The 144,179-nt window shown below is 37.5% G+C and overlaps 1 protein-coding gene and 2 pseudogenes across 2 annotated transcripts; all 3 read right to left on the bottom strand.

Moving 5' to 3' along the window:
* Positions 1–32,984: 32,984 nt before the first annotated feature.
* On the bottom strand, positions 32,985–34,081 carry LOC149177554 (protein TORNADO 2 pseudogene; annotated as a pseudogene). Its single transcript, XR_016258398.1, has 2 exons — positions 33,619–34,081; positions 32,985–33,068 (listed from the first exon to the last, which is right to left on the bottom strand). The product of XR_016258398.1 is annotated as a protein TORNADO 2 pseudogene (transcript).
* An 8,544-nt stretch (positions 34,082–42,625) lies between these two features.
* Positions 42,626–43,069, bottom strand: LOC149177553 (uncharacterized). Its single transcript, XM_089421788.1, has one exon. It carries the CDS (start codon positions 43,067–43,069, stop codon positions 42,626–42,628), a length of 444 nt encoding a protein of 147 aa, XP_089277914.1.
* Positions 43,070–44,010: 941 nt separating this feature from the next.
* Positions 44,011–142,322, bottom strand: LOC149177552 (AUGMIN subunit 6-like; annotated as a pseudogene).
* Positions 142,323–144,179: the final 1,857 nt, after the last annotated feature.

Here is a 144,179-nt window from a genome sequence, read left to right as displayed (position 1 = left end):
TAATCCAAGGTTTACCAACAAGTGACCCCAGGCTCCCCGACAATGGTTAATCCGAGGTTTACCGTTTTTGATACGTGAATATCTGGCGTTGTTCCCAATGAGGAAGGGTTGATTCCCACACTGGTTCGGACATGATCTCGTGCTTCTCCTTTAAGAGGAGCTTTCCCAGAGCATAAATGCAACAATTGGATTTTTCTCCTACCGCAAGATACAACTACTTGTTTGTTTTACTGTCTTGGAGAGTTAATTACTCCCTACTCCAAGACACTAGCCTAAGCTATGTTGGTGTATCATAACCCTAGAAACAAAAAGATTACTAGATAGATTTTACTTTAAGCGTTATTTTTATTGGTTTTTGTTTAAGTCAAGAGGTGCGGAGATGAAACTCATGGTGTGAAGACTCGACTCGAAATCACTAAAAAATGCACTTAAGATGATTAAGCAATCTTTTCCCTTCAATGAACTTCTAGCTAGGAAAGAGTTTGAGAATGAAAATACTTGTAAACACAAATCTTTCTTAACAAACGAATTAAAAGAAGAGCTTTTTGCCTTTTCCAATGCACTCAAAACGAGACAACTAGTTATTTTAACAAAAATTTCCCTTTTCTTTCAAACAGTCAAATTCTACAAAAACAAACTTTTTCCAAAAGAGATTTTTTATTTTTTATAAAACACTCAAAACTATGAAATAACTAATCTTGAGATCTATAAACTATAAAAAGCTATTTGAAGTCAAATCTTACAAGATGTCTTTTTCAAGGATGTTTTACTTAGCTATAAGCAAACTAAGGACTAATTTGTCTAAAATCACAAATCAGTCAAAAACAACCAATTTTTGTTTTCTTTTCTAAAAATGAAATCCAAACTTTTAACACAAGCCTTTTCGAAGTTTCGCAAAGAGAAAACACAAGGTGGATTCCTCAACAAAGGTAGATTTTGCAAATGGTCAGACTCATGAGAAGGCCAGTAAAAACCAAGGTGATTTGAGGCTTCTATAGCTTCTAAGCTCTGAGCTACTACAAGACCAAAATGAAAAACCAAGCCCGGCAACCAAAACTTCTAGGAATTTCACCTAAAACCCTAACACCAATGGAATTAACCTAAGGAAAGTTTCTAACAAGTCATATGCAGGTCTGGGCAGGGGACATTTAAACAAAAACTAAGCTGACTAACAGAGAAAATCTTATGTTTTCCAAAATTTTGACAGGGTCCGCAGGCCCACGGTTCACACAGGTGCGGTACTGCTCTGTGATAAAAGCAAAAGTGCGGATAGGTCCGCACTGTGTCGCAAGCCGAGGGTGCGGTCCTCTCCCAAAGTTATGAAAAACAAAAAATAATCCTAGATCTACTAAATCTACCCAATTCCACACACAACAAACCAAAAACAGAAACAAAAACACAGTTTCTCAGGTCAAAGTAAGAACAAGGAAAAAAATCAAGTCCCCAGTGGAGTTGCCATTTTGTCACACGGAATGAGTCGATCTTGCAGACAAGATAGACCTTCCTAGAATCTAACGATATCTAGTGACAAGCAATCCAATCAAAAAATTTCTTTCTCTAAATATGCAATATATAAACAAAGGCAAACAAGTGTTTTAGGCCTACCTTGGGTCCAATGCAAGTTTATGGAAGCCTCGCTCCTTTGATCCAAATGAGCTCCCTTGTAGCAAATCTGTAAACACAAACAAGCAAACAAATTAAATAGCACCTGAAAAGCCAATATCATAAAGCATACTTAACATGATGATCAAGGAATTCATGAAACAAATGACATAAGACAATTTGTTGAGAAAAATGAATCTGATTGTATTAATTCAAAGCAAAGAAGAACTATACAACCTGTGCCTTGATGTTGTACAAGCTCCTCCTAGGGTCCAACAAGAAGTCTCCTCTACTTTGACAAGTTTCACTCTCTTCCCAATGAAGCCAAAAAGGTATGTGATCTCTCCTCTCAAGCTTAACTAGGAAGACTCAATTCCACCAGCATTTACCCTCAAAACGTTCAGCTTCTAACCTCCCTAGCAACCGGCCAAGGCCTTAATTTATAGAGCAATGGAGGGAAGTTACTAGGTCCTCCTTCAAAGGGATAAATCCCTCCTTCAAAGGGATAGATCCTCTCATCAAGGGATTAGCTCCTTCTCTTTTGGGATGCATGAACCACCTAGGAGCGAACAATCCACGTCAAAATTCCTTCTAGAATCATCTAGAATTAACCCAAAGTGAGTTTTTTAGAATAAACTTGCGCCTTTTTGACTTTCACAGGGGTCCGCACCCACTCCTTTAGGGACAGAGCGGGCAGGTCCGCAGGTAATGTGAACAGGGGGTGCGGGACCGCAGGCAACAGTGAGAGAAAGTGCGTAACCAGAACTTTTTTGATTTTCAATGTCTTTCTCTCATTTTCAAAGCTTGACTTGAAGAGCTGAGGTTTGAGAATTGCTTAGGAGGACAGTACAAGTGATGATAGACCCATACTGACTGCAAATAGTCATGGTGACGATATTTTTGTATAACACTACCCTTTTTTCTAACTGCCCTAGAATGGTTTCTAAAGACAGTGTTGATATCTTCATAGGGTAGTTGGTAGATGTCCCCTCCTGCCAGCAAGTTTAAGGTATTCAGAAGATCTTCCCTTACCCCTCTAAGTATGACTAGCTTTAGTGACTCAAAGTCAAGTGTGCACCTGGCCCTTTTGTAGCTAAGCTGGAATCTTTCTTCATAATCCTCTAGGGATTCATCATGCCCTAAGGTCATCCTAAAAATTTCCTTAGACCTGCAGTAGTCTCGATACTTGTTGTTGAAGTCTTGTTGCATCTTAGCCTAAGTTGTCATGCTATCCCCAGGTAAACCCATGAACCAGCACAAAGCTGCATCCTTGAGAGTGGATGGGAATAGTTTCAACTTCTGCTCATCATTGGTGTAATCATAGGTTCTGCATATAACATCAAACTAAAACAAGAAAGTGTCTGGATCTTCTAAGGTCATGTCATGGAAATGAGGAAGAGCAGAGGGGATTATATTCTTCATCTTGGTATCCCCATTAGTTTCTCTAATGGGAAAGGAACCCTCAACTCTTTCTCTATTTCCTCCATCATTTCTATTTTCAGCCATTAGGTTAGTTGGAATGGGTTCTTCTTCTTCTTATCTTGTAGGTTCTTCAAATATCTTTGGTTGTTCACCTAAGGGTTCCTCCAATTCACAACCACCGAAGAAGAGGGAAGGTTGGTTGTTTGAAGCAGTGGGGGTATTTGGCAAAATTTTCCCTAAGTTATCCCTATTCCTACGAGGCATGAAATAAGTGTTTTTGTTTTGTTTTGTGTTTTTTTTCAAGCTTTGAAAATAATTGTAGAATTGAAATTATAGACTGAATGAAAACTAACTGCTTGAATGAAATCTTACTTGCAGAATGGAAAGGAAAGCAAAGAATGCAGAATGGAAAAGAAAACCATCTAAATTAATTTTGTAGAAATGAAGCTAATAGAAAAATATCAAAGACAAGAAATGGAAGAAAGAAAACAGTAATCACATATTACTCAGACACCTCCTCAGCAACGATGCCAAAAAGTGATGAGCACCAGTGTTGCAGCAAGAATGCTGCAACTCCTGGGGCTACCAACTTTACTTTGTCAACTTGGGGTTCGTACAAACTTGGAGGTGATAGTGATGTATACACAAGTAAATGTGATGGGTATGTTCTTTGTCACTTCTAAGCTGGCGATAGACCACTAAGTTTTTTCAAACCAGACTTCTATGGATTCAGAAGAAGCTTGATTACCAATGAGGGAAAGAGAAATCTACTTTAAAAGAAACCTTGTCTACTGCAGTAAGGAAACAGAGTGAAATCGAATGCTAAAACACACCATTTTCTAATTAATAGCTAAGAGGCTTTTCTTCAAAAGAATGTTAAGTTAACATGTATGAAATCCTACTATCCTAAGCATGTAGATCCAAACCATCAAACCTTCTATTGTTTTGCATGTAAATGAATAAAATAAATATGTTTTTCTTTTTGTCTTCTTCTTATGTGAGAGTGTGAAAGCTAATCTCTTTTGGTGATGTGGCAGGTGGCTTAGGGATGATGGTGAATGATCAAAAGGCTTGGGATACAAGTAGGGACCCTTTTCTAGCTTCCTAGAGGCTTTTTCCTCAATTCTTCCTCAAAACATGCCACTACAAGTCAACCTACAGGATATCCTAATGCGTTCTACAGGATGTCCTGAAAACCTACAGGATCCCCTGTATTTCTACAAGACACGACCGAGAGCAAAAGGATGGGTGTTGAAGGTGATGGAAGGCTTAGAGAAGGTGGTTGGTGGATGGTATGAGGAAAGGGAGTGCCTAGGACCACTTCAGAACTCAAAACCAAAGTTCAGAGGTGGTTGAATTTGCTCAACAAGCTTGGAGAAGTTTCCTTGCGAAATGATGAAATTGGTGAGGGTTTTAGTGAAAGCAAGGAATGATCATGGATGGATGAAGTTATGATGAGGGTGTTAACTATGAAATCTCTCTGTTCTTCTAAAACACCCACACTGCATCATACATGGACATTTACCCAAAAATCATGCAAACAAGAAGAATTTCAATTATCTAAGGAAAACAAAATTTCATGAGCTATCTTCCTACTTCATTCATGAGGAAAACTTGCAGAATAAGGTGGAAAATTGATGAGATCTAATGTAATACTGAAGATAAAAGAAATGATAACTAAATCCTACTCTTGCGAATTGATCAAATGTTGGCCTAAGTACAGACATGGGGGCTTCACTAGGGGAGAAAAAATGAGGGATATATATTGAGGAATATATATTGGGGGATATATATTGAGGAAAAAATGACATAATATATTGAGGATATAATAGGGGGTAAAAGAGTTTATATATTGCAAAGTATAAAAAATGAGCTCAAATTTAATGAAAAAATATAAAGGGGTACAAAAAATGTTAATGAAAAAATGGATATCTACAATATCTAGTGAAAGTAGGGGTTTTTTTAATTGGGAAGGTGTATTTGGTTCATATTGGTAGGGGGTTAAATAATGTGCTTTTTAGAGGTATTTTCCAATACATATTCAAGTTAATGGTATTTTTTAGTATGCCACGAACACACACGCTATGTCAAAGGTTCATGGAGTGATGTCCCCGTGAGTACAAAAAACCCTAAATTCCATTAGAAAGTAGAATTTTGTCTTTTTGGGGTTGCATAAGAGTTATTTCCTCAAACCATGATCCTTGAAGGAAGGAGTGAGGCCAAAAACACCTACTAAAATATTTTTGATGTTCCTTTATCTCTTCTAAGCTACTGCTAAAGTAAAGCACAAATGGAAGCAAACTAATAAGCAAACTGATCAAATCTACACTACTTGCAATGAAATAATTCTAAAGACAATTCAACCATTAATCTATGAAATCAATCTAAGCATACAAATACAAGAAGAGGAGCCTTTGCTGCTAGGGTTGGGCCCTAACCCAAGAGCTTTAGCCCTCTGAGTTAACTCAGTGCTGGATCAAGGAATTGCTCATTCTCATTATCAAAACAAAAAATTACATAACAATGTCTTCCACAAGTCTTGAACTCGAAAATGACTAGTGTTTTTACAGCAAAAATTCAAATCCTAATGAGGCTCTAGGCCTCTTTATTTATACAACTGAAGTCTCCAATGACTTCCTTAAATCTAGGGAGGCTCAGCTCCCAAACTTGAGATAAACTAGCTCTTTAATTGTCACTTGCTCAGCTACCTTTTGATCTCCATGACTTGGCTGCTTGTACTCTGAGCTAGTGTGATTGATGGAGGAATATTCGAATGAGGGAGGAGTCAATGAGAAGGATCTTCCTCCTACAATCTCTCCTCCTTTTCTCATTCAAGTTTCAACCCTTAATTAGCCAAAATTCCATGATTTTCTCTCACAAACCTTCAATCAATGCACATTAGTCCACTAGGCATAATATCTCACTTCGACTCATCTCATTAAACAAAATAAAATCAAAATATGTAATAAATTGTGAGAAGAGTTTATTTGAATAAGCTAGGAGGTGGATTAAGGTCCATATAGTTACCCAATGATGAGGCTCATCACCTGTCATATGTCTGGAGCACCTACTATCCACAAACCAAATATTTTCTTCACTATGAACACATAAAGGCAGACCACATTTATCCTTATTGGGATTTTCATCTTTTTTCTTCTCTACTTTTAAGGTGGCAATTTTGTTTGCTATGTCCATTATCATTACATAATGAGCAAATTGGAACAAATTTTGCCAAAGGACCAAATGAGTTGTAAGTCTTGATTTGTCCTTGCCCTTTGAGACTACATGGTTTGTTTGTCTGATTCGTCAATCTTGGTGCTTCATTCTTACGAGCCATGCAATGTTTAGCTTGATGACCAAAATTTTTACAATAATAACATTGTCCAAGAAATATAGTTTGGTACTTGTTATAATAGCCATGATTTGAATAAACCTTCTTCCTTGGAGTTGCTCTTTCTTCATTCTTTGGATTTGAGTCTAGCCTTTAATGAGATGATTTTTCTTCTTTTGGATTTTTACAAAGCACGTTAGCATAGCTTCTTGTATTATCTATGGCACTTGATGAAAAAATGATCCCAGACTTGTCACTTTGAGATTTCTGAGTGTTGAGAATGTGATCAAGTGTTTGAGAAATTTTCCAAATTCTTTTGATTTGTTTCACTTCCCTTTTGAGAGAAACTATTTCAGCTTCATGTCTTTCACATATAATTTTCTCCCTTCTTTTGGATTCCTCTTTCTCCGTTTTAAGAGAGGTAACCTTCTTTTATTACTTCTCATTTTATTCAATGGTACTTATCAGTAATTCATTTGTATCTTCCTCGTTTTCTTGTCTTGGTTTATCATCTTTAGTGAATGCCATAAATAGTACTTCCTTGCTTCCAACATAGTCATTCTCTACATCTGATTCATCATTATTTTCTTTGTGATGGAAGATATCTTTGGATGATTTATTCTTATTGACCACATATTCATCCTCATCAGATTCATATTGTTTAGAGAGGAAATTCTTCTTGGTAAATCCTTTCTTTTTGTATATCCTTCCTTCCTCATTATCATTGTCATGCTTATGAGGACATTTTGTAGCGTAATGACCTATTCTTCCACAGTTGAAACAAATAAGAGGACGCTTACCTTTTAGCTTGGATCCTTTCTTTAGTCTTTATAAAAATGCGCCATTTCAGATTCAACATTAGAGTCATCACTGTTGGTATTCCATCATTTTCACCTTTTTGATTTTGAGGCCTTGAATGCTGCATCTTTGGAACTTGGGATTTCTTTTCTCATCTCATATGTAGTGAGGATTCCATGAAGTTCATCCATTTTGAGAGTGTCAAGTTCCTTCATTTCTTCTATAACACTTATTTTGGAGTCAAATCTGTCTGGGAGAGATCTTAATATCTTTTGAACAACAGTGCTTTCTTCAATCCTTTCTCTCAATCCTTTAAGAGAGTTGACTACTTCAGCTACTCGGAGGAAGTATGATGCAATATCTTCTTCATCATCCATTTTCAGACTTTTGAACTGCCTCTTATCAGTTTGAAGTTTTTCCTTCTTAACCTTGGATTCCCCATCATCTAAGCTAACCACCTTATCCCATACTTCTTTGGCCAAGTCACAATTCAAGACTTTCGTAAACTTGGAATCAGTAATTCCACTAGAAATGGAAATTAGAGCTTTGGCATTGTCAATGTATGCTTTCGTTTCATCTTGATTAGTAGGAAGAGTGGGAGGGAAATTTTACCCATTCAGAGAAATGTTCCAAATTTAAGGTCCAAGGGAAATTAAGTAGTAAGACATTCTCTTTTACCAAAAACTAAAATTAGTACCATTGAACAAGGAAAGCCTTCCTGTTGTCATTTCTTGATTCTTCATTATAACTTAAGAATCCTTCTTCCAACTGTTAGGTTGATTTTGAAGAAGTTGGCTCTGAAACCAATTGTTGGAAATACTATGGGGGGGGTGTGGGGGGAATCAATGTTTATTTTCAATTGTTATTATTACCAGTTTAGATTCTTTACAATTTTAATCAAAGAAATGATTTTATTAAATATAGAAAAACATTGAATATATAATCTGATGAGTTTTTCCAAGCACCAACTTGAACTTTGATAAGAATCCAACCTCTAGGGCTCCGACCTTGTCTTACCAAGGCACCAACCTTGAATTTAGGAGCACCAACTCCAAGGACACCAATCCTTCCAATTCTGAGGCACCAACCCCAAGGGCTTCGACCCTATAAGTTTACTCTATCAAGAAATGTTCGATTGCATTATACTGCTTCCAAGAACTTCTTTACAAAAACCCTGTCTTTGTAGCCTTTGCAACAGGTTGTTGTCTACACTATGGCTTCACTTCGGGTTCTGATTCTTTCTTGATGAAACATGTCAAAATATTGTCCTACCACTCTGTTTTCAATTTCCTTCTTTGCTCGGCCTTCGACTTCTACTGCTCCTTCTACATTTTCTCGACCTTCGGCTTCCCCTGTCTCTTCAAGTTCACAAGTTGTGAATTTTCCTTATGCTTTGTTTTTATTCCTAAGGTCGCTTACACAAAAGTGAAGCGTTTTAACTCGTTTTTATACAAGTTTCATCAATACTCAAAAGACATGTTCATTCAGAAGGAGAGGTCGACTTATGGATATTCATTCATGTTAAGTTATGGCGTGTTCTATGCTTATAACGGTTTACTTCTTTTTCTTATTATATTCCACAGATTAGCAATCACATGTATATAAAGTAAAGTGCAGATAGAACATTAAACGATCGACAGAAAATAACCCAAGACAAGAGACACAAGATGTGATGGCTAGCCAGGGACAAACCCCACAATGTGTGGGGAAACCCTTTGATCAAATATTATTTTATCTTCAATAATTCAGAAGAGAAAAATAGTACAATAAATCTAATTCATATCAGCAGTAGCAAACCCTAGATTAGCAGCATCAGCATTAGCGGCTTCATTATCAAACTAGGGCAGACGATATCTTGCAAACAGACTGTCGGATTGACTTCATTCCACCACCAAAACTTGTGGCTTTCAGAGGAGGTTCAGATGAACCTACAGCGTAGTTCAGATGAGGAGATCTTCTAGGCCACGTAGGTCAATCTTTAATTCTGCAGTTGTAGCTTCAATTTTAACAGTTTCCAGCTTCAAACTAGGGTAGTCGATATCTTGCAAACCGTTCGTCAGATTGACTTCATTCCACCACCAAAAGTTGCGTTTTTCAGAGGAGGTTCAGATGAACCTACAATGTAGTTCCAAAGAGGAGATCTTTTAGGCCACGCAAGTCAATCTTTACTTCTGCAATTGCAGCTTCAGGTTCAACAGCTTCCGACTTCACATGTGTGAGAGAGAGGCCCATTTCTGCGCAGTAGAGAAGAGACTCATTTCTGCGCAGTAGAGAGAGAGAGATGTGATGAGAGGAGTGAGTGAAAATGAGGAAAATTCCTCTTATATCTATACACAACGTTGGTGTTTGAATAGATGCGACTGTTGGGCTTCTGAGCCTACATGAGTTGTAGGTCGGCTTGATAATAATTCCATAATCAAAATAAATTCATATCTCCATGAATACTTATCGGAATCGGATGATCTTTATATCAATCCTACACCTCTCGACGAGAGGAATCTAATAAAAATATTATCAGCCATGAATAAGATGATCCACATGAAGTTTTTCCCTAGTTGCCAATTTTAACACTCCCTCTCAACCAGGGAGAACTTCATCTGCAATCTGTCTATCGATTGTTACTATTCATCCATAAAATGCACTACCCTGTACATCCTAACCCTTGCCCTGCTCTGCTCTATTCTGCTTTGTCTTGTTCTGCCCTGTATTGATCGGTACTGTTTTGCTCTGTTCTGCTCTACTCTTGCATTGTTCTGTTCTGCTCTGCTTTTGTCCGAATTATGAAGAAGAAGAAATGGTCGAGGATGTATCATACTGACTCAAAGTCAGTCTCAGAGTATGTACCACTAGTCCCAAACCAGTCTCAACCAACTCGAAGTCAACGTCATAGTGAGTACAACTCCACTGGTCCTAGACCAGTATCATCCTCCACTGACTCAAAGTCAGTCTCAGAGTGTGTACCACTGGTCCCAGACCAGTCTCAGCTGACCCAAAGTCAGCTTCAAAGTAAGTACCACTCCTACCACTGGTCCCAGACTAGTATCGTAGTCTCAGAGAGTGTACCACTGGTCCCAGACCAGTCTCAACTGACCCGAAGTCAGCGTCATAGTATGTACGACTCTCACTGGTCCCAGACCAGTACTGCACTGACACAAAGTCAGTCTCAGAGTATGTACCACTGGTCCCAGACCAATCTCAACCGACCCGAAGTCAGCGTCATAGTATGGTACAACTCCTACCACTGGTCCCAGACCAGTATCATTAATCCTAGATCAATGGAGGTCATACTAGTGTAGGGAGTACGGTAGATACAACGATGCGTCCATCGGTACTACTATGGTCCCTAAATTCATTTCCCTACTCATTGATCAGATGAGAGGTACTTCCCATGAGTCCTAGATTGCATGGGTAGGATGCCTCGACAGGAGAACTAATCAATCCTGTCCTCACAGGAGAACACATCAATCCTGCTACAATCACCATGGAGAACACATCAATCCAGGCCACCATGGAGAACACATCAATCCAGGCCTTACAGGAGAACACATCAATCCTGCTACAATCGCCATGGAGAACACATCAATCCAAGCCTCACAGGAGAACTAATCATCCTGCTACATAGGAGAGTGAATCATCATGTTCCACAAGAGAGCGAATCGTCTTGTCACAAGAGAGCGAATCATCTTGTTCCAGTGCACACCACCAGGGGAGGGTGAGTCACCCTGTGGTCGTATGCTGCTCTAGTAATAACCGCAAGCCCTCAGAGTTCCCAGAGCTCAACGTATGCAACATGTAGGACCCTTGTACAAGGGTTTCTTGAGGACTCCAAGTTGTTTGGGAAAATCACAGATTAGATCTTTCCTTGGGGCTTTGACAAGGTGTATTGACCTGTACATCATCTTAATGCGATGGAGCATCCTTGCTCATCGACTTACCATATCTCAGATGATGTCTATCTGCTGGAGCAATCGACGAATACGAGATTCCTCAATAATTGAATCCCACATCTAGTTGTTACAGAGAATCACAGTGGTATCCAATGTAAATCCAAACAGCTCACTGAAGAGCTTTCGCAACCAGACTGCCTCACACGAGGTCATGCTAGCAGCAATATATTCTGCTTTGGCGGTGCTCAAAGCCACCGACTTCTACTTCCTGCTCATCTAGGATATCGAAGTAGATCCCAAGGTGAAACAGCACCCGGAAGTGCTCTTACAGTCCACCACACTGCATGCCCAATCAACATCAGTATATCCAAGTAGTCTCACATCTTCGGCAGTGTATCTTAACCCATTGTGCCACGAAGATATCTTAGAAGATTCTTGGCATCAATCCAGTGAGGCTCAACCAAATATGAGCTCACAATGCTAACTACAAAACATATGTTTGGATGGAGGTTCACCAAGAACATCAATGCGAATGAGTTTATGAAACTCAGAGGCATTTCCCAAATCTGGTCCGACATCACTACCATATAACTTCTAAAAGTTAAGATCCTCGGGGTAGTCACAGGCTTGCAGTCCATCATACCGAGTCTTTCCAATATCATTACCACATATTTTCCTTGAGATAGGAAAATTTCCCCCGGCTTTTGCCACACTTCAAGTCCTTGGTCCTTCATTTCAAATTCAAAAGCCAACTCCCCCTTACATTTATGAATGAGAGGGTTTGCACCTGTTAGAAAGAGGTCATCCACATACAACACCAGTATGAGAAGCTTGTCATCTTCAACCTTAAAGTAAAGGTTAGGATTGGCTTCACTCCTAGTGAATCCCAGCTTCATCAAGTAGCTATCGATCCTCTCATACCATGCTCGGGGTGCTTGCTTCAACCCATAGAGAGCCTTCTTCAACCTACATACATGATATTTTCAATCAAATCCTTCTGGTTGCTCCACGTAGACCTCTTCTTTGATTGAGCCATGTAAGAACACAGTCTTGACATCCATTTGATGTAGGTTCCATCCTTGTGAAGCGACAAGGGCTATGATCGAGCAGATGGTTGTATATCTGGCAATAGGTGCAAATATCACATCATAGTCTATACCTTCCTTCTGGGAGAAACCATGAGCAACAAAACGATCCTTATACTTTTCCGTACTTCCATATGTTGCATGCTTTATCTTGTAAAGCCATTTGGAAGTAACAATTTTCTTGTCCTAGGGTTTGGGAACGACTTCCCAGACATCGTTCTTCATGATAGACTCATATTCTTTGGTCATAGCATCCTTCCATACTTAATGCTTGACGACATCTTAGAATGATGAAGGCTCATTTTGTATGATCGTGCTCATGATGGTCAGGTATCCCTGATACCTGTTAGGTTACTTACATTAACGGAAGGTTCCTCAGGGTGCAACATGTCCTTCAGCATCATCAAGTATCCCCCTAAGCCATGAAGGCCTCTTCCTAGAAGAGGAAGGCTCATGTGGATGAGGATCAATTAGATCCATTGGTTCTTCTACATCAGGCATTGATTCATCATCTTTTTCTTTCGGTTCCCTGGCGTTGGCTTCTTGAGAGCTCCTCAAAGTCGGAAGATTTTTCACCTTGCTAAGAGCCATATCTGCGTCAAAGGTGACATCATGACTAATTACGACTTCCCTTTGACTGGCTACATAGATTCTATAGCCTTTAGTATTTTCACCATAGCCCACGAAAATTCCCTTCTTTCCAAATGCACCCAATTTATTTCTTTTCTCTTTCAGCACATGAAAATATACAGGGCTTCAAAGAATTATAAAATGAGAAACATCAGGTTTCTTACCAATGAACTTTTCTTTAGGAGTCTTGGAACCCAATGCTTAATGAGGGCATCGAATTTTTTACATATACGGCAACGTTTGTAGTTTCAGCCCATATAAACTTCGGAAGTCTTTGATCATATGGCCCAGACAGCTTCCACAATCGTGCGGTTCTTCCTTCCTGCCACACCATTCTGCTCAGGAGTATGTGGTGTAGTAGTCTCCCTCTTAATTCCAACCTCAGATATGCCTGAGTGAACTAACTGTAATATATCAAAGGTCTTGCTTTGGCTTGAGGGCAATAGTCCCCTTTTGAGCTCTCCTTCAGCACATCCCGGACATAACCTTCTTTCTCTACTTGGAATTCGTGCATCTCTGTTACCATCTGTCTTACATCGGGTAGAGCTTTGTAATGAATGTGGGCAAACCTCCGATGCCAAAGTTCGGACTGAAGAGTTTTGTCACAAGACATGACACCTAGAGGACTTCCATCAACCTGATATAACACTAATCCCAAGAGTAAAGGCATCTTTAACATTATTTTTCCATATACATACCTTGCCATTGCTGAAGGTTTCCTTGTAGCCTTTGTCTTCCATTGCCGAGGTGGACACTAGGTTCTTTTTGAGGTCAGGTGCATTTAATACATCCTGGAATTTCTAGCCTTCTTGAATGGTTGTCCTCTTCCTTGATTCCCAGCTCTCCTCTTACCTTTTATATTGAATTTTTCATTCCTTTGATTGCCATCAGAGGGATTTTGATCATCGTCCCAGTGTGAGTCCTTTCTATTAGGGCACTCCCTTGCATAGTGACCTGCTTCATCGCAGATGAAACATTGTCCTTTTCTTCCACCCTTAGATCCAGCCTTTCCTTTTGATTTAGACCCAGAATTATTTCTTCTCTTAGCATGAGAAGAAAAAGCAGCAATAGGACCTTTAGGCATGGGAATTTCTTGCTCTTCTTCCCTTATTTCTTCTTGAATGCATCTAGCCATTAATTCCTCAAAACCAGGAATTACATTATAGTTCAGAAGAGTAGTCTTGAACATGTACCATTCGGATGGTAATCCTCCAAGAGTCGTGAGTACCATTTCCCAATCTATCGTAGATTTCCTTGGAGGTGTCCAGTTCAGAGATGTAGGCCACCAAGTGCTTGTCGATAGAGTCCCGGATGATCTTCTATTTTGACTTCTTTGGTTTTCCATTTGTTCCATGCAGTAGTGAATGCATTTGATGGAGGCTCAACAATATTACCTCTTCATAGTCCAGCACTCCTGGGTCTTCTAGGGTTAGATCGATAGACATCTTCCATGCGTGATAGTAATCTTTCTGGCGGAGCTTGTCTTCGGCAAGAAAGAGTGTTGAGGACCCCATGGTTCTTTTAGGATAGCCTTTCCAATCTTCTCTTTGGTGATTGCTCTTGCTCTTTCTTGGGCTTTGTCTTCACCTCAACTCTAATACCATGTTAAGTTATGGTATTTTCTATGCTTATAACAGTTTACTTCTTTTTCTTATTATATTCCACATATTAGCAATCACATGTACATAAAGTAAAGTGCAGATAGAACATTAAACGATTGACAGAAAACAAGCCAAGATAAGAGACACAAGATGTGGCGGCTAGCCAGGGACAAACCCCACAATGTGTGGGGAAACCCTTTGATCAAATCTTCTTTTATCTTCAATAATTTAGTAGAGAGAAATAGTACAATAAATCTGATTCATATTAGCAGTAGCAAACCCTGGATCAGCAGCATCAGCATTAGCGGCTTCATTATCAAACTAGGGCAGACGATGTCCCACAAACCGACCGTCGAATTGACTTCATTCCACCACCAAAAGTTACGGCTTCCAGAGGAGGTTGAGATGAACCTACAATGCAGTTCAGATGATGAGATCTTCTAGGCCACGCAAGTCAATATTTACTTCTGCAGTTGCAACTTCAATTTCAGCAGTTTCCGGCTTCAAACTAGGGCAGTTGATATCTTGCAAACCGTTCGTCGGATTGACTTCATTCCACCACCAAAAGTTGCAACTTTCAGAGGAGGTTCAGATGAACCTACAACGCAGTTCCAAAGAGGAGATAATCTAGGCCACACAAATCAATCTTTACTTCTGCAGTTGCAGCTTCAGGTTCAACAACTTCCGGCTTCACATGTGTGAGAGAGAGACCCATTTCTGCGCAGTAGAGAAGAGACTCATTTCTGCGCAGTAGAGAGAGAGAGATGTGATGAGATGAGTGAGTGCAAATGAGGAAAAGTCCTCTTATATTTATACACAATGTTGGTGTTTGAATAGATGCGATTGTTGGGCTTCTGAGCTACATGAGTTGTAGGTTGGCTTGATAATAATTCCATAATCAAAATAAATTCGTATCTCCATGAATACTTATCGGAATCAGATGATCTTTATATCAATCCTACACCTCTCGACGAGAGGAATCTAATAAAAATATTATCAGCCATGAATAAGATGACCCACATGAAGTCTTTCCCTGGTTGCCAATTTTAACAATTCAATTACTCATAAACCTTCTTTATTTATGGAATATTTCATAGCAGAGGTCGTACCAAAAGAGGTCCCACATCCACGTCATCAATTGCAATCGCAACTATTAATGTCACCGATGTAACATGGTTAATATTCATAATGCTGATGAAATGGATGCGATAAAATATTTAAACCATCGTCAATAAATCCGTCGGGTCCATAGCTAATATCACAATTGGCGGTCGGGTCCACAAGTCTTATCGCAATCAACGTCCAGGTTCACAAGTCTTATCACAATCGACGGTACAGTGGTGACAACCCTTTGAAACTTGTGATTACTGTGGATGTGATATTTGATTAAGCAATGTTTTAGTGGTGCAGCAGGTCTGCAATGTTATTGCAATTGGAGGATTTGGATATACATCCATTTATGACTTGCGATATGAACGTTTCAATAGGTGGACATGATATTTCATTGAGCATTAGTGTAATGGTCCAGTGGTTCCGCAATACACATATTGCAATCATAGTTTTATTGTGACCTTTCATTATAATAGGGCGCATTATAATGGAACGATCGGGTCCACACCTTATTTCGCATATCAGAGGTTTTGGGTAGTGGCACATAATAGACTGTTGTTAAAGTCATCGATATAAAGTCGCTGATGTGTTTTATTACATGTGTTGGGGATTTTAATGGGTTTCCATGTTTTTAATACTCCCTCCGCTTAACTTCACTGTTAATGCTCCTTCGCTACATGTTCCTCTTTGTTTCTTAGTTCTTTCCTTCCTGCCCTTACTGTTAGATTCTCACTTCTGTGGCTTCTCTTTATCCTTTCATTCTTTTGATAGCTCTTCTTCTAGTGTCTTTCCTATGGCTTCCGTAATGGATTTCCTCCTTGGCTTCTTTGTCTTGTTTCTTCACAGATCTGCTTCTCCTTAGCTTTACATCATCATTTGGTATTCAGAATATTTCCATAATGATATCAATGACGATTTATATCAACAGTAATAGATCGTGTTGTTGCCTAAGATGCACATCTAGATAAATATGGGAAAAGTCCCTAATCCCACTAGGTGTGGCTTTAAAGGTGAAACACTCAGAGAAGGGTTTGTCACCTATTCCCAACTCTCTCTGTTTATCTTCTCTCCTAGCTAAACTAAGGGGTTTGGTCCCTAAAGATGATCCTAAGAGGAAAACTTCCTAAGGATAACAAACTCTAAGAGATTATGATGTTAATTAAATTAATTAGGGATCTACTAATTTAACAACTTGAATTATATCTTGAAATGAGATTGATTAGCAAGTATGAATAATTAAGAGCATATAATAATCAATAATGGAGATAAATCAATTATATTCAACAAGATATCCTGTAAGACAAATATAATTAGACCAGTGCCAAATATACTTGCAAGAAATATATGCTCACAAATAAATTCATAATACTTGAAAATATGATATATCAAGAAAATCAACAGGTTGCACAATTAGAGGATCTGCAACGCAATAGGTTAGTGAACGAAGAAAAACCACAAGTTATTATATACAAACTTGAGATATGAGTAATAAATGGATCTAGAACTTGCAAGGAAATAGAGTTTGTACATAAAGAGAAATGCTCAAGTATGATATTAAAGGATAATTCACATGATCCTTAAATAAATAAGTACAAGAAGATGATTAAAGTGCTTGAAAATTGAATGAAATGCTCACAACCTAACTTATACAATAACCAATTGTGTGAAAGATGCAAACAAGTGTATGTGAAGTGTGTGAGGCAAAGTGGTCTTGGTAAATTTTAATTAAATGCCTAATCTAAGGTTTAACTTCCCCTCAATTCCTTCAACTTGGTAAGGACTAAGGTTGTTGCAAGAAGGCTAAGTGAGGAGGCTAAGGCCTCATTAATGATACCCCTTAGGACTTCAATGCCCACATGCCTTCACTCTTACAAGTGCTCAGCCACAAGAGAACTATGAAGTCACACATTTTAACCTTTGCTCTAAACTCAAATTTTGTGGGAATTAAATGATAGTTGAGGAAGGTTGTCCTAAATATCTGTCAGTGAAGCATATGCGTAGAGGTAAATTTTAGAGAGATCAAAAATGTAATCTAGAAATGAGATCTAAAATTACAACAAGTGCTTCAATGATATGTAAATTTAATAATTAAAACAAAATGCTTCAAATGTGAAATGTTTTATGGATATCAATTAGCAATTACCATTCTACTTTAAATGATCAAATTAGGCAATTGATGAAGTGCGTTTAGAGTATTCTAATGACCATTGAGGAAAATTGATTTACTTAATGAGGCAACTGATAATTAGATCAAGAATTGGATCAAGAAGCTAAAACTACCCGCAAAACAAAATTAGATATAACAAATACTACAACAATTAGATAATGAAATGATCAAGAAAACTAATATAATCTAACTATACAAAATGAACAAGTTAGTTATTAGATCTAATGAATAAAGTAGCAAAAGAAAATAAAAAGAGTTAGTGACTAACTAACGAAAAGATCCTCCTACCAAATGAGGAGATAGGGATACCAAGGGGAAGAAAACCCCCAACCTCCCTAAAAAAAAAAAAAATCTCTTATTAATATTAGAAAGTGAAATCCTCTTTGACAAGAATGAGGATTTTTTATATCCTTATGGTGCGTTTACAAGAATAGAGCTCTGAAAAGCCAATACCCTTCCTTAAGATACAAGAAAATTAAAGAAAAATATTTACAAAATTTATGATGAAATTACAAGTGAAAATTCCTCCAAAGGAATTCAATAATCTTCCAATAAATATTTTTCTTTCTCTTCACGATATTTTTGCTTAAGCTCCAACATCCAAAAGAAAGGGAAATGTTCACACGAGAGGAAGAGATCTCCTCTTCTATGCTAGCATCTAGGAGAAAGAGGCCTCATAAATATGGACGACTCAAAAAAAAAAATTATGGATCTCTTCAAATTCACTCTAAAACCCTAGTTGTCTAACCCTTTTGAGGAAGATCTGAGCAATAAATTATGTGTGGGTTTTGATCCGCAAACAGAGGAGAAGGAGGCTTCATAAAGTTTCAAAATATCTCTTTTGATCTTTAAGGATCCACTTGCAAAAATAATTCAAGACAAATCTTCAAACTAAACCCTCCTCCTTTCAAATATGCGTAAGCATTGAAGAGAGAATCCAAATATATACTATGGAAATTAATTTATATACAAAATGGGTTATAATATATACTAAAAAATTACAAATCACTAGCGTCTAGTGTGTGAGGACAGCTCCACTCTTGGGAAACAAAAACATAGCTATAAATTAGCTAGATCTGACAAATAAATCTCATGAATTAAATAGATCTAAATAATTTTGAAGATATTTTCAAGATATGGTAAGGAAACTCCCTTTTTAATGAAAATCGTTTGATAAGCCCTTCATGAGACTCAATATGGGTTCGTCAACCTTTATCCTTGAGAGATGGTGATGAGCCCTAGAAATGGGTAACTTTATGGGCTCATTTTGCCTATCATTCGCATTTAATCCACCATTCTCCATATTTTTATGCATGCTTTTGAATATATTTATGTTAATTGAGTGAATGGGAATAATCACTTGACCACAAAGTCTAATACGTGCTCGTTGCAGATTTTTGGACATTTTTGGACCAAGATTAGGCATTTATGAGCAGATTGGCAACCAAATATGAAGAAACAAGGCTAAGGATTTATAGGAGGGGTCTCTCCTACACTAAATGACCCCTTCCTCGAGTTCTCCACCATCAGCTCAGAGTTCAACAACCCACCAAAGATGATTTCAAGGGGCAACCGAGTAGGTCTAGTGAAGTGGCTGATTAACTCCAGTTTTGGGCAGCGAAGCTCCTAAAGTTAAGGAGGACTGTTGGGAGTCCTCGTTTGCATAAGTAGGAAGGCTTAAAGCCTTAGTAATTTAGCCAATTGATAGCCTATTTTCGCACTTTAGTGCAACCTTGTATCAACACATTTTCGAGTTCTTCTGGCAAACAATTTTTGTGATGTAACTATTTTTTTTTATCAATGAAGATGAATCCCGCTTTGCACCAGCTATGAGCTTTCTTAGGAGGCTATAGCTCTTGGGGTTGGGCCTAACCCAAGTGCCCAGAACCTCCTTTGTGTATTTTTATGTGTTTTTCTTGCATTCATAGAATAGCTTCTATTATTTAGGTTCAAATCTTGCTCTGTTACTTAGGTTGTTTTTTATGATTAAGATAGTTGTTCTTGCTTCAGGTTGATTTGATAGTTTGGTAACAGAAAATATCCACAAAATGGCTATCAAGCAGTCCTTGATCTTATTTCTCCCTCCTTGGGACCATGAACTGAGACCAAGGCACACTTGCTGCCACAAAAACATTGTTTTTGCCTTCTAATGTAATTTCTAGTGTTAGATTTTAAGTTGGAAGAGTTGATATCAGTTGTGTTTTCATGCTTAGATCTATTCTTGCTCAGTTTCCATAGCTTTCTTGCATGATTTCCTGTCTATAAACTTCTGTTCATCATGTTTCTAGTTTTTAGGTCAGATTAGGTCAAAATAGATAAATCTATGTTTTTTTAGTCTTTGCTTAAATTAGTTTTGGAAAGTAGTGTGCAGAAAACCTGTAAGACACCCTAGCCTATCCTTCCTCCATCATAGAAACTACTCCAGTCTTTCACTCAAGATTTATTTCCCTCATTCGCCACACTTTCCCAACACGCCCTAATTTTTACATTTTTGTGCAACATTGCTTCCTTCATCCTTGAACAGATCCAACCATCTTCATCACTCCTGAGCATCATCTACTAGATCCTAGACCCCTTAACATCCTTATCCATCCTTCATTCCCACTTTCCCATCGTTTTTCCACCATCAACCCTCTGAAAACCACTTTCAGCCTGTTCACATAGAACTTCCTGTAGAATTTCCTGTAGATCCCCTGCAGCCTCCTGTAGAAGTTCACGCGAGTGATTTTTCGAGATCTGAGTGTGATGGAAATTTCCAGAAGGATGCTAGGGACCCCTTAGGTCCTCTTCTCACCTTCTCAAGCTCCTGCAACTGCCCACTCCATTTCCTTTCGCCAATAAACCTCTGCACAGCCAAAAATAGTTAAAATGCATGCATAATAATTCTGCATAAAATTACTCAAAAATACAAAAAGATGATTTTTCCATATTTTCCTTCAGAAGTAGCTTAAACACATGCATTTTACCTTTTCACGAGTCAATGGCATCCATTTCAGCAGCTTTCATCTCTTTTCTTTCACAAGTAGGGTTAGTCGGTAAAACTAGGGTTTGATAGGGTTTGCATCTCCTTTTAGCTTTCATCTTCTTCTTCAAGTAGACTAGCCTCTTTTGATTAGCTTTCATCCATCACAGTTAAAAGCTTCTTCTAAGAACTCATAGAAGTTGGCTTAAGCTCCTAGCGAACTTGTGCCAGCTAATCAAGTGACAACTTGCAGTAAGAGCTAGTACTTGTGCATATAGCACCGTCGCTTCCAAGTTTGTTACGAACTACCGGGTTGATAAAAGTAAAGTAGGAAGTCCTAGGAGTTGCAGCATCATTGCTGCAATACTGGAGCTCACCATATTTTTTGCGTCGTTGCCGAGGAAGCATCAGAGTATTTGTGATTACTGCGTTTCTTCTATTTTCTACTACAACATTCTGCTAAGTAGTTTATTTCAGCAACAGTAGGGTAGTTGTTTCATTTCCATTTTCATTTCAGCAAGCGTAGATTAGACATTTCCTGCTTTCATTTCAATTCTACAACTTTAATTCTGCAAGCGTAGATTAGCATTTCAATTCTGCAATTTCAATACTACAAGCGTATATTAGCATTTCAATTCTGCAATTTCATTTCAGCAACATAGATTAGTCATTTCCCGCTTTCATTTCAATTCCGCAATTTTTATTTCAGCAAGGTTTATTTTAGTTAGTTACAATTTGTTTTTCAATCAATTTCAGTTTTGCAGGTACAAGCAGAGAAAAAACAAAAAACAACCAAAAATATTTCTTTTCATGCCTCGTAGGAATAGAGACAATTCAGGAAAATTCCTACCCAACACCCCCAACACATCACTAAGTCGCCCTTCTCTCTTCTTCGGTGGCAGTGATCCATAAGAACCTATAGGTGAACCTCCAGAGATATACAAATATCCTATAACAGAAGAAGAGCAAGAAAACATTCCTCCTAAGACCATGGCTGAACACAGAAACGGTATAGGAAATTAGGAGAGAATAGAAGGCACCTTTCCCATCCGAGAGACCAATGGGGACCACAAAAAAGATGTTCAACATAGAAAATAGAAGCCATACAGAAAAACAGAAATGTTTTCCAAAGAAGTAATTTGTTACAACTGCCAGAAGAAAGGACACACTGCTAATAAATGTCCTGAGAAGAAGAAAGAGTTCTCTAAAAGGAAAATTGCTTATAAGAACAAAAAAGGTAAAGTAAATTACTTTGACCTCCCAAGCAATTGTGATGAGCTAATCTTCATCTGAGAGCAAAGTTCAAAAATTTCTGTTGGGAAGATATTGTCTGAGTGGAAAATTATTGGTAACATATCGTCTGAGTGGATCACTAGTTTCGTTGAGGCCGTGAATAGTGCGTAAAGCCCGTGCGGAGCCGCTGAAAGCGTTGAAGGGTAGCATTCGGCGTAGAGCTAGATTCGAGGAAGCCATGATTTGTTCGTAGTTGAAAGCCGCAATTTCTTCACAGAAATCAACAAGTAATACTCGTGTTTGTGAAACTATTTTACGGGTATTTCTCTTTATATTCCTAAATGGATTCTGCAAGTTCTAGTTCCTCTGCATTTATGGGATGATTTGGTTCTAAGCATTTAGAAAAAATTCAAAATGAAGACGAATTGCATAGCGGTTTAAATATTTGTTCTGAAGAAGAAACCCCTGCAAATTCTGCTCTCATAGAAAAAGAAGAACCAAACCCTTCTGTCAATTGGAGACTTCCTCCTGTATCTCCTTCTGAGGTTTACCACGGATTAACTCCTTTTAATCTCCGTGCGTACAGTCAAATAAAGATTAAAGAAAAATCCATAAAGACTGAGTTAAATCTCAATACTATGATGACAATTCCCATGTTTGAAATTTGCCATATACAAGAAGCCCGCAAGGCAGGTTATCAGTATGCACATCTAGGGATGGTGAGATTCGGTCTGAATGCACTCCATCGAAAAGGCCAAAAAGCCTATGTCTTCTCAGCCCTCTTTGATAATAGATGGTCATCCTTTACACAAGCCTTGATAGGTGGGATAGAAACAAGTTTGTCCGATGGCCCTGTACAGTATGATGTTTTTCCAGATTTTTCTGTTGCACTTGATGATGTAAATATTCTACAGTGTTTGACTCTTGGTATACAGACACAAGGCTATGAGAATTTTAAGTCTAAATCCAAAAATCTAACCATATTTTATATTACTTGTGTTTGGTTTTACAATACAACTATTCTTGCAGTCTTGCATACTCCAAACAAGGATGATGGAAAAGTTACTCTTATTCAGTATGATTCATCCTATAACCCATTTTCCCCAGTCTCTGTTTCAAGAAAACGTCTGTGTCCTCTAGATGATTGGGTTACTAACTGGAAAAAACCTGCAAAAAGGACAGTACATGTTGCTCAATCCATAATAACTGAGATGGATGATAAAGTTGTCACAAGATTTCCCAAATCAAATCCTTTTGACACTGTTGTCACTTCTATTCCTACTGTAAATACAAATCCTTCAAATATCATTCCTTCTATACAAAATCCTCAGCAGTTCGTCATTGACCCTACTGTTTTTGAAGCTTTAAAAAATCTGTTCAGCAAATCCATCCTCTTCTTCTCAGAATACCTTATCTTCAGTTTGTGATCATCCTCACTGTTCCAAGACATATTGTGAGTTTTCAAATGATCCTCCTAACTCTCATGGAAAGTCATCTCAAGACTTGCATGTCAATATGATCAAGTTTATACCAGCAGAAGACTCTTCTTGTTATGATAAGAGTTATACTAAAGTTGCATTCTTCAACCCTTGTGAAGAAATGTTTGTTCAGACAGTCAGCCCAACCTCTACTTCAGGACTAGGCTTTGTACATTCTTCTCAAATTCCAGAATATAGAAGACATCTTATAGACAAGATTCCAAAGTCTGTAGTGATTCCGTCCGATGAAGAAATCCTCTCTATTCTGAAAATATTTAAAGGAATTGGCCCTTATGACCCAGTTGATCCTTGGAAAAAGAAAATGTTCCATTGGGATACTTTTACTCATGAAAAAGAGCATCTCTATATGCAAGAGATGTTGCTGCAAGAGAAAAAGGATTGCAGGAAATTTAATGAGCAAAATAGTGAGTCATGGAAAGCCTGGATGACTATTAATAATCAGTGGATATCATTCTATGAATGGAATTATCCTTCAATTAATCATGTAGAAGATGCCTTGATGAAATCCTTCAGAAATCAAGCAAAGCAAAAAAGATTGAGTGATCCAAAAAAATTTGTTGATGAAAAAATGGCTCAAAATGTTGTAATAATTCCTTCTCCTCTAAGGATTCCAGAGTTTGATCCAAAAGTTCAGAAAATGATAAGTAAACCAAACACCCCTAGAAATTTGGTTTATATCAGATAAAAGGGAGAAGAACTAGTAAGGGAAGTTTGTTCTAATCTTAGAATAAACATGGTAAGATCAGGAACCCCTGCAAAGCATAAATGGGAGCTCCTTGATGGAAATATTTTTGAGACAGAAAATGATTTTCCTCCTCGGAAAAATAGGGTCAATAGAGGACAAGATGGGAAATTGTATAAACTTTTGCCTTCCCATCCAGATGAACCAAATTCTTCAGCCAAAGAAATGATAGCTGCTACTAATTGGACTAATCTTGCTCTATCCAGCTTGGAAAGATTTGCTAAAGCTAAATTTGATAATTTAGAAAAAGCAAATAGTGAAATGAAAGCTCTTCTGGATAGAATTTTGCAAAAGCAAGATTACAATACTATGTACTTAAATGAGCATGTAAAGACCTTGGCTGAAAATGATTAGACTATAGCACAGAGTCTTGATAAGCTGTCTTTAAAGACAGAAAAGCATATCCATGATGTAGCAATTGCTCATGGACGAGAGATTGTTAGAGTCAATAAAAATCTAGATTTGATAAAAGGACATGTGAAAACTGTTTCTTCAGATTTAGCTACTTTAAAGAAAAATCCAAATACTGAAAGCTATAAATCTGCAACTTTGTTTTCCAATCCAGTTACTACTATTCCTTATTCTATTCCTCCTTCTGTGGAAAGTTTAATCAAAACTCCAAGCATTATAAACTTTGCTCCTCCCACTTCTTCTCATCCATACTCTTTATTTGTTAATCCAAGTTTCTTTACACCACTTCCAAAGTCGGTCCCTAAAGACATTCTTGGTTCGAAGAAAGAAGAAGCAGAATCTAAAGAATTCAAAGGAAGTTTTGCAGAGTTCTTTGCTTCATCTAGTCATGATGAAGAAGAAGAAAAATCAGATGCAACAATTACCAGTATCAATAAGATAGATGATACACCTAAACTTGAAGAACTAGAAAGCTTCATAAATAATTTTTCTCAGCGGGATAAAGAAAATTTTGGTATTTCAGAATTGGATCCTTCTGAAGAAAAGGAGACTTCTGACATTGACCAACAAGTCCATGCTACTACCTCTAGATCTACTTGGATTTCTACTTGGAACCCTGCTCCTGACCGTCGTGATTTAATGAAATCAGAATATCATAAGGATTGGTCAGCAAGTTCCACTTATTCATGGAACATTGACAACTGTACCGAAGCCGAAGTAATGTCTGTTCTGCATTCTATGCTTGTATGTTATCGCACTTATCTTGCAGATGAAATTGGTCCAATAAATGCTACAAGAAGAATAATAGCTGGCTTTGAAGGTACATTAGACTCTTGGCTTAAAGCTGAGACTTTGAAGTTGCCTACTCTGCTTTCACAATGGGAACAATCAGTCATTCTAAATGCAGATGGCACTACATACATGGACCCCGTCACTACTCTCCCTGTAAATAATATGATAGGTTGTTTGATTTATGGCATCACAGTTAATTTCATTGGATTTCCTCAGATCACCAATGATATAACTGTCATTACTCTGCTTGCAATGAAACTGCACAACATGCAGCACTTTGATGAATATTTCAATGAATATCTGCATCGTCTCCATACTCTTTCTCCTAATTTAATTCTTGAACCAAAATGGAAAGATATTTTTGTTGCCTCTCTACCTAACTGGGTTTCTTCAGCAATTGTAGCTAAACTCCCTGGAAAAATTGGAGACTACAAATTTGGCATTATTCGTCAAGCAGTTAAGGCAGTCATTGTTGAACTTTGCTCTCAGATGAAGATTGCATGCACCACCACTAATCCTAAGAAGCCGCATGGCTATTAGCAGCTATGTAAATAATGGCATTTGGGCAAAGCTGGCAATTCTGAAGGGGTGAGAAGAAAGAAAAAGAGATTCTCCAAGAAGAATTCCCCACTTCACCACAAAAAAGACGTTCAGCACAGAAAACAGAAGCCATACAGAAAAACAGAAATGTTTTCCAAAGAAGTAATTTGTTACAACCGCCAGAAGAAAGGACACACTGCTAATAAATGTCCTAAGAAGAAGAAAGAGTTCTCTAAAAAGAAAATTGCTTATAAGAACAAAAAAGGTAAAGTAAATTACTTTGACCTCCCAAGAAGTTGTGATGAGCTAATCTCCTCTGATTCAGAATCAGAGAATGAATTGAACTTTGCAGATGACTCTTCCTCAAAAGAAGAAGAATACTGCAGAGGCCCCTATTGCACAAATTGCAATGATTGTAACTGTAGTGACCATGATGTTTGCAAGTGCAATATGATAAGTATGATGAAAAGTGAAGATGATGAGATTAGCAGAAATCTCTTCACTCAGATGATGGCAGCGAGTGATCAACAGCTAAAAGAAATGTACAGATCTATGCTAACTGATCATCTTTCAAAGAAAACCTCAAAGTCATCTTCAAATCGAGGTTATGTTCCCCCTGCATCATTATTTTCAGTAGAAGCACTAGCGAGACAATTCAAGAATGAAGAATTTGGCGAAGATCTACCACAGACATTGCCTGCTATGCATATGGCTATTAAAGAACTGAGGAAAACAGTAAAAGAGAATAAAAGACTATGCATAGAAAATCACAGAGATCTTTCTGTCAAATTACTTCATGTAAATGCAACTTCTACTTCATATTCTAAACCAAAAGCCACCAAGAAAGAAGAAAATTGGACTTATATTGCTAAACCAGGTCCTGAAAAGAAAGATTCAGATGATGAGTTTGAAGCAGAAAGATCAGGTTTGAGTTGCCACTATGTAAACCAAGATGTAATGTACTGTGTCAAACTAAAGGTACAAATTGGAAATCACACAGAGTTTTGGAAAGTTTTGATGGAAACTGGATCTCGCCTAAACATTGTCAGTGATACAGTTGTTCCAGCACATTTAAGGAGGCCTACAGAGTGTCCAAAGGTGATAACTGCCAGTGGAACTATTCCTACAAAGCATGAAGTAGATGTAAATATCTTTTTGACAGAAGCCACTGGAGTTCATCTTGTCTGTGCAATAGTCCCAGGAATAGACTGTGCCATGTACCTTGGGACTCCCTTCTTCAAAATTTTTGAGAAGCATGGCGCCAAGCTAGATCGAGCATCAGGAAGGTATGGTTATTTTGTTAGCCTGGATGAAAAAGAAATTTTCTTTCCTTTTATTAATCCTAATTCTCCAAATAGAATATCTAGGATTGAAAGGATGGAACACCTCTTAGCCAAAATGGAGGTGAAGAAAGAAGTTCTAAAAGCAGAAGAACTTCTTAACAATGGAAAATACGCCAGAGAAATTGCAGATATAACAGCCAAATTCAGAGAATGTTGCTCTGATGATTCGAATGCATTTTGGCATATAAAAAAGCAAGTAGATTTGCCACTCAATAAATATTTTAACGGCAAGCTCAGAAGATCTAAAGCTGTTGCTATGAATGAAGAGCAACTAAAGACATGCAAAGAAGAAATCAAAGATCTCTTAGAAAAGGGATTAATTAGGAAAAGCAAGAGCCCTATAGCTTGCTTTGCATTTTATGTAAATAATCATGCTGAACAGGCCCGGGGTAAACCAAGACTAGTTGTTAACTATAAGCCCCTAAATTCTATTTTGGATTATGATGCTTATCCATTGCCCAAACCATCAAGCATTCTGGCACAGATTTCCAAATCAAAAATCTTTTCTAAATTCGATTTGAAGTCTGGATTCTAGCCGGTTGGGATCAAAGAAGAAGACAAATGAAAGACAGCCTTCTCTGTTCCTGAAGGTCATTTTGAATGGAACATTATGCCATTCAGCCTGATCAGTGCTCCATCTGCCTTCCAAAGAATTATGGATGAAACCTTTGAAGGTATGGATGAATTTCTAAAGAAGTATATAGATGATCTTCTGATTCATTCTGATAACATTCTTGAACATATCAAGCATCTAAAGATCTTCTATAAAAGAGTGAAAGAAATGGGAATAGTCCTCTCTGCGTCCAAGATGAAGCTTTTCAAAACCATGATAGACTTTCTTGGATACAATATTTAGTATGGTTCCTACAGTGTGATACAAAGGAGTCTCAATTTTGTTGATCATTTTCCTGATGAGATAACTGATAAAAATCAGTTACAGAGATTCCTAGGTAGTTTAAATTATATCTCAAAGTTCCTGAAACATTGTGCTAAGGAAAGGAAGTTGCTAAATAAGCATCTACAGAAAGATCCTATTCCCTAGAATAAAGATTGCACTAAATCAGTCTAAAGAATTAAAGAAAGAGTGAGAAATATACAGCCCATTTGACCTATAAGAGAAGAATGGAAAAAGATCATAATGACAGATGCAAGCCATGTTGGCTGGGGTGCAGTCTTATGTCAGGAAAACCCCACAGATAAAAGGGCACTAGAAGTTTGTCAATACTCCTCTGGTCTTTGGGCTAAAAACCAGTTGAACTAGTCTAGCCTTAAAAAGGAGCTGCGAGCAGTATGCCTTGGCATTTCCAAGTTTAAAGACTTTGTCATTTACACACACTTTACAGTAAGAACAGACTGTCAAGCCTTGAAGTTTGCTATTCAGAAGTGTGAGTTTGAAAACGCAGCCATGGTGCACTGGGTAATGCAACTCAGCCAATATTCTTTTGATATGGAGTTTGTCAAAGGAGATAAAAATAGCTTTGCTGACATGCTCAGTAGAGAATTTCTTGAAGAACATTCAATGCACACCTTATCCCTGAATTTTATCCGAAGAAATCCAGAAGAAGTAGAAATTGAAACATCCACTGGATGGGTTTCTTTCAATTTACAGAAGAATTTGTTTGACCATGAGCATAACTAGATCCCAATCAAAGAAGTCAGACAGAGAATTGGTATACCATACAAATGGACAAATCCACTTCAAGATGAAATGAATGAATAAGCTTTAGAGGCTCTTGATTATCTCAGACATATTGGAAACATATCCTATAGGCTAGAAAGAGATGAAGAAGATAGTACACGGATCACTAGTTGCCACATTACTCTAAGAAGATTCTACAACTTTCTGGATCAAGACAACTTTGATGAAGAACGGCAAGAACAGGCATTCTACAGAAGTATGGGATTACAAAATTTTGTAACTAATTTATTTTACTCTGTGCAGTTCTCCTTTTGGTATGAGCGCATGCCAGTCAAAGATATGGAAGAAGAAGATCCACTTCCAGAGTGGTTCATAGATTGGTGGAAGATTTATGGATTATCTCCATTAATCTTAAAACCATATTCCTTCACCTTATTAAAGATTCCTAACTTCACTCCGCAGACACCATGCCTGACAGATGTCCTAAGAAAAACAATCAATGATCTTGTCAATATGAGTGATCTTGATTTTATACAAGGAGTACGAAGATGTGGCCATGTGCGTTGGTTCGTAATGAATCACTACAAAGAAAGAATACTTTATACCAGCAATAATTCCAATTATGAAGATTTTCATCAGCAGATAAGTCCAGAACACAATCCTTATCTTCATCTTAGCTACTTGGAATTACCAGATCCCCATGACACGAATATTTGGGAAACAGAGAAAGAGATATGGGTCCAGTACTATTCAAATTACTTGATTGAATGGTGGAATCTTCAACACTACAGCTAGCCTCAAGTAGATTACTACACCATGATGTAAAGTCTTTCCAATCGACAATGGAGTTGGACGGGTCTTGCGTAGATTCCCCGATCAAGAATATCTACTGTGTAAATAATGAGATATGCAAATCTCATCTTTTCAGTCTTTCGAGGATTCTCTTGTACGAATCTCCTCTGTGTAAACATAAAGTAAATCCGGTCCCCATATGCCTCTGGCTTTCCGTATCGGAATAGGGATGAGATAACATGAGTAGTCCGCTCATGCCCGGATTTGGTCCTTTCAAAGCATCTTGCTTTTGTCAGTCTGTACATCCTACTTTCAGCAGAAGCATCTTGCTTTCTGTCAATCTTGCTGATGACTCATGAGATGCTTGTTCCCTCATGAGTCCTATAAATACATGAGATCTGAGAAAGGAGAGGGCATTCGGGTCTGAAGAGTTTAGAGTCTTGTGAGTCTTGAGTCGAGTGATTTTCCTGCTCTGCATCTGCGGACCATAGTGTCTGATCTGCTTGCATCACGAAAGGTTCACTCTGGTCTTATAGTATTGGTTTGGAAGCCTGCGCATCAGTGTGCTCGGCACTGGTGAGAACCTAAAGTGGCTGAACCATAGGAAAAGTCTGAAAGTCTGTCATAAGATTTCTGAGGCAGAGTCTGTCCATCGCCAGGTAGCCTCCGGTAATACTTGTTCCCTGCGAACGGTATGAAGTCCGGTAAAAGCGACGACAGTCGATCTCTGTAAAGAAATAATCCTTCTGTAATATCTGAATCCTATTTCTGATAATATAAATCAAAGCCTCTGGCTATCTTCATCTACTTTCCGCATTTGTGTTAATGGTCATTGTGAGGACCATATCCAGACTGTATACATTTTTTTATTATTATTATTTTTTTTAATTTATTTTTTTTACCGCAAATACAACCAGAAAGAAATGCATTGAAATTCAAATTCATTTAACTCACACATTCCTGCCACTCATTCAGGGAACATATCATAACGTTTTCATACTTTTAACTAATATCAATAGTAATGAATTACATATGTACCATTCACTAGAGGTGAGACTCCACTTGCTCTGCTGTTGCTGGTATTCCCTTGTAGCTGGTCACCTCCGCGAGTGAATGATGACGCACTTGATCCGAATGTGAAGACCCACCGGTTAACCTCCCAGCCTACTCCTTGGGTACTCTTCTTCCCCGCAGGCCCCCGAGCTGCAATGGGGTTGTACAATGGAGACAAGCACTAGCTAGTAGAGGAGAGCACACCTTGGCCCAAGAGTCCCCTCTCTAAATCCTCTACCTCACCAAACTCACTATAGCTTCATAATCACTACTCTGACAACATCTCATCCATCCAACAATAGGGTTCCCAAAATTGCCTTCTCCCATGGCTTGCCCCTTCTTTTATAGGAGTCCTCATAGGTGACACTTGTCATGTCATGCATAATTAATTATTTTTTATAATTCAATAGCTTGATTATTCACCCACCCATGTGTCATTCTCACATCAAGGGTCTCCCAAAATTATTTACTTAAATTTTTATTTAAAACTAATATTTTCCTCACCTCAACAAGATTCCTATTTCTTCTCCTAGTTGTCTCTTTATTCCCCCCTTTTATTCCTTAATTTGTGTTCATTACTTGAAGTCAGTTAATGAGTCAAGATTTTATCCCCAATCTACTCCCTAATTTAACTCAGGTTATCTCCTAGATGGATATTCTTATGTTGGTTGTTGACACATGGAGCTTCTCTACATTTCTCTAAATTTAATTTATTATTCTCATTTTAATTCACCCTCCCCTTTTCTTAATTAGGTTTAAATTAGTTTAGGATTAATCTTTCTCCTTACTATTATGTTTGTCTTTCCCCTTTTTCCTAATTAAACCACATAATCTTCCTAGTATTTTCCAAAATGGGAAAGGCAGAGTTTTTAAGGTACTCTATTTTAATTCTTCCTATGATCCTCCTTATTCCAAGTTTTATTTTTTATTTAATTACATTGGTTTCTAATCATCATTTACCCTTGATGTAAATTTACCTAGTTTTCATTCCTTGCTTATATTTATTTATTATTATTTATTTTTAATGATTCCAAGGATGCCAAGTTTGGTTGTGCCCTTCAAGAACTTCCATAGAAGTTCCAAGGGTGCCACACCTAATAGCTTATTTGTGATGTCAAGGGTGCCAGTTTGGTTGTGCCCTTCAAGAACTTCCGTAGAAGTTCCAAGGGTGCCACACCTAATAGTTTATTTGTGATGCCAAGGGTGCCAGTTTGGTTGTGCCCTTCAAGAACTTCCCTAGAAGTTCCAAGGGTGCCACACCTAATAGTTTATTTGTGATGCCAAGGGTGCCAAGTTGGTCGTGCCCTTCAAGAAATTCCCCTGAAGTTCCAAGGGTGCCACACCACTTGCCCTTCAAGCATCCAATGATTACGAGGGGAAAATATAGTGCAACGTCATAGACCACTATCATCTCTTATGTTGCCTGCTATAGTGAGACTAATGGTGTCGGGATCAAGGAATCCGCCTTAATGCGCGCCCCCTGGTAAAGTCCTCATGAGCGACCCAACTTTGGAACCTGCCCTCATGGCATCGTGATCTTCAAGGCGAAGGTGCTTCAACCCTTCCAGCCCAAGTCACGGTGGGAGTGCTAGAAAAATAAATGGTTTCTTAAAGATGTGCAGGTTCACGTTCAAACTGAGCAGTGAGCAGATAACCATGACTCAGGTGATGAGAAAGGAGAATTTATGGCAGAGCAACAACTGCGGTATTAGATTGCCCTACCCTCCAAGGTTGCAATACCTTGTATGGCATATAAAACCAATCACGTAGACAAGCAAATCCAAAAATAGAATAGGGGCATAGAATTTATAAACATTCAGAGATCCAGAAAAATGTAGAAACTACTTCCCATAGTTTGACCTGTCCACAATTCCAATATTCATGGCTCAAACCACCTAAGAAGAGAAACATGCGCCAAAAACTAGTTGCAATGACAATTTGCTAAAATATTGATCATTACTTGACCAAAACAATCCACCAAGGCATACCGGAAACCTAGAACCCAGCATCATAAACAACCGCTTTGCACAAACCAGTATCTGAGATTAATCATTCTTTCCGGATCTAGCCCCAATATCCTGAAAGTATTACATCTTGCAGTGTGTAACTTGAAATTGAAGAGCGCATGTGTGTGCAAGACGGTTTTGCACATCAACTCGGAATGCAGAACAACATTGCAGTGCAAGGAGAAACTTTGGAAATGATAACCTTCCACCCTTGACAGATGTTGGCCGACATGGCGAGAAACTATAATCTTCATCAGTTTCTTGAAAAAACTGTTTCTCTGAAATTATCGTACAATCCTTATTGTTTTTGGTTAGAAACTGTTCTCACCGTAACTATTTCTACAAGCAAGAAAGGCCACCTGATAACATAATGCATACAGATCGAAACTCTCCTAGAAAATTTCTCACAGCACCTCTGAAGGTCTATGCAACATCACAAATAGCAATAATTTAGTAAATTCTGTTCAAACTAAAGCCTGACATGAATCTGTTTAGATGAAAAAAGCTGTGAGTGTGAAGAACTGAAAAATAATCATTATACTGTCCAAATCCATCTACCATCCAGAGGCATGCTTGGATGTGATAATAGAAACTTATTACAAGTCTAACTAAGCCAGTATTCACTAATTGATCAAAAAATTGTAATCAATGAATGAAGACCTCCCAAAGCCCAAAGCCACAGTGAGGATGCATTTCCTCACCTGAAAAAGAATGGAGATTCTGGGCCCTCAACTTGACCAGGTCAAAATCAGAGTTTAGTACAAAATATATAATATTATATTGTTAAATAACCAAAAAAAAAACGAAAAACAAAAAAACTTTGAGACTGCTCCCTTTTACCACCAAAAACAAAAACAATTTCACAAAACCCCAACTCTCTGATACTGCTGCTACACTGAATTTCCTAGATGTTATGTCTGTGTGTGTGAGAAATTTAACCAGAACCTATATACACGTTTCGAATTGACTTTACCTCCAGAGGCGTAAGATGTGCATTGAAGAGATACTGAGCACCTGGATACCTCTGATCCAACCGACTGCACATTTTGGAAGAACTAAGGCAGCTTTTAATCTTATTCCAGTGTTTGGTATTCTCAACATAATGCCTCAGCCACCCTGAAAAATCATTGAGTTGGTACTCATCATAGTTTCTGCCTGCAACAGCGTGTCCCCTTCCCTTCATGGCGGCAGCTCTGTCTGATTGGGAGCTATTTGAGACAGAATGCGATCAGAAAGGTTCGCAGAAGATGGCAATGGCGGGCGAAAAATCGGAATTATTCATCGGAGATATGATGGTTAGTTTATGAACGCTTCCGAAGAAAACGTCACGAATTTCTCAAACGCCAACTAAAAATTAAGTAGCCGCAGAACCGTGTTCATGAATATCCATGAACACACGACGAGTATGCCCGCGATATTTCAGAACTCTGCGGTTATGCCCGCGATATTCCCGACGCCACGTGTCAGCTTGAGAAACAAAGGGACGACGAAAGTCCCTTTCTAGTGAGATCAGGGACTCTGTCTCACCCCTCCCATGTAGTTCCATCCACTTGTACAACCCCATCACCCATATGTGAGTCATTCGGTCAAGCAACTAATCTGTGCCTGCAACCATCAATATATCATCAGAATATAGTTAAACATATATGGTAGATTCCAAGATCGACTTAGACTTTCAAAGATAAAGTAATATAAATTTTCATCAAACCAGGTGTCATCGACATGTCATATGCGAGTGCCTCTGATGGTTTCCTGCCATACTCAATAATCATCAGTAACACGGTTTCTCAATGTTAGTCAGTTATCATAATAGCATCATTAACAATTCCTGGTCATTCACATCATTGTCCATTGTAAGTCTGAACTAAAGGAAATAGGTAACATAGGGGACACATCCCTCATGGCTATCATCAATAATCATCAATGGAAAGATACATATTCATTAAGCTATCAACATCGTAACATCGTAGAAATATACCTATCCATAAAATTTATCCTCATTATGCTTTTAGTAGAGCGCATACATATTCTTTACTACCCTCATCATAATTTCAAATAGAGACCAACTTAACTATTAATATTGCAATCATCAGAATACTGATAGATAAGATACATAACCATTAATGCTACCATAATATCATTGGAAAGCATTCATAAACATCCCAACCATGAATATCTCAATCGCTAATAATAGTGTCATGGGTCCAGATCCTCAATCTGAGGTCCTCGAAGAATAGAGTGTCTAAGATAATGTCGTATCAGGGTCAGAAAACTAGAGTGGGCACTACAGTCATCTACTTCCAAATTTGAGAAGAATGGTATCAGAGCCTAAGTTGTTGTTCAAAAATTTCTGTTGGGAAGATATTGTCTGAGTGGAAAATTATTGGTAACATATCGTCTGAGTGGATCACTAGTTTCGTTGAGGCCGTGAATAGTGCATAAAGCCCGTGCGGAGCCGCTGAAAGCGTTGAAGGGTATCATTCGACGTAGAGCTAGAGTCGAGGAAGCCGCGATTTGTTCATAGTTGAAAGCCACAATTTCTTCACAGAAATCAGCAAGCAATACTCGTGTTTGTGAAACTATTTTACGGGTATTTCTCTTTATATTCCTAAATGGATTCTACAAGTTCTAGTTCCTCTACATTTATGGGATGATTTGGTTCTAAGCATTTAGAAAAAATTCAAAATGAAGATGAATTGCATAGTGGTTTAAATATTTGTTCTGAAGAAGAAACCCCTGCAAATTCTGCTCTCATAGAAAAAGAAGAACCAAACCCTTCTGTCAATTGGAGACTTCCTCCTGTATCTCCTTCTAAGGTTTACCGTGAATTAACTCCTTTTATTCTCCGAACGTACAGTCAAATAAAGATTAAAGAAAAATCCATAAAGACTGAGTTAAATATCAATACTATGATGACAATTCCCATGTTTGAAATTGGCCATATACAAGCAGTCCGCAAGGCAGGTTATCAGTATGCCCATCTAGGGATGGTGAGAGTCGGTCTGAATGCACTCCATCGAAAAGGCCAAAAAGCCTATGTCTTCTCAGCCCTCTTTGATAATAGATGGTCATCCTTTACACAAGCCTTGATAGGTGGGATAGAAACAATTTTGTCTGATGGCCCTGTACAGTATGATGTTTTTCCATATTTTTCTGTTGCACTTGATGATGTAAATATTCTACAGTGTTTGACTCTTGGTATACAGACACAAGGCTATGAGAATTTTAAGTCTAAATCCAAAAATCTAACCATATTTTATATTACTTGTGTTCAGTTTACAATACAACTATTCCTGCAATCTTTCATACTCCAGACAAGGATGATGGAAAAGTTACTCTTATTTAGTATGATTCATCCTGTAACCCATTTGCCCCAGTCTCTATTTCAAGAAAATGTTTGTGTCCTCCAGATGATTGGGTTACTAACTGGCAAAAACCTGCAAAAAGGACAGTACATGCTGCTCAATCCATAATAGTCGAGATAAATGATAAAGTTGTCACAAGATTTCCCAGATCAAATCCTTCTGACACTGTTGTCACTTCTATTCCCACTGTAAATACAAATCCTTCAAATATCATTCCTTCTATACAAAATCCTCAGCGGATCGTCATTGACCCTGCTGTTTTTGAAGCTTTAAAAATTCTGTTCAACAATCCATCCTCTTCTTCTCAGAATGCCTTATCTTCAGTTTGCGATCATCCTCACTGTTCCAAGACATATTGTCAATTTTCAAATTATCCTCCTAACCCTCATGGAAAGTCATCTCAATACTTTCATGTCAATATGATCAAGTTTATACCAGCTGAAGACTCTGCTTGTTCTGATAAGAGTTATATTAAAGTTGCATTCTTCAACCCTTGTGAAGAAATGCTTGTTCAAACAGTCAGCCCAACCTCTACTTCAGGACTAGGCTTTGTACATTCTTCTCAAATTCCAGAATATAGAAGACATCCTATAGACAAGATTCCAAAGTCTGTAGTGATTCCGTCCGATGAAGAAGTCCTCTCTTTTCTGAAAATCTTTAAAGGAATTGGCCCTTATGACACAGCTGATCCTTGGAAAAAGAAAATGTTCCATTGGGATATTTTTACTCATGAAAAAGAGCACCTCTATATGTAAGAGATGTTGCTGCAAGAGAAAAAGGCTCGCAGGAAATTTAATGAGCAAAATAGTGAGTCATGGAAAGCTTGGATGACTATTAATAATCAATGGATATCATTCTATGAATGGTATTATCCTTCAATTAATCAAGTAGAAGATGCCTTGATGAAATCCTTCAGAAATCAAGCAAAGCAGAAAAGATTGAGTGATCCACCAAATTTTGTTGATGAAAAAATGGCTCAAAATGTTGTAATAATTCCTTCTCCTCTATGGATTCTAGAGTTTGATCCAAAAATTCAGAAAATAATAAACCAACCAAACCCCTAGAAATTTGGTTTATATCAGACAAAAGGGAGAAGAACTAGTAAGGGAAGTTTGTTCTAATCTTAGAATAAACATGATAAGATCAGGAACCCCTGCAAAGCATAAATGGGAGCTCCGTGATGGAAATATTTTTGAGACATAAAATGATTTTCCTCCTTGGAAAAATATGGTCATTAGAGGACAAGATGGGAAATTGTATAAAATTTTGCCTTCCCATCCAGATGATCCAAATTCTTCAGCCAAAGAAATGATAGCTGCTACTAATTGGACTAATCTTGCTCTATCCAGCTTGGAAAGATTTACTAAAGCTAAATTTGATAATTTAGAAAAAGAAAATAGTGAAATGAAAGCTCTTCTAGATAGAATTTTGCAAAAGCAAGATTACAATACTATGTACTTAAATGAGCATGTAAAGACCTTGGCTAAAAATGATCAGACTATAGCACAGAGTCTTGATAAGATGTCTTTAAAGACAGAAAAGCAGATCCATGATGTAGCAATTGCTCATGGATGAGAGATTGTTAGAGTCAATAACAATCTAGATTTGATAAAAGGACATGTGAAAATTGTTTCTTCAGATTTAGCTACTTTAAAGAAAAAGCCAAATACTGAAAGCTATAAATCTGCAACTTTGTTTTCCAATCCAGTTACTATTGTTCCTTATTCTATTTCTCCTTCTGTGGAAAGTTTAATCAAAACTCCAAGCATTATAAACTTTCCTCCTCCCACTTCTTCTCATCCATACTCTTTATTTGCTAATCCAAGTTTCTTTACACCACTTCCAAAGTCGTTCCCTAAAGACATTCTTGGTTCGAAGAAAGAAGAAGCAGAATCTAAAGAATTCAAAGGAAGTTTTTCAGAGTTCTTTTCTTCATCTAGTCATGATGAAGAAGAAGAAAAATCATATGCAGCAATTACCAGTATCAATAAGATAGATGATACACCTAAACTTGAAGAACTAGAAAGCTTCATAAATAATTTTTCTCAGCAGGATAAAGAAAAATTTGGTATTTCAGAATTGGATCCTTCTGAAGAAAAGGAGACTTCTGACATTGACCAACAAGTCCATGCTACTACCTCTAGATCTACTTGGACTTCTACTTGGAACCCTGCTCCTGACTGTCGTGATATATCAGAATATCATAAGGATTGGTCAGCAAGTTCCACTTATTCATGGAACATTGACAACTGTACCGAAGCCGAAGTAATGTCTGTTCTGCATTCTATGCTTGTATGTTATCGCACTTATCTTGCAGATGAAATTGGTCCAATAAATGCTACAAGAAGAATAATAGTTGGCTTTGAAGGTACATTAGACTCTTGGCTTAAAGCTGAGACTTTGAAGTTGCCTACTCTGCTTTCACAATGGGAACAATTAGTCATTCTAAATGCAGATGGCACTACATACATGGACCTCGTCACTACTCTCCCTGTAAATAATATGATAGGTTGTTTGATTTATGGCATCATAGTTAATTTCATTTGATTTGCTCAGATCACCAATGATATAACTGTCATTACTCTGCTTGCAATGAAACTGCACAACATGCAACACTTTGATGAATATTTCAATGATATATCTGCATCGTCTCCATACTCTTTCTCCTGATTTAATTATTGAACCAAAATGGAAAGAGATTTTTGTTGGCTCTCTACCTAACTGGCTTTCTTCAACAATTGTAGCTAAACTCCCTGGCAAAATTGGAGACTACAAATTTGGCATTATTCGTCAAGCAGTTAAGGCAGTCATTACTGAACTTTTCTCTCAGATGAAGATTGCACGCGTCGCCACTAATCCTAAGAAGCAATTCTAAAGGGGTGAGAAGAAAGAAAAAGAGATTCTCCAAGAAGAATTCCCCACTTCACCACAAAAAAGACGTTCAGCACAGAAAACAGAAGCCATACAGAAAAACAGAAATGTTTTCCAAAGAAGTAATTTGTTACAACTGCCAGAAGAAAGGACACACTGCTAATAAATGTCCTAAGAAGAAGAAAGAGTTCTCTAAAAAGAAAATTGCTTATAAGAACAAAAAAGGTAAAGTAAATTACTTTGACCTCCCAAGCAGTTGTGATGAGCTAATCTCCTCTGATTCAGAATCAGAGAATGAATTGAACTTTGCAGATGACTCTTCCTCAGAAGAAGAAGAATACTGCAGAGACCCCTATTGCACAAATTGCAATGGTTGTAACTGTAGTGACCCTGATTTTTGCAAGTGCAATATGATAAGTATGATGAAAAGTGAAGATGATGAGATTAGCAGAAATCTCTTCACTCAAATGATGGCAGCGAGTGATCAGTAGCTAAAAGAAATGTACAGATCTATGCTAACTGATCATCTTTCAAAGAAAACCTCAAAGTCATCTTCAAATTGAGGTTATGTTCCCCTGCATCATTATTTTCAGTAGAAGCACTAACGAGACAATTCAAGAATGAAGAATTTGGTGAAGATCTACCACAGGCATTGCCTGCTATGCATATGGATATTAAAGAACTAAGGAAAATAGTAAAAGAGAATAAAATACTATGCATAGAAAATCACAGAGATCTTTCTGTCAAATTACTTCATGCAAATGCAGCTTCTACTTCATATTCTAAACCAGAAGCCTCCAAGAAAGAAGAAAAATGGACTTATATTGCTAAACCAGGTCCTGAAAAGAAAGATTTGATGATGAGTTTGAAGCAGAAAGATCGGGTTTGAGTTGCCACTATGTAAACCAAGATGTAATGTACTGTGTCAAACTAAAGGTACAATTTGGAAATCACACAAAGTTTTGGAAAGTTTTGATGGACACTGGATCTCGCCTAAACATCGTCAGTGATATAGTTGTTCCAGCACATTTAAGGAGGCCTACAGAGTGTCCAAAGGTGATAACTGCCAGTGGAACTATTCCTACAAAGCATGAAGCAGATGTAAATATCCTTTTGACAGAAGCCACTGGAGTTCATCTTGCCTGTCCAATAGTCCCGGGAATAGACTGTGCCATGTACCTTGGGACTCCCTTCTTCAAAAATTTTGAGAAGCATGGCGCCAAGCTAGATCGAGCATCAGGAAGGTATGGTTATTTTGTTAGCCTGGATGAAAAAGAAATTTTCTTTCCTTTTATTAATCCTAATTCTCCAAATAGAATATCTAGGATTGAAAGGATGGAACACCTCTTAGCCAAAATGGAGGTGAAGAAAGAAGTTCTAAAAGTAGAAGAACTTCTTAACAATGGAAAATACGCCAGAGAAATTGCAGATATAACAGCCAAATTCAGAGAATGTTGCTCTGATGATCCGAATGCATTTTGGCATATAAAAAAGCAAGAAGTAGATTTGCCACTCAAGAAAGATTTTAATGGCAAGCTCAGAAGATCTAAAGCTGTTGCTATGAATGAAGAGCAACTAAAGACATGCAAAGCATAAATCAAAGATCTCTTAGAAAAGGGATTAATTAGGAAAAGCAAGAGCCCTATAGCTTGCTTTGCATTTTATGTAAATAATCATGCTGAACAGGCCCGGGGTAAACCAAGACTAGTTGTTAACTATAAGCCCCTAAATTCTATTTTGGATTATGATGCTTATCCATTGCCCAAACCATCAAGCATTCTGGCACAGATTTCCAAATCAAAAATCTTTTCTAAATTCGATTTGAAGTTTGGATTCTGGAAGGTTGGGATCAGAGAAGAAGACAAATGTAAGACAGCCTTATCTATTCCTGAAGGTCATTTTGAATGGAACATTATGCCATTCGGCCTGATCAGTGCTCCATCCGCCTTCCAAAGAATTATGGAAGAAACCTTTGAAGGTATGGATGAATTTCTAAAGAAGTATATAGATGATCTTCTGATTCATTCTGATAACATTCCTGAACATATCAAGCATCTAAAGATCTTCTATAAAAGAGTGAAAGAAATGGGAATAGTCCTCTCTGCGTCCAAGATGAAGCTTTTCAAAACCATGATAGACTTTCTTGGATACAATATTCAGTATGGTTCCTACAGTGTGATACAAAGGAGTCTCAATTTTGTTGATCATTTTCCTGATGAGATAACTGATAAAAATCAGTTACAGAGATTCCTAGGCAGTTTAAATTATATCTCAAAGTTCTTGAAACATTGTGCTTAGGAAAGGAAGTTGCTAAATAAGCGTCTACAGAAAGATCCTATTCCCTGGAATAAAGATTGCACTGAAGCAGTCCGAAGAATTAAAGAAAGAGTGAGAAATATACAACCCCTTTCACCTATAAGAGAAGAATGGAAAAAGATCATAATGACATATGCAAGCCATGCCAGCTGGGATGCAGTCTTATGTCAGGAAAACCCCACAGATAAAAGGGCACTAGAGGTTTGTCAATACTCCTCTGGTCTTTGGGCTAAAAACCAGTTGAACTGGTCTAGCCTTAAAAAGGAGCTGCGAGCAATATGCCTTGGCATTTCCAAGTTTAAAGACTTTGTCACTTACACACACTTTACAGTAAGAACAGACTGTCAAGCCCTGAAGTTTACTATTCAGAAGTGTGAGTTTGAAGACGCAGCCATGGTGCATTGGGTAATGCAACTCAGCTAATATTCTTTTGATATGGAGTTTGTCAAAGGAGATAAAAATAGCTTTGTTGACATGCTCAGTAGAGAATTTCTTGAAGAACATTCAACGCACGCCTTATCCCTGAATTTTATCCGAAGAAATTAACAAGAAGTAGAAATTGAAACATCCACTAGATGGGTTTCTTTCAATTTACAGAAGAATCTGTTTGACCATAAGCATAACTGGATCCCAATCAAAGAAGTCAGACAGAGAATTGGTATACCATACAAATGGACAGATCCACTTCAAGATGAAATGAATGAATAAGCTTTAGAGGCTCTTGATTATCTCAGACATATTGGAAGCATAGCCTATAGGCTAGAAAGAGATGAAGAAGATAGTACACGGATCACTAGTTGCCACATTAATCTAAGAAGATTCTGCAACTTTATGGATCGAGACAACTTTGATGAAGAACGGCAAGAACAGGCATTCTACACAAGTATGGGATTACAAAATTTTGTAACTAATTTATTTTACTCTGTGCAGTTCTCCTTTTGGTATGAGCACATGCCAGTCGAAGATATGGAAGAAGAAGATCCACTTCCAGAGTGGTTCATAGAATGGTGGAAGATTTATGGATTATCTCCATTAATCTTAAAACCATATTCCTTCACCTTATTAAAGATTCCTAACTTCACTCCGTAGACACCATGCCTGAATCACTATTTTGGAGATAATAATAGAGAGGACTATTCCCATTTCTTTCACTCTTTTATAGAAGATCTTTAGATGCTTGATATGTTCAGGAATGTTATCAGAATGAATCAGAAGATCATCTATATACTTCTTTAAAAATTCATCCATACCTTCAAAGGTTTCATCCATAATTCTTTGGAAGGCGGATGGAGCATTGATCAAGCCAAATGGCATAATGTTCCATTCAAAATGACCTTCAGGAACAGAGAAGGTTGTCTTCCATTTGTCTTCTTCTTTGATCCCAACCTTCCAGAATCCAGACTTCAAATCGAATTTAGAAAAGATTTTTTATTTGGAAATTTGTGCCAGAATGCTTGATGGTTTGGGCAATGGACAAGCATCATAATCCAAAATGGAATTCAGGGGCTTATAGTTAACAACTAGTCTTGGCTTACCCCGGGCCTGTTCAACATGATTATTTACATAAAATGCAAAGCAAGCTATAGGGCTCTTGCTTTTCCTAATTAATCCCTTTTCTAAGAGATCTTTGATTTCTGATTTGCATGTCTTTAGTTGCTCTTCATTCATAGCAACAGCTTTAGATCTTCTGAGCTTGCCATTAAAATCTTTCTTGAGTGGCAAATCTACTTCTTGCTTTTTTATATGCCAAAATGCATTCGGACCATCAGAGCAACATTCTCTGAATTTGGCTGTTATATCTGCAATTTCTCTGGCGTATTTTCCATTGTTAAGAAGTTCTTCTGCTTTTAGAACTTCTTTCTTCACCTCCATTTTGGCTAAGAGGTGTTCCATCCTTTCAATCCTAGATATTCTATTTGGAGAATTAGGATTAATAAAAGGAAAGAAAATTTCTTTTTCATCTAGGCTAACAAAATAACCATACCTTCCTGATGCTCGATCTAGCTTGGTGCCATGCTTCTCAAATTTTTTGAAGAAGGGAGTCCCAAGGTACATGGCACAGTCTATTCCTGGGACTATTGGACAGACAAGATGAACTCCAGTGGCTTATGTCAAAAAGATATTTACATCTGCTTCATTCTTTGTAGGAATAGTTCCACTGGTAGTTATCACCTTTGGACACTCTGTAGGCCTCCTTAAATGTGCTGGAACAACTGTATCACTGACAATGTTTAGGCGAGATCAAGTGTCCATCAAAACTTTCCAAAACTCTGTGTGATTTCCAATTTGTACCTTTAGTTTGACACAGTACATTACATCTTGGTTTACATAGTGGCAACTCAAACCCGATCTTTCTGCTTCAGACTCATCATCTGAATCTTTCTTTTCAGGACCTAGTTTAGCAATATAAGTCCAGTTTTCTTCTTTCTTGGAGGCTTCTAGTTTAGAATATGAAGAAGCTGCATTTGCATGAAGTAATTTTACAGAAAGATCTCTGTTATTTTCTATGCATAGTATTTTATTCTCTTTTACTGTTTTCCTCAGTTCTTTAATAGCCATATGCATAGCAGGCAATGTTTGTGGTAGATCTTTGCCAAATTCTTCATTCTTGAATTGTCTCGTTAGTTCTTCTACTGAAAATAATGATGTAGGGGGAACATAACCTCGATTTGAAGATGACTTTGAGGTTTTCTTTGAAAGATGATCAATTAGCATAGATCTGTACATTTCTTTTAGCTACTGATCACTCACTGCCATCATCTGAGTGAAGAGATTTCTGCTAATCTCATCATCTTCACTTTTCATCATACTTATCATATTGCACTTGCAAACATCAGGGTAACTACAGTTACAATCATTACAATTTGTGCAATAGGGGTCTCTACAGTATTCTTCTTCTTCTGAGGAAGAGTCATCTGCAAAGTTCAATTCATTCTCTGAATTTGAATCAGAGGAGATTAGCTCATCACAACTGCTTGGGAGGTCAAAGTAATTTACTTTACCTTTTTTGTTCTTATAAGCAATTTTCTTTTTAGAGAACTCTTTCTTCTTCTCAGGACATTTATTAGCAGTGTGTCGTTTCTTCTGGTAGTTGTAACAAATTACTTCTTTGGAAAACGTTTTTGTTTTTCTGTATGGCTTCTGTTTTATGTGCTGAATGTCTTTTTTGTGGTGAAGTGGGGAATTCTTCTTGGACACAAAAATGAAAAACATAAGTCCCTCAGCCTTATCTCACTTCCATGGATTGACTACTGAAGACCCTAATACCTTCTTGTTTGAGTTTGTTGTCCTTTTTCGAACCTATGACTATGCAGAAGACGAGCAAAAGTTGAAACTCTTTCCCTCTACCCTCAAGGATGCAGCACTCCGCTGGTTCATGGGGTTACCTGGAAACAGTATCACAACTTGGGCTCAGATGTAGCAAGCCTTTAACAACAAATACCGAGATTACTGTAGGTCAAAGGAAACAAAGGGAGAAATCTTTCGGATGACCATGGGAAGTGATGAATCTTTAGAAGACTATGAAGAAAGGTTCCAACTTAGTTATAAAAGGGCCAGGTGCACACTTGACCCCGAATCTCTGAAGCTGGTTTTGCTCTGAGGAGTCCCTAAAGACCTTCTAGATACCCTCCATTTTTTGGCTGGGGGAGACATCTACCAGCTACCTCATGATAACATAAATAATGTGTTTAAAAACCATTCTAGGGCAGCCCGAAAAAGAGGTAGGGGAAGTCAACTTTTAGCCAATTCCCTCTTATCCAAAAATGAGTTTGCAAATCAGATGGAAGACCCCAAAAGTGAGATGAGATAGACCATTGCCATGCAAAGGAATACCTTCTGAATCCAGCAGAAGCAAGAGGAAGCTGAGAGGGCTTTGGCCATCTTTTGTCCCAGATGCACTAGAAAGCATCCTAGGAATGAGTGTCCATTGCACTCTATAGAGGTGTGTTTTGTTTGTGAGGCAGACCACCCTACAAATCAGTGCCATCCTTACCCAGATTCAAAGCTATGTACCAAGGGGTTGAAGGAACCACTGAACCACTCTACTTCATGAACCAAAGGATGCCACATAGACCCAGACCTTACCAGCAGGGAATGCAAGGGACATCCCAGACTTATTACAACCCCAATCAATCCACTCACATACCTTCTTGGGGTCCCCCTACTCATCCTTCCTGGTCCACACCCCCTCCTTGGTCATATCCATCTCAATACCATATTCAACCTGCTTCTCATTCATTTCATTCTCATATTCAACCACAACCTCAGTGGAATGCACCTCATCAGGGGTGGATGCCCTAATAACTCTCCTCCCACTCTTTTTCCTCCACCACCCGCTCAACCACAACCATTACCTCCTACTCCTCCAAGACCACCTCAGATACCTACTCAACCGAACCCGAACCCCAATAATAGATAGGCCCAGCAGGTATATACTAGAGAGACAACATTCCCTACCTATGTTGTGCAGATTCAGGAGATCAACCTACGATCTGGGAAGGTCCTCCCAGATATCCAAACTCCTCCTAAGGAGGATGAGGAAGAGAAACAGGAAAGTGAACCCAAAGCCATTCCACCCTTTCCTGAGAGACTAACTGGAACTATGCAACCAAACCTAGAAGAGACTAAACTTCTGGGAGAACTTAAACAGTTATGTGTAAAAATACCACTTCTCCAAGCCATAAGAGATGTACCAATATACAAAAAATTGATCAAAGAGAAGTTTTTCAAGCACCCAGACAAGCGCAAGAAAGATGCCCCAACTATCAATGTCATAGGACAACTGTCTGACCTGATGTTGGGACAAGTAATTTGTCCAAAGTATTTGGACCTTGGGAGTCCTGTAGTTTATGTCCACATCAATGGCACCATAATCCCCCACACCTTGATTGATCTAGGGGCTGCCATTAATGTAATGACTAGGGACACTGTGCTCCAACTCAACCTTCAGAGTTCCCTAAGAAAGACCTCAATAGTACTGTAGTTGGCAAACCGCTCCACTGTGACTCCTAATGCCGGGATTGTGGAAGATGTCATGGTCTCAATAGATTATTGGGAATACCTTACTAACTTCTTGGTCCTTCAGCCAAAGGCAAAACTCACTGGGTACCCCCTCATCTTGGGAAAGCCTTGGCTAGCTACTGCAGATGCTTATATCAGTTGTTGAGCTGGGAGCATGACCATTAAGAATGAGCATATGTCCAAACAGCTAGTCCTATATCCTCCTGCCCAACCTCTACTAGAACATGACTTACCTCTCTAGTTGGAGGAGGGAGATGAGGATGAATTCTACTCTGCACCATTGTGCACAGTGGAAGCCACTAGGGGAGGTCCTCAAACCGAGGATGATCTTATTGAGAATTTGATTCAAAATCCACCTCCCAATGTGCTGCCATTAGAAGAGTTGGTAGAAGAAACCCAAGCCAGTGCTTTAGTGGATCTATGTGTGGCTGATCCGACCTCTCTCCGAGTTAAGAATGTGGAATTTTTCCCTGAAAGAACCTTGAAGATCAACTCATCCCTATCCCCCTCTCAGGAGAAAGAGTTGTGTAGCTTATTGAACAGCCATTTGGATGTTTTTTCTTGGATTTATAAGGAGATGAAAGGAGTCCACCATTAAGTCTGTACCCATCACATTTACATTGAAGAGGATTGTAAACCAGTCAAGTAGCCTCAAAGGAGGATGAATCCAACCCTTAAGGATATTGTCAAAGAAGAACTGCAAAAGTTGTTGGATGTAGGATTCATCTACCCCATCTCTGACAGTGAGTGGGTTTCTCCTTTGGTGCTTCTGCCCAAGAAAAATGGGAAGTGGAGAATCTATATAGACTATCGAGAACTTAACAAAGATACCAAGAAGGACCATTTCCCTTTGCCTTTCATAGATCAAGTGTTAGATGGCTTGGCAGGGAAGAAGTTATTTTCCTTCCTAGATGGGTTTAGCGGGTATAATCATATCCAAATCAGCCCGGAAGACTAAGATAAGACCACTTTCACTTGTCCATGGGGTACCTTTGCCTACCGGGTCCTTCCCTTTGGGTTATGCAATGCTCCTGCCACTTTCCAGAGAGTAGTACTGAGTATATTCGCTGAGCTGGTTCATGATTCAGTGGAAATCTATATGGATGACTTTACCCCTTATGGTTCTAACTTCCAAGAATCTCTGACTAACTTGAGGAAAGTTTTAGCCAAGTGTATTGAAATGAACCTGTCCCTCAGTCCTGATAATTGTGAATTCCTAATGAGTGAAGGGACCGTGCTAGACATATAACTTCTCAACAAGGTTTACAGGTGGATCCCAACAAGATTGCTATCATCCAAAGGGTCCTGCCTCCTAAAAAAGTAAGAGATGTTCAGAGTTTTCTAGGCTTAGCAGGATATTATAGAAGATTCATTAAAGATTTCAGTAAGCTAGCCTCTCCATTGTTTGGTCTTTTGGGAAATGATGCTGAGTTCATATGGACTGACAACTATCAAGAGGCTCTGGATGCTTTGAAAGGTAAACTGATAATTGCCCCAATCTTGAGAGGTCCAAACTGGGCCCTACCTTTCCACATTCACACAGATGCCTCGAACAAATCCATAGGAGTAGCCTTAGGACAAGTTGAAGAGAAGCTACTGTATGCCATTATTTTGTTAGTAAAAACCTGTCCAAGGCAAAGTTAAACTATACTGTAACTGAGAAAGAGCTCTTTGCTATAGTCCATTCCTAAACAAGTTCAGACACTACATCACTGGCTATCAAACATTCGTGCATACTGATCATGTTGCAATTAGGTATTTGATGAATAAACCTAATGTAAACTTTGGCATCATTAGATGGTTACTTTTATTACAGCAATTTGATTTGACCATTGTTGATAAGCTAGGTAAGGAAAATGTTGTTGCTGATTTTCTATCTAGACTAGATTTTCCTGCAGGTGAACATGGGATGGTGGATGATCAAATGCCAGATGAACACCTATTTGCTATTTTATTACTCTCTCCATGGTTCGCTGATATAGAAAATTATTTGGTTTTTCCTCAGTTCCCGCCATACCTGTCCTCAAAAGAGAAGAGCAAGATCATGAGGAAAAGTGCCTCATTCACTTGGATTGGGAACAATCTTTTAAAACTTGGCCCAGATCAGATTTTGAGGCGGTGTGTCAGGGAGGAGGAAGTTTTTGACATCCTCCTAACCTGTCATGATGGGCCCTGTGGAGGCCACTTTGCAGCAAAAAGAACCACCTTCAAAATTCTACAAGCAGGGTACTATTGGCCCACTCTTCATCAAGATGTCAGAAGATACATCAACCAATGTGACAGATGTCAAAGGATGGGGAAACCTACTCCAAAGGTTGAGATGCCCTTGCAACCTCAAGTGACTTTCGAGCCATTTGAGAAGTGGGGCATGGACTTTGTGGGTCCTATCAACCCTCCTTCAAACAGAAGTCCTACATCATTGTGTGCACGGAATACCTAACAAAGTGGGCAGAAACAAAGGAAATCAAAGCAACAACAAAAGAAAAAGTAGCTGAGTTTTTGAGGGAAAATATCTTCTACAAGTTTGGCTACCCAAAAGAATTAGTCACAGATCAAGGAAGTCATTTTACCACTAACCTGACTGAAGACCTACTCACTCATCACAAGATTAAGCACAGAACTTCCACCCCTTATCATCCGCAAGCAAATGGACAGGTGGAAGTTACTAACAGGGCTTTGGAAGGGATTTTGACTAAGGTAGTGAGCAGCAGCAGGAAAGATTGGGCAGATCACTTGGTTGAGGCCACCTGGGCCTATAACACTACTTGGAAAACTACAACAGGTTTCACACCCTATGAGCTGGTCTATGGGAAGAAGGCTTTGTTGTCCGTAGAATTTGAATATAACACATTGAGGTTGGTAGCTTAGCTGGACCTAGATCTCAGCCATGCACAACAGGAAAGATTACTTCAGTTGAATGGATTAGATGAATAGAGAACGTAGGCCCTTCTCCACTCAGAGGTAGTCCAACTTCAAAGAAAGATATGGCATGACCAACACCTCAAAGAAAAGAAATTTCAGCCAGGAGATTGGGCGCTGTTATATGATTCAAGATACAAGGATTTCAAGGGAAAGCTGAGGACAAGATGGCTGGGACCATATACAGTGGAGAAATGCAATGACAATGGTTTAGTCCTTATCAGGACCATTGATGAAGAAGCCATCCCCATGCTCGTCAATGGGCATCGATTGAAAATCTACAGGAAGCCCCTTTCTAAGCAGGAGTTCATTGAAACTCTGGGTAAATCAGTGTTGGTAGTGGAGTAGGTCCCTGTCTCCACTCCACCCACACCTTGAGCAAAAAAAAAAAAAATAGAAAAAAGAAAAAAGGAATAAAAGATCCATGGGTGAAAACCTCTTGGAGGTGCCTAGGGTAGACAGTGAGGGTGAAAACCTCCTGGAGGCGCCCTAGCTGTCTCAGACTAAAAAAAAGAAAAAGAAAAAGAAAAATGAACCTAATTTATGTTGAATAAATTGCAGGTTGCAGGAAGGTCATTACAGGTTTTAGGAGGATCACACAAGAAAAAGACAGAGGACATGACCAGGCTGCATGCATCCCTCACAATCCATTCCTCCATGACCATTACCCTTTCCCAAGATTTGGTCTCATTCGGTACGAAATTTCACCTCCTATAGAAAACTCTGTATCTTCTACAAGAGGATCTTGTAGAATCTACATAAAAGCCAAAATTGATCTTAGAAGAGAACTCGAGGATTGGGAATCTGTCTATGAGGCCTGTAAACCTCCCTGCTTCCATCCATCACCATATGTCTCCCTTTTCCATCTTTTTACACCTCCATGGCACTTGTTTTTATGTCCCTACACAGTCACACACATAAATCTTGTTTCCTTCATGCTGCAAACAAAAAATTTAATGACAAATCAAAGCAGCAGTTTTTTTCACTCACCATACCTGATACCTTCCATCTAGATTCCTTATCAGCCAAGACCCTCATTAGCAGTTGTAGCCCTACTCATTTTAGCTTGAATTTCAGAAGGAGAAGCAGCTACAGGAAATCCTACAGGATTCCTGTAGCAGCTGATCCCTCTGAAAGACATACTCCAGAGACAGGGACAACAAAGTATGGCATATGAAACATGCATGGAGCTCTATTTGAACATGTGAACATCAAAAACAGCCCGAGGCCGAGCATGCAGAGCGCAAGCAGCAACAACAATGAAGAAATGGGTTCCAAAATCCGAAATATGCATAACATGGCCACGACTACACAGGTAAGTGCCTAAACCTATTCCTCAATTACATGAATCATATTTCAAGGCTGCATGACTATGGGAATGGTTCAGATTGAATAGAATCGGTGGCTACTTAACCAGCCACCCTCGATTAGTTACACATCCTTGTGGAATCCAAACGAGCCCCGTCAAATTCAAAATTGTCGATCAGATACGCAACCAGCATGTGTGGAATGTCCATTCAGGAAGAAATATTCGGGACTGGTAGTGGTGGCGGTGGATAACGGGAGTAAGGGAGGTGATGGCGGTCAGATGGCATGCAAAAACATTATGACCGTGACGTAGGATCAATGGTCTGGTCTGGCCACCTCATCTCCTCACCACGAATCACGCTCGTAGTTAAAAGATAGCTCAGTTGAAACATTCACCACCCTTTGTTCATTCTGCACTCACGACGTTCTCGATTGGAGTACGCATCTACCACTTCCAGAGAAGCTAACCAGTTGTCCTCCACCATTTTTCTGCCTATTTTTTGAAAATCTCCCACCTATCGGGCTCCACAAGAATCACAGTTTCATTCTACAGGAGCTGGGAGATTTTGCAGGAAGGGTTCTACAGGAAAGGCAAAGAATAGCTCTGCAGAAAGAAAACCCAGGATTTTTATCGAAATTCAAGATCAAAATGAGGTAGGGTCGGGAAAACTTCTTTGTGCATGATTTGTTTAAGTAAGGTGGTGAATTGAACACGACAATAGATTAAAAAAGAGTGAAAGTATGCCTGCAGATTTCCCTGAGTCTACACAGTTTCTTTTTCTCTCTGCATCTGAAATCTCCTCATCCTTTTTCAAATTCTCCTGTAAGAAAGATACATGAAGTAGTAAAGGCCAGCCTCTGTGTGTGTGTCTGTGTGGGAAAAAACGAATGTGCATATCTACCTACGTGCTGAGAAAAGAACCTGTGTCCTTATCCTCTGTTCTCTAGAAAAAATTATTTCTTTTCAAAAACAAAAAGTCAAATTTAGGGTGACAGCAATTTAAAACAGGGGAATTATTGCCATTTGATGTTGTGAAGAAGCACACGGGAAATTCCTTCTTGGGTTCAGAAAAAACCAAATTCAACTATCATCTGTTTTAGTGATTGACTGTTTTTTTCCACCTGAGCATTTTCTTTTCTGGTTAAAACACAAAAAGAGCACTCAACACCATGCCAGGAGGATTCATAAGGAAAGAACCCTTAAACTCTAGCAAATTGCACGAGCACCCTAAGGTGGTGGACCTTTTCACCAAGGCAAACTAGATATTCTTCTTTGACAGAATTCAGGGTTATGATGAGGAGGTGATTGAAGAGTTTTTGATGTCCCTAAGACCACATTCGAAGACACATGTCACAGTTAGTTTTAGGGATTTGATCCTAGAACTTACACCTGATTTCATCAGTAGAATTACCGATCTACCATTGGGGCTCCCTTGGAGCAAAGAGAAGAAATCATTAGGACAAGTTGCTAGAAAACATTTTTTCTGCCTGAGGAGCATCTTGTAGAAGATAAAAACGGGGTTAGAAGGACAAGCTTGCCTCCTCTCTGGAGTGAAGTAAATTATCAAATAATGAAGTATATCACATGTGAAGGGAGGTTCAGTATCATTTATGGATATCATTTCAGGTTGTTACATGAATTGAGGTATGAGATGGACTTGCCTCCAGCTAGAAAACTGAGCATCCCATATTTCCTCCTTCAGTCTTTAATTGAATGTGGTACAAAGCTAAATGCAGGGGTCCCAGATCAGTTGGCCCACCATGGGCTCATCAAACTATTGGTGGAAGATGCTTTACACACCTATACTATCCCCATAGCTTGGGAAATCTTCAGAAATATGTCCAAGGATGATGACATCAGAACTTTGGCTGAGAACATCAGCCCATCCAGCAGTGATGAGGGGGAGCAAACTGAAGAAATTGAGAAGAACAATGATGAGGGAGCACAAGACATTCAAGCAGAGGGAAAAACAGAGGAAGAACAAAAGGAAAAAGAGGAATTTGACAAGACTGTTGAGCCTAAGACAAAGAAGGAAACAGTAGCAAGAACAGAGAAGGGAAAAATTACATAGATTGGAAAGAAAATTCCAAGGAAGACCAAAAGAAGACTACCATAGCCAAAGCAGGCACTCAGCAAGAGAAGGAAAAGACACACCCTAAGATATCAGTGACATGGGCAGAAATAGTGGGCATAGAGATTTCTATAGGAAGTGAAGGAATATAACAACAGAAAGAGAAATCCCTTGAAATGTTGGCAAGGGAAGTGCAGCTATGCTTCCTGCATTAAGCACACTTACAAAACAAAAAAGAAAAAGAAAAAGGCAAACCTCCATGTACTTTAAATCTAGAAAAAGCACCCGGATAAAGGTGGGAGAGCCCCAGCCTCCATCAAAGGAACCTATCATAATCACAAATGCACCTACTGAACAGAAGGAGGAATCCCCTCCAAAATATCTATCACTTATGAAAGAGGAAGTCCCAAGACTTCCACCTGGAAGGAGAAAATCAGACTGATGGACACCAAAACAGTTCTACAGGAAGCTGAGACTTCTCTACAGGAAACGTTGTCCAAGTTAAAGGAGACTGAAAAATTGGAAGAGGAGGCAGCGAAACAATCACAAGAAGAAGACAAGACCGAGGAGATACCTAAACCAAGCCCTCAGCCTAGTTTGGGCTCATATTACAACTTGTTAGAAAGTGGGAAGATCATCCCACAGAAGTTTGTTGTACCACTTTTCTTTGCATTGGAACAAGAACGGGTTAGGACTCACACTTGGATGAGAATTTCTAAATCCAAGGGAGTTGCAGACATAGGCCACCTGGAAGAACAGCTGAAAGAATTGAGAAGAGAGTTGGCAATGGTGAGACACACTGAAAGCAGTAAAAGAGCCCAGCTACAGGAGAAAAATGCACTGCTAAAAAAGTAGTTATAGCAGCAGGAAGCTCAAAAGGCAGACATAAATCTCTGAAGAACAACAACTATAGGAAGGTCCCCAAGCAGGAAAATAAATAGCACAAGAACAACAGCCAAGGGAAGAGGCACAATTTGATATGGAAATATTGATAAAGCAGTAGCAGGAGAGGGGGTCTCAGGCAGCAGCTGAAATACTGATGCTAAAACAACAGCTGTAGGAAAGAGAAGCCCAGATGGCCTACATGGCCAGCTGGGCAATGGAAGCCTTGCAATGTAGACAATCGGCCAAATCTTATGCATTGTATCTTAAAGACCAATGGCTTCAATTTCAAATCAAAACATTGGCCCAAGGGGGCACCATCCCTTTCCAACATTATGGTCAATTTATGCATCTGTGTGACACTAGTCTGGCTAAGGATAAGGAAAATTTAGCAGATTTTTATTTACATAATATGGCACTCCTTGATATGAACTTTTGGGACCCCAATGCCACATTGGGAGATGTACAACTCATGGCTATGGCTTCCTGGATGAGCCATGAGGAAAAAGGGCAATGGAAGTTCAACAAATCATGGCCAAAGAACTGAATGAGCCCTTGCTAACCAAGGCATAACCAGAAGACCCCTCAACCCTAGTATATGCTTATCAGCACCTTGCCAACAACCCTTAAGTTCTCCCAGAATGTCAAAAGGCAAGCGCAAGCCATCGCCCATTTTGAGGACATGGAAATATTAGTTGGTGATGATTGTCTTCATGCTTGTATGAGGAGATGGAATACACTATCCTATAGCTTGAAGATAAGGGAGTATCACTCCCCAACCAGAATGAGAGAGGCTTTAGCAAGAGTGCCACTATATAAACAGTCAATGCAAAACCTAAAGGCCAACTGGATTGGCCTAAAGTTCAGTCCTCCACTACTCTTAGGACTATTGGAAGGGGTCAAGGAAGAAGAAGAACATAGGCAATGGGAGGAAATAGACGTAAAGGCAGAGTTTCATGATAGAGAAGAGGACATCACCTCAAAATCATGGGATGTCAGGGAAGTAGTTAAGGCCATCAAGGATGAAGAGCTGGATTAGTTGCTCAAAGGATGAGCAACCCATTCAACAAGGGGGTGATGATGAGCCCCAGAAATGGGTAACTTTATGGGCTCATTTTGCCTATTATTCTCATTTAATCCACCATTTTCCATTGTTTTACACATGCTTTTGAATATATTTATGTTAATTGAGTGAATGCGAATAGTTACTTGACCACAAAGTCTAATATGTGCTCGTTGCAGATTTTTGGACATTTTTGGACCAAGATCAAGCATTTATGAGTAGATTGGCAGCCAAATACAAAGAAACAAGGCTGAGGATTTATAGGAGGGGTGTCTCCTGCACTAAATGACCCCTTTCTCGAGTTCTACACCATTAGCTTGGAGTTCAACAGACCACCAAAGATGATTTCAAGGGGTAGCCGAGCAGGTCTAGTGAGGTGGCTGATTAACTGTAGTTTTGGGCAGCCAAGCTCCTAAAGTTAAGGAGGATTGTTGGGAGTCCTCATTTGCATGAGTAGGAAAGCTTCAAGGCTTAGTAGTTTAGCCAATTGATAGTCTATTTTCGCACTTTAGTGCACCCCTGTATCAACACATTTTCGAGTTCTTCTTACAGATAGTTTTTGTGATGTAACTATTATTTTTTTGATCAATGAAGATGAATCCCACTTTGCACCAACTTTGAGCTTTCTTAGGAGGTTGCATTTCTTCGGGTTAGGCCCAACCCAAGTTCCCAATACCTCCTTTGTGTATTTTTATGTGTTTTTCTTACATTCATAGAATAATTTCTGTTATTTAGGTTAAAATCTTGCTGTATTACTTAGGTTGTTTTTGATGATTAAGATAGTTGTTCTTGCTTCAGGTTGATTTGATAGTTTGGTAACAAAAAATATCCACAAAAAGGCTATCAAGTAGTCCTTGATCTCACTTCTCCCTCCTTGGTACGATGAACTGAGACCAAGGCACACTTGCTGCCACAAAAACACTGTTTTTGCCTTCTAATGCAATTGCTAGTGTTAGATTTTAAGTTGGAAAAGTTGATATCAGTTGTGTTTTCATGTTTAGATCTGTTCTTGCTCAATATCCATAGCTTTTTTCCATGATTTCTTGTCTATAAACTTATATTCATCATGTTTCTAGTTTTTAGGTCAGATTAGGTCAAAATAGATAAATCTCTGTTTTTTTTAGTCTTTGCTTGGATCAGTTTTGGAAAGTAGTGTGCAAAAAACCTGTAAGACACTCCAGCCTATCCTTCCTCCATCATACAACCTACTCCAGTCCTTCGCTCAAGATTTCTTTCCCTCATTCGCCACACTTTCCCAACTCACCCTAATTTCTACATTTTTGTGCAACATTGCTTCCTTCATCCTTGAACAGATCCAACCATCTTCATCACTCCTGAGCTTCATCTACTAGATCCTAGACCCCTTAACATCCTTATCCATCCTTCATTCCCACTTTCCCACCGTTTTTCCACCATCAACCCTCTAAAAACCACTTTCGGCCTGTTCTTGTAGAACTTCCTGTAGAATTTCCTATAGATCCCCTGTAGCCTCCTGTAGAAGTTCACGCGAGCGACTTTTCAAGATCTGAGTGTGGTGAAAATCTACAGAAGGATGCTAGGGACCCCTTAGGTCCTCTTCTCACCTTCCCAACCTCCTGCAAACACCCACTCCATTTCCTTTCACCAATAAACCTCTGCACAGTCAAAAATAGTTAAAACACATGCATAATAATTCTGCATAAAATTACTCAAAAATACAAAAAGATGGTTTTTCCATATTTCCCTTCAAAAGTAGCTTAAACACATGCATTTTACCTTTTCAAGATTCAATGGCATCCATTTCAGCAGCTTTCATCTCTTTTCTTTCACAAGTAGGGTTAGTTGGTAAAACTAGGGTTTACTAGGGTTTGCATTTCCTTTCAGCTTTCATCTTCTTTCTGCAAGTATACTAGCCTCCTTTGAGTTAGCTTTCATCCATCACAGTTAAAAGCTTCTTCTAAGAACTCATAGAAATTGGCTTAAGCTCCTAGCAAACTTGTGCCAGCTAATCAAGTGACAACCTGCAGTCAGAGCTAGTATTTGTACATATAACACCATCACTTCCAAATTTTTTACGAACTACCGGGTTGATAAAAGTAAAATAAGGAGTCCTAGGAGTTGCAGCATCATTACTACAATACTAGAGCTCACCGGATGGTTGGTTAAATCGAAAAATTCCCCAAATACTCAATATTTGATTCATAAAATAAAATATCTCTATACACTTCGAAAGATATTGTTAGATCCATAAGGGATTAAATAGCACAATGAAAAAGAAGACTAGGGGTTCAACCGAAAACCCGCTATCACTTCTAGATCTAGAGTGTTTCTCTAATCCAAATATTATTGCAGGATAACTATACATCAATAGATCCAAATCACGACAAATGGAAATAACAATTTAATTAACACCAATAGAGAATTAAGAACAAATAAATCAATTCTTTTTTACCATAAAGAGCAGAAGAATAACACCATAAAATATGTAACCCCAAAATATTCTTTATTAGATCCAAAAAATATTTGAGTACAAACTTCATCAAATCTTTGTTATCCAATAGCTCGACATTACAATCATGATACAATGAGGTTCTTAGAGATTAATTTATATAAAAATATGAGAGATCTCTCTCCAAGTGGAATGACTTGATCCCAAGTGCTAATGGCTAGATATAGGAGGAAAATGGCTAGACCTAAGCAGAAAAATTCATAGCCCTTGATGTCATCTGCACAAATCTTGAGGAGGATGATTTGTTTTCCTTTAAGGAATGGCTTCATGGAGAAAAACTTGTATCCCAAAGTCATTTGGACCACAAAAAATATCTTTCATCCATTTTCCTTGAAATTTTCTCATTCAAAATAACCATCTTGGACCATCCTCTTAAAAAAATTGATTTTCCTAGACCATTCATTGTGTTATAGGACCAACGAATTTTTCTTAGGACTTCTTTTGCTTGATTTGTGGAGATTCCATACATTTTTGACTTGAATCTCTTATTGGGAAAGTCCACTTTATTTTTTAATCATTTTCCACTTGGAAAGAATTTTTATTTTTTTCTCTCATTTTATTTTTTGGCTAATTTTTGGCTAATTATTTGCCATTTTTTACCAAAAATGATTTTAAAAAAATCGGTTTTGAGCAGTAAATACATATTTTTCCACCCTCAAAGTGTGTTTGTGGTGTAGACATCTAATTTTGATTACTCATACCCTCTACAACTTCTATAGAAAAAACTTATCACATTTTACGTCAAATAATTATTAAAAATCCTGACCAGTGGAAAAAAATTTAATAATTAAAAAGTGATACTTACACTCATCCAAATTCTCTGAAACTTTAGATATGATCTAATATGGTAATACACATTAATTCTAGACATTGGGACTCACCTAAGACTCTACCATCAAGCATAACTCTAGTTTTGGGGAATATTTGGGAGAAAAACTCAACTGATTATAAGTGTTGAAAAACACAAATAATGGGTTGAGGAAAAAAAATCCCTATAGTGAAATCACTTGCTAATATATTCCTAAGCTATCTAGGACTTTTACATGACTCTTTTTTCATCATGCTAGAATCATTTTTACAATATTCTCGTAGGGTTGTAGAATCTGTAATACAAAATTGGTGAACTTTGGAATTATGGAAGTTTGGAATTTTGGCATTCTATCATGTTTGGATGATGTTGGAATGATTTTGAATGTGTTTTCATCGTGGAACCTTTGACAAGTCTTCAAATATAATTTGAGTGGTTAACATCTTGCTCCACATGGGGACACATGCTTTGTTGAAACATAACTAGTGTTGGTCTTCATGATTATGGTGTCATAACTTGATGTTATCATTGTAATTGTCAAAAGAAAGAAAAGAAAAATATTTATTTTTGTAAAAGAAAAATTATTTATACATGGGTTTCTTGTCCATGGTTTTTGTCCTAGGTTGTGCACCCATTGAGTGCTCTAGAGAGTCAAAGTCAAAGTCATAATGTGAAACCCCTATAAGGACTATATATATATATATATATATATATATATATATATATATATATATATATATATATATATATATATATATATATATATATATATATATATATATATATATATATATATATATATATATATCTTTGTGTGTGTGTGTGTGTGTCTATATAGCATGTCCTAAAAATGTCTAGAGACTATCCAAGAGATCATGTCGGCTAGCCCTAAGGGTCAACCTAGAAGAGGTTGAAGGACCCACTCAAATGATTATAGATTGGAGAGGAATTCGTCCTCCAAAGACACACTTCTGAATTAAAATTTCTCAAGAAGATTTGAGGAAGAACAAAAGTACGAAAAATAATGAAGAAGGACAGCGAATCTGGAAAAGTGTTTTGGTCTAGAATTTGTGGTTTATCTCTCTCTTTGGCGGCCGAATTCTCTCTGGAAGGAAAAATTGCTTTAGAGATGAATTTGAGGAGTAAGGAATAGATCTTGTTTGGGTAGCCAACCCGGTCTCTTGGTGAATGGTCTAATGTCCTGGTCTTGGAAGTCTTCATTGAAAATTCTATAAAAATGAGTTCTTTAGGTTTTCCCCTTTGGATGGGTTTTGCTATATCTTGGAGCCTAATTTATGTCTTTCTTTGTTTGCATTATGATATTCTTGTTGGCATTTATTTTGATGATAAGAACAAATAATAATGATGATGATGAAGTGATAATATATCTCAAGTAAATGTCAATGTTAAAGAGAAATCATGTAATAATCTAACCTTAATGGATGCCCTAGATTTCTTAACATGGTATTATAGGTTGGTTAGCTTGTTTAACGATAAGAAGAACATCATAAAGGGCTTAAAATTGTCAAAGATAACTTTGATATTTAGGACTAAGCTCCTAGAAGGCAGTAAATCAAATTCTGGGCACATATAAATCCCTAGTCTATGTGTAATGGCCACAGGTCAAGAGGAGGAAAGAGTGAAGGACTTATAATCTTTGTTTTGAAGCACCAATAAGTTAGTTTGATATCCCATAGGAGGTTGATTCCATTGACATAAGGACCGAACCTCTAGGCTTTATAATCTCCATTTAAAGAAGTTTGAAATCTCTGTGCCACCACAGAGATCCGATTTTTTGAGCATCAATTCCTTACTGAAACTATTGTAACCTCCAAGTAGGAACTGATATTTATAAGCATAAATACTTAGTTGAAAAGGGAGTTGATCCACCTTAAGTTTTGAGCATATCACCTAAAATTAGCCGAGTCTCCTACATTGAGGTCCTGTAAAGGAAGAGAAGCTGAGACTCCCTATGTGATCAAACGTTTTCGATGGTGTTAATTTGAACCAATTAAAAAATGAGCCTACTTAATAAGCATAAAAATATGATCTTAGACATCTTGTTGATCTAAGAATATGATCAAATGTGAAAGATGTCAGTCATAATCACAAAGGATGAAATCTATATTTTTAACAATGAATCAAATACCTTATAGCATATATACTCAATTTGAAATTTGATCAATCACAAGGAAAGTTGACCTTGTGACACCTGTTTTGAGCATTCAAAGTCTAGATAACATTTCCATCCTTGAATTTTTTATTCATCTTGTAGAGATAACAAATTTAAGGAATCAATTTTGGGTACACCGAAATACCCTACACAGTCACTTGAGAAGTTGACTTGGACAACGAAGTAATAGGACAACTTTTGGAGCCATATTTGTGGTTGTAAATGGTATTCATGTGAAGGAAAAGTCCATTTAACAAACCATGTCTGTGATTCTAGAATCCCTAACCAGAGGGTCATCCCTAATACTCAAAAAAAATAATCATCTCTCCTTTATACATTATGGAAAACGGTGGGACCTGGGAGCTACATGCAGTAAATGAATTCAAAAATGGTAAATATATGTCCAAAGTCCTATAGGAAAGAAGTATTACCCTGAAATTCTGAAGCAAAAAGAACAACAATATTGTTCCAGATTTTTTAAAAGGAACACTTGGAGAAGCAGGTCCTATCGGAAGAATAGTGATATCGATGTTTGAAGCCTCATTGTAGTAAGTCTTAAAGATGGCAGAGGATCAATATAGATTGCAATACTTTTGTGATGATACCGTGACATCTAAAATTGCAGGTATGTAACCATAAGGTATGTATGGCATATTTTTTTTTTAAGTGTCCAACATGCAATATAGTAGGGTTGATTGATTAGATAGGGTTCGTTGAAATTAGTAAAACCCTAGTCATATAAAAACCCCAATCTTGTTCCCTCATAGTAACCCAAATGCTAGGCATTTAGGGTTTATAAGCAATTTAGGGCTTATGAGAATGGATAAGGTTAGGGTTGCACCTAAAACCCTAGAAGTACAACCTTTAAGTCTCATGATAACCTTAGATCTCCAAATAGATATCATTCTCTTTTTATATATACTTTATTAAGGATACTTGTCAATAAATGGTGCATGTACAAGAAGTAAAGAAAGGTGGATGTGTTGATCCTTTGTCTTAACAAGCATTATGGAAGGAGGGAACTGTATAGACCCTTGGATCCTCAAGCACCATGATAGATTCATGATATAACTATGGAACTATGGATGCCTAGTACATAGCAAGGAGAAGTAGAAGTTGAAAATACCTCTACTATGGTTAAATATTGTAGTCAAGCATTGTAATTATGAAAAGATGCATCATATTATGCAGATGGCAGCATATGAGAACCATATGATTGAAGCATAAAGGGCCCATGACATCATTATAGAAGGTTGAAAGATAGTTGAAGTAAAAGTCTACATTGTTGTAGCAGTCATTATGATAGAAAGAAAGTAGCTCATGATATCCTCATTAAAAGCATGATAAGGCAACCAAAGAAGTAGCATATATGGTTGGAAGAATGTCATCTAGCATGATAAAAATATAATCATCATACATCATCATCATTAGAAAGGAGCATTTGTAGGATGAGGATCATCGAGATCCTCTACTAGAATCTTAATAAGAAGGTTCACCATATTTGGAAAAACAAGTGTCTCATTGATGGTTTACATTCCACCTTGTGTGGGATCCTTTGTTTAAAATGATGATGATATGACGATGTAGGAGTTATGCATTATTGAAGTAATTTCAAGCAAGGAAAGGAAGTTTCTGAAGGAAGTCTAGATGAACAAAAGAAGAAAAAAGGTATGTATGATTTTGATAGATTAAGTCATGTCATTATTTAGTTGAAAAAAAACATGGTTGAATTCTCTATCGTATGAGCATGATGGAAAAAGAATAGTCTCTTCTTTATGCATGAAGGTATACATCTTGAACTAGTTCACATATTGATAAGATGAAATCAACATAATATGTCCTCATATGAATATAAGGTGGTTGACAAGATGAAGTAACTATGTATAGAAGTTACTTGGGTACAATATGTGAGGAAAGGAAGAAGGATTCATGTAAAAGTTGCAACTGTGATAATATAAGGAATCAACATCTGATGATTGGAAGGATCTGGTATGGCATCTCCATGGGGAAGGTGTGAATACCTTGATAAATATGTGAAGGAAGGATACTCTTGACATTAAAATTCTTGGAGTCATGTTTGCAAATGTGCAGGATGTTGATGTTGCAAGAAGCAAATGTCAGGATGAAGGGCCATCGTAAAAGGTAACTTTGATTTGATGTTAATTTTTTTTATTTTTGAACAACATCTGATTTGGGTTGAAACAAGGCTACTGAAAGAGAGTTGTAAATGTCATCTACAACTAGAATTCATTTGATTGGATGGAATATCCTAAAAGAAACATGACCTGGAAGAGGTAAAAATATGAAGGAAAGCTAGATGTGGAATAAAAGATTACTTTTCTATGAAAAGAAGGATGACATGACTATTTGTTCATTGAAGGAAAGTGGCGGATGGTTGATGCCCTATGAGTAAAAATCTAGAAGATGAAGGCTCCATAATGAAGAATATGAACTTTATGAAATTGAAGGGAGGAGCCCTACTAAAAGCTAATAGTACCATGATCTCCACAAAAAAACAAATAGTTGTTGTTGATAAAAAGTCCCTATTTAAGAGGGGGCTTGGACAAGTCTCTAGATAAGAGGGAGCTTGGGTAAATTCCTTTTATAGGAATGAGTATATCTTCCCTAGTTGAGAGGGAGAGATAGACACATAATTCTTGTCTTCATATTGTGAAGAAAGAATGGAGGATTGGGTAAGTATCTAAGACTAATTTCAATACTCTTTGAGGATGAGGTATGGCATCCAAGATAAGAGTAGTCGAAGAGGAAATTACATGAGGATGTTTCATTCCAAGATAAGAATTTTCCTAAAAGGACATAACCTATGAACACCCAGGTGGGGTATGTAACTTGAGATACAATGATGATGGTGTCTATCAGTCATTGGTATCGTCAACATTGTGCTCCAACCTTGTGGAGAGATAGAGATGTTATTTAAGGCCTTGCTATGTGAATTTTTTTGTTCGTATGATGAGATTCTCTGACATAAGCTAAGAGAATAACTTATGAGATGGCTTACCAATTTGGCTCTTCTTATGAGAACTTTTCAATGGAAGTATTTTCCTTGTACCCATTGTCAATTATGAATACCTCCCTAGTTAAGAGGGAGTGTTGAAATGTAATTAGTGTATGTGTTCATAATTATAATTTCATGACTTGATGTAATCATTGTAATTCTCGAAATAACTACTCAATATGGTCTTTGGTACAAACAGACATTGGGAGTGATGCGTCAAGGCATCACCGATGCAGATTGGGTAGGGAGTCCTTCCGACAGGAAGAACACATCAGGTGGGACCTTCATTATTGGTTCAATAGTGTTTCTTGGTATCACAGGAAACAAATATTAGTTGCACTCAATTTTGCAGAAGAAGAGTACATGGCTGCTAGTACTTGTGAGGCTATCTGGATGAGGTAGATTCTTGCCTTTTTGTTTGGTCAGCAGATGGATCCAACTATGATTTATTGTGACAATAAGAGTTGTATCAAACTCTCTGAGAATCTAGTTTTTCATGATCGGTCCAAGCATATTGATATCCAGTATCATCATATTCGAGATTGTGTAGAGGAGAATTATGTTGTTGGAGTACATTCCCACATAGGAGCAGGATGCAGATATTTTGACAAAGGATTTGTCAAGATGAAAAACCGAGTTTCACAGAGACAGGATCGAGGTAGCAGATAATCCCTTTCTTGTTGAGAGGGAGTGTTCAAAATAGCTACAAGAAATTCTAATTTAATTTTTCCTTTAATTAAATTAGGAACTAAATCGAAATTCTATTCTCATAGAAACTTTTAATAGTTAACTTAGTTAATTGGACTTAGTTGGAAGTCTATCTAGAGTCATGTAGAGTGATCCATAAATTTTAGGGGCCTAGGTTGAGTTCTTTTGCATTGTAATTAATTAACTTAGTCTAACTGAGTTATAGTTAGTTAAACTAGTTCTAGTTGTTGGAGGAACTAGTAGGAGATCTAGTAGTGGGGACATACACAATTGCAACTTCACTGCTCCACTAGTTAACTGAAGATTCACTCATAAATAAATCATGCATGTCAGTTCAGAGGAAGATCTAGTTGAGATTATATTTCAGGGATAGTGTATTATCAGTTGTGTAATTTTTCGAGTTTTACAAATAGTGCATGCAATCAGTAGAAGGCCTATGATGGATTGGGCAATTATTGTGAGGGATTTTCCCAATTAAATATGGGCTAATTTTCTTAGGAATTGTGCAAGAAAGTAGGGGCTTGGTAGGCAACAGAATTGGATAAGTTTTGGCTTGAGCTGGTTTGTGAAGTAGAGAGATAGATTGTATGTAGGAATTGTTCGGGTTGAACAAGCATTGTATTTTCATCCCAGATCTTCTGGTTAATGCAATATAGATTATCGGTTTTTTGAGCATTTTCTTTCCCCAGATAAATATTGTGTAATGTGTGATTGAAATTATTCCTTTTCTATTTATTGTTTTCATCGATCAATTTTGGTTTCCACTGAAGAGTAGAGTAGATTCTTGTCTTGTGTTTAACATATCACATAAGTTGTTGAATCTATAGTAAAATTATACATATAATAATGATGAAGATGAAGTGATAATATATCTCAAGTTAATATCAATTCTAAAGAGAAATCATGTAATAATTTAACACTAATGGATGCCCTAGATTTCTCAACACACTTTCATGAAAGTATGCAAGAATCCAAAATCTGCATCCAAGTCCAATAAAGTACATCAAAAATATCCATTCAAATATAAATCTAGAAATATTCATAAAATAAAATATTGAAATAGAAACTCTATTCTAACATATTGAAATATAAAGTTATTCTAATACTATGAAATAGAAATCTAGTCTAAGGACATGAAATCGAAATGTTGAAATGAAATCTAATCTAATAGAGTAGGGTTAGAAATACAATACAAAGGATGCCCTATGGCATCATATGACTTCTTTGTAGAACAACTTGATCATTTGGGCATTTGTAGGTAATTCAAGTGGCTCTCCATCTAGTGTGCTCAAATGAAAGGAATTTTGTCCGGCGGGCCCCCTGATGATGTAAGGTCCAAGCCCCAAGTTATCGAACTTTTCATGATTTATTGGCTTCTCGTTTCTACAATCCTGTAAGAGTACCATATCTCCTTGTTGAAAAGGCATAACTCTAGAGGATTTATCAAAATTATTTTTAACTTTTGCTTGATTTTTACAATTATGCTCAAATGCTCTTCTTTTGGTTTCATTCAAATCCATTACCTAATCAATTCTATGTTGAACAATATCTTTCTCAGAAGTAAAATTTTGAAGGATTCGGTAATATGGAAGCCTAAGGTGCACAAGTAAAGTAGCTTCCAAGCCATATACAAGTTCAAAGGGACTTTTTCCAGTATAATTCTTCTTTGTAATCCTATCTACCCACAACGCATACTTGATTTTACTATCCCAAATGTGTTTATTGTACCCTACTACCTTTTTGATAATGTTTATTAAATTCTTATTACTAGATTTGGCAAGGCCATTACCCTGTCGATAGTAGTTTGACGAATGGGATAAAATAATGTCATACTTGAAGCAAAAATATGAAAACTCTAAAGAACTAAAAGCCTTGGCATTATCGATGGTAATATTGGTTGGGACCCCAAATTGAGTAACAATCTTATCTTCAATAAAGTCCATAACAACTTTCTCAGTGGCATTTTGTCAAGTTATTGTATGTTCTATGCTTATAACAATTTACTTCTTTTTTCTTATTATATTCCATAGATTAGCAATCACATGTACATAAAGTAAAGTGCAGATAGAACATTAAACGATCGACAGAAAACAAGCCAAGACAAGAGACACAAGATGTGGCGACTAGCCAGGGACAAACCCCACAATGTGTGGGGAAACACTTTGATAAAATCTTATTTTATCTTCAATAATTCAGTAGAGAGAAATAGTACAATAAATCTGATTTATATTAGTAGTAGCAAACCCTAGATCAGCAGCATCAACATTAGCGGCTTCATCATCAAAACTAGGGCAGTCGATATCTCACAAACCAACCGTCAGATCGGCTTGATTCCACCACCAAAAGTTGCAGCCTTCAGAGGAGGTTCAGATGAACCTACAATACAGTTCAGATGAGGAGATATTCTGGTCCACGTAGGTCAAACTTCACTTCTGCAGTTGCAGCTTCAGTTTCAGCAGCTTCCTTCAAACTAGGGCAGTGGATATCTCGCAAACCGTCCGTCGGATCGACTTGATTCCACCACCAAAAGTTGCAGCCTTTAGAGGGGGTTTAGATGAACCTATAGTGCATATCACATGAGGATATATTCTGGTCCACGTAGGTCAAACTTCACTTCTACAGTTGCAGCTTCAATTTCAACAGCTTCCTTCAAACTAGGGTAGTCGATATCTCGCAAACCGTTTGTCGGATCGACTTGATTCCACCACCAAAAGTTGCAGCCTTCAGATGAGGTTTAGATGAACCTACAATGTGAATTAGAAGAGGAGGTTTGATGGTCCATGCTAATCAAATTTTGGATCTGTAGTTACAGCTTCAGTTTCAGTAACTTCCTGTCTCACATGTGTGAGAGAGAGACCCTTTTCTACGCAGTAGAGAGAGAGAGATGTGATGAGATGAGTGAGTGCAAATGAGGAAAATTCGTCCTGTATTTAAACACAACTATTGATGTTTGAATAGATGTGACTGTTGGGCTTCTGAGCCTACATGAGTTGTAGGTCAACTTGATAATAATTCCATAATCAAAATAAATTCATATCTCCATGAATACTTATCGGAATTAGATGATCTTTAGATCAATCCTACACCTCTCAATGAGAGGAATCTAATGAACATATTATCAGCCATGAATAAGATGACCCACATGAACTTTGGCCCTAGTTTCCAATTTTAACACTCCTTCTCAACTAGGGAGAACTTCATCTGCAATCTGTCTTTCGGTCGCTACTATTCATCCATCAAATGTATTGCCCTGTACAGCCTGCCCCTTGCCCTGCTATGCTCTATTCTGCCTATTCTACTTTGTCTTGTTCTGCCCTGTATTGATCTGTACGACTCTGCTCTGTTATGATCTGCTCTGCTTTGTTTTGTTCTCCTCTACTTTTGTCCGAATTATGAAGAAGAATAAATGATCGAGGATGTATCATACTGACTCAAAGTCAGTCTCAGAGTACGTACCACTAGTTCAGACCAGTCTCAACCAACCCAAAGTTAGTGTCATAGTGAGTACAACTCCTACCACTGGTCCCAGACCAGTAATATCCTCCACTGACTCAAATTCAGTCTCAAAGTGCGTACCACTGGTCCCAGACCAGTAACTACTGAACTGAAGTCAGTGTCATAGAATGTACCACTCCTACCACTGGTCCCAGACCAGTATCATTGATCCCAGATCAATGGAGTTCATCCTAGTGTAGGGAGTACAGTAAATACAACGATGCGTCCATCGGTACTAATATGGTCCCTAACTTCATTTCCCTACTCATTGATCAGACGAGAGGTACTTCCCGTGAGTCCCAGACTGCATGGGTAGGATGCCTCGTCTGCAGAACTAATCAATCATGTCCTCATAGGAGAACACATCAATCCTACTACAATCGCCATGGAGAACACATTAATCCAGGCCTCATAGGAGAACACATAAATCCTACTACAATCGCCATGGAAAACATATCAATTCAGGCCTCATAGGAGAACACATCAATCCTGCTAAAATCGCCATGGAGAACACATCAATCTAGGCCTCATAGGAGAACACATCAATCCTGCTACAATCGCCATGGAGAACACATCAATCCAGGCCTCACAGGAGAACACATCAATCCTGCTACAATCGCCATGGAGAACACATCAATCCAAGCCTCATAGGAGAACTAATCATCCTGCTACACAAGAGAGTGAATCATCTTGTTCCACGAGAGAGTGAATCATCTTGTCCCACAAGAGAGAAAATCATCTTGTTACAGTGCACACCACTAGGGGAGGGTGAGTCACCTTGTGGTCGTAAGTTGCTCCAGTAAGAATCACAAGCCCTCAGAGCTCCCAGACCTCAATGTATGCAACATGCAGGACCCTTGTACAAGGGTTTCTTCACGACTCCAAGTCGTTTGGGAAAATCACAAATTAGATCTTTCCTCGTGGCTTTGACAAGGTGTATCGACCTGTACATCATCTTAATGCGATGGAGCCTCCTTTCTCATCAACTTACCATATCCTAGATGATGTCTATCTGCTGGAGCAATCGACGAATACGGGATTCCTCAATAATCGAATCCCACCTCTGGTTGTTACAGAGAATCACAATGGTATGTGTTCAAACAACTCACTGAAGAGCTTCCCCAACCAGGCAGCTTCAAATGAGATCATACTCGTAGACATGTATCTGGTCTCGATGGTGCTTATGGAAACTGACTTCTGCTTCCTGCTCATCCATTATATCGAAGCAGAATCCAAAGAGAAACAACACTAAAAGTGCTCCAGTGATCCTCCACACTACTCGCCTAATCAGCATTCAAAAAATCATGAATTTTCATATTTCCGATAGTGTATCTCAATCCATGAGAGACTATGTCCTGAAGACATCTCAGAAGATTCTTGGCACCAATCTAGTGAGGCTCAACCAAATATGAGCTCACAATGCTAACTGCAAAACATATGTTCGGACGGAGGTTCACCAAGAACATCAACGTGAATGAGTTTTTGAAACTCAGAGGCATTTCCCAATTCTAGTCCAACATCACTACCATATAACTTCTGAAAGTTAAGATCCTCAAGGTAGTCACAGGCTTGCAGTTCATCATACCAAATCTTTTCAGAATATTCACCACATATTTTCCTTGAGATAGGAAAATTTCCCTTGGCTTCTGCCACACTTCAAGTCCTTGGTTCGTCATTTCAAATTCAGAAGCCAACTCCCTCTTACATGTGTGAATGAGAGGGTATGGACCTGTTAGAAAGAGGTCATCCACATACAACACCAACATGAGAGGCTTGTCATCTTCAACCATAAGGTAAAGGTTAGGATCGCCTTCACTCCTAGTGAATTCCAGCTTCATCAAGTAGCTATCGATCCTCTCATACCATGCTTGGGGTGCTTGCTTCAGCCCATAGAGAGCCTTCTTCAACCTACATAACTGAGATTTTCAATCATAAATCTCAAATCCTTCAAGTTGTTCCACATAGACTTCTTCTTTGATCGAATCGTGCAAGAACACGGTCTTGACATCCATCTTATGTAGGTTCCATCCTTGTGAAGCCACAAGGGCTATGATCAAGCAGATGGTCGTATATCTGGCAACGGGTGAAAATATATCATCATAGTCTATACCTTCCTTCTGGGAGAAACCACGAGCAACAAAACATGCCTTAGACTTTTCCATACTTCCATCTGCTACATGCTTTATCTTATAAAGCCATCTAGAAGTGACAACTGTCTTGTCCTGGGGTCTGGGAACTACTTCCCAAACATCATTCTTCATAATAGACTCATTATCTTTGGTCATAGCATCCTTCCATACTTGATGCTTGACGACATTTGAGAATGATGAAGGCTCATTTTTTATGATCGTGCTCATGATGGTCAGGTATCCCTGATACCTGTTAGGTTTCTTACTTTCACGGAAAGTTCCTCAGGGTGCAGCATGTCCTTCAGCATCATCAAGTAGCCCCCTAAGCCATGAAGGACTCTTCCTAGAAGAGAAAGGCTCAGGTGGATAAATAGGATCCATGGGTTCCTCCACATCAAGCATTGTTACATCATCTTCCCATAGAAACTTCGAAAGTCTTTGATCATGGAGCATGGCACAGAAAACTTCCACAATCGTACAGTCTTCCTTTCCGCCACACCATTTTTCTCAGGAGTATGTGGTGTAGTAGTCTCCCTCTTAATACCATCCTCAGATATGCTTGAGTGAACCAACTATAATATATCAGAGGTCTTGCTTTGGCTTGAGGGGAATGGTCCTCTTTTGAGCTTTCCTAGGGCACATCCTGGACATACACCTTCTTTCTCTACTCGGAATTCAGGCATCCCTGTCACCATTTGTCTTACATTGGGTAGAGCTTTATAATGAAGGTTCGTAAACCTCCGATGCCAATGTTCGAACTGAAGAGATGTGTCATAAGACATGACACCTAGCGGACTTCCATCGACCTAATATAATGAAACAAAACGAAACCCAAGAGTAAAGGCATCTTTAACATTATTTTTCCATATACATACCTTGCCATCATTGAAGGTTACCCTGTAATCTTTGTCTTCCATTGCCGATATGGACACCAGGTTCTTTTTGAGGTCAAGTGCATTTAATACATCCTAGAATTTCTAGCCTTCTTGAATGGTTGTCCTCTTCCTTGATTCCCAGCTCTCCTCTTACCTTTGCTATTGAATTTGTCATTCTTTTGATTGCCATCAAAGGGATTTTGAACATCGTCCCCATGTGAGTCCTTTCTATCAGGGCACTCCCTTGCATAGTGACCTGCTTTATTGCAGATGTAACATTGTCCTTTTCTTCCACCCTTAGGTCCAGCCTTTCCTTTTGATTTAGTCTCGAAATTATTTCTTTTCTTAGCATGAGAAGAAAAGGCAGCAGGAGGACCTTTAGGCATGGGCATTTCTTGCTCTTCTACCCTTGTTTCTTCTTGAATGCATCTAGCCATTAATTCCTTGAAACTAGGAATTATATTATTGTTCAAAAGAGTAGTCCTGAACACGTACCATTCGGATGGTAATCCTCCAAGAGTCATGAGTGCCATTTCTCTGTTAGTAATAGTCTCCCCAATAGATAGCAGATCGTTCTTGATCTCGGTGATTCTTAAGAAGTATGCTTGCATACTCTCATCTTTACCCTTCTTGATTTCTCTCAGTTTATTTCTAAGACACAAAACTTGATTTGCATCATTAACTTTAAACATGCTCACCTTTCTATCGTAGATTTCCTTGGAGGTGTCTAGTTCAGAGATGTAGGCCACCAAGTGCTTCTCTCTAGAGTCCCAGATGATATTCTTTGTTTTGACTTCTCCATTTTTCCATTTGTTCCAAGCAGCTGCAGATGCATTTGATGGAGGCTCAAAAATATTTCCTCTTACACGGTCCAACACTCCTTGAACTTCTAGGGTTAGATCAATAGACATCTTCCATCCGTGATAGTTAGCTTTCTCACGGAGCTTGTCTTCGGCAGGAAAGAGTGTTGAGGACCCCATAGTTCTTTTAGGATAGCCTTGCCAATCTTCTCTTCGGTGATTTCTCTTGCTCTTGCTCGGGCTTTGTCTTCACCTCAGCTCTGATACCATGTTAAGTTATGGTATGTTCTATGCTTATAACAATTTACTTATTTTTCTTATTATATTCCACAGATCAACAATCACATGTACATAAAGTAAAGTGCAGATAGAACATTAAACGATTGACAGAAAACAAGCCAAGACAAGAGACACAAGATGTGGCAACTAGCTAGGGACAAACCCCACAATGTGTGGGGAAACCCTTTGATCAAATATTCTTTTATCTCCAATAATTCAGTAGAGAGAAATAGTACAATAAATATGATTTATATTAGCAGTAGCAAACCCTAGATCAACAGCATCAGCATTAGCAGCTTCATCATCAAAACTAGGGCAGTCAATATCTCACAAACCGATTGTCGGATCAGCTTGATTCCACCACCAACTGTTGCAGCCTTCAAGGGAGGTTCAGATGAACCTACAACACAGTTCATGTGAGGAGTTCTTCTGGTCCATGCAGTTCAAACTTCACTTCTGCAGTTGCAACTTCAGTTTTAGTAGCTTCCTTCAAACTAGGGCAGTGAATATCTCGGAAACCGTCCGTCGGATCGACTTGATTCCACCACCAAAATTTGCAGCCTTCAAAGGAGGTTCAGATGAACCTACAATGCAGATCATATGAGGAGATCTTCTGGTCCACACAAGTCAAACTTCACTTCTGCAGTTGCAGCTTTAGTTTCAGCAACTTCCTTCAAACTAGGGCAGTTGATATCTCACAAACCATTCGTCGGATCGACTTGATTCCACCACCAAAAGTTGTAGCATTTAGAGGAGGTTCAGATGAACCTACAATGCAGATCAGAAGAGGAGGTTTGATGGTCCACGCTGGTCAAAGTTTGGATCTGTAGTTGCAGCTTCAATTTCAGCAACTTCTGGCTTCACATGTCTGAGAGAGAGACCCTTTTCTGCGCAGTAGAGAAGAGACTCTTTTCTGCGAAGTAGAGCGAGAGAGATGTGATGAGATGACTGAGTGAAAATGAGGAAAATTTCTCCTGTATTTATACACAAATGTTGATGTTTGAATAGATGTGATTGTTGGGCTTCTGAGCCTACATGAGTTGTAGGTCGACTTGATAATAATTCCATAATCAAAATAAATTAATATCTCCATGAATACTTATCTGAATCGAATGATATTTAGATCAATCCTACACCTCTCAATGAGAGGAATATAATTAACATATTATCAGCCATGAATAAGATGACCCACATGAAGTTTGGCCCTAGTTTCCAATTTTAACACATTTTTCATAGGAATGGTTTTTTCCCACTTAGTAAAGTAATAAGTAGGAATCAAAATCCAAGAGTAGCCACTGCTAAAGTTCTAAAATTTTCCTATGAAACCAAGACCCCAATGCTAAAAAGGAGCCTCAATGACCATTGGTCATAAGAGAAAAGTAGCTAACTTTTTCTTCCCAATGAATAGTTGACATGCTTGTCAACTTCTAACATACTTATGCACGTCCGAAAATATCGTAGGCCAATAATAACCCACTCTCATAATTTTGTGGGAAAGTGTCTTCACGGCATAATGCCCACCACAAAATCCTACATGAAACTCAGAAATAAGCTTCTTCACCTCAACTTCATCTATGCATCTAAGTATTACCCCTTTCAGATTCCTCTATCTGAGATCATCTTTCATAATGAAATAATTAGTTTCTTTCAACATCATAGATCTCCTCTTATGACCTATTAAGTGGCAAGGTCATGTAAGATTTTGAAAATAATAAAAATTTCACTGTACCACTCAAGTTCTCCTAACCTTTGGAGCTTAGGTGAAGTTGAGAACTTTGATGAATTAATTTAACAGAAAAAGATCCAAAGCCTTGTCATTTTCCTTGGTCAAAATCTGAGCCAACCCTTGGCCCTTAACAAGCTTAGTGGGTATGATCTCCAAATGATATTCATGAATCTTCGTGATGTTGGAGAATTGATTAGGGAAACATTTTAATTTCACTTTTCCTTTCTTGACAATTATTTTTGATATTATGTTCTTCTTCTTTATTATACATATTCCCTTATCATCAAATAAATTCCAAAGCTATGAAGATCACAACCATACAAAGATGAACACAAGATATATGCACCAAGCCAGGGGAAAACCCCTCCAAGGGGAAAAGCCAAAAATAACTTCTCTTCTCATAGAATCAATTCAAAGGAGACTTCCAAGACCAAAAACCAAGACCCAAGACTAACACCAAGAACCAAGAAAAACCACCAATCATTCTTCTTCAAAATAGACAAAAGCAATGAAATAATATTCTTCCAAAGTCAAGGCTCTTCTAGCCTTTTGGTTCCCCAACAACAATTTTCAACTATTACTGCAACCTTCAAACCTGAGGTGTGCCTAAAAAACCTAAGTTCTCACACATGTGAACTATAGTAGACATACCTTAGACCTTCAAACTTTCTAGGGCTTCCTCCTTGCTTTGTTAGCCTTCACCTTTCTTTTCTCAAGACTTTCCCTCTCTTTTTCAACTATAGATCAAATGCAAAGATGTACTTTCTGTTGAGAATTCAATAGGGTAGTAACTAGGTTAATTCTCTTAGCTTGATAATTGTTTGTGTTACATTTTTACTTATTAGATTTGTTCCTTATTATTACAATGTGTGATACATCAAATAACTACCAAAAACAATAAGAACAGTGACACAGTATATACATTGCAAACTAGGGCCAAAACCCCTCCTCTTGAGGGGAAAACCTATAAATATATTATCTTCTTATAGGTTATTAAATTTATGAATACCATGATCTAGTGACTTAGACAAATAACCTCCAAGATCAAGATCAACTTGACCTCCAGTTGTTGTGACTTCGACCTCCCACTATAGATCTGAAATTTTGGCTCACGACAACTACTACAATTGTTGTTGCTTCTCTTAGAGACTTTGATCTCCCTTGAATAACCTTCTCCTCCCTTCACTTTCCTTTCCTTACCTTCCTCTTCCAAGATCGAACCCAAGATATTCCCAGCGCTGAAACCCTAATTTTGACCTTCTCAAGAGAGAGAGATATAGCCCAAGCACTTCAACTTCCTCTTATTCGTACCCTCTTCTTCGACTTCTTCTCTTCCTCTTCTTTGCATAGAATGAGTTGAGTGAATTTGTAGAATGGAGGACAAGTTCGTCTCTATATATAGGCTCTTCCAAGGAGTACGCGTGACTCTTCATGTAGGTCAACTTGACAGCTCATTAGGCTGACTTGATCTTAGAGGTATTTCGACACTTTAAACACAAAACAATTTTCTTTACAAGATACAATGTTCCCATAGGGTCTTCAATATATGACGATGACTCTTTAACCTAGGACAAACCATAGAAGCACTCAATGGGTGCTTGACCCATAAAATAAAAGAACTTGAGCATGGAACCCATGCTCCAATAATAATTTTTTTTCATTTTATTCTTTACAAGAATACATTTCATACTTATGAAGACTAAACCTAGTTACACATTCTTCAACACTCCCTATTAACTAGGGCAGTATTCATAATAGGTACATGGTCATTCTCAATCTGAAGAGATCTCATAAAAAAGAGTCGGATTGGTAACCCATATGTCTAGCATCATATCAACCAACATTGTTTACATATCAAGGCCTTGACTAATAGATCTATCCACATGATCAGAGCATAATGCTGGAGAGACCAATGATTCACATACACCATAATCACTGTCTTACAAGATTTATACTCCACCAGGGTGTTCACAGAGTATGACCTTCCTTTTGACTATTCTTATATTGAATAGCTAGTCCTCAAAGAATATTGGTCCACGACTACTCTTGTCTTGAATTCCCTACCACATTCTCAAAGAGTATCGAATGCCAGATGGTTACCCAATCCTCCGTTCTTTCTTCCCAAGTGAAGACAAGAATGTAGTGTCTATCTCTCCCTCTCAATTAGAGAGGATACATCGACCAAAACAACCTTGTCCTTCAAATATACAAGATGCTTGTTTTGAAGTGATTTTGTCAATATATCAGCTACCTTCTCATTAGTGGAAATGTATTGTAGCTTCGGCACACCATTTTGTACTAGCTCTTGGATATAGTGATACTTGTTGTTTATATGCTTTATCTTTCCATGAAACACTAGATCCTCAGACAAACATATGCAACTGGTGCTATCACAATGTATCACTATAGGGTTCATCGAACCTTCAAACAGTTCGGCTAGCAGCTTCCTCAACCATATTGCTTCTCTACTTACTTCACAGGCTGCAACATATTAAGCTTCTACACTACTCAAAGAAACTGAGTCTTTCTTTCTTCTCATCCATGAGGCCATGGAGGATCCCAAACTAAAACATCCTCTTGTACTGAATCTTCCATCTTGCTCACTGCCTCCCCAATCAAAATCTATATATCCGACTAATTGGACATAATTCCTTCTCTCATACTTTAGGTAGTAGTGGATGGTTCCTTGTAGATATCTTAGAATATGTTTTGTTGTTACCCAATGATCATGATTTGGCTCCCCCTGAAATTGACTAAGTACATTTATTGCAAAGCATATGTCTGGACGAGTATTCACCAAGTACATCAATGAATCAATGATTTTCCTATACTTGGAAGCATCCATAGGGTTGTATTCAGATTTCCTTAGTCTCTTCAATTTTGTGATCATTGGAGTAGTCATCGGTTTGTAGTCCATCATGTCAAACCTTTTTGGTAACTTGATCACATACTTTCCTTGACCCAAATAAACTTCATTAGGTCCTTGCCAAACTTCTAGTCCCAAATATAATGCATCAGCCCCAGATCCTTCATGTCAAATTTCACTGCTAGTTGCTTCTTACATTCTTCAATTCAACCTTCTCAACCTATCAAGAGAATATCAGCTACATACAGGAAAATGATTACAGGTTTCTCCATCTACATCCTTAATGTAAAGGTTGGAATCAACAAAGCTTTTTGTGAAGCCTATCCTTTTAAGGTATGCATCCATTCTAGCATACCATGACCTTGGTGTTTGTTTGAGGCCATATAGTGATTTCTTCAGTCTACAAACATATGTCTTTCTATCTTTGACTTCGAATCCCAAGGGTTTCTCTATGTGTACTTCTTCATCTATTGTTCCATTCAGAAACACAATCTTGACATCCATTTGGTGGATGTCCATTCCCATCAATGCTGCTAGAGAGTAATGATCGAATCATTGTATATCTTGTTGTTGGAGAAAATGTCTCTTCATAGTCGATGCCTTCAAGTTGAGAGAAACCTATAGCCACAAATCTTTCTTTATACTTATCTATACTTCCATCATCTGCATGTTTAATCTTATAGATCCATTTGGAAGTAACCACAGATTTGTCTTCGGACCTAGGCATGATCTCCCAGACTCCATTCTTCATTATATATTGATACTCTTCATTCATGGAATCCTTCCATTCTTGATTATTTACAGCCTCTTCAAAGGAGGATGGTTTTGTTTCTATTAGTTTTGTCATGTATGTCGCATATCTAGAATATCTCTTCGGTTTCTTGCTCTCTCTAAATGAGCCTGTCATTTCTCCATGAACTTTTGCATAAATTAGTGTACATTTCAACCAATTTGGTATCTTTCTTGATTCATGGATGACCATAGGTTGAACAGGTTCACATGGACCTTCTTCTTCATGGTGTGATTCTTCTTTTCCTTGGTCAACTTCCTCCTCAAGTATCAGAAATTCTTCATCATCAAAATCTATGGAAAGTTCCTTTGATCTCTTGAAAGCTATGCTCTCATCAAATATGACATCATGACTAACTTCTATGTGATGTCCATCTCTCATGTAGATCATATAAGCTTTTGATGAGTTTCTATACCCAACAAATGTTCCCTTCATTCCTGAAGGATCCATCTTGTTTCTTTTGTCCTTTGGTATATGAATATATACGAGACACACAAAGATCTAGAGATGATCTATTAATGGCTTCTTTCCAGTGAATACTTCTTCCAGAGTTTAGTTTTCTAGAAATTTGTCGATACTTCAATTCTAAATGTAGACAACTATCTTCGTGGCTTCTCCCCACAAACTTTGGTAGATCCTGATGGTGTAGCATTTATTTTACACTCTCTTCAATGGATCTATTCTTTCTTTGTGCAAATCTTTTTCGTTCAGGATAATATGGGATTATCAGCTTCCTCTTAATCCCAGACTCCTTATAGAATTCTATAATATATTTGGATGTATATTCTCCTCCATTATTATATCTTATTATCTTGATTCTTCTTTCTGTCAGGTTCTCCACTTCAACTTTGAATTATTGAAATTTTGTAAATACTTCGTCCTTGGTTTTCATTAAGTAAACCCAAGTATTTCTTGAATGATCATATATAAATGTGACATAGTATAGATGACCACGAAGTGATTTAGGATGCATAGTACCACATACACCACAGTGAATGAGATCCAGGATTTCTTTTACTGAGATGCACTGCTTCCAAATGGTCTCTTGGTATTCTTACCCAATGCACATCCTTTATAGAAACCTTCATGTTCCTCTTTTAGATTAGGAATTCCATCTACTATGGAACTTAGGGTTGGAAGGATTTTGAAATCTAGATGACAAAATCTTCGATGCCAAAGTTCACATGGGCTAATTTCAACGTGAACTAGGGCTTGACCCACATGATATATTGATTTGTAGATTATTCCTTCTTGAATTCATAAAACTTTGGCTTGATCTATAATTGAGTATTTTCCCCAGACAACGAACTTTCCATAAATAAAGGATATTCTATCCCCCTTATCTTCTAGACTTGAAATAGAAAGTAAATTATTATGAAAACCTGGAACAAAGAGAAGGTTGTTGAGGTGGATGTTGCTTCTGTCTTCCAAATTTATGGAGGTTGATCCAATACCTTTTACAGGATATCCCTTGTTGTCTCCAAGTTCCATTGAATAAGCATACTTTCCTTTTGATAAGGCCTTCAATCGATTAGAATGGCCAGTCATGTGCCTTGATGCACCACTGTCAATTACCCAAATGTCTTCATCTTGAAATGTGCCAGAGAGAGCCAAGAGGAGGTCTTCATCCATTTCTTTGATTGATACCTTCTTTGTAGAGAATAATAAATTCCATGCCTCCTTGATACCTTTCTTGAGATTTCTTGCAATCTTATTGATGAACTTCTTCACTGTAGAGGAGATCTTCATGATGCCCTTAGATAACCTTCGCTCTAATACCATGTTGAGAATTCAATAGGGAAGTAAGTAGGTTAATTTTCTTAGCTTGATAATTGTTTGTGTTACCTTTTTACTTATTAGAATTTTTCCTTATTATTACAATGTGTGATACATCAAACAACTACCAAAAATAATAAGAACATTGACACAGTATATAGGCTGCAAGCCAGGGCCAAAACCCCTCCTCTTGAGGGGAAAAACCGTAAATCTCTTATCTTCTTATATATTCTTCAATTGATGAATATCATGACCTAGTGACTCATACAAATACCCTCCAAGATCAATATCAACTCGGCCTCTATCTATTGTGACTTCAACCTCCCACTGTAGATCTGAAATTCTGGTTCACGATAACTGCGGCAATTATTGTTGCTTCTCTTGGAGACTTCGATCTCCCTTGAATAGACTTCTCCTCCCTTCTCTTGCCTTTCCTTGAGTCTTAGGGCTAATAATACACCCTAAGAAGCCATCATTTTCCTTTCCTTCTCTTCCTCTTCCAAGATCAAACTAGAGATAGTCCCAACATAGAAACCCTAATTTCGACCTTCTCAAGAGAGAGATATCTAGCCTAAGCACTTCGACTTCTTCGACTTCCTCTTCTTCGTTCCCTCTTCTTCGATTTCTTCTATTACTCTTCTTCACATAAAATGAGTTGAGTGAATGTGTAGAATGGAGGATGAGTTCCTCTCTATATATAGGCTCTTCCAAGGGGTAGACGTGGCTCTTCATGTAGGCTGAGTTGACAGGCCATTAGGCCGACTTGATCTTGGAGGTATTTCAACACTTTAGAGACAAAATAATGTTTTATTTACAAGATATAATGTGCTTATAAGGTCTTAAATATATGAAAATGACCCTTTAACCTAGGACAAACCTTAGAATTACTCAATGGACGCTTGACCTATAAAATAAAAGAACTTGAGCATGAAACCCATGCTCCAATAATAATTTCTTTTCATTGTATTATTTACAAGAATACATTTCATACTTATGAAGACCAAACCTAGTTACACATTCTTCAACACTTTCTTGTCTCTCTAATGAGGTTGAATTCCTACATTTTTATAGCCTTCCAAAAGGCTACATAAGCCCTCTCTAGTCCAACTTATGCTGGGTTAGCCGACTTGGTCTTAGGAGCCTACTAGACACTTCCAAACATAATATTTTTCTCTATTTGATACAAGTGCATGAATGGGACTTTTACAATTTTACAAGGATACTTCACTCATGATAAACCCTAGGATCATTCAATGGATGCTTGACCTAGTGACAAAATGACCTGAGCATGAAACCCACGCTTTACAAAAATCATTTTCTTTCTTCTTTAGATAGATACATAGAAATTACATCATGACATGATTCAAATAACAATTATGAAGACCAAAACTAGTTACATTCTACAACATTATCGCTTAACTACATAGGTATTCATAATTGTCGAACCGATACAAGGAAAATACTCCCTTTGAAAAGTTCTCATAAGAATATTCAAATTGATAAGACTTTTGTAAGAATCAACATTATAACCAACATTGTCTTCAAGGCCTAACTAGACAAGTTCATCTTAATTCAACAGAATTATGTTGGGAGGCTTTACATGTGATATTGCGCTACATCTACAAGGAACATACCCCATCTGGATGTTCCCAAGGTATGTCCTTCTAGGACTATTCCTATCTTGGATTTCCAATCCTGAATCCTCAAATAATATTGATCCTCTTATACCACTCTTATCTTGGACACCTATCCTATCCTCAAAGAGTGTCCATCCCTTTCCTTTCTTAGATTTTTTATTGTCAAGGAAACCACGTATGCTTGTTCAACCCTCCACCATTCTCTCTCCAATCCCTTAAATTAGACTTACGGTTGCTAGTCCTGGTCAAGTGCATGAGACATGGAGAAGAGAATGGCCATGTGATGTCCAACATCACTCCCTTCCAACCAGAGAGGATGTCCTTATTCCCTCTTTAATCATAGAATATATCCTTTCTCCTATTCAAGAAGATTCCTTACTCCCTCTCAAATCTAGAGGAGATTCAAGACATCCTTTCTAATTGGGAAGTTATAACCACAATATCTCTAGCTTGTTTTCGTAAGACTATCATCTATCTATTCTTCATAGATGCATAGCTCCCTCTTTCCTCTACATCTCATTGTATCGAGCCCGCTTCCTTCTTTAGTATTGTGGAGACATTTTCTTCCTTCAATCTTGTGATAGGGTACAAGTTTTCAATATTGCACATCACTTTCATCTTGTCATCATCAATGAAGACATTTTATTGGGCCTTTCCAAACTTTAGGTTGATCATCGCTTCCTCATGAAAGTGATCTCCTTTATAGTACGAACTTTGACCTTTAGGTTATCTTCTCATACTGCTACCTTTTAATCATCTTGATTTCATAATTTCCAGGTATTAGATGTTGAAATTTCTTCAACATTCTTCATACAGTTGAACTTGCCTCAACTGTTATCATGTAGACCTGCAATAAAAAAAAAAATAATATGTTAACTAGAGAACCAATAATAATTATTAACATTAGCCAACAAATGATAAACATCCTTATGGTCCATCTCCACTAGAATATTCCTTCATGCATCATATTTCCCAAGGGTCGAACCTAATTACCAAGTTACCACTTTTCTTCTAGAGATTATACTAGATGTTTATATATATTATGGCGAGCAATTATTAATATTTTATCCATTTTAGATAAAGTCAAATTCATATTCTTAGAAATCATACAAAAAAAAAAAAAAAGATTCAATATGCATAATTTATGACCAAATATACTAGCAGTTGGAGAATTTGTAGAAGTGGCATGGACGTAGTCGGTGATATATTTGGAGATTTTTCCAAATTTAGAAAATCACATATAAAACCTGTAAAATTTCCAGAATTGCACATTTGGACCATTTACCTTAGTTTTTTTCAGAAAGACAACAAATCAGAAATATAAGACTTTAAAATGACATTCAGAAGACTTAAACGAAGTGGTAGATAAGAAAAAATAAAGATTCATGGAAGCAAAAGAGCTAAAGTTGACTAGAAGTTCAATAACTAAAATTATCAGCTCAAATTTTATATATGAAAAATCGAATTTGCAAGAAGTGTGTTAATATGTATGTGAAGGTATGATTGAAGGGATATATTTATGATGTTTTGAGCAATGATCAGAGATTGTTGAAGGTGTTTTTATGGTGATTTGGGTGAGTAATTTAGGCCAGTAATTATTTGTTTTATGAATGGAAGTGGCCTTCATGATTTGAGTTTGAAAATCATATGAAATATGAATCAAGGAGGTTAAGAAAGTAGCATCTTGTAGATTAGGGGTTGTAGATCCTTCCAATAGTGGCTGGTAAATAATTAGGGGTTGTCTCTCCTTTTAGTTGTAGATAATAAATTTGGGAGTAGTAGCTTCCTTCTAGTTGCAAATAGAGAACTTTGTAACAACAAGTAGAAGCTTGCCTTTCTGAAATGAATTGAAGAAACATTTTGAAGAATCTATGTGTGGTATTTTGTGCCTCTTATGTTGATTCTTTTGATGCTCACATGAATTATTGTTGAAGTGTTTTTTGGTTTCCTAGTATCCTTTACTATTGAAAAACAATTTTAAAATTCCTATAATGTTGATTCACACCCCCCCCCCCCCCCCCTCATTATTTTCCCGGTTTCTAACAATTGGTATTAAAGAAATGTTACTTCATAATTAGTTCAATAGCTAGAAGAAAGATTAAGGACCATGGAAAACCAGGAAGGAGGATACACCAATAGGGCATTGATGTTCAATGGAACAAACTATTTTTTTTCAGAAACTCATAATAGAAACCTATATTCAATCACATGGAGCTGATGTATGGGATGTAGTGGAAGAAGAATATCAAAATCCTAAATCCTTTAGTACTAGAGATAAGAAGATAGAATTTACATGTAATGCCAAAGTTATGAATTCCCTACTTGTTGGCCTACCTGAATCAAAACTAGTCAAGGTCATGGATCACTATACTGCAAAATCTATTTGGGACAAGATGAGCAGTTACTATGAAGATGATAGCAAGGTAAAGAAAGCCAAACTTCAAGGTTTAAAATTCAATTTGAGTTTTTGAACACTAGTACAAATGGGGCCAAAATATGACAGTTATAAGCCAAATATGTGAGTTATTAATGTCGATTATCTGACAACAATGTAAACTTTGAAACGGGAACCCATATTGTTACCCGTTTTGTAGAGATAGCAAAAAAGTGACCCGATTTCGAAAAGGGGTTATGCAGAACACACGTGTTTTTTAAAGCTTAGTTTTTGGCACTATAATTTTTTTATGTACATTGCGTTTTATAATGGTAGTGTTTTTTATGCTGATTTAAAAACGTGGTAATTTTGCACCATGCCCTTTTTTAAAAGGTTTTTTTTTAACTTTTTTAATTTTCTAATGTATGAAATGTAAATAATTATTTTGTAAACTTAATAATTTTTGAAGTGGTCTTTTTCTTCATATTTTCTTGTTTTTATTTTTATTTTATTTTTTTTGTAGTGAGGTTTTTCTTGTTTCGCATATTTAAAGAAGAAGGTTTGTATTTTGAATTTTCGATATTCTACATATTTATACATTGTTAATTTATTTTTCAATCCACAAGAAATAATTGTTTTGAAAACCAATATTTTCTAACAATTGACATAAAAATAGCCATTTTTAACATAAATATAATTAAAAAACTACACGTTTTGATAATTTTTTGCTACAATTGACATGCGAAAATCACAATTTTTATACGAAAATTTTAACTAAAAACAGTTAAATAATAGTTTTTTTATGAATTTCGTGTTAAGAAAATAATAATAATCACTTTTTTTTCAAAAAATAATGGTTAATTTAAAAATTAATGCAAAAATCACATATTAAAAATATTGAACGCATAACAAGCTTAATTGAGTGTGTATTCTTCTCATAAAATTTCAAAGTCAAAACATTGAAAGTATAACTACTTAATAGTTACAAAAAATGAGCTTGATTTCCAAGCATAACTTAAATTTATTCAACGATGTCACGTAATCCAAACTCTTCGTCCTCTAGAGTTTCATCATTGTTTTCTTCCTCAATATTTTCTACTTCATTTTGCTCATTTTTGTCTTCTAATGGATATTTCATGTCTGCCAATCTCCCAATGTATGTCTTTCCAAACATCCCATGTAATGGTGGTTGAGGTTCCTTTGCCTTTTTTGCCACACGTGATTCACTAGAGTCCCCTTTCTTCAACCCAATTTCTTGCATTGCATCTAGAAGAAATTGAAGAGCATTAATTCTTTGCTGAATGAAATTGATTGTAATGGATCTTTTTCAATTGCAACGCAATTTCTTCCTTTTTGAAGGCAGCATGCTAGTGTTGTACCTAATTATCAAGCACAAAAGAAATAATGAAGTAAATTAGTATAATGACATATTAATTAAAAAAAAATAACATATTGAAATTCAATTCTATATAATAAAACTTACCTGAGCCAGAAAATAAATCCAGAACCCAATCTCCTTCATTTTAACACATGTCTATAAGATAGTTAATCAATAATTGTGGTTTTTGATAAAATGTTAATTATCTCTCCTTTTGCTTCTTTGTCTTCATATGTTAGTTTTCTCACAACAACATCATAACTCAGTATTTGGCTATGACTCTTTCCGTCCACCCGATTAAAAATAATAGACATATAGCTATCATCTTTTGCCCAACTATCAATATGAATGAACTCACAATCATTTATAAATACTTGATCGTCACGGTTAAGAAGATTTGACTTTTGCCTATAACATAAAATAGTAAAAGTTCAATCAACTTGTACATAAATAAATTTTTCAACATTAATCAAATATACATTTTAAACATCTTACCATGTAAGCTGCATCCTTGAATTTGTTTTCTCTTTGAAGCTTGACAATATCATTGCCAATTGTGTGTCTGAATGAAATGTCACAAATCTCCATAATGGTGATGACGTGAATTCTACAAATCCCGCAACCACTTTACTAAGAGCTTGATAAGTATAAGGGTCACTATCATAGTCAATATTTGGAATATTGAAACCATGGGGAATATCTGCAATAACTAGGGCATACTCCCTTTTAGGTATGAGTTTAGCAATGTCTTCACAGTCACCTTGTATTACTTGATATTGAACAGTGTCTAGCCCATTCCAAATGAAATGAGTAAAAGTTGGATCAAGTTCAACATTCTTAACACGTTGCTTCCTTAGTCTTTCGGTCTTTATTTTTTCAATAAAGGTTCTGAAGCTAGTTGGCGCTCCATTATCATCCTTCTTCATCTTTTATAAAATAAACAAATATATGTGTAAGTTATAAATTAAAAATAGTACACAAATGAATAAAAATGAATGTGTAAATCAAGATATCTTTTTAAATGCAAGATAAAAAGCTTTTAATGTTGATGTAGAACTTGAATCTGGATAGTTGCGTATGACATCATCCAACTATATTCATTCAACAATCTAACCATTTGTTCTTGAATTTTCATGTAAACTTTGTGACTACATAGATAAAATAACAAAAAGTCAATATAATGATATGTATAACAAATACTACCAAGAACAACATGTTTTATTTAAAAGAAAATTATAATCTAGAAATAAATAAAAATAATTCAACAAACTTACTTTTGAAATTCCTCGGACATTTCCTCCAATGATAATTCCCCTGACTTCACATGAAATAATATTATTTTGACAATTTTTTCTTCTTTCACTCCTTGCATTGCTCTCCAAGGTGTGATAGTCATATCTTCTGGAAGCTGCTTCAAGTCAGGACCTAATTTACTGTCGCCACATATCAATGGCTTAGACTTTTTGACCTTTTGGTTTTTAATGCCAATGTTTTCCCACATGCTAAAAATCTCATCAATCAAGTTCCAAACATCTCCAATTCTAAATGCCAATTGGAAAATGTTATCAACACCTCTGAATATATCACTAGGAAGGTTGTGTTTTCCACCTAAATTTGGTTTCTCTTCAATTTGATAGCCTATTTCCATACAACATTCCCTTCGGAAATCTACAGTAACATTTATCCTATCCCAACCACAATTTTCTTGAAATTCACTATGAATAAATATAACCCTTTGGATGAAAGTCATAGACATCCTATATTCATTATCTGAATTATGATCCCATGCCACTAACTTTGCTTCTGTATCCGATAAACCAGCATAAATGATACATTTCATTGTTTCAAAATGTGGGTTATTGGGATATTCCTCCATCAATTGTCTTTGAGCTTCTACAGAATGGTTCCCCCCAAGCACATAATAATTGTATTAAAAACATTTTGACTTATCAAATGCTTCTTTGTTGGGAAATTGAACTGAATCAACAAGAAGCAAATAATTAACCACATGAGCATATGGATTATACCTCATCAATGTCTTCAAGTTGTGAACATGCAAATGGTGTGGCTTTCTGAGTTGATATTGACATTGTCCTTCACTTGCCTTATAGGTTTGTCTGACATTAAGCTAAAATGTACGACCACCATCAATTAAGTTTTTCTTTGTCAAATTTTGTCGAATGGCATTTTGTTTTGTTTTGATAATGCCAACCTCTAAATCAGCTCCTGGTGTAATGATTTCTCTACTTTCTTTTGAAGTTTCACTAGGTTCTTGACTGCTGGTAATGACTACTTCAAAATCTTCAACTTTACTTTTCTTCGTCATAACATTCTCAACAGATTTATTTTTGGGTGTTGTTACTTTTGGTCTTTTACGGCTCTTCTCAGTTCCAATGTCATCTTCAGTAACGGCAACATATGCTTCATTGTCAGTTTCAACTTCATTTCCATCAAAAGTAACTTGTTTACCCTTGCTAGATCTATCCACTAGAGGCCTTTTTTCTGATCCTTTGGATGTAGTTTTGTAGCATCATCAATTTCTACATTTTGCTTATTTTCCATATCTTCTTCTGACACTGAGTAAAAACTGCTGAAAACTTTCATGATATCATGCTCTATGAAATGAATGCATCCCAACCTAATTGAACAAATTTTGAACAAAATTCTGCCAAACAAAATATCATATGTCAATAAAAACAAAATTAAAAAAATATAGCGAGACACTTTCAAGAAAACAAAATACAAATATAAATAACAATACTTACGATGTTTTGTTTCATCTCATTTACAATTTGTTTACACAACTTTGTAGATACCTCTCTCATGTCATACAATGAATATGTTAGTCAATATTTAATCCTTTCATGTGACTTGAGATCTTTTGTAAGTATGTAAACAAATTCAGTGTCTGGTACCGAACACATATCTATGACTCTTCCCATCAGCTCAAAAATTCCATTTTCATTTGGTATATCAATATATAGATATATGTTCACATTTTGGCTTTCTCTTTCTTTCACATACCAGATTCTTGATGGGAATTTCACCTCTTTTGAATTCTTCCAGTCTGAAATCATCTTCTTATCATTTGAGGCACTTGAAAGATTTGTAGCCATGAGCTCAGGTGGAGTTCGTTCACCAATGTTTTTTGAAGATGCACCTTTAAGTGTCTTTGGTTCAGACATATTCACAGAAATATTCTTTGATGCCATTTCCCTGAAAAATAGAAACACATAAATTAGTAAACAATGAAAACATATTAACTTAAATCCACAGCGAAAATATATCCTAAATTTTTAGTTTGTATAATTAGATAATTGAAATTAAAAAATATTAACACTAAGAAATGGCAGAAGCCCACTGACACCACCCCGTCCATCCGCGGACTGGAAGGCGATTTCCCCACCCCTTACCTCGCACGCCACCTACCCCTCTTCCCCCTCAACCGACTCACACCACCCCACCCCGTAATCGGACAACCATCCAACCGCACCCTTACCCCCCTTCCACACCTCCCCCTACCCCCATGCCACCCCACTCCCCAACCACTTCCCCTCCACACCCCCTTCCACCCTTTACCCCCCCCTACCGGCCCACAACCCCCATGCCACTTCACCCCCTTCCCCCCCTCCCCAACCCACAATAGCCTACCCCCTTCCCCCCCCCCAACTGAGCCACCCCACCCCACAATCGGACAGCCACGCCAGCCCACCCTTACCCCCCTTCCACCTATTCCCCCTACCCCCCTCGCCCTCGCCCCCAACCGAACCACCCCTCCCCATAATCGGATGGCCACCCCACCCAACCCTTACCCCCCTTCCCTCTACCCCTTAACCCGCCCCTCCCACCAACCCCCCCTCTCCCCTACCCCCTACCTCACCCCCCTCGAGCCCACCCACCTGCCCCCCTACCCAACTCTGCTTCCCCCCCACCCTCTACCCAGCCCTCCCCCTCACCCCTCATCCCCACCCCCCCCCCCCCCCCCCCCCCCCGCAGCTCCCTCACCCTACCCTTCCCCCTCCTCCTCACCCCCCACGATACCCTCCCTAACCCTCCTCCTCACCCCCTACCCCTACCCTCCCTCCCCGACTCCCTTTCCCCCCCTCTACCCGACCCTCCCCCTCACCCCTCGTTCCCCCCCAGCTCCCTCCCCCTACCCTCCCTACCCCTCACCCCTCATCCCCCCTCCCCTACCCTCCCTACCCCTCCCCCCTCATCCCCCCCCCTCCCTACCCCTCCCCCTCACTCCCCTTCCCCCCCCCACCCGGTGCTCCCCATCACCCCTCATTCCCCCCCCCGCCATCGGATCCCTCACCCCACACCCCCGCTCATCCCCCCCCCACCCCTCGTTCCCCCCCCCCCGCCACCCGCCTCACACCCCCCTCACCCCCCCCACTACCCGGCCCTCCCCCTCACCCCTCGTTCCCCCCTCACCCTACCCCCACCTCATCCCCGCCGCCCCCCTCTCTGCCCACCCCCCCCCCACCTCACCCTCGTGCCTAACCCCGCCGCCCCCCTCTCTGCCCACCCCCCCCCACCTCACCCTCGTGCCTAACCCCGCCCCCGCCACCCTCCCTACCCCTCCTCCTCACCCCCCACGTTATCCTCCCTAGCCCTCCCCCTCGTCCCCCGCCTCTCCCTACCCCTCCCCCTCACTCCCCTTTCCCCCCCTCCCTCGCCCCTGGCTTCCTCACCCTACCCCCCCCCCCCCCGCTTCACCCCTCATCCCACCCCCCCCCCACCTCACCCCTCGTTCTCCCCCCCCCCTCCTCCACCCTTCACCTCTCCCACCCCCCTTACCCTCCCTACCCCTACTCCTCACCCCCCATGCTACCCTCCCTACCCCTCACCCCTCCCCCTACCCCTCCCCCTCCCCCCTCATCCCCCCCCCTTCCTCTCCCTCACCCCCCCACGCCTCGTCCCCCCACTCTCCCTACCCCTCCCCCTCCCCACTCATTCCCCCCCTCCCTCCCCTTCCCTACCCCATCCATCCCTTCCCCCTCCCTGTCCTTCCCCCCTCATCCCCCCTCCCTCACCCACCCCTCGACCTCCCCCTCCCTCCCCCACCCCTCGGCCTCCCCCTCCCCCTCTACCTCCCCCGCCTCCCACTCCCTCCCCCGCCTCCCACTCCCTCCCTCCCTCCCCTGCCCCTTCCCCTCCCCCTGCCTCTCGCCTCCGGCCTCCCCCTCCCTTCCCCCCCCCTCCCCCGCCTCCCGCCTCCTGATCTCTGCCCCCTCCGACGGCCACCCGGGCGCACCGTCGGGCCGCTGGGGCGGCACGGGGTGGGCGGCCGTGCCCCACCCTGTGCCACCCCGGCGGCCCAACAGCCACCCCTGGCGGGCCAACGGGGTGGCGCTGGGTGGGGCACGGCCGCTCCGCTCACCCCGCGCCACCCCGGCAGCTCGTCAGCCTGCCTGGGGTGACCATCCGATTCTGGGAATCGGACAGCCACCCTTGGCGGGCCGGCAGGTCGCTGGGGTGGGAGGGGGTGGGGCGCAACCGCTCACACCGCGCCACCCCGGTTGCCCGGCAGCCCGCCGGGGGTGGCTGTTCGATTCTCGAAATCGGACAGCCACCTCGGGTGGGTGGCGGCTCCCCACCCTACGCCACCCAAGGTGGGCTGTCGACCCGTCGTCGGCCCGCTCGGGTGGCTGTCCGCACCCCGCGCCACCCCGACGGCCCGTCGGTCCCCCCGGGGTGGCTGTCTGATTCTGGGAATCGGACGGCCACCCCAGGTGGGCCGGCAGGCCGCTGGGGTGGCACTGGGATGGGTGTCGCCACGCCCCACCTCGCGCCACCTCGACAGCCCGTCGGTGCGCCTGGGTGGCCATTCGAGGGGCCGGAGATCGGGAGGCAGGGGAGGGGGAGAGGTGGGGGAGGGAGGGAGCGGGAGGAAAAGGGGAAGGCTGAGGGGCAGGGGAGGGAGCGGGAGGCGAGGGAGGGAGGGAGCGGGAGGCAGGGGAGGGGGAGGGGCAGGGCAGGGAGGGTCCGAGGGGGAGGGAGGGGGAGGGGGCGGGGGAGGGAGGTAGGGGACGAGCGGAGAGGGGGAGGGGTAGGAAGAGGGGGGGACGATGGGAGGGGGAGGAAGGGGGGGATGAGAGGTGAGGGGGAAGGGTAGGGGTAAAGAGGGACGAGGGTGATGGGGAGGAGTAGGGGTAGGGAGGGGTGAGGGGGAAAGGGGGGGGACGAGGGGTGAGGGGGAGGGGTAGGGGTAGGGAGGGATGAGGGGTGAGGGGAGGGGGGGGGGATGAGGGGGACGAGGGGTAGGGGTAGGGAGGGTAGGGTGAGGGGGAGGGGTAGGGTTAGGGAGGGTAAGGTGAGAGGGAGGGGGCAGGATGAAGGACCGAGGGAGGAGGGTGGGGAGGGGACGAGGGGTGAGGGGGACAGTCGAGTAGAGGGGGGGGGGAATGGGAGTCGAGTAGGGGGGCAACAAGGGGTGAGGTGAGGGGGGGAACGAGGGGTGAGGTGGGGGGGGGGGGACGAGGGGTGAGGGTGAGGGGGAGGGGGCAGGACGCGGGGTCGAGGGCGGGGGGGGGGACGCGGGGTCGAGGGCGGGGGGGCGAGGGGAGTCAGGTAGGGGGGCAAGTGGGTGGGTCTAGGGGAGTGAGGTAGGGGGGCCGGGTAGGGGTGAGGGGGTCGTGGGGGTAGGGAGGTGGGTGGGAGGGGGGTGAGGGGGTGAGGGGGAAAGAGGTGGCTGAGTTTGGAGAGGGGGATGGAAGGGTGTGCGGAGGGAGTGGGTGGCCGACCGATTGTAGGATGGGGTTGCCCTGGGCCCACCATGCTCACGACGAGAATATTTGTTAATTTGGTTGACAAAAAATTTTAAGTTTAGAAAAAAAATCTGATGGTCGGTCGATTGCGGGATGGGGTTGCCCTAGGCCCACCATGCTCATGGCAGAAATATATGTTAAATTGGTTGACAAAAATTTTAAGTTTAGAAAAAAAAATCTACTTCGTTAAACTAATTTAATATGAGAAATTTCAAGGAAAAAAATTTAACTAACCTTTCAATTGCGAGAATTCTTCGTTGAATATGTTGTTGATCCCAATGTAGCTGCTCGACAAATTCGCTCCAAGTCTTTCAACAAACCTCAGAAAACCTTGATGTAACGTGAGTAATAGTGATAATGGAATATATAGGTGAAACTACGGAGATGTTTTACCGTATGGTGAATGCGGGTTTAATTAGTTTTTATAAATTTTAACATGTTAATTTTTTTATGTTGATGAATGAAAATACGATAAAGCGAACAGTATGGAATTGTTTTACAGCGGGTTGAATGTGGGATTAACTTGTTTCAGAATGTATTATAAAAATTAAAAAAAAACATTCAATTGTTTAGTAAATATTATATACTTTGACTATTAAAATAATTTAGGTAGAATTTGTAGTTTACAATTTTAACTTTAATGATTTATTTCATAAAAAAAATTAAGTTTACATTTTTCATTAGATTGTAGAATAAAATAATGAAGTGAAATAAATCTCACAAAATTTTAGGAGGGAAATATTTTTGCGAAATTTTTTGGGAGGAAAATTTTTGGAGGGAAATATTTTCGTGAAATTTTTTGGAGGGAAAATTTTTGGAGGGAAAATTTCATTCTCTAAGCTATATAATATCTTTAGGAGACTCTCCATTTTTATCATTCAACATCTTCTATTTGAAAGGGATGGATTGTACTGATAGTGAAGTTTTGATTTATACAGCATCAACATCTTCATCACGTAATAACTCTATTCATATGGATGAATATAGCGGGAATTCTTCCACTATGAATAGAAAGTCAATTCTTTCACTTAGTCCTGATCCTAAGGACTATGAGAGCAGCACTAATGAAAGACAGGATGGAAAATTTCAAATAAATAAAGAGTCATAGATTCCACTTAGTCTAAATTCGAAGGACTATGAAAGCAGTAGTGATGATGAGCTTGATGACAAATTTCAAAAGAATGGAGTCTCACGGTGTCCACTTAGTCCTAATTCTATGGACTATGAAAGCAACAATAATGAAGAGAAAGATGGTAAAGTTCAAAAAAATGGAGTGTCACGGTGTCCACTTAGTCCTAATTGTAAGGACTATGAGAGCAACAACGTTGAAGAGCATGATGACGAATTTCAAAAGAATGGATTGTCACGGTGTCCACTTAGTCCTAATTCTGAGGACTATGAGAGCAGTAGTGATGAAGAGCGTGATAACGAATTTGAAAAGAATGGAGTGTCAAACTGTCCACTTAGTCCTAATTCTAAGGACTATGAGAGCAGCGGTGATGAAGTGCATGATGATGAATTTCAGAAGTATTGAGTGTCACGGTGTTCAGTTAGTCCTAATTCTAAGGACTATGAGAGCAGCTTTGATGAAGAGTGAGATGATGAATTTCAAAAGTATGGAGTGCCACAATGTCCAGTTAGTCCTAATTCTAAGGACTATGATAACAATAGTGATGAAGAGCAAGATGATGAATTTCAAAAGAATGGAGTGTCATGGTGTCCACTTAGTCCTAATTCTAAGGACTATGAGAGCAACAATGATGAAAAGTGCGATGATGAATTTCAAAAGAATGGAGTGTCACAATGTCCTCTTAGTCCTGATTCTAAGGACTATGAGAGTAGCAGTGATGAAGGACAGGATGATGCACTTAGTCCTAATTCTAATGAGTATAAAGGCAGCAGTGATGAAAGACATGATGATATACTTAGTCCTAATTCTATGGACTGCGAGAGTAGCACTAAAAATGCACATGAGGAGGAATATCCAATAAACATCAAGTTAAATTTTCCATTGAGTCTGAATTCTATGGACTATGACAGTAGCACTGAAGAAGGGGAAGATGAAGAATATCCTTCAAGTCAATATTTGAAAAGCATAGTTGATCATAGTGTGGATAACATTCCTCTTAATGATGATGAAAATCCTTATACAAAGGATGATCTAATGATGGAGATGTTGCCAAGAAATATTGTATCGAGGAGTAGCAGCAGACCTTTTCGTATCATTACAAGATGTTCTAATTATACAAGGGGTAGAGCAGAATATCTAACGAGAAGAAGTTCTATCAGCGCACTCATTTCAAGTGAATGTTGCCAAAAAGATTGCTTGAAACATATGGATTTCAAATTTGCATTAGAGAGCAGGAAGAGATATTTGTCAATGAATAAAAGCATGCAAAATTCATATTTAGTTGGGTGCATGCAATATACATTGTCAAGTTACTATTATCATATTAAGACTTTATTTATCTGTAGAAAAGCTTTCAAAATGTTTCATTTGATTGGGAATTTTCGTCTCTCGAGAATTCAAGAAAATTTGGAAAAGATCCCACATTTTATTATGAAGTGCGTCATAAAAGACAGTTTGGGCCATTATCAAACACTGCAATGTCATGGATGAAAGATTTCTTTTCAAAACATGGAGAGTGTATGCCAAATAAAGAGACAATACATATTCCAGATAATTTTTTGAGACGCGAAATCTACAACTTATACAAAGAATATGCAGAAGGTGCTGAGGGACATGGCCGGTTTATTACAGATCAATATTTTGTGAAGATATGGAAGAAAGAATTCAACAATGTTTGTATTCCTAAGAAGACAAGGATGGGATTTGCAGTACATGTGCTTCTCTTAAATAAAAAAGGGACAAATGTGAAGGGTCAGAAAGAGGTAGGCATTCATAACTTTAACTTTTAAAATTGTATATTCATCAAGTATGAAAACATATTTCTTAATGGCTTTCTTTTATGTTGTGTAGATTCAATTGTCAAAGAACTTCAGGAGCATCGTGAACAACAAACAAATGAACAGAAAAAGTTGTACAAGCATCGAAAGAAGTGTTATGATAATCCGAATAAATATTTGGGTTTGATAATTAATGGTATGGACCATAAGAAAACACTTTTACCACATTTTGTTTGCACACCCAGAAATTTACAGGAGGAAAATTTTATTCAGTATCACTTGATCGGTTGTATGGTCTTCAATGGGAAAATGTTGCCAAAGGTGTACTTCACAGCTCCAAATATTCATAATGATGCAAATTTGACCATAACCATAATTCATGATGTGCTTTCTCATTGGTCTGGTAATCTTCCTGAAGTTTTGTATCTACAATTGGACAACACTTGCCGTGAAAACAAAAATCAGGTTGTTTTTGGATATCTAAACATGCTTGTTGAATTGAGAATTTTTCAGAAGGTAAAGGTTGGTTTCCTTCTTGTTGGGCACACTCATGACCATATTGATCAAATGTTCAGTCATTTTTCAGTCACATTGAGGAGGAAGGAAGTTGGGAGCTTGCCATCATTAATTGAATGTATTAAGAAATCATACATGCCAGAGCCTACTTTTGATGTGTTGGAAGAAACTGTTGACATGTGAAGTTTTATTATGGGATCATATGGTGAGGGGAAATGCATTGAACAACTTAATGACATTAGCTTCCAACATCAATTTCGCATCAAAAAAATTGATGGGAAAACACTAATATGGGGCAAGAAGTATTCAACTACTACAAAATGGGCACCGTCATCAGGTTTGCAATTTTTGAAGTTCATTCCAGATCATCCATTATTTGCATCAAAAATATTTTTATTACAATCAGTTGGTGAAGTTCATAATGCACGCATACAAAACAGAGATATAAATTATTCTGATTGCCTAGAAGAAATTAAAAAATGTATTAGATATACATATGAGTACTTTGATATCGCTGATTTAGTTTGGTGGGAGTCATTTTTGAATAATCAAAGTGATATCATTTCAACAAGAAAAAAGGAAGATATATCTTTGAAAAATCCATTTATTTGGCCACAAAATATGTCGAATGCACATGAGGAAATAAACATTGTTGAACAGCAACAAACTCAAGGTATCATTAATTCTTCACAGGCAGAGGAAAGAGAGATGTATATTGGTTCCAGAAGATCTCGTGCACAACGTGAAGCCATGGAAGACCTTTACAGGGGTTCAGTACATGATATTAAGGAGGGTTGCATGATCGCAATGCTAGCAGATGGAGATCTCAATGGCTATCCATTCTGGGTTGCTAAAGTTATAAATGTCTTTATAGAAAATGAGGTGTTACAAGTGTTGAAGTACATTGGTATGCCACAAATACACACCCATTCAATGGTGTGTATAAGCGAGAGATGGTAGATGACAAAAAAAATGGCGGAAAGAGAAAAAGAAAGGGTATGAATATAAATCATTGCCGCACAGACATATTGAAATTGGAGCATGTTGACATACTTGTTTAAGACTTCAATTTAACAAAGACGGGAACTCTTTGCTTCAAGACGATAGAGATTCTGAAAAGGTTGTTACCAAAAGGAATAGTGTTGAGATGGGAGTTTGCTGAAACCAGTCATAGATCTAGAAGAATTTTGAAACTTGAAATGATGGGCATGCATGTGGACTCAGATGGGGCACTAGTTGATGAAAGAGAAGAATATGGAACATCTTCGTCAGCATCCAGTCACTCATCTGAAGATGTGAATTCTGATGGTGTGCAAGAAAATATGAGTGATTTTGAATAACTGTTTAAGATAGTTTATCTAACTAATGTATGGATCATATCTTGAAATAAATTTTTTTATTTCCATACGGTGTTAAATGAGAAGTTATGAGTCATTTTTATGTTGTTGGATCATTTTACTAGCATTTTTTTAAAATTTTGAAGATTGACCCTAAAAAAAAATCATCATTCCAGTATAATCACTTTTTCGTTTTCAAGCTATATTTTGCATGAAAATTTTGTTTTCACTACCATTTTTAAAACATGTTCAAAATTGTCCCTAAAAAAAAAAACCATCGTTCCAGTATACACACTTTTCGTTTTTAGCACTGTTTTTGATGTTTTTTTGGCGTTTTTTAGCGAGAGTTCTCATTTTGAGTTTATAGTTCCCGTTCCAAAGTTTACATTGTTCGACACATTGGTGCTCATCAACATATCATTGATATTATGTCAAATATGAACCACATTAGCTAGTTTGAAAAATTGATCAAATAATATTGATGTGATTAATCCAAAATACATGCTTACTACATTTTGTCAAATAGTTGACAGTTTAGTTAACATCAGATATTCAACAGTACAAATCTTGATTATCTGACACATAAAAAATGACCAAAATTGTCATAAAAACTGATGTTTTGAAGTTGAGTTTACAACTCTATCACTCCTCATATATCCGACGCACAAAATGTCAAATATATGATAGGTCCCGTGTTTCGTTCTATCGCCCCATACATGAAAACTTGTGATAGTTGGTCGTCAGATATTTCACAATTAGTTAGATTGGTTCGACGGGAAAAATTGATGTTTAGGCATTGTATAATCAACGATCTACCTAAATTGTGCGATGGAAGTTTTATTGCTCTGACACTCCCTTCCATGAATCTCAAGTGTACCATTCAATGTATCAACATCAGATAACCAATGTCAAGTTGAATTAGTTTGATGGGAGTTTTGAATATTAGACACATCGTTTTGTTGGTATGGGGAACATAGTCCGGCGGTGATGCGTCAGATATTCGATGGATAAGATTTTTGTCCGACATAAGTGTCAAACAACTGATGTTTCTTTCTGTCAGTTTCGGCCTTGATTATTTGGCGATTACACTGACCAATAGGAGTTGAATATTCTACGACTAGCTTGTGTTGTCGAATATTTAACGAAAGTCTGCATATTAACATACATACATACATACATATATATATATATATATATATATATATATATATATATATATATATATATATATATATATATATATATATATAATTTCACGGTTTTTTTATCTCAATCATTGTTACTTTTAGGCTTTTTATTGCTTCAATCAATACAACAATCTTGGTTATAAGTCCACCTTGCAAGCTCCATGGTTTTCCTATAGGTGGCCTCCTCTCTTCTAGTAATGGTTATCCTCATTTCTAATCTCTCCCTCAACCCCTTTTCCATAAATAAATGATCCATTTTAGCTATAAAACACTCTCCTAACCATAACACATCATAGAGCATAGGTTATCATGTCACTTTCATCCACTTCACATATCCCCAACAAGTTAAAAAGTTAGAGAAACTTTGTCACTATGCTGGATTTGGTGAATATATCACAGCTTGTTATTCAGTAAGACAATACTCAAGACAAAAAACACCATCAACTAGATCTTGAATGAGTATCAAGATAAATGTGTTTGGTCTTGGAGTGATATATTGAATTGTAAGCAAGCCCCATGATTTCTATATCTTAGCTTTGTGAACCAACTAGAACCACATTGCTTCTTTATTTTGTAGATAAACATTGATACCATGTTAGATTTAATAAATATGCATAAACATATAACAAATATCTACTTGGTATAATCTCCTAAGAAAACATAAGAAAATGTAGGAAATCAAACAAGAAAGAAAAAAGAGGGACAAAGGAATTTACATGGTAAAACCCCATTTTGGAGAAACATTCATGTAAGTAGCTCCTTTATTTTGTAGATAAACTTCAAATCATACAATTCTACAGCCCAAGGTAAGCATTGGACCACATTACACATGTATACATCACACTCCATTAGTGCATGTTTTCTTACCTCGCACACTCATAGAGTCTCCTTCACCTCTATTATATATTAGAGAGTGAAAGGAAAAGAATCCCATGATATATGTGGGATAAAACCTTTTTACAATATGGTGAGTTGTTGAAGAATAACTTGGTCAAAATACCACTAGGAAATCATTAATATGTTCACATTCTAACATTCCCCTTAATGATAACTAGAGGGCTATAATCATAGGAGGAAGATGCCATTAACTAATATTCCCCCTTGATGACAACTTTTTGCATCCTCAAGAAATTATGAAGTCAGAGAAACTTCATCATTGTGATGGATTTGGTGAAGATATCTACAACTTTCTATTCAATGGGAAAATACCCAAGACAATAATAATAATAATAATAATAATAAAATATATATATCAACTACCATATATTGAATGAGTATCAATATCAATGTGTTTGGTCTTAAAGACAAAAAAATACCAGCAACTATTAGATATTGAATGAGTATCAAGATCAATATGTTTGGTCTTAGAGAAAAAAACACCATCATCTACCATATCTTGAATAAATTTCAAGATCAATGTGTTTGGTATTAGAGACAAAAAACACCATCAACTACTAGATCTCAAATGAGTATCAAGATCAATGTGTTTGGTCTTGGAGAAAAAAACACCATTAGCTACTAGATCTCAAAAGAGTATCAAGATCAATGTGTTTGGTCTTGGAGTGATATAATAAATTGTAAGCAAGCACATTAATTTCCACATCTTAGCTTAGTGGTAGAATTCTAAAGCATCTAGAGCCACACTACTTCTTTAGCTACTCAAGGAACCTTTGGTTCCAACACCCCTATGTAAAATTAGCTTGGAGGAAAACAAATAGCACAAAATTTCCCCTTAAGTCGTTATGACTGCAAAGGCTAACCAACCATGGTACAACAACACTCTTGAAGAAGTTTGAACATCATCACTAGTAGCAAGAAACACTCTTGAAGAAGTCTAAATGTTATTGCTAGTAACAAAACAACACTTCTAAATAAATATAAACACAATCACCAACAACAAGAGATGCTCCTAAATAAGTTTGAACATTGTCACCATCATACATAGTTGAATAAATATGAGAGAAGTACCAATACTAGTGCTAAAAACACTCATAAATGTGTTCATGTTCAACAATTTGTATATGATCTACAATATGTAAGTGAAATACCCCACACGGTGTTGGTACTGAAAAAAAATATCAATGATGAAGAATTATGCATGGATCCACTAAAACAATGCCACAATCCAATGAAGGATGCATCTAATTATTTGTCAAATTTGCAATAAGAAGGTGAGAAAGTAAATCCTCGTGACTCTAGGGAAAAAAATATATTAATCATCTATCCAATCTCAAGAAAATTCTATGAAGTAATTCAATTTCTTAGAAACAAATAATACCCAACAAGTTATATTTCCAAAGTAGATGAGAGATCACGACAAAAGAACTCCTCTCTATCTATAAATAGTTGAAAAGATCACTGCAAACACAAACCCCATCAACAAAGAATTAGAGAGATCATCAAAAATGGTCCAGTGGTGGTAAAAAATCCCCAAATGCAAATTCCTAGCAACAAAATATTCCCATATCTGAGTTTGTATGTTTTGGAAAAGGCTAATCAGAGGTGGTAGGCCATAGACTTGAATGAAGGTGGCCATATAGTCAAAGAGAAATTTCCATATTAATACAATGTTATTGAATCTCTACAATTTGTCTTATTACATGCTAGTAGATAGAGAGAAATTTTCATTTGGGTACCAACATCACAAAAAGAGAAATTCACTATACATAGTTGATCTAAGAGAACCCACAATTGTATAATTACAAATACTACAAATCTAATTTGCACATCACAAATATGATCTATACATTGAGAAATTGCATCCATAAAGTAGATGAGTTAACCCAATAGTAAGGAAATCAGTCATACAATAGAAAATGAATCCAACAAATAAAAAATGGGGTTTTACACTAAACATTAGAGTCCATATAGTCCATACATGGTTCAAGCAAAGAGAAATTCACTCTTGAGAGAAAATCAGCCTAATATTTGAGAAAAAATGAGTGAGATTGTAGAGAAAATTTTGAAATTTTTGAGAAAAAATCAGTTTGCAAAGAAAAGTTGGCCATACTTAGTTGTACAAGGTTGTACATATTCATACATGTCCGTACAATTTCAGGTAATGAGTGGTAAATGGATGAGAAATTAGATCAATATAAAATGAACCCAAGAAAAAAAATCACCCTAAATGGTCTCCCAATTCAAAAGTTATGAGGTTCAAAAGAAAACATAGACCTAGTAAAAAAAAGGCTTGGTAATTACCAAACCTAAATATGCACAAAAAATGTTAGGATTAAAAAAATGTACCTATGCTAGGCTAGGAAAATTAATTAAATTTTGGTCAAATGGAAGCCAAATTTAGTGAGTGAATAGTTGATCTTGTTTGATTTCCCTATTTCGGTGCCAACAATAAAGTCAGAATTGTGAAAAAAAAAATCCCTAAAACAGAAAAATATGCTCAAATCCAATGAAAACTTATGTGGTTGTTTAGATTTGAATGTAAATCTATAAGAGGGGGAAGCCAAAAAACATATATCTACTAAAGTCTGATGCAAAAAATTCAATAACAAACTTATTCAAGGAGCTAGAGCTCAATAATTTTCTTTGATACCATGTTAGATTTTATAAATATGCATAAACATATAATAGATCTACATGGCCTAATATCCTATGTGAAATACATGTGGTAAAACCCCAGAGTGGGGAAACATCCACATAAGTAGCTTCTTTATCTCTAGGTAAACTCCCAACCATAAAAGGCTATACCCCCACATAAGTATTAGAGCTCATTACATTGCACTCTTACACACACGATAGAATCTCCTTCACCTCTACTATATATTAAAGAGTTAAAGGAAAGTAAATACCATGATACATGTGGGATAAATCTTTTTTCAATATGGTGAATTGTTGTTTGATTGGGATATGTTGTTGGATTTCTATAAAATAAAAGAGAACCCATTGGAGGAAGAAAAACACTCTCCCACAGGGAGATATTAGAGACCACTTTTCTAAGACTCCCTTTGAGTGATGTATCTTTTTTTCTCTTGTATTTCCATTGGTAAATAAATAACTTATTTTCTCCCCTCCGCCCGCCCCCATTGAGTATCTTTTTCACTTGAATTTATGTTTCAATTAGTATTTAGTTAGTATACATGCCAAGGAGAAAGAAAAACTACATAAATATTTTGTAACCCACTCTTTGTCTACCTTATCTCATCAAATAACTAAGGGATTTCTATTATGCACATACACCACAACACACACAACATAGACACATGGAGTTGATATTGTCATTGGATATATCATACTTTTGGACTATATATATAATGCCTCTTCTTGTTTAACTATTTTTTATGCGATTAGGAGGTTAATCTAAGTTTGGTTTATAAGTTCTATGGTCATCGTATTAATTGTTTATCTATACATATGACAAGGAATGTTATTTGTTAATGAGAAGTATTTTTTATTCCTACTCATTAAGTATTTCAATGTAATGATCATGAAAATATTTTTTACTTTATGAATTAACGATTTATTACTTGGATACTTAGATGGTGTCATTTTAATCAAATGGTGATAAATAATTACTATTTATGTTAAGCAAGTGTGAGCTATGGAAAGTTGAGGAGACATGTAAACCTCCTCACTGGAGCTAATTGCATAAAGAGGAAGATTGTAGAAGCCTAAATACATAGTGTGGAATCATGATTGAATAACCATAGTCTTATTTAATGACATGTTGATGAGTTACATGAATTTATACATACTATTTTTGTGAGGACCACATTGAGACTATATACATTTTTTTATTTTTTTTTTTTATTTTTTATTTTTTTTTTTTTTGTTAAAACAGCAATGACAATCAGAAAAGAAACGCATTGAAATTCAAATTTATTTAGCACACACATTCCTGCCACTCATTTCAGGAACATACCATAACTTTTTCATACCTTTAACTAAGATCAATAGTAATGAAATACATATGTACTGTTCACCAGAAGGCGAGACTCCACTTGCTCTGCTGTTGCTGGTATTCCCTTGTAGCTGGTCACCTCCGCAAGTGAATGATGACGCACTTGATCCGAATGCGAAGACTCACTGGTTAACCTCCCAGCCTACTCCTTGGGTACTCTTCTTCCCTGCGGACCCCCGAGCTGCAATGGGGTTGTACAATGGAGACAAGCACTAGCTAGTAGAGGAGAGCACACCTTGGATCAAGAGTCCCCTCTCTAAATCCTCTACCTCACCAAACTCACTATAACTTCGTAATCACTGCTCTCACAACATCTCATCCATCCAACAATAGGGTTCCCAAAAAGTCCTTTCTTCCATGGCTTGCCCCTTCTTTTATAGGAGTCCTCATAGGTGACACTTGTCATGTCATGCATAATTAATTATTTTTTTATAATTCAATAGCTTGATTATTCACCCACCCATGTGTCATTCTCACATCAAGGGTCTCCCAAAATTATTTACTTAAATTTTTATTTAAAACTAATATTTTCCTCACCTCAACAAGATTCCTATTTCTTCTCCTAGTTGTCTCTTTATTCCCCCCTTTTATTCCTTAATTTGTGTTCATTACTTGAAGTCAATTAATGAGTCAAGATTTTATCCCCAATCTACTCCCTAATTTAACTCAGGTTATCTCCTAGATGGATATTCTTATGTTGGTTGTTGACACATGGAACTTCTCTACATTTCTCTAAATTTAATTTATTATTCTCATTTTAATTCACCTTCCCCTTTTCTTAATTAGGTTTAAATTAGTTTAGGATTAATCTTTATCTTTACCATTATGTTTGTCTTTCCCCTTTTTCCTAATTAAACCACATAATCTTCCTAGTATTTTCCAAAATGGGCAGGGTAGAGTTTTTAAGGTACTCTATTTTGATTCTTCCTATGATCCTCCTTATTCCAAGTTTTATTTTTGATTTAATTACATTGGTTTCTAATCATCATTTACCCTTGATGTAAATTTACCTAGTTTTCATTCCTTGCTTATATTTATTTATTATTATTCATTTTTAATGATTCCAAGGATGCCAAGCTTTGGTTGTGCCCTTCAAGAACTTCCCTAGAAGTTCCAAGGGTGCCACACCTAATAGCTTATTTGTGATGTCAAGGGTGCCAATTTGGTTGTGCCCTTCAAGAACTTCCCTAGAAGTTCCAAGGGTGCCACACCTAATAGTTTATTTGAGATGTCAAGGGTGCCAGTTTGGTTGTGCCCTTCAAGAACTTCCCTAGAAGTTCCAAGGGTGCCACACCTAATAGTTTATTTGTGATGCCAAGGGTGCCAAGTTGGTTGTGCCCTTCAAGAAATTCCCCTGAAGTTCCAAGGGTGCCACACCTCTTGCCCTTCAAGCATCCAGTAATTACGAGGGGAAAATATAGTGCAACGTCATAGACCACTATCATCTCTTTTGTTGCCTGCTATAGTGAGACTAATGGTGTCGTGGATCAAGGAATCCGCCTTGATGCGCATCCCCCGGTAAAGTCCTCATGAGCGACCCAACTTTGGAACCTGCCCTCATGGCATCGTGATCTTCAAGGCGAAGGTGCTTCAACCCTTCCAGCCCAAGTCACGGCGGGAGTGCTAGTGGGTGGGATCAGGGACTCTGCCCCACCCCTCCCATGTAGTTCCATCCACTTGTACAACCCCATCACCCATATGTGAGTCATTCGGTCAAGCAACTAATCTGTGCCTGCAATCATTAATATATCATCAGAATATAGTTAGACATATATGGCAGATTCTAAGATCGACTTAGACTTTCAAAGATAAATTAATATGAATTTTCGTCAAACCAGGTGTCATCAACTCGTCATATGCGAGTGCCTCTGATGGTTCCCTGCCATACTCAATAATCATCAGTAACACGGTTTCTCAATGTTAGTCAATTATCATAATAGCATCATTAACAATTCCTGGTCATTCACATCATTGTCCATTGTAAGTCTGAACTAAAGGAAGCAGGTAACATAGGGGACACATCCCTCATGGCTATCATTAATAATCATCAATGGAGACATACATATTCATTAAGCTATCAACATCGTAACATTGTAGAAATATACCTATCCATAAAATTTATCCTCATTATGCTTTTAGTAGAGCGCATACATATTCTTTACTACCCTCGTCATAATTTCAAATAGAGACCAACTTAACTATTTAATATTGCAATCATCAGAATACTGATAGATAAGATACATAACCATTCATGCTACCATAATATCAATGGAAAGCATTCATAACATCACAACCATGAATATCTCAATCGCTAATAATAGTGTCATGGGTCCAGATCCTCAATCTGAGGTCCTCGAAGAATAGAGTGTCTAAGATAATGTCGTATTAGGGTCAGGAGACTAGAGTGGGCACTACATACACCCCCTCTTAACAATGGACTTTGTCCCGAAGTCCTTAGAACATAAAGGAGAAACGGCGGCACATAATCTTAGGAACCCTTTCTGAAACTCTTGCCAACCTTCTGGTGGGCAGGTTAAAATTTTCCCAAGGTATCTATAACACGAATTCTGTTATAACTGAAGGACTATATCTGGGGAACATTGCAACCCACTTGTTGTATAAATGTACAAAACATACATTATAGATATCATTAAAATTAATAGTTAAAGGAAGCGTCATACATAAACCTTTCCAACAAAATCATCATAATCAAAATCACAACTATTTAAAGCAACAATTAATAACACCCACCTTCCTTCAAATGACAAATTTGACTAATTTAGGAGAAATCTCTCTAGTTTTATTCATTCAATCATGCAATTAAGATAGCAATAATTTTGTATTAACTCAAATTCATAGGGGATGCATATGCCTTTTTCATAGGAGGAGCTACCCACCTTAAGCTTGGACTTCAATATTTGTAATGGTCAATAATAATTGTGTTAATTATTGTTTGATATTTCACCTATGACGTAATCCACCTTTGTTTACCATGTTCTAAATCTTCAATTTTGTTAGGAACTACAATCAGTACTTTGAAAATAACATATGCCACTGCTTGCTAGGGGGACCTAACAATGCCTACTACACCTTCTTAGAGACTTGATTTACCTTCATGATCCATGTTCTGAAAGTTCAATGTTGTACGACTACCATTTGCACTTTAAAATAAATGCATACCACTCCTTTCTAGCGGATACCTAATGGTACACACTATCTAGAGATAAAAAGATGTTAACTACATAGAACATAATCATCACTTGCAATGAATGAGTAGTCCAAACCTTCATCCCTTCAAACCCAGCTACCCTACTTCCTTTCGCTAGGGTAAGCGAGTGAGGCTATCTGGGGCCTATCTTCATTTAATCCTACTGAACCTAATGATAAGGAGTGCAATATTGTTGCAATCTTTAAAGGTATTGTGACTATTAAGGCTCTTAATTTCCTGGTGATGAGGAATGCATATTCTCGCAGTTTGGCCATCCAAGCTAATGGAAGACAAAGCATATAGCAAGTTTCACTAGTGACCAAAGCTGGCAGGCAGACATCATTTACCAGTCTTTGCTTGATTCCAAGCAGAACTAAAAACTATATGGATTGAAGCCAAAGATATGCACAGAATGTAAAACAATAGAGAGAAACCCATGTCTAAAATGATCATTGACTGTATCGAATGGCATTGGTAGAAGTATGGTGCTCCAGATAACCATAAACCAATACTATAGCTCTATTTCTGCATTCCGAACTAGCAAAGAATCCAAAAATTCATAAAGGAAAAGTTTTCTTGTTACAATACAAAACATTGAACAAAGAAGCCAATCAAAAAGGCTTCTGAATATTCTTCCACAACTTTATTTTTCTTTGCCAGTAAAGCAGAGAAATAATATATGTAGGAATTAACTGAGAGTTCTACGACACCATATAACTGGTAATACCCAGAATACAAAGAGATATATGTTCAAGAATTCCTTAAAAAGAAAGCCAGTAAGATGGCTAATGTCATGCAATTGGAAAATTGAATTGAAAATATAGAAACTGATTAAGATATGCCTTGAACCCCTGTTATTTTCTTAAACTGTTTAAGATATGCCTTAAACTTTTTTATCAAATATTTGTATAATGCTTATTATTACTTTTATGAACCCCTGTACGAAAATAGTTTAGCAATGTAGGCACGAAAACAATTTAGAAATGAAGGAGTCGTCAATCCTATCATTCCAATTTACTTTACAGATTGGCTTCCATTAGACGCTAATAATGCTCCTAATTTGCCTGGAGTATTTATAAACAGTTCGTAGAATTCATGAAAGGATTTAATGTTAATGTGGTCAATACTATTGGAAAACCATTTGATCCCATGCTACACGAAGCAATTATGCGTGAGGATGAAGACTGTCACTGACTACCATTTTTATGTACAAATATCTCACTTTAAGTTATGACAAATACATCACCTCCCTCGAAATTAATGACTGTCAGATCTACCAACTTCTTACCCTCATTGGGCCCTAAAGCACTGAACGTTTTTCTCCATTTCTCCAAAACAAATTTGCATAGATCTTGAGCATTGAGTCAAATCAAACACTTAACAAACAAAGCTAGACAATGCTTTGTTGTAAATAACGAATTCATAATGTTCTCTCTTCTCAAAAAACGTGTTGAATGTCATGTGCTAGACCATGGAAGTAAAGCTATAACCTTGTCCTCCAAACCTATTGGAGTTCATCGACAAGAACATCCTTAAAAACAAAACCATGTGAGCAAAAGCGAGAAGGATTTAAAGCAGAACAAAACCGTTTTTAATATCTAAGGGTAGATGAATGCAGCATATATTCAGATGCCCTCAAAATTCTGGAAGGCTCACCAATTCAAAAGTCACCTCAAGTTCACAAAGCACAATGTGCAAAGTTTATATGAAATTCTCGAGATCATCTAGGACAAATATACTGAAACAAATAATGAGGAATGAACCACAATTCAAACTACCACAATTCAGACTAAATATATATGTTTTATCACTATTAAATAATAATAATAATAATACCAAATCTACTCAACTCACAGAAATTACAATTCTTTTTCAAAAATAAAAATGTGAGGCTGAATATAAGTGTGGAAGTAATTAATTTTTTTTTTTATCACTATTAAAAAAAACGCAGGGATTTCTCCTCAAATTCGCAGGTATTTACCTTCAAATTCTCTTCCATATGTAGATAGTTCCTAGAATCTAATTCTGAAAAACAAAACGTACCTCCAATAAATTTGTATATTGTTCTTATTTTTCTCATTATTAAATTGCCTTAATTCCCTTATAGATATAGAGGTATTTTGTCTATCTTATAATATAGATCTCATAATATCATGTAGCATTTATTGGTGTACATAAAGTATAAACAAAAACTAAAATGTATTTTAAGAGAAATGGATGCTTCCAGCGCTGCAAAATAAACTGTGCCAGTGTCTTTTGCTATCCCCTTTTCGAAAAAGATCAACTACCTGATTTTGTTCCATATATATGCTCAAAGGTTATAGACTGCAAGGAACTCCCGAGGTTGTGAATACAAAGCATCCAATTTTATATAATAAAAGGATTAAAATGAGTATAATCCTTTAACCAGTTTATTATGCCTTTAACATCGCCAAAAACGTGAAGACCACAACTCTTCAGACTAGAAATTAAAGTGGATATTTATTTAAATCACTAATGTAATTAAATTACACTCTATTCGACTTTTCATAGCTTAAAAGGCCCTTTACTTTAATAAAGTGAATTACAAAATAGAAAGGACTCAAATGACTTCCTGGACATTTGACACAAAACTTGTGTGTGAGAGTTCATGTCTGAGCTATAAACATCAACAGTAATCACATGTGCTATGGTAAACCCATATTATATCATTAATGTGTGTGGCTAAGGCCAACTTACTTTCAATTTTTGTAATACTAGGTTATGGTTAAGGCCCACCTACTCAATCTAATGTGGGCCCATAAACCCTCCTAGGGAAGGCCCCCTCAAGTATTATTTGTATTATTGTGACCTATTAGTCACTCTTTGCAAGTATTGTTTTCTCCCTTTTATTGCAAGTTTTAGGGTTTGTTGGTGGTTGCATTCAAATCTTGCTTATGATCTCAACACACTGATGACGACTTCAGTTTAAGAAATCAGCATTTGGAGAAGTAAAATAGAACTTCAACCACAGACATCTCTAAGAGGCACTGCATAGCATTCCTTTGGAAACAGGGTACTCTGGAAATGAATCAGATGTTCATCCCACTCAAATTTTTATTCTGAAGCATGAAGTATGAAGCTCTTTTTATCTCGTTCCACTTGAAAATTATTTGGGAGAGGAAAATGTGTAGTATGGACAACACAGCATGAAAACAACTAATAATGAATCAGACAGGCAAACAGGATAAAATGCATAACTTTTAAAGCCAGACTTTGGAAATCCTTCTACCTATATATAAAGGAAACATGGATGACATCAACTTCTATATAAAATAATGCAAAAGACAGCTTAGACAAATTAGCAACCATAACCAGAATAAAATCTCAAATAAAGCAGCACACATGAATAATGAAGATAAGTCAACACTAGCAAAGCACTTCATGAGAAACCCAGTCAACCTACCTGAATATTAGCCAAGTGTTGACGGTGCTCTGCAAGAGTAGTCTGCAAGGATTCAGCATGACCATTGCCTCCAGAATCAGATGTACTTTTTCAGAAGCTCTGGGCCTGCTCCATTATTTGATCTTGCCAGCCGAAGAGATTGCTTATGTATCCGTTGCAAAGCATGTGTCCACCGTCTAAGAATTTCAGCCACATCAACTGTTGGGGAAGCCTTTCCACCCCTTTCCTCAGTTCTAATAAAGTTGTCTTCACTTCCTTGATCTTCAATTTCCTGCAAGGATGGATTTTCCTTTTCCCTAATCATATTCTGAAAAGAGCTGGGATGCTGCCCCTCATCGTGCTTCTATCTTTGGCTCAGATCATCACTTTCAGATAACAAGGAATCCACTGGAGCCATATTTGAGCTATGGTCAAGGGCTGCACGCAAATTGTTCCAGAAATACGATACCTATGTTCATGGTGAGCTATCAAATCCTCTATGGATCCTGAATCCAACTCCTCATGTTGGGTTGTATGATTCAGTAAAGAGTCCCAAAGCCGTGATGCTCTAGAAAAGAAAATGTTTTCTGATCTGCTGCACCAGATCTCTCTTTAATATCATCCTCTAATTTAGCCTTAGAGTTCTTCAAATCTTGAACCTTTTCCAGCTCTTGCTGCAAGTAAGCCTCTTCAGCACAAAGACTACGAAATTCGGAGGTCATGTCATGAGCTAAGCTCGACCATAATGCCTGTCTACGTACAGCTGAAGCTGCACCCTCTACAAACCGCCTCCTTTCAAGCGCTATCCTAGCCTTTGTTACAGCAAGCAATGTCGGTGCATGTGAGCTTTGAGTGGCTACCTCCATCAAGGACGCTGGTAATGGCTTACCCACTACATCAGCTGGAAAAGTTCGTTTATGAAATTCTCGTAGGGCATGCACAGAAAGTTGCCATAGTAGCTCAACAAACCTTTGACCGGATGCGTTGAGCAGATTGTGTAACCTATCGACTTCTCCCTTGGAACACCCGCTGAGTCATTGTATGCTTTGACTTTGGTGAAACCACTATAAAATATAACATTTAAATTTATTTGTATGGAATCGCTCTTCATACCCTCTCGTTGTTTCATACAATTTTATTTCTCTGGGATTGGTTTGAAAATTTTATAACTCTGCAAATGGGAATAGGTTTATTCATGCCCTAGACGCTTTGCAAACAACTCAATATCCGCATTATTTGCACGGAATAAGGCGGACTTTTCACCCTCTTGGTCCGAGTATGTAATTTCAACCAAGTTTCTACATGAGGAAACTTGAACCTCAAATATTGACAAAATGTATGTAAGAAAAGAAAATATCACACGCTTCTTAGTTCAATTCGCAAACATAAAACTGTCTACCCTTAACAACAAACTCCGGCTAAAGGAAGAAGTTAGCACAGCGAAAGCACTCTGAGTTTAAGATCGAATATCAAAATAAGATTAAATTTGAGATATATATCAGTTATAAATGTTAAACCCGCGTTTCCACCACTAAACTTTACAGAGCAGCAGAAACACAAAAATTTCGTTCGCACAAAGCCTCCATATACCGCAGTCAGTGGAGTCATCCTGGACAAATGTTTCTCCGAGCTTCGGGTATCATTATCATCAGAAAGATCTTCTATGCAAAATACGCATTACTTACTACTCGGCACTCGCGCACATTGGAAGATCCACTCCATGGCTTGATAAACGATAGCACGAAGTTTTGAACTAAATAAAAACTAAATGGTCACCGTATTGAATCTCAAATTCATACCTGCTGCGAGATCTGCTTCAATGTCCTGCAGAGTTTTTAACTTAAATGTTGAGAAAAAGTTTAATAACAGTTGAATTTTGAGACATTGCCCCGTATTCCCTAGTCTTCCATTTGGAGAAGCTAAAATCCTGGAAATAATTGGGGGCATCATGTTATTTTTTCTCCCGCCGAGGCCAATGACGGGAAGCCGAACGGAAACGTTGACCGGTAACTATTAAATATTTATATAGGTTATCTCATTTCTTACCCTGCCGCACCAAAACGGGACAGTGAGGTCAGTGGAGCTTATCTGCTGCATGTGTCCAGCTATAACGCAGCAGGATGATTTAAAGCTCTTGAGAGATCAGGATCGAGGACCCCGCAATCCCCTTAGCAAGAGATGAAACTCGAGAGTTGCTTCTAGGCAATGCACCTTGAGACTCGAGCTCATTGATAAGCCCTTGCACAATCTTGTGGAAATCTCGAGACTGCGACGCATCAAAAATGGGCCAAACACCAGCAAAATCCTTGGCAGATTGCACGGGACCTCGAAGGACACAGAGAAGGAAATGAAGGAGCATCTCTCCCATCCTAGGGTTAGAATGCCTGAACAGTCCGGTCCTCGGCCCTCCCGATTGTCCAAGAACAGAGGAATCCAGGCCTAACAGCAAGCAATAACTGTACATCGCGGCTTCCAGTTTGAATTCTCGCTCCGGTTCGCGATCCAGTTGTAGAGATATTCTGAAACCTAAGAGTTTGATGGTAATCCTTATACAAAATTTAGAATGTAGTAACTATCTATCAAACCAGTCACGCATGCATGGGCCCATAGGTCTCAAGGTTTCAACTTGACCTCTGATACCAAGTGTGAGGACCACATTGAGACTATATACATTTTTTTTTTTTTTTTTTTTAAACAACAATGACAATCAGAAAAGAAACGCATTGAAATTCAAATTTATTTAGCACACACATTCCTGCCACTCATTTCAGGAACATACCATAACTTTTTCATACCTTTAACTAAGATCAATAGTAATGAAATACATATGTACAGTTCACCAGAAGGCGAGACTCCACTTGCTCTGCTGTTGCTGGTATTCCCTTGTAGCTGGTCACCTCCGCGAGTGAATGATGACGCACTTGATCCGAATGCAAAGACTCACCAGTTAACCTCCCAGCCTACTCCTTGGGTACTCTTCTTCCCCGCGGACCCCCGAGCTACAATGGGGTTGTACAATGGAGACAAGCACTAGCTAGTAGAGGAGAGCACACCTTGGCTCAAGAGTCCCCTCTCTAAATCCTCTACCTCACCAAACTCACTATAACTTCATAATCATTGCTCTCACAACATCTCATCCATCCAACAATAGGGTTCCCAAAAAGTCCTTTCTTCCATGGCTTGCCCCTTCTTTTATAGGAGTCCTCATAGGTGACACTTGTCATGTCATGCATAATTAATTATTTTTTTATAATTCAATAGCTTGATTATTCACCCACCCATGTGTCATTCTCACATCAAGGGTCTCCCAAAATTATTTACTTAAATTTTTATTTAAAACTAATATTTTCCTCACCTCAACAAGATTCTTATTTCTTCTCCTAGTTATCTCTTTATTCCCCCATTTTATTCCTTAATTTGTGTTCATTACTTGAAGTCAATTAATGAGTCAAGATTTTATCCCCAATCTACTCCCTAATTTAACTCAGGTTATCTCCTAGATGGATATTCTTATGTTGGTTGTTGACACATGGAACTTCTCTACATTTCTCTAAATTTAATTTATTATTCTCATTTTAATTCACCTTCCCCTTTTCTTAATTAGGTTTAAAATAGTTTAGGATTAATCTTTATCCTTACCATTATGTTTGTCTTTCCCCTTTTTCCTAATTAAACCACATAATCTTCCTAGTATTTTCCAAAATGGGCAGGGTAGAGTTTTAAGGTACTCTATTTTGATTCTTCCTATGATCCTCCTTATTCCAAGTTTTATTTTTGATTTAATTACATTGGTTTCTAATCATCATTTACCCTTGATGTAAATTTACCTAGTTTTCATTCCTTGCTTATATTTATTTATTATTATTTATTTTTAATGATTCCAAGGATGCCAAGCTTTGGTTGTGCCCTTCAAGAACTTCCCTAGAAGTTCCAAGGGTGCCACACCTAATAGCTTATTTGTGATGTCAAGGGTGCCAGTTTGGTTGTGCCCTTCAAGAACTTCCCTAGAAGTTCCAAGGGTGCCACACCTAATAGCTTATTTGTGATGTCAAGGGTGCCAGTTTGGTTGTGCCCTTCAAGAACTTCCCTAGAAGTTCCAAGGGTGCCACACCTAATAGTTTATTTGAGATGTCAAGGGTGCCAGTTTGGTTGTGCCCTTCAAGAACTTCCTTAGAAGTTCCAAGGGTGCTACACCTAATAGTTTATTTGTGATGCCAAGGGTGCCAAGTTGGTCGTGCCCTTCAAGAAATTCCCCTGAAGTTCCAAGGGTGCCACACCTCTTGCCCTTCAAGCATCCAGTAATTACGAGGGGAAAATATAGTGCAACGTCATAGACCACTATCATCTCTTTTGTTGCCTGCTATAGTGAGACTAATGGTATCGGGGATCAAGGAATCCGCCTTGATGCGCGCCCCCCGGTAAAGTCCTCATGAGCGACCCAACTTTGGAACCTGCCCTCATGGCATCGTGATCTTCAAGGCGAAGGTGCTTCAACCCTTCCAACCCAAGTCACGGCGGGAGTGCTAGTGGGTGGGATCAGGGACTCTGTCCCACCCCTCCCATGTAGTTCCATCCACTTGTACAACCCCATCACCCATATGTGAGTCATTCGGTCAAGCAACTAATCTGTGCCTGCAACCATTAATATATCATCAGAATATAGTTAGACATATATGGCAGATTCTAAGATCGACTTAGACTTTCAAAGATAAAATAATATGAATTTTCGTCAAACCAGGTGTCATCAACTCGTCATATGCGAGTGTCTCTGATGGTTCCCTGCCATACTCAATAATCATCAGTAACACGGTTTCTCAATGTTAGTCAATTATCATAATAGCATCATTAGCAATTCCTGGTCATTCACATCATTGTCCATTGTAAGTCTGAACTAAAGGAAGTAGGTAACATAGGGGACACATCCCTCATGGCTATCATCAATAATCATCAATGGAGACATACATATTCATTAAGCTATCAACATCGCAACATCGTAGAAATATACCTATCCATAAAATTTATCCTCATTATGCTTTTAGTAGAGCGCATACATATTCTTTACTACCCTCGTCATAATTTCAAATAGAGACCAACTTAACTATTTAATATTGCAATCATCAGAATATTGATAGATAAGATACATAACCATTCATGCTACCATAATATCAATGGAAAGCATTCATAACATCACAACCATGAATATCTCAATCGCTAATAATAGTGTCATGGGTCCAGATCCTCAATCTGAGGTCCTCGAAGAATAGAGTGTCTAAGATAATGTCGTATTAGGGTCAGGAGACTAGAGTGGGCACTACAATTGTTATTATACAAGTACACTAATATTTATGATGCAAGAACCATGTGATTAGAATTGTTGGGGAGAACCCCAAGGTGGGAGTATGATCAAAATATCCATGAAGCATAATTTCTTATCCAAAGAAATTGAAGTGTAAAGATGGTATGTTATGCCTCAATCTATCTGATATGTGTGGGTGCATGCATATGCAAGGCATACAGAAAATCCTTAATAGGTTGACAATATATGGGTGCGGAACATAGTTAGGATGCACTGAAAAACATGAGGAGTCCCACTTTGTAAAATATGTGAGTTGAATACCTCCACCTTGGGAGTAATGGGAATAAGGGAATGGAGCCCTTATTTCATAGTTATGATATAGGACATGCATTAGTGGTGTGTAATCCTTACTCCCCAACACTAATCCTTCCAAATTCTACTTAAATTAGTACAAATGTAAGTGGACTTGTTGATATTAATTCACTTAAAAATTACCCACTTTTGGAGTGAAAATTAATATATTGTTATTTAAATTGGTAATTAAAAAGAATATTTATTTGGAAATATCCAAAATGTGACACATAGGGATGTTGAGTAATCCTTTGTTCAAAAATTACATTGAAAAAAGGAAAGGATGCCACATAGGTGGTTAATAATGACTAATTTTAGGAAATTAGAAAATATAATTTTTTTGTGAGGGGTTAGATTGCTAGACTTATATATTTTACATATAGATGAGACCTCCATGGGATTTTTTTTAGATGGGGAAATAGAATTATATAGAAATACTATTGCAATGCTATTAAAGCATAGTGAAGTATGAGTCACTATATTAGTTAGCTCTAGAAGGAGCTTGAGTAATTCAAAACTAAACTCCCTTGTCAAAGGATGAAAAGTACAGTAGGTCAGAAAAACCATCTAATAAAACATATTATATTGTTGGCTTTATCCTAGTTCTTTGTTGATCTCTAATCACTTACTATTCTTAAGGGAAAATAAATAAATAAATCCCTAAGTGTGGTCGGCCAACCCATCAAGTCGGCCCTATTAGGATCCTATAATCTAGGAATCAAAGTGTGTTTGCATCTTACTATTCATCTATGAGGTCTGAAGGCATTGGAAAAACTACTTCAATATTTCTACATCATCACACAGACATTTCAATCCTACCCATTTGATCCATTTTTCCAAAGGAGGTGTGCAAACATACAAAGCATGGAGGGCTACTTGGACTTGCTACGAATTTGCTGCGAAATTGACCTTTTTTTTGTCATCATTTTCAAAAGATGTTTCTGACCAAATGGAGCTGAATTTTGGAAAACTGAAAGAGGTTTTTTCCAAAGAATGGGCCAAAGAACAAAAACCACCTTCCATTTCTACACAGGTGTCATATATTGGAAGATTCAAATGCATCTTTACAATCTGTTTTTTAGGTTTTATCATTTCCTATTTTAGTTATGATGTTTGGGTGCATATTGTGAGGAGCAAGAGAGGAATTTTTGGAAACTAGGAGAGGTTTTTCTCAAGGTCACTCTCATATACAAAAAACTCTCTCAATCTGGCAATAACATTCCATATTCAGGATATAGGAGCTAGTTTTGGACCCCTATTTTTCCATAAATTCAATCCATGTTTCGTAGTAGACCTGCTGCACAAACATATCAGTGAATGTTATTTTGAGAAATTTCGAATTTTGGAGCTTCTAAAAGTCATTTTAGTTATTGGATAAGCATAGATAAGTTTAAAGTCATGTAGTTTTAAGTTCAAAGTCATGTGTCGATAAGTTCCAACTTGGTTGATGTTTCTAAAGTGTATTAGTCTTGATATAACAGTTTCTGCTTTTTCTGCATAGCAAGTAAAGATGCATTTCATTTAGACCATTCAACATCTATGAATTGAATTTGACCACCTAGAGTGGTAATTTGAATTCCTATTTGTATATAATGATGTAAAGACATGGAAAATGGTGTTGGTTGGTCAGATTGGAGAGGAAAGAACACTGTGCATATTGTAATTTTTCTGAGTTTTAATGAAATTGGTGGATTAGAAGTACCTAGTTAAATCTCTTCATAGATTCATGTGATTCGGCTCTCTTATGTGAGTGTTTCCTATTTTTTGTGTGTTATATTTATTCCTATGATGTTTAAATGAAAAACTTGTTTCAAAATTCATCTATTTAATGGTGCTCTATTGCAGTCATTTAGACATTCCATATGTTTTTTTCTGCCATAATCATTTTAAGATTCATCCATTGTTTGATGCCTTGAGATGGTTATATACTTTCTTTATTCTTCTCATATATACAACTATTAATTGGCATAAAGAAGTGTTTATATCTTGCCTTTGAACAACTTTTCTCAATTCACCAAGCACCCACCATGTCATTGATCTCAATTTTTACTAACTCTATGCCCAATGTGTTTTTCTCTGGCCTGCCACCACACCTATAAACTTTGCTATTTTCCAAAGGTCTAGCCATTGTTCTTCATTGAAACTAGTCTTTAGTTATTGAGTTGAAAGAGAGAGCCCTCTAGGGTTGGAAGGCCTAGTTTCTGATTCCGCAAGTGGTTTTTGGTTACCTCTAGGTTTCCTTCCTACGGCCAAAGGAAATTATAGAGTGATAACATATTGGTGTCATTGTCGGGGATCGAAAGCTCTATCTTTCCCATGAAAGAATGACAATGACCTAGATATAGTTGTTGATGGTGGAGAACAGTCAGATATATGAAGGTTGAATCATTCACATGGATATTCCATTATCATAGAATCCAGATTGCAGAACACTCATGGAAACTCCACTGTCTGAAGCATTCAGAGCTTGAACTGTTGATCTCTTTGCTTGTCAAACAAGATGGTCGGGTATGTGGAAGCCCCTATTTCTATTGAAGGTTTCAAATGATACTGGGATAATTTTGATGATGATCAAATTGATGATGCTTTTTCAAATTTTTTACTTATTTATTTAAAGTCATGCAAATGTAGCTCTAAAACCAAGATCAACTTTTTAGAAGAGTTTGCATAAAAACTTGAGAAACATCTCCAAGCCTTAGAAGTCCAAATTCAATCCCATTGTTTTCATTGTCAAAATCATTTTTTTGAACTAAAATTTATGTCGACAAGGATTGGTAGTGTTGCCTTTTGATATTGATATTGAGGAGTGCTTTGAGAATGGGTTTGATGACTCATAGCTGAAATTGTATGATGGAAACGAAAGCATATATGAACTATCCAAGCATGATGATCAATTTGCAGAATACTTTGAAGATCAACCAATAAGTCAGGTCTTTCATGATCCCATACCTTTATATATGGAGGAATTGTTCACTACAGAGTTCCGATCATGTTTCAGTTGTGAAGATCAAGCCTACAATCAGTTTCCATTGCCCTTACATGTTCCAATTTTGATTTTGCTGAAGCACAATCAAGAAGCCACAGTTGAGCAGCTACTGGACTGGTTGCATTGGAATTTTAGTATCACCTAATTCAACTTTTCAAAGATCATCTTAGAGTAGGTTTATTTGTATATAAATAAGCTCATAGGAATGATCACGCTTCAGTTTTCAGTTGTAGTAGTGTCTTTCTAGTGTGGATTTTATTTTCAGTCTATATATTGGTTACATTGCAATAATTTGGCTTCAGTTGGAGAAGGTCGCAGGTCAGAGCAGATTGCAGTTAGACTCCATTTCCCAATGGATCAGGCTACTAGTCTATGGTGTTCTTGGCACCTCACAGGGAGGATGCCATCCCCATTGGAGCCAATGTTAGGATCCTATAATCTAGGAATCAAAGTGTGTTTGCCTCTTACTATTCATCTAGGAGGTCTACAAGCATTGGAAAAACTACTTCAAGATTTCTACACCATCACACAGACATTTCAAGCCTACCCATTTGATCCATTTTTCTAGAGGAGGTGTGCAAACATATAAAGCATGGAGGGCTACTTGGACTTGCTACGAATTTGTTGCAAAATTGAATTTTTTTTGTCATCATTTTCAAAAGACGTTTCCGACCAAATGGAGCTAAATTTTGGAAAACTGAAAGATTTTTTTTTAAGCACGGCCCAAAGAAAAAAAAACCTCCTTCAGTTTCTTCACAGGTGTCATATATTGGAAGATTCAAATGCATATTTACAGTCTATTTTTCAGGTTTTGGCATTTCTTGTTTTAGTTATGATGTTTGGGTGCAAATTGTGAGGAGATGGAGAGGAATTTTTAGAAAAACAGAGAGGTTTCTCTCAAGGATACTCTCATCTAAAAACATCGCTCTCAGTTTTGCAACAACTTTCCATATGTTGGAAATACTGAGAGGGGCGGGGGTGAATCGGTATTCCTTTCAATTATTATTATTATTAATCTTTCAGAGCATTAGTTAATCTTCAATTATTATCAATGTTTGTACAATGATAATAGTAGAAAAAGGAACAAAAATGCACACAGTTTTTAAGGTGGAAACCCCCTCCGGGACAAAAACCACCTGAACACTTTTCTAATAATCATTTAATCTTCAACTCCAATTGAAAAAAAAGCCCCAACTTCCTAGAATCTATAAAAACATTCTTCTCCAGCTCCCACTGGATGGACGCTCTAATGCTCGATATTCTTCAGTAGTCAACTAAATGGATGCCCCAACACCCAATGAGCTACAACTCACCCTAGCAGCACCTTACCTCCCTATAGAAGAATAAAAGAAGAATGGACTCTCGTACCAGGGAAAATGGTCCACTTTACAATGATATATAATGATGTAGAAGAAGAAGAAGACACACTAGACCATAACCCCAACTATGACACAACCACCTAATGATGATCCTAGACCTCCCGACATCGCCTCTTCAACTCTTCGTAGATAGACACTTGTACAACTTTTACAATGACTCTGTACAAAGATACTTTTACAATGACTGTATGTAGTGATGCCCACTTGAAGACTTCATGTGGTGAACTTCTTGTTGTTGTTCTACACCTTGATTGCTACTCTTGTCATGCTACCATTTCCCATTCTTTAGAACATTATATTGTGCATTGAGTCTTCTCTTGATGAATACTTAATACTTGCAAAAATCATTCAAGGAAATACCCATGACATGATAATAGAAAAAATTACCTCATCCTACAGACCATATTTTAGTGCTAAACAAAACAACAAATTAGAATACAAAGAACCTGATGAAACTAAGAGATGAACATGCATATACAAAAGATACTTACCTGGATCTTACCTCTGCTGCATCATTTTGCTGGATCTTAGATCTGTTGCATCATTTTGCTGCACTTTGCTCTTTTCTGCCCTAGAAAGTCTGGTCCTTTGCACCCCTTGACAACACTTGATCTAGGGTTTTTTTTTCTTTTTTTTTGCCTTCTAGGAGCATGATATTGAATCTGATGTGTCTCTGTGATTTCAGATCCCCAATATGTGCTCTTCCATCCTATAGTAGCCCTCTGAGTCTTCTTTCCAATTCCATAGGTCTGACCTGATTTGGATTCTTCAAGGCAAAGTTATGCCCAATCTGTCACAATGACGTAATTATGGACTAGCTCAGTAGAGAACTTGTACAGCGTGCCACATGTCATTTTTTCCTATTTCAGCTCTGAAATTTATACGCATAAAACTAAATTCCATGCACTATCTGCCACTTTTTACAGAATTCCAATCCGCTTCTCAGAGAGAGAGTTATGACGATTTTCCCACGGTCGCGTCTTTGAGATGAAAGTTGGGAGCCTACAAAACCTTAACTTCCACAGATCATATCTCCGAAAATATAGCGAACCAAGATCTGAAATTTGTTCATGACGTTTATCAGGATTTCATCTCAAATGGGTTTTAATTTCAACATCTAAGACTTTGCATAAATAAAGTTATAGAGAAAATTCCATGATCACTACTTTTGGAGGATATATGAGATTTCTTTTTATAGAGTTGAGAGGGGCTTCTATAGAGAATGTTGGAGGGATTTTAAGAGCTTAAAAATTATTAATTATTGACTATTCAATGACAAAAATCAATGATAAATGCCATGCCACAACCCCATGGGGTTTTAGTCAACTAATTGGGATTACTAACTTCAATTTTGAATAACTCACAAATGTGAGGAATTACGAGGAGAGCTATATACCGATAGAAAGATATTTTTGAGTGGAGTATTCCTATAGTGGTTATGAGACGAGAAACCATGAATGATGATGCCCAATGTGCCATGGAAGTTCAGGGTCATCCTTGCTGCTTCTTGGGTTGACATCAATGACAACCTCACATCATATTTAGATCAACACCATATTCAGGATATCTAAGCTAGTTTTGGGCCTCTATATTTCCATAAATTCAGTCCCTATTTCATAGTAGACCTACTACGCAAACATATCAGTCAATGCTATTTTGAGAAATTTTTAAGTTTGGAGCTTCTAGAAGTCATTTTAATTATTGGATAAGCGTAGATAATTTTAAATTCATGTAGTTTTTATTTGAAATTCATGTGCCTATAAGTTCCAATATGGTTGATGTTTCTAAAGTGTATTAGTCTTGATATAACAATTTCTTCTTTTTATGCATAGAAAATAAAGATGCATTGCATCTAGACCATTCAAATTTTATGAATTGAATTCGACCATCTAGAGTGGTAATTCAAATTCCTGTTTGTTTATAATTATGTAAATACATGGAAAATGGTGTTGGTTGATCAGATTGGAGAGGAAAAAACACTGTGAATATTGTAATTTTTTTTGAGCTTTAATGAAATTGGTGGATCAAAAGTACCTGGTTAAATATCTTCAGAGATTCATGTGATTCATCTCTCTTATGTGAGTGTTTCCTATTTTGTTTGTGTTATATTTCTTCCTATGATGTTTAAATGAAAAAAAATTCAAAATTCATCTATTTAATGGTGCTCTATTGCAGTCATTTAGACATTCCATATGTTTCTTTTTCTGCCATACTCATTTTAAGATTCGTCCATTGTTTGATGCCTTGAGATGGTTATCTACTTTCTTTATTCTTCTCACATATGCAACTATTAATTGGCATAAGTAACTGTTTATATCTTTCCTCTGAACAACTTTTCCCAATTCACCGAGCATCCACCACATCATTGATCTCAATTTTTACTACTCCGTGCCCAATGGGTCTTTCTCTACCTTGCCACCACACCTATAAACTTTGCTATTTTCCAAATATCTAACCATTTTTCTTCATTGAAACTAGTTTTTAGTGACTGAGTTGAAAGAGAGAGCCCTCTCTGGGGTTGGAAGGGCTAGTTTTCAATTCCACAAGTGGTTTGTGGTTACCTTTGGGTTTCATTCCTACAACCAAAGGAAATCATGGAGTGCTAATAGGCAGCACAAGAGGCACTTGAACCCCACCAAAATACTATATAAAGGTGGGGTATTCGACCTTATTTGAGTCACATAAGTAATTCACTCTCTTCAAGAAGTCTGAGACAAATTCAAAGCGAGAAATAGTAGAAGGGTAGCGAGGAAAGAAAGAAGGTCTATTTGTTTGACTTGTGCATCAATTCTTTGTTTGGCAAGCTTGCACATATGGGAAGATACATATCTCTGTTCAGATTTCAAGCTAGAGAAGAGCAACTGATTGAGTTATAGAGAGAAGAATTGTTGTTTGGGTGGTTGGCCTATCAGTCGATGAGTTATCTTGATTAAAGGTCTTGGAAGTCTTCCTTGAATTTCTATAAGAAGAGATTTTTCTGGGTTTTCCCGTATGGAGGGGTTTTTCCCTGGCGTGGATCCTATTTCTAGTGTTCTTGTTTACATTTTGATATTGTTTATTAGCATTATCTTGATGATGAACACAAAATAATAATTATGATGATCAACTAACATTATATCACAAGAATTGTCAGCAAAACAATAAAAACATTATAAAAGAAACTCTAATTTTGTTTGCCCTAGTTTTTCTCAACATATATGGTCTTGGAATATTTGCAATGTAGAAATAAAAAAATTGCTTGAAATCAAACACAACACAAAACTAAATCACGCACCTAGTAGCCAAGCGCTTGGTGGGAAAAAGTTGAGAAGTGCTACAATGAGTTTTTTTTTGCATACATGACTCCAACCATAGTTAATCTTTCAATTCCATATATGCAAATGAAATTACCTGCAAAAAATAGGGAGGAGAATCTAGATTCCATAAATAATTAATAAAGCAGAAGAAAAATCATACCAGTTCCTTATTCCTAATTAATAGAGTTAGAGTTTCTCCTACTGCCTTGCATGAAAAATAACAGTTTATGATCTTTCACTCAAATACAAGCACAATGGTCAAAGAAATACAAATACTACATGAATCTTTTTCATGGAAAAGTTTGTTATTTCTTATAAACCTTTATGTAATTCCCACTCAGCCCAAGAAATACAACAAAAATATCAAACAAATTTTGTTGTCTCACCTAAACCCTTACCATTTTGGGCTGTTTGCTTCAAATAGTTGTTCCACTTCAACATTTGAATTGATACTAGTTAACCTACACATATTCATGAGACCAGTGAGGCAAACTTAGATTAAATTTGACCAAACATTAAATTTAATTGCATGAATAAATAATAATTAAATGGAAATGTGTGCATGAATACCTGAATGAGCTCCTCCTGGTTTCGAGAATAAATTGTTGGAGTAGTTTAATCTTGGAGAAAACCCCCCTCCACTTGACGAAGCAGCATCGAAGTAAACATTGAATTTTTTGTTTCTCTATTGGATTGAGGCTGTTTTTCTCCAAGATTATCCAAACCCTAATTTATTCTCTATTTAATAGGGCCAAACACATGAAGGTGGAAGCTCTCATGTCCCCTCCCCCCACCCACTCTATCACTCTCAATTCCCCAATACCCAATCTATCTACTATATAGGAAATAGTTGAAAGAAAGACATTAAGATACATAAAAAAAACAAATAGAAAACATTCATTCATTCATTCGTAAATCCACAAAATATTTCATCTCAATAAATTTTATCATAAAAAATATGTTTACATAATATGAAACAAGGTCATGTACATAAAGAGACATATATAATTATTCATTAACATATAACATTCATTCATTCATTCATTAATCATAGACACAAAATACTTTATCTAAAAAAAATTTATCATCAAAAATATGTTTTCATAATATGGTACATGATGCTTCTAATGATATAACTAGTATAATCATTTCTTTTTATTTTTCTTTATCTTTGATGGCCTTGTCGTTTTTTCATGACTTTGTTGAAGCTACCGCAAGAGGGGTGGATCATCAGCTGTAACAAGAAATAAATGTTAAATTGATATTTTTTGTTATTATTCATTAATAAAAATAGCATTAGAGTTTTCTTTACTTCGTGCACTAGTCAACACTATTGGAATGGCTGTTATATTTTCTATTATATTTATTGTAACTAATATATATATTGGTTGCATTTTCTAATCTATATTAGTCTAACAAAATATAACATATATTAGTTGTCAATTCACAACAGTTTGTGATTATGATGAAAATTTAAGTACATATGAGTGTAATGTCCATGATGGGATGTATGAATTTTCCTTTGCACATTGCCCATCAATGATTATAACCTTGAATGGGCTAGCACTAGTCTGTCATCACCATCTCAAAATGACCTGGAAAATGAAAATTTACCATGTTTGTCATCATCACTTCACACTGTCTCATAGATGACCCCTTCTACATATTTTATGCAATAATTTCTGACAAGCCATCCCCTCAACCTAGCTTATGATTGATTGTGAGAATAAGTGAAAAAAGTAAAATTTATAAGGGATATTTTCAACAAAGATCTATTAATTTTCCTTTAATCACTTATCACAATTAATCATAGGATAGGTAGAGGGGATTTCCTTCCATAAATTCATGCATATAATATGTAGAAAGGGTCATCCATGAGATAGTGTGAAGTGATGATGAAGGAAATTGTAAATTTTCATTGTCAGGTCATTTTTGAGATGATGAGATAGACCATTGCGACTCCATTTAAGGTTATAATCATTATCAGGAAATTTGGGGAAGACATTTCATACATCCCATCATGGGGATTACACACATATGTAGTTAAATTTCCATCATAATCATATATTGTTTTGATTAGGCATTGAAGTAGGAGTATCTAGCACCTAAATTAGGAGTGTGGTAGTGTATGGTGGAGTGGGATAGGGATACAAAGTAGTAGATGGTTGACTTATCATCATCACAGATTATGTAAAGGCTTAATTTAACACGGTAATCTGATTATAAGCTCTTAGTGTTCCTAACAAAGTTAACTGACTTAAACCACGAATTTATCAGATATATGGTATTCTACACCCTTCTTGTATTTGAGGTTAGTGAAAAAGGGTTATCAAGCCTAGGTGGGATAGCACATCCCTGGTGTATAGACTAACCCTACATGTCTCTCTATCTGTATGGACCAAAGTGATGATCTACCAACCTATCTATGCTAGCCAAGATGGATCAACTATGAATTTGTGATGATTGTATTGAGCTATAAATCTATGAATGACCCATCACATTGATTTGTAACCAAAGCCATGGAAGGATCTAAATCTCAATAAAGTGTCAAATATTAAAGAGAAATCAAGTTAATATTTAAACTAACTCTCTGCCCTAGATTTATCAACATGGTAGCAGAGCCAGGTTTTGAAGTGAGGGAAGAAAAGAGTATCAGCTTGGCAACATCTCATCTAAACAAGAACGAATTCCTTAGTCTGAATTTGTGAATGCAAGAAGAACAAAAATATGGGCATAATTACTAGCCCTAATTGTAGAGATAAGGTCGATAGTATACATAGAAAAGAGCAAGGGGTTTTGGAGGGATATAATCACTTCACTTGATGAACGAATAACTATAAGACCTTCTATCCCTAGAACAAACCTATCAAACAAGAAAGCAAAGTTCTCGGCTAATTCTATTAGCCCTATTCTCTATGACATAACCTCAGACTTACTGAAGAATATAGAGAGCATAAGGACTCTGATCTTGAGAGACTGAAAGGATATTTGATGAGCTCAAGAAATGCCAAGAATCTTGATAAAGTAAGCGAAGGTATGAGGTAATTTTACAAGATCTAAAGTCTTCAAAATTCATCTATCAAGCCTTTGTTCTGGACAAGTTTTGAGTGATCATAGTCTCAAGTTGAAAGGCATGTGCATGAGTCTCTTTTGGAAGCCCTAAAAGGTTTTCCATTGTCACCTTTTCAAAGGGAGCCAAAATAACTATTGAAAGAGGATACACCTGTGCATAAAAGAGATCCAAGATCGATGGTATTGATGACCTCATTCTGAGCTTAAGTCTTGTTGAAAGAATTCCAAAAACCATACTCTACACCTATGCATCAAGACATCGAAATTATGAGCATGTAAAGATACATATAACAATTATTCATTAACATATAACATTCATTCATTCTTTCATTAATCATAGACACAAAATACTTCATCTCAAAAACAATTGTCATACAAAATATGTTTTCATAATATGGTTCGTGATGTTTTTAATGATATAACTAGTAAAATCATTTTTTTTTTCTTTTTAATTATTTTTAATGGCCTGGTCATGTACTCATGACATTTTCGAGCTTGTCATGAGGGGTGGATCATCAATTGTAACAAGAAAGAAATGTTAAATTGATATTTTTTGTTATTATTCATTAATAAAAATAGCATTAGAGTTTTCTTTACCTCGTGCACTAGTCAACACTATTGGAATGGTTGCCTTGTGCTCCTCTTTTGGCTACCCTGTGGTGTTTGTATGTTGTGGTGTGATCTCTACCAAAATATCCTATATAAGAAAGAAAATGGTTTTTCGATTAGACAATGTAAAAAGTTTAAAAAAAAAAGACAAAAACAAAAAACAAGAAAACATTCATAATTGAACTTATGACATAAAAAAGCACACTTTAAAATATGGTTATTACCTAATATCTCTGAAGATGTTGGTTGAACATGTTGATCCTATCTTTAATATTAGGAATTTTATTTCTAATGTGAATCAAACAAGAAAGTTCTTTGTTCGTTCTAACCACAAGCTTATTGAATGTTACTATTGGGTCAGGAGACATGTACAACTCATCATCATCAAACCAATCAGGATCATTAAGCACTTCCTCAACAACATCTATGGGTTACTTGAGGATGGTTCCTTCCTCTTATCACCCTATTTATCAAATAAGTGTAATTTTTAATTTTATTCCACCATCCTCAACTATAAACATTCAAATATTTGAATTTGATGAAACATTTTAGATCAATAAAAAATTTCAATTTAATGAGTTAGCTCAATTGGATTGGGCATCATTTGGCTAAGAACCATCATGAGGTGACTGGAAAATGGGCTATAATATTTTTGTTAATTGAATTGACTTGGATTAGTTGTAGATTAGGAGGCCTAGTTAGTAGTACTAAGTGAGTCAATGGTATATTTCAATGAGAAGCATGTCTTTTGTTGATCATGATCTTTTCAAATGGATAGTTGAGTTAATTATCACATGAGTTGAAACCATTATGTAATTGAAAGGGGCACATGAAGATGAACAATTTAATCACTAAAACTTAGAGAATTAAATCCATAACCATTCATTTGGAAGATTGATTGAGACATCACAGTTAAGGTAGTAATTCAGGGAGAAGAGAAGAAATGTGTTATTCAAGGAAAGGAAGGAATCAATTCTTTTGTTAAAAAGAATTTTAGAAAATCCTAAAGGTCATGTATATTGCACTATAATAATCCATTAGTCCACAAACTCAAATTTGGAGTTACTCAAATCCTTCACTAGGAAAATGTTTATGAGAATCTCACCCCCAAGACTAAAATGGGTGGTTGATTTAACAAATGTTGGTTCATTAGAAACAAGTTCAATGTTTGGTATTTCTAATTATAAAGCTTATGGAAACTAGTGTTATAACCTATAAAAGCTTCCTTGGTTTGCCTAGTAGTCATAAGGGTTGTACATATTTTAAAATGACTTGTATACCAAGATGTTTAAAATCCACAAAGTTTCTATCATACAAAATATTAGAATGTGTCTTCTATATTTTTCCCCTTATTCAGTTTACATGGGTTTTGATCGAGCCTCTATAAACAATTGCTTGCATTATAATTTAATGATAACCTCAAACTAGACTTGGATGAAGAAAGATTGCAAATATATGATGCCTTTAAGGGTGTCATCATTTATTCATTCATCCATACATCCACAGCATATTTATCTCAATAAATTTTATCATAAAAAATATGTTTACATAGAATGAAACAAAATAATTCTATTTTTTTGCAATGGAAAAATCAAAATTTTTATTAAGATGGTCTAAAGTTACATGTGCACCTATCATGAGGCATTCAACCTCTCAGTCAAAAATGTGGTACTCAAAAAAAGGGGCTCTAAACAAACAAGTAGAGCCATTTTTTATCAGGTTTCTTTCTCTTTTTTAATATTTAGTTAGCAAGGATGTCTTGATATTGGCCCCCTTCAATTATTGGGATCTCTAGTGTAATATGTCTTGCTTCTAAACTAGTCCTACGACTATGTTGTTGCAAGTGGGGGAAAGCATCAACTCCAATAAGAAAGAACTTTTAAATTCATATTTATAGTTATTATTATTACAAATGTTTGATTAATAAAAAGAGTAGTAGAGTGTTCTTTACCTTCTTCAGTAGTGGAGGGAAGCATAATACTTTCGTATGTGGTCATATGTTCCTCCTCTTCTTTGGCCACATCTTGTACATGCTCTGGTGTAGAAACAAGAAAGGTTATAATTAATACACCATTTTCATTTAAATATTTTTAATTGTATTCCATGCTACAATTTTTTTATAACAAATGAAATACCTTCAATACCGAGCTAAACATCAGTCTCAAGATCAAGCACTCCACCATTAATAGGCTCATGTCTTGTATTTACACTGCTTGCCTACTTTTAACAATTAAGCACATTACTTTATGGAAAAAAAAAAAAAAAATAACCAATAGATTGTGAAAGTGATGATTTATAAATTCTATTCGTTGCTTTTATTTTTCCGAGTGTTATGTTGGGTGGTGGAATACTTTGAAGACGCCAAGCTTGTCCTTCGTTCAACCACAGCTTGATAGTTGTACTTGAAAGAAAGCTTTAGGTCTTCCTCCATGGGAGCCTCTTTGAATTGTGACCCTTGCAATTTTTCATTAGAACATGAATTTTTCTTCTTCTATGATATTAAATTAAAATTTTTAACAATTTATAATTTGGATGCAAATTATTTTTTTATATACTTACAATTTTTGCGGCCAGTTTCAAGTAACCACTTGGGCCAAGATTATGCCGCCCATGTTTAGCTATTCTATCCATTGTTGCTTTGGAAGTATCTGGGAGACTATATTTAAAACATTGAAAAACTTAATTAGATGTCGCAATGATGATAAATCATCATAATTACATTATTAAAAGTTCATCATACCTTCCTGGTCTGGGTGGAGTCTTCCTGCTTTTCGAAGTGCCTTCTTGTGTGCATATTCTGTTGGGTCCCTATAATACTAGTGATTACCCCATTACTATTGTAGTTATACCCCTTATTTATATTGTTGTGCCCCCATTGCCCCCATATTGTTATTAATGTGCCCATAGAATCCCTCTATTGTTATTTTTGTGGCTTTATATTATTATTGTTAGGTCGATTGAATTATATTGTGACTCCTTAGACTCTTATATATAGAAAGGAGGTTTTGTCATTTGTATCATCCAAGAATTGTTCATTTATGTAATGTAAAGGAGGTTTCCCCCTCGAAGAGGCTGAATTCTAAGGCGTTGATCTATCTTTTCTATCTTTTCTTGAGCTGGTTTCATAACATTTGGTATCAGAGCTTTGGATTCTAGGGTTTCGCTGCTCCAAACAGGTCATCGTGGCATTTTCGCTATAACTTTTTTTCTGTGACGTTTCAGAAGTCGTAAAAAAAACCCATTTGAGAAGAAATCGCGCTGAACCTTGGGTCTGAATTTCAGAGCTTTTAGCGTGATATTTTTGGAGATATGATCTGAGGAAGTTGGTCTTTTTGCAGACTCCTGAATTACATTCAAAACAGGTGACCTGGGGAAAATCGTCATAACTTTCTTTCTGAGCATCGGATTGAAATTTTGTAAGAAGGTACAGAAAGAGGACAGACTGTAGTTTTCTTTTATATATTTTTCAGAGTCAAAGGTTGAAACAGTGACACGTGGCACTTCATACAAGTTCGCTCTACTGAACTAGTCTATAATCAGGTCACTGTGGGAGATTGTGCATAACTCTTTCTTGGAGAATCCAATTTGGATCAGACTAGTGGCATTGGAAAGAGGACATAGAAGGCTACTACAGGTTACAATTTCAGAACTGGATGATTCGAAATTACAGAGATACATCAGATTCAATATCAGGCTTCTACAAAGTAAAAAAAGGTGTGTAGTTTTTTTTAAATTTTTGCATAAGCTTGGTTTGAAGGAATTCAAAGGGCATAGTAAAGCATTATTATCGGTAACTGATGCCCCGAGGAAAGAAAATGCAAACACCTAGTAAGGAACCTGAAAGCTCTAGCATGACTCATGAAGAAGAGGAAGAAATGCTACATGATATATCAAAATTACAAGAACAAGTGCAACAAATGTCACGCTCACAAAAGCTAACAAATGCTAAGATAAATGGCGTGGAATCTAAGATAAAGGTCATGGAAGCTAAGATGGATGATCTGAAGGCATATTTGAGGACAGATTTGAAGACAAACATGGCAGATTTGAAGACAGATTTGACAAATTTTCTACAAGAAATACTTACTAATGGTGAAAAGGTTGTAAAGGAAACTCATGATGTGAACAAAAGAAATGTTAATCATGATTCCATAGACTCTAATGTTGGATCGAAGACCCACCATATTCCAAAAATCGATATGAGGAAGTTTGATGGCAAGGATCCCGCCACATGGATATTACAGATGGAGCAATTCTTCGATCTCAATAATGTGCAAAACACACAAAAGGTACGTATGGCAACTTTATATTTGGAACCAAATCAGTTTGTATGGTATCAATGGCTTTGCTCTCGTAAACAATTTATCACTTGGGCAATTTTTACGGAAGAATTGATAGCACATTATGAGGATACAAAAAGCAACACTTTTTTTAGCCAATTGATAAGTCTCAAACAAAAGGGTTCAATAATGGAGCACATTGAGGAGTTCCAAAAATTGAACATAAGGGTAAAAGATATTCCAGAGGAGCATAGGATTGATGTGTTCATAGGGTCTTTAAAGGATAATATCCAACATGATGTTCGCCTTTGGGAACCTGATTCATTAGAGAAGGCATTCAGGTTAGCAAGAAAAATGGAAAGCAAAATTATGGCAACCAGGAAGCATACCACTCACAACTATAAAGACGGAAGTGTTGTTGCCCCTAGTCTTCCACAACCTATAAGGTTGACACCACAACAATTGGAAGAAAAAAGAGCAAAAGGGCTTTGTTACAGTTGTGATAGCAAATACACTAAAGGTCATAAGTGTGCTGAGAAGAAATTATTCTACATAGATTGTGAAGAGGAAGAAGAAAAGGAGCAAGAAAGGTCAAAAGAAAAGGATATACTCCAGGAACAAAGCCTAGATGAAGAACAAATAAATCCGACCATATCTTGTAATGCATTGGCGGGAATTACCACTCCTCAAACCATCAAGATAGAAGGACAAATCAAGAAGAAAAAGGTAATAGTGTTGATTGATTCAGGAAGCACCCACAATTTTATTCATTGTAGGGTAGCAAAAGAATTGAATTGCTTCCTATATCCAGCACCAGAGTGTCAAGTGATGATTGCAAATGGAGGAACAATAAATTGCTCTGGAAAGTGCCATAATATCAAGCTATCCATGGGAGAATATGTATTGACTAGCCCAATGCTTTCCATTCCAATGGGAGGTGCTGATGTTGTACTAGGAGTCCAATGGCTACAATCCTTGGGTACAATAGCTTTTAATTTTCAAGAACTTTTCATCAAATTTTCTACGGAAGGAAAGGAAGTTGAATTAAGGGGTATTGCAGGGAAACCAGGAAAGATAATCAGCTCTAATGGTATGACAAAGCTTCTAAAAAAGGAGCAAAGAGGTGTAATTGCACAATTATGTTCGCTAGATGTTTCCACATTGGAATCATCTATTTCTCCAGATCTCCAAAAAGTCCTGGACAATCATTCCAAGGTATTTGAGACTCCCAAAGGTCTCCCACCTATGCGTGATCATGATCATGCTATTCATCTGATTCCAGGAAGTGTTCCTCCAAACATCAGGCCGTACAGATATCCCTATGTCCAAAAAAGTGAAATTGAACGTATGGTTGCAGAAATGCTAGAGGCTGGTATAATTCAACCGAGTCAAAGTTCTTTCTCTGCTCCAGTAGTATTGGTGCACAAGAAGGATGGATCATGGCGCATGTGTCCGAATTATAGGGAGCTCAACAAGCTCACTATTAAAGATAAGTTCCCCATTCCTGTCATTGATGAATTACTGGATGAATTGCATGGATCAATTTACTTCACCAAGTTGGATCTTCGTTCAGGATATCATCAAATCAGAATGAAGATTGAAGACATTCCGAAAACGGCATTTAGAACTCATGAGGGTCATTATGAATTTTTGGTCATGCCTTTTGGCCTTACCAATGCACCTTCAACATTTCAAGGTTTGATGAATTCAATTTTCAAACCATTCCTTAGAAAATTTGTGTTAGTATTTTTTGATGATATACTAATCTACAGCAAGTCTTGGAAGGATCATGTTGAACATGTTGACAGGGTGCTACAACTATTGGAGGAGAAACAATTATATGCAAAAAGATCCAAATGTTTCTTTGGAGTCCAGGAGGTGGAATATTTGGGTCATATTGTATCTCATGAAGGAGTTAAGGTAGACCCTAGCAAAATTAAAGCCATTAAGGAATGGAAAATCCCCACATCCATAAAGCATCTGCGAGGATTTCTTGGGTTGACAGGGTATTATCGCAAGTTTGTTAAGAATTATGGGAGAATAGCAGCACCTCTAACAACATTATTGAAGAAAGATGCATTTTCATGGACTCCGGAAGCAACAAAGGCCTTTGAACATCTTAAAGAGGCAATGTGCCAAGCACCGGTCTTAGCTACACCGGACTTCACAAAAACCTTTATTGTGGAATGTGATGCTTCAGGAAATGGAATTGGTGCTGTTCTAATGCAAGATGAAAGACCCATTGCTTTTGAAAGTCGTCCAATCAAGGGAAAGTTTTTAAGCAAAGCTATTTATGAGAAGGAAATGTTGGCAATACTCCATGCACTTAAGAAATGGCGACCCTACCTAATGGGAAGACACTTCAAGGTAAAAACGGATCATGATAGCCTTAAATACTTTTTAGAACAAAGATTATCCTCTGAAGAGCAACAAAAGTGGGTCACAAAGATGTTGGGTTATGACTTTGAAATCATCTACAAAAAAGGGAAGCAAAATGTGGTGGCAGATGCACTCTCAAGAAAGGATGAGGATGTGGAAGCATTGTTGTGCGCCATTTCTATTATCCAACCAGATTGGATAAACGAAGCAAGGGAGGAATGGAAGAATGACGAAGAAGTGTGGGCACTTATTCGAAAGCTACAACAAGATTCCAGTACGTCTGATACATTTAGCTGGAAAAATGATTCGTTATGGTACAAAGATCGCTTATACCTCTGTAAGAATTCCCAGCTAAAACAAAAGATTCTTATGGAATTGCACACTTCTCCCTTAGGAGGGCACTCAGGATTTTTAAAAACTTACCACAGGGTTAAGAAGGAATTTTTTTGGGATGGCCTTAAATCAGATATTCAAAAGTTTGTGGCGGAATGTTTGGTTTGCCAACAAAATAAAGTTGAAACAATTAAGACACCAGGTCTATTACAACCTTTATCCATTCCAAGCCAACGTTGGGAGGAGGTTTCAATGGATTTTATCACAGGTTTACCCAAGTCTGAGGGAAAGAGTGTCATCATGGTGGTAGTTGACAGACTTACCAAGTATGCACACTTTTGTGCATTATCACATCCATTTAAAGCCAGTACAGTTTCTACTGCATTTATGGAAACAATTCAAAAGCTACATGGAAACCCAAAGATTATTGTAAGTGACAGAGATCCCATTTTCACTGGAAATTTTTGGACAGAATTATTTTCTTGTCTTGGTACTCAGTTAGCTCATAGCTCATCTTATCATCCTCAATCTGATGGGCAAACTGAGATAGTAAACAAATGTTTGGAAGGATATCTTCGTTGCTTTGTATCTGATAAACAGACACAATGGGTCAAATGGTTGCCTCTGGCTGAATGGTGGTATAACACTTCCTTCCATACAGCAACAAAAATGACCCCATTTATGGCACTTTATGGGTATCAACCACCATCCATCACATCATATTTAAGAGAAAATTCTAAGGTTCAGGCAGTGGAACATCACATCGAACATCAACAACAAGTCCTCCAACTCTTAAAGGATAACCTCGTGTTGGCACAGAATAGAATGAAACAACAGGCAGATCAACATCGCAGTGAAAGAAGTTTTGATGTAGGTGATTGGGTATTCCTACGGCTACAACCATATAAGCAAATGTCCCTCAAGCAAGCTAAGAAGGATAATAAATTATCACCAAAGTATTATGGTCCGTACAAGGTGTTGCAAAAGATTGGTACTATGGCATACAAATTGGAGCTTCCTGCAGCTTCTCGATTGCACCCAGTTTTCCATGTTTCATGTTTAAAGAAGGTTATAGGCGACAAGCTCCCAGTTCAAACAATATTGCCAGAACTTGACGAGGAAGGAAAAATTATATTGGAACCGGAAGCAGTCACAGAAACAAGAACTCGACAGCTACGAAATCGATCAATTTCAGAGTATCTTATCAAGTGGAAGAACTTATCCGCTGAAGATTCCACATGGGAGGATGAGAATTTTATGCAGAAGTATCCAGAACTACTCAAGCGTTGAGGACAACACTTTTTTGAAGGAGAGGGGCATGTTGGGTCCCTATAATACTAGTGATTACCCCATTACTATTGTAGTTATACCCCTTATTTATATTGTTGTGCCCCCATTGCCCCCATATTGTTATTAATGTGCCCATAGAATCCCTATATTGTTATTTTTGTGGCTTTATATTATTATTGTTAGGTCGGCTGGATTATATTGTGACTCCTTAGACTCCTATATATAGAAAGGAGGTTTTGTCATTTGTATCATCCAAGAATTGTTCATTTATGTAATGTAAAGGAGGTTGCCCCCTCGAAGAGGCTGAATTCTAAGGCGTTGATCTATCTTTTCTATCTTTTCTTGAGCTGGTTTCATAACATATTCCATGAGTTCTCTCCACTCCATCTCTGGAATCGATGGAGGGTGCTCATGTGACCTTGCCCTTTCCAATTGAGACCTATATTGGCCCCGCAAATATTTTAAATGTAGACTCGCCTTTGAGGTATCTCCGGTTCTGTTGAAGGTACCATCACCAAACAAGCGAACCATTCTATTAATAATTTAATGTTTTAACTTTGAACTTTGATATTTTTAGTTTGTGTGAATGGTCAGCCTAAATATTTCCCAATTTATATGATATTAACACCTATAAAATACATCATTTCCTGCAAAACGATATTATCATCAGTTTAAAATAATCACAAACTATACATTAATTTTATTTAGGTTGTACTTAATATTTAAAACACTTCTTAAATACTTGGAAGCTTCTCTATTTTCATGTGAACATTGTCATCATCTACCAAAAACGTGATTGGTAGTGATCTCGTGCTAGTAACATGGGAAGATCCAGGAAATCTCACTTCAAATTGTGTAATCGGATCATGCTTTGTATCCATGACATCATGTGTAGATCATGACGTACATTGTTCAGGCAGTGCATATTGTGTTGTGGGTGATTGAGCTAGTGTATCGATCTTAATGACTGGTGACTCACTCACAGGTGGAGCATCAATGTTAATACCAACATCATCCCCCATAGTCATAGCATGAGGATCGTACTCTGCCAAAAAACCCTCTAAAATACAAAGTTTTATAAAGGATGAGATAACTAAATCATAAACAAATAAATGGGATAATTAAATGAGTTTCTCACCCCATACCAACTAACTTATTACACCAAGGTTCTGATTTTTACTTTTATCTCATCTGTCTGAAGCTCAATCAGAACTAAAGAATTAAGTTTCTTGTTTTCTTTCATTTTAAGCTTATTTATTGTTTGGATTGGATCGATGGACATAAAAAATTCTTCATCAGTAACCTCTTCCTCATGAACATCTCTGGACTACTCTAAGGTTGGTGCCTTCCCCTTATCACCCTATTTATCAAATATGTGCAATTTGCAATTCATCCATAATTAATCATCCTTATATTGATACGAAAACCACTATTGACATATGTCTAAATTTATATAGAAACTTCATGTTATATCATGGCCAATAAATTTATAAAAACTTCATCATCTTGGAAGGCTCTTACAAGAGGCATTATGACAGGATCAATATATATTCCATATTGTATAGAAACAATACTTTGAAAAGGATGAAGGAATGCATTTGCTCAAGTTGGTCATATGCATAGTGAATCTTTCATTTAGTTATATGATGCCTAAAAATATGAATTTGACTTACTCTATAATGGATAAAATGATACTTGTATATATATATATATCTCATGGTTATATTATTTTACGTACAACTACATTGATGTTTACCTGTTGTGAGGTTGGTTCCCTTTGACCTTGATCAACCTGACACAATATTTTAACCATGACGTATTAAAATGTTTCCTCAACTTACAAGATGTCTAACAATATATTGTAGTAAATGAAAATCATAACATACAATAGACATTGCTTACAAGTTGGGTAAAATTGAATACATATCGCCCCCATAATAGCAATATTTGTATTTATTTTATTTAAATTGTAATCAATGAGAAACTCTTCCCCTACAACTATTGATTTAATGGCACATACAAATATATAGTTTCCTTCACATCCCTCGAATATGCAATTGGGTTGCTTATTTGTGGTGACGAGTTGTGTACTATTTATAAACCCTGCAATATTCCTTGCTACTTCTTGCCTTCCATCAATATAAATAGTTGCACCTTTATTTTCATCATTGTCTTTTGTATATAATTTGTGGCCACTCCATATCTTCACATACTTTTGGTATATTGGACTAGTCATACCCAATAATTGTAGTTGTAACAGGGTTTGACATACTCCATCCATTCAATTAATCCTTTGTAACATACCTTTATGTCGTCCATGGAAAATAGGCCCAAACAATGTAATGACGATGGGGCAATGTGGTATATCCTTTCATTAGCATACAAATCAATGTTTATTTCAAGAAGATCCTTGGGTTCCCATTGTTTCACTATTTTTTGTGCCTCAAGGGCACCTCGATGTCATCTATTCTCTCATTATCATAAGTACATGACCCCCCTTTAATGAGAAAAATTTCCATGCATCTACGAAATTTTATTCTAATATTTTCACCTCTCATTGATCTTCACCTGCTAGATGATGTACGAGATGTTTGGTCAATTTCTTCTATCTTACATGAACTTCCATCACTCGATGATGATAGATCTGATAAATACATGTTTGGTTGAATGTCCTACAACACTCCATCAAATGAGACAAATTGTTAGCAAGTGTCATAAGGGATGTTGAGAAACGTCTTGACAAAACCACAAGAACATTATAATAGTACAAGTGAGTTACAAGGAAGTTCTTTGCATTTAAAATATTCAAGTAATATTTAAAAATTGAGAACTTGAGAACCTATTCATCCTAGCCATTGAACTCACTTTATAACTTGAGAACTCAACATAATCTAATAGAATTTAATCTTCCATTACAAAAAACTACTCACATAATTTGATATGTTGAAGAATGTAACTATTTTCGGTCTTCATAATTGTCATTTGACTCATGTCATAATGTAATTCTTATGTATCTATCAAAAGAAGAAAGAAAATTACTTTTATAAACCATGGGTTTCATGCTCAAGTCATTTTTTCATTAGGTCAAGCATCCATTGAATGCTTCTAGGGTTTTTCATGAGTCAAGAGTCCTTGTCATATTGTAAAATACCCTTTTGGTAATTTGTATCAAGGAAAGAAAAATTATTTTGAAATTAGAAATGTGTAGAAGGCTCCTAAGACCAAGTCGGTTAGCCAAGGAAAAGTTGGCCTAAAGAGGGCTAATGGAGCCTCTTGGAAAGATTATATAAAGATGGATCTTTGACCTATTGAGAGACACATCAAGATTTCAAAAGTTTGTAATTTGTCTTCTAATGTTCACACATGTGAATACCATAGGGTTTCTATGGTGTCATCAGGTCCAAAATTGCAGGAGGTGTTGCAAGTTACCTTGGTGAGCACGAAAGGCTAGAAGAGTTGTCATCTTGAAGAGATATTGTTTCACTGCCCTTGGAGATCTTATTTCACTGCATTTGGAGGAATATAAAATTTCGTCATGCAACATATATCACGAACCATAGTTCTCTTGCTATCATCATGTATCAAATGAAACTTTGTCCCAAACTGGGCAAGAAATTCAAAATGGCAATATAATTGGTTTTTCTCCTATGAATTAGTTGAATTAAAATGCTCTTGTCTGTTGGGAAATGTAACTAGTTTCGATCTTCATAATTTTCATTCATCTCATTTCATGATGTAATTAGTATATATTGATCAAAAGAAGAAAGAAAATTGTAAAAATAAAATTTTATAAAGCATGGGTTTCATGCTTGAGTCTTTGGTCAATACGTCAAGAATCCATTGCATTCCTATAGGATTTTCTTGGGTCAAAAGTTCCTTTTCATTATCTAAATACTCATTTGGGCACCTGTATCAAAGAAAACAAATCATCTTGTATTTTGGAAAAATGTTTATGGTGCTCCCAAGAACAATTCAGCTAGCTAGGTGAATTTGGCCTCACATTGAGCTTAAAGAGATATTGGAAGTCTATATAAAGTAGATTTTCAACCTCCTTTGAGAGACATAACACATCCAATTCATTTTAGAGCAAGTCTGTAGTGTAGAATTCTTGCAGAAACTCCGATAGATCTAGAATTCTAGTAAAATTAAACACAAGTATTTTGTTGATATTCAAGAGAGGAGAGAAAGATGTTTCTCCATAAAATCAATGTATTAAATTAATGAACAATAGTAATACATGAGCAACCAAACCTATAATCCCAAAGGGAGGTGGTTATATAGAAATTGTCGAATCTAGAAAACTAGGAAAAAACTAGTAAAAAATAGGAAATGCTAAGAAAAGCTAAAGGGAGGCCTAAAATAGAAACAATGACTCAAGAAAACCTATGCCAACTATCAGCCACGAGGAAAGCATGAGGAGGGGTGCATTTATCAAGGAAGGCAACTTAAAAACATGCTAAAATGGTCCCGGGGACCAAATCCCTTGATTTAAGGGGGAATCTTCATGTGGGGTGCCAATCCTCAAATAACTCAAGTGGATGAGGTGTGGTTAGGTGTGAACATGCACTTAGATGTCTAAATGGTTTAGGAAAGTGGTTGGACCAATATTTCCATAATATTAAGCCTTTAAAGGCAAAAAACAAGGGAAAGTTGGTCCACCGAGCTAGTTTACCAAAAACTAAGTGTGAACATGATTTTTAGTGCATGTAGCTAAGTCAAGGATACGTAGGCTAAAAAATAAATGTAGATACTAGGATTATATTCCAATGCCCCCTTTCATCCTAACTCACTTATCTAAACTGAGTCTCGGCCAAGATGCCATGTTAGGTACTCAGGTACAATAAATAAAAGATCCTCATAAAATGAAGAAAGAGGGAAAACCTTGTGGGAACACCACCCACCCCCCCCCCCCAAAAAAAAAAAAAAGAGGAAAAAAGGGCTAAGTGGCTAGGTGGGCCTACTCAGTTGTCTCCACTACTCCAAGCATAGCTCTCAGTTCTGAAAATTTCTTATCAGTGAAAGACTTGGTGAATATGTCTGCAACCTGTTGCTCAATGGGGCAGTACTACAGTGATATGACTCGGTCACGAATTAGCTCGCGGATGTAATGCATGTGAATCTTCATGTGCTTGGTCCTATACCTCTAAACTGTATCAATTGATATCTTAATGGACCTCTGATTGTCACAAAATATGACAGTCGGAAGTGGATACTGAATACCAAAATCGGAGAGAAGCCCCTGCAACCAAATAGCCTGTGTAGTTACATTCACTGCACCTCTATACTCTACCTCGACTGTAGATAAAGAAATCATGGATTGCTTCTTGCTAGACTAGAAAAAAGGCCCTGAACCAAAGCTAAAAACATAACTAGAGGTGGACTTTCGGTCTGTACCATCGCCAACCCAATCAGAATCTGTGTACCCAGTCAGTGAAAGTGGGCAATCTGTAGCATAAAAGATACCAAAATTGGAAGTACCTTTCACATATCTAAGGATTCTCTTTGCAGCTTTCCAGTGAAGCTCATGAGGCTCCTGCATATATCTAGAACAAACTCCTACCACAAAATATATATCAGGTCAGGTGTGAGTATGATACAACAAACTCCCAACCAACTTTCGATACAGTGTACTATCCACCAAAGTTGTAGTACCTGCATACTCAAATTTCATCCCCGAAAGAAAGGGAGATGATGTTGGCTTGCATGCTATCATCTAAAAGTGGACAAGTAGATCTGATGCATACTTAGACTATGCCATCTTGATCCCTGAAGTAGACTGAGAAACTTCAAGACCAAGAAAGTAGTGCAACAATCCCAAATCTGTCATGGAAAATCGATTGTGCAATGTTGATTTTGCCGAATCAATAACTGAGGTAAAGTTCCCTATAATCAGTAAATCATCTACATAAAGTTCTATCTGAAAAAGGGAATCATCATGCTGCAGCAAATAAACATTCAGATCATATTTTCATCGAATGAATCCAATGGAAAGCAAGAAAGAATCCATCATTGCATACCAGGCTCTAGGAGCCTGTTTTAGGCCATACAAAGATTTCTTTAATCTAAAAACAAGGGAAGAGTTCTGAATGTATCCCTGTGGCTGCTCCATATATATCTCCTCCTTGAGATCTCCATGAAGAAATGCACTCTTCACATCCATGTGATGAAATTCCCATCCGCGAGAAGCAGCAATGGATAAAACTCATCGAATGGAGTCCATTTTTGCAATAGGTGCAAATGTCTCTGCGTAGTCTATGCCATGTACCTGTGAGTATCCTTTTGCAACAATTTGAGCTTTATAATTTTTGATCTCACCATCTGCAGCAATCTTTTTTCAATAGATCCATTGGCATCGAACAAGCTTTCTTCCTTTTGGAAGTGGAACCAAGTCCTATGTGTTGTTTTCCATGAGAGAAGAGTACTATTCATCCATGGCAACCTCCCAAAGTGGGTTTCCAGTAGCCTCAGAGTGTGAATGTGGATCTAAACCAAGTGTCATATAGAAATGTATGGGAAGAAATGGTTCGGTGGTAGTCAGGGCTTGAGGAGTCCCAAAACATTGTGATCTAGTCCTTCTCGCATCCGCAGGATCACCGACTAGTTCACCCACATCTTGTAGGGTTTTCTCTGCCCATGTTCGAAGTTGAGTTGGAACAACCATCAGCTGCTCCTCATCCTCTGAATCATACCCAAGAGGCTTCTCTAATGGCTGCTATGAAGTGCTCAAATAAGTTTCGTACTCGTCCTCATTAGTGGCAACAAGCAGTTCCTCGGCATGGTCTGCTGAAAAATCATGCAGTGATTCTTCTTCAAACTTCACACTTCGAGCTACAAGGAATTTTTCAGTATGAGAGTCTAGAAATCTATATCCTTTGACACTGTTAGGATATCCAACAAAGAAACATTCAACACTTTGAGGCTCCAAAGCCTTCCTCTTATCTGTCAGAATGTGAGCCCATGCTCGTGAACCAAAAATGCGAAAGTGCGACACTTTCAGTTTCTTATCGGTCAAACATTCAAATGGAGTGGTGCCTTTGAGTGATTTGTGAGGAATGTGGCTCTAAATGTATGCTACACAATTAATAGCTTCAGCCCATAGCTTAGGAGCTAATGATTTGGACTATAGAATACAATTGACCATCTCTTTTAATGACTGGTTTTTCCTCTCCGTGACACCATTTTATTGTGGTGTATATGGCACTATGTGTTGTAGTTGTATAGCTGCATCAATACAAAGTTGTTGTACATATTTGTTGACATACTCCCCCCATTATCAATACAAAGTATCTTAATCTTACACCCAAACTCATTCTCAGCAAGTACTTTAAATTCTATAAGGCATTCAAATACTTCCGATTTTAATTTCAAAAAAAATACCCAAGTAAAGTGAGAGAAATCATCTATGAAGGTGAGTACATATCAAGCCTTACTAATTGAAGGTTGCGAGAATGGGCCCATGACGTCACTGTGAATCAGCCCAAGAGGTGAAAAAGCTCTATGTGCCTTCCCTTTATCAAACTTTTGCTCCAGATGCTTGCCAAGAATGCATCCTTGACATACACCACTTGTGAATTTAATAGCGAGAAATCCTTCTACCATGTTTTCCTTACTAATTTGATGCAAGTACTTATAGTTTAGATGGCCAAATATTTCATGCCATAACCTCCTGATATCATTAGATTGTGACAGAAATACAGTGATAATAGATTTAGGAACAAAGTAGGAGAAGAAATACAAACGAGAACTGTGATCTTCAATTCCATGTGCAAGCTGTGAGACCGTGGAAATGTAGGTAATCACTACAGAGTCCATAGTGAACTCCACCTTCCTTCCAGAGCCAGAATGAGTGATCTGATATATCGAGAGAATATTTGTGGATAGCGAGGGAACATGAAGCACATTTTTGAAGCAGCCCCCTTCAAGGTCTACAATTCCTTCTCTACACACCTTTGTGAGTGTGGCATCTCCAAAGTAAATTGTGGATCTGGTGCTTTCTTCGATGGAGGAAAATTCATATTTTGATGCAGCCATATGGTTCGATAAACCTGAATCAAGGATCTAAGTTGATGGATTCGATGTGATAGCCATTAAAGCCTGACCATCTCATGCTCTCCCTCTCCCATCTCCCATTCTGTTATCATCCTTCTTCTTTGCATTCTCGGGCACGGTGAGATTGTGCTGCTGCAATTACTTAGCTATCTCATAGATTGTTTTCCTCATGCAATTTTCTTCGGGATGAAAACCTTTGGAAAATTAGTTACAAATTGTTCTTTCCTTCTTCTTCTTACCCTTAGGCAAAGAATAGCTCTCTGAATATTGTATGGGTCTCTCCTTCTTCGATTCATTAAATTTACCCTTCCCTTTTTTCTTGTCTCTTCCACTTCTCTTTGGAGCATCAGTAGCCGCAAGTGCTTGGTTCTTTGAATGCTTGATGGCACCCATTTGGACTAACTTAGCCTACTCTTGAGTCAATGCTACAATGAATTCATTCAATGGAGGCATTTTCCTTTTTTCCTGAGTCAGTTTAGATGCTTGAAAAGACAATACAAATACGGAATATTCAGGGCCTAATTTTGAGAGAATCGAAAGGATGAGTTGATCTTCCTCTTTCTTGACTCCACATGCATCAAGTTCAATGAGGAGGGATTTAAACTTGGTGAAGTATTCTTGCAGGTTGTTGAAATGAGTTGTACTGAGGGATATGAGTTCATTCTCCAGTTGATGCACTCTCATTTCATCCTGCTTGCCGAATAGTCCTTCCAATGTGGTCCAAACCACATCGATAGTAGTGGCTTTGCTGACATGAAAGAGGAGGTCTCTGGAAATTGATAGGAAAATCAGCCCAATTGCTTCATCTAATTTATTGAAATACTTGATCTTCTCCACTGCATAAGTCGGTTCAGTCTTCGTTCCCATTGTTACCATGTAAATCCCTTTGCTTCGGAGGAGCAGAGTAATCTTTGTCTTCCATTCGAAGTAATTGAAAGGATTTAGAACAAGTTTTGTGGGCTGAGAGAGCTGATCCATTGCTACTTTCTACGCCTCCTAATGATCTATACCTGTAAATAAAACCATGTACAATCCACTAAATTCGAACTAGCTCTGATACCATGTAGAATTCCTGCAGAAACTGCAATAGATCTAGAATTCTAGTTAAATTAAACACAAGTAATTTGCTGATATTCAAGAGAGGAGAGAAAGAATTTTCTCCATAAAATCAATTTATTAAATTAATGAACAATAGCAATACATGAACAAAAAAACTTCTAATCCCAAAGGGAGGTGGTTATATAGAAATTGTCGAATCTAGAAAACTAGGAAAAAACTATTAAAAAACTAGAAAAGGCTAAGAAAAGCTAAAGGGAGGCCTAAAATAGCAACAATGACTCACGAAAACCTATGCCAACTATCAGCCATGAGGAAATCATGAGGAGGGGCACATTTCCCAAGGAACGCAACTTAAAAACATGCTAAAATGGTCTGGGGGACCAAATCCCTTGATTTAAGGGGGAATCTACATGTGGGGCGCCAATCCTCAAATAACTCAAGTGAATGAGGTGTGGTTAGGTGTGAACATGCACTTAGATGTCTAAATGGTTTAGGAAAGTGGTTGGACCAATATTTCCATAATATTAAGCCTTTAAAGGCAAAAAACAAGGTAAAGTTGGTCCACCAAGCTAGTTTACCAAAAACGAATTGTGAACATGATTTTTAGTGCATGTGGCTAAGTCAAGGATACCTAGGCTAAAAAATAAATGTAGATGTTAGGATTATATTCCAATATGTAGATAATAAGAAATGTGAAGTACAAAAGAAGAAGAGACGAGTTTAGTTGAGGAGCAATTTTCCCTAGAAGACATTGAAGGTCTATAACATGTGAAGTTCCTATTGAATGTTGTAACTAGTATTGGTCTTCATAATTGTATTTGGCTCATGACATGATGTATCTCTTATGTACTTATCAAAAAAAAAATGTAAAATAAATTTATTTACTAAAGCATGGGTTTCATGCTCAAAGTTTTTGGTTCCTAGGTCTAAGCACTAATTGAGTGCTCTAGGGTTTTTCTCTTAATTCAAAGTTTATTTACCCGATTAGGCTCTTGTATTAGGAAATAAAATACTATTTTGATGTTTGTAAAAGTCTAGAAATACCCCATGACCAAGTCGGCCATCCATGATAAAATCGGCCTAAAGAGGCCCACTCTATCCCTTGTAAAGACTATAAATAAGAGGACTTCGACCTTCTCTAGTGACATGCATCTTCGCATTTGATATGCAATAGAAAAGTAGTCTGAGGAGGCTAGAAGAGAAGAAATAACCCTAGCAAAGAAAAGAAGAATATCAACAAAAGAAATAAGTTTGATCTCCTACTATTATTAGCCCACTCGTGCAAGTTTCTGTGATTCTTAGGCTATTGCATGTTCAAGTTTTTGGAATCCAAAGTTGCTGACCTGATTGATGGAGCAAAAATTTAGAGAAGTTACATTCTTGGTAAGGTCAACTTTGTTGACTCATTGGAGATCTTATTTTTTTTCAAGGAAGATTGTTTGGTGGCCGGCTTGGTCTTGGGAAGTGTTTTTTGGCTTGTTTGGTGGCTGACTTGGTCTTGGGAAGTCTTTGTCCGTATTGTGTGGTGGATGGCTTGGCCTTGGAAGGCCTCGTGATGTGTCAAACTCTTAATGCTTTATATCCTAATAAGGAAAGCGATTTATTGAACGTGTTTAAAATTTTCTATCTTTAAAATTAATAACAAATAAATCATTATCAAATTCTATCTAAATTTTCATTAGAATTATTGTGTTTGATTTCTAAAATTTGAATGTCTATGTTATGATAGAAAGAAATTCTCATTTCTCTTGTGCATGTGTACCTAATATTGAGATA

Source organism: Pinus tabuliformis, chromosome 4_1, assembly GCF_031772625.1.
Source record: "Pinus tabuliformis cultivar Carrire ecotype Pingquan chromosome 4_1, CPIR1, whole genome shotgun sequence".
In the NCBI taxonomy this organism is placed as follows: domain Eukaryota; kingdom Viridiplantae; phylum Streptophyta; class Pinopsida; order Pinales; family Pinaceae; genus Pinus; species Pinus tabuliformis.
The sequence above is the reverse complement of the archived record's forward strand: the minus strand, read 5'-3'. Positions and strand labels throughout refer to the sequence as shown.

What these genes read in the sequence shown, in the direction of transcription:
- LOC149177553 (XM_089421788.1), bottom strand. Translation starts at nt 43,069, where the DNA reads ATGGAGGTGAAGAAAGAAGTTCTAAAAGCAGAAGAACTTCTTAACAAT.